General features: G+C 36.4%; 4 protein-coding genes across 6 annotated transcripts; 1 reads left to right on the top strand and 3 right to left on the bottom strand.

The window, feature by feature from the left end:
• The first annotated feature begins 5,078 nt into the window (after positions 1 to 5,078).
• Positions 5,079 to 13,620, top strand: LOC121412879 (replication factor C subunit 3-like). The gene is given in 9 exon segments (XM_041605645.1): positions 5,079 to 5,308; positions 7,139 to 7,276; positions 7,784 to 7,851; positions 8,390 to 8,487; positions 8,857 to 9,038; positions 11,029 to 11,165; positions 12,310 to 12,478; positions 13,337 to 13,343; positions 13,346 to 13,620. Coding segments are annotated over 9 exon segments (1,068 nt in total). The 5' UTR covers positions 5,079 to 5,221; the 3' UTR covers positions 13,528 to 13,620.
• A 7,780-nt stretch (positions 13,621 to 21,400) lies between these two features.
• Positions 21,401 to 61,919, bottom strand: LOC121412862 (transcriptional regulator ATRX homolog). Of its 2 annotated transcripts, XM_041605627.1 has the most exons (26): positions 61,753 to 61,919; positions 57,702 to 57,934; positions 56,846 to 56,871; positions 56,150 to 56,248; positions 54,980 to 55,368; positions 52,674 to 52,793; positions 51,424 to 51,536; positions 44,830 to 47,829; positions 44,030 to 44,191; positions 42,996 to 43,244; positions 41,629 to 41,769; positions 40,183 to 40,360; positions 39,351 to 39,488; positions 38,631 to 38,806; positions 37,959 to 38,198; positions 36,640 to 36,785; positions 34,788 to 34,957; positions 33,847 to 34,018; positions 32,819 to 32,933; positions 32,284 to 32,399; positions 31,056 to 31,233; positions 30,610 to 30,642; positions 28,504 to 28,656; positions 27,734 to 27,934; positions 27,278 to 27,388; positions 21,401 to 26,421 (listed from the first exon to the last, which is right to left on the bottom strand). In XM_041605627.1, the coding sequence occupies exons 2-26, from the start codon at positions 57,720 to 57,722 to the stop codon at positions 26,116 to 26,118; spliced, it is 6,753 nt and encodes a 2,250-aa protein (XP_041461561.1). In that variant the 5' UTR covers positions 57,723 to 57,934; positions 61,753 to 61,919; the 3' UTR covers positions 21,401 to 26,115. The 2 variants fall into 2 exon arrangements, with proteins under 2 accessions (XP_041461561.1, XP_041461568.1); XM_041605634.1 differs by lacking the exon at positions 56,150 to 56,248.
• Positions 61,920 to 68,456: 6,537 nt separating this feature from the next.
• Positions 68,457 to 77,221, bottom strand: LOC121412844 (UDP-glucuronosyltransferase 2B33-like). Of its 2 annotated transcripts, none has more exons than XM_041605616.1 (4): positions 76,303 to 77,221; positions 70,292 to 70,511; positions 69,514 to 69,733; positions 68,457 to 69,023 (listed from the first exon to the last, which is right to left on the bottom strand). In XM_041605616.1, exons 1-4 carry the CDS (start codon positions 77,155 to 77,157, stop codon positions 68,738 to 68,740), a joined length of 1,581 nt encoding a protein of 526 aa, XP_041461550.1. In that variant the 5' UTR covers positions 77,158 to 77,221; the 3' UTR covers positions 68,457 to 68,737. The 2 variants fall into 2 exon arrangements, with proteins under 2 accessions (XP_041461550.1, XP_041461542.1); XM_041605608.1 differs by lacking the exon at positions 76,303 to 77,221 and adding an exon at positions 71,514 to 72,665.
• A 3,056-nt stretch (positions 77,222 to 80,277) lies between these two features.
• Positions 80,278 to 104,889, bottom strand: LOC121430458 (protocadherin-23-like). Its single transcript, XM_041627728.1, has 19 exons — positions 104,866 to 104,889; positions 102,707 to 102,980; positions 101,108 to 101,251; positions 100,438 to 100,674; positions 99,102 to 100,106; positions 98,411 to 98,689; positions 97,040 to 98,017; positions 96,392 to 96,631; positions 95,347 to 95,481; positions 93,545 to 93,754; positions 92,788 to 93,160; positions 91,611 to 91,859; positions 91,033 to 91,172; positions 90,525 to 90,737; positions 90,043 to 90,278; positions 88,954 to 89,236; positions 88,234 to 88,520; positions 87,625 to 87,763; positions 80,278 to 87,113 (listed from the first exon to the last, which is right to left on the bottom strand). The coding sequence occupies exons 1-19, from the start codon at positions 104,887 to 104,889 to the stop codon at positions 84,406 to 84,408; spliced, it is 8,154 nt and encodes a 2,717-aa protein (XP_041483662.1). The 3' UTR covers positions 80,278 to 84,405.
• Between the last annotated feature and the right edge of the window lie 834 nt (positions 104,890 to 105,723).

Genomic DNA, 105,723 nt, shown 5'->3' with positions numbered 1-105,723 from the left:
ACTTCATCGCAGCCGAAGGCTGAATTGCGAAATTCTGTACAAGGTATATACAAAATATATACAATAACAATTGCTATAACAAAATGACATGTAAAAGTAATAAAATAAATGTTATATGTTGAAATTTAAGAGAAGAGTACAATAATTTTATACATGGGATAACAGTAATCTTGGATAGTTGTAACCACAGTATGATTCTGTGGGGATAAAGTCAATAATTCATAAGCTTGCATGAATAAAATAAGAAACAGAAATGATAAACAAATGGTATTTCTTTAAAAAATTGAAGATGAAATATAACTGTGCCGGAATAAGGGGGAAATGAAAAAGATGTCGATAAGGTTGGTAAAACTGCTTAAAGGGATTCAGTCAATTGCTACAGAAATGATGCAAGCGCGAAGCGCGGGCTGAAAATTTTTATATTCCAATCTGAAAAGCGGATATTTTGAGCACGATTTTAATAAAGAACGAGTAGTGTATTTCAATCTCGCTTGCTGATTTCTGTGTAACATTGCAATCTTATTTCATTTTTGCACATGCGGATAACAAATATTTTTGCCCCCCAATATTTTTATTGGTGGGGTGATCACGCCTCCCCCCCCCCCCAGGATCGACGCCTCTGGAAATTCTTATAAAAGAACATAGATATATAATTGAATTGCACGAGCAGAAATTTTTAATATACGTTCTGGCCTGATCGAAAAGGGACCTGTTGCCGTAACCCATGAAGACGATGCATAATTTTGACATTTCGAACTAAGAACTGGACATTTCTAAGCACTTTTTGTAATCAGGAACAGGATAGGAATATAACTATACAATTGATGCGAGCGCAAAGCGCGAGTGGAAACAAAATTGAGATTTCAGACCTAAAAACGGGACATTCTAACAGTTTTTGTAATCATAAACAGGAGAAGTATGCATGTATAACTAAAAAATTGGTGCGAATGCGAGTGGGAAAAAAAAGAGATTTCAGCCCTGAATGCTATACACTCAATTAATATTATGTAAATCAGGAAAAGGATAGGTAATTTGGTACCTTCCTACATTAATAATGTGAGCGCAAAGCGCCAGCAGAAAATTTTTGATGTTCTGATCTGAAACTTAATTTAAGCACGTTTTAAAGAAACGAAACAAGCTGCGTATCTGAACAAACATGAGTGCCCGTGTTTAGATTTTTACCTACAATCTGGGCATTCTAAATACATTTTTTTAATGAAAATAATGCGAGCATGAAGCGCGAGCTGAAAATATTTGATATTCCGATCTGAAAAGGGGCTAATTTAAGCACTGTTTTAAGCACCGTGTAGGAAAATTCTGAATGGGGGGTCCTACAAAACGTGGTTAATTTTCATGACTTATGTCATTCATCATACCCATCAGGGCCCCGTCTTACAAATAATTGCGATTGATCACATTAACCGCAACTATGGACGGCCAGCAACGTCAACATCTATTATGCATGTTTGTTCAAAATATTTTATAACTATGGTGTATATTCATGCATTCATTGTTTTCTTGAAAATCCACTGTGCTTCTCTTTGTTTACAGAGGACATTGTGCCAATATCCTATAGAAAAATTATGACACTGGTGGATTTCCATAGCGTTACGATTGATTGGATCAATTGTAACTCTTTGTAAGACGGGACCCAGATATCCAGGGGGTGCTGCCTAGAAAATAACACACGCAGCACCCCCGCTTCCTAGGGCCGTGCGAACGACATTACAATTTTTCGTTAGCTCTGAAGCTAATTAGAATGAAACAGCTGTCCCGAATTTTCGACAAAAATTTCTTAATTGTTATTTCTCAAGTAACTGGCAACAATTTAACAACCTACTTAAGCCTAAGTCCATAGGCGGATCCAGCCCCCCCCCCCCCCCATATTGGTGGAGCAGAAAAAGGAAAAATAAGGGGAGGGAGATGACTGAATAAAATAAGGTCAGGGGAAGGCTTGGAAAATGATTTTAAAATATATATTTCATGTCACTTTATTATTTTTTCGCTCGCGCTTCGCGCTCGCATAGCCTGTTAGATGAGATACATATCTTGCTCACTAGGCTGATTCGTATATAGCTTAAAATATCCAGTTTAAAGTCAATATACAAATATATTTCAGCTCTGACATCGAGCTTTTATTATTTTGTTTAATTTACAAATTGATTTTTTCAAGTGCTCTGCCTACATATTGTCTGTTTATTCCATCATATTCTTAATTTATTGATTCTTATTATGGTATAATTATGCAGCCATTGACCGGCCTTTGTGAGAAGATGTAAAAGAAACGATTTTATAATAATTTGATCGAAAAGAGACATTAAGAATTTATGATCCACTTAGAAACATTTTGAATATTTTTAATATAGGCTGTAAGAACTAACTTATTTCCGAAGACATTTAAAGGAGAATGAAACCATTGGAACAAGATAGCTTGTGTGAAAACAGAAAAATCAAAGAAACAGATCAACAAAAGTTTGAGAAAAATCAGACAAATAATGAGAAAGTTATGAGCATTTGAATATTGCGATCACTAATGCTATGGAGATAGCAAATTGGCAATGTGACAAAGATGTGTGATGTCACTTGTGAACAACTCTCCCCATTACTTTAGTATATATTTCACTTGAATTGCCTCTTTTATCACATCTATCCATAGATCATGTGTTCTTTCTACATGAGGGCATGTAATACATATTTTTTAAGAATACATCATGGATAAAAAAATTGTATATAAGCGCATCATAAGAAAAAGCAAAAAGAGACATTTTGAGGGTATTTTATAGTCCACCAAAGGGAAAGTTGTTCAGCAGTGACATCACACATCCTTGTCGCATTGCCAATGGGAGGATCTCCATAGCATTAGTGATTGCAATATTTAAATGCTCATAACTTTCTCATTAGTTGTCCGATTTTTCTCAAACTTTCTTTATTCTTATTCTTTGATTTTTCTGTTTCTACACAAGCCTATTTGTTCCAAAGGTTTCATTCCCCTTTAAGGAGCTCTTCGTTGTAAACTTCCATTACCATGATTACGAGCAAGTGAGGCATAGTACCGGGGCATAGTTGAATAAATTAAGCATTATACCATAATATAAATTAAAAAAACAGTTTAGATATGTAAACAGAAGAAAAATGAGAACTGGAAGAAAATGATGTGTGCAAATTTTTCCGCAAAATGTATGGTATGAATGTATATCCTAATGGAATTTATGAAAATTTATGAAAAGAAAAAAATTATTATGAATGAATAATTATCAGGAACCGTGGTGCCATTTTCCCCCTCTAAAGGTTCCCTATTTTTTTTTTTTAAAGTGCACACCTAGTTACCAATAATGCATATAGCATTTCCATTTATTTGAAAGCAAGATAAAAGAGTATTGTAGATTAAATACTTTGCTCACGGGCATAAGTGCCGCGGCCGGGGCTCGAACCCCGGACTTTCCATGTATAGCCAGGCGCCTTAGACAACTCGGCCACGCGCACCTCTTATTTGAAAAGAATGAACGATATTCACCTGTGATCGTGCATAGTCTTGATATCCTCATTCTGAATAGAACATATTTTTCATAACATTTTTAAGCGCTTTGAAAAATCTAGTTTGAAGTGGGTAGAAGTTTTGTTCCCTTTGGTAAAATGACGTTTCATTTAATGAGTTTCGATAGGAAGGTATATATAGGCCTTTTGTAGACCTATTAATTTTGCTAGATATATTGTCAGATAGCGAAGGTCTACTAGGGCGAGCGAACAAAATTACCCATATAGGCCTACACGATATTTGATGTGATAATATGCAAATCGGTGGGCCAAGTGAGCCTACTCGAGAATATATTGAAAGTCGAATGTATATGGGGTATTGCCAAATCCCTAGCTGAATATTCTTGAAACCATTTGATTTTCTTTAATTTCTGGATAATTTGACTTAAAACTTTTTAGGAAACAAGGTCCTGCTGTCTTTTAAAAATTATTTCTCAAGTTACTTCTCAAGTTAAAGGGGACGACGATCACCCTGACAAACAGTTTATTGAAAAAATAGCAAAAAAAAATAATGAAAAATATTGCTGATCAGAAGGTTTGAGAAAAATCAATTGAAGAAAAAGAAAAGAATTAGAATTTCAATTATTTGATAATGTGACTTCATTATGCGAGCAGCTTTCGTGTCATGGTCAAGAAAAATCAATGAAATTTCATTTTTTTTTCAAAAAATTGAAACATTTTTACTAAACCTTCAGTACGTTAATAGACAAATAATTTCACACCCGTTCCTAAAAAAAAATTAATCATCATGAAACATTTTTAAAAAATGAAATAAATGCATTTTAGTGCGTGACATAGGGGGCAGCTGCTCGTTTATGATGTAACAAATCCAAAACTGAAAATTCTATTAAATTTCTTAATATTCAATGGATTTCCCCCAAACCTTCACCAATATTTTTAAAACTATTTTTACAATGAATTTTTTTTCAGGGTGAACTTCCTCTTTAATGGCATGCAAAGAACAAAACAGTAGGCCTATAATGGGGAATAATAAAATACGGAAGTCAAGTTCAAGTTCGAGTTTATTTCTTTCCACTGAAAGGCACAAACAAATGCATTCATTCATGTACAATATCAATGAGGTTTTTAAAAAAATCAGTTAGAATAAACTCATGAACAATGTGTTTAGAATATCAGATATAGGCCCCGATATAGGCCTACAGATATAAAGTTACTTGCCTTTCTTTCTACATTAATTCTATCCATGAGAAAAAAAGTTAAAAAATTACAAACATGAGCCTACAACCAGGGGCGGCGGAACATATTTCCGTGGGGAAGGGGCAAAGCCCCGCATCTGCCAAAAAAGGGCATTTTGGTGCAAGTTCACCATGAAACCAGATAATCCCTAATCTGTGTGAAAAAGTTGTGTGTTAAAGTTGAGCAATTTTTTTTTAAAAGTGATTTGATTGATAAGATATATGTATAGGTTATATATTTCGCGAGAGGGCGTAGTAAGCGAGCGATTTAGAAAAAAATAAAGTAAAGTTGTAAAACTTGCTTTGTGGTCAATCATTGTTAAAATATATATAAAGTTGACATCTGTAAATAATTACCTATCCTTTTGTGAAGACTATATAATTCATAATGCGGGAAATTTGCAAGTTACGCGCGGCGCGATCGATCTTCCGATCAAGACTAACTCAAAGTCAAATTTCAAAATCACCAGCCTCAATATTTGACAGTCAAAATGAGCTTATGGGTGGACAAACACAGACCAACATCATTATCCAAGCTCGATTATCATAAGGAGCAAGCATCAAATCTGAAAAAGTTGGTGAGTAGATTCATTCTGGTTAAGATGCAGATGCCATGGTGGATGTGTATGAAGTGAAGGATCTAGCTGTGTTCAGTCCCATATACTAAAAACCTTGTTAGTTAATGAAATACAGTTAGGAGAGTAAGCTCAGGGTTACCAGATTTCACAAAATGAAATACGGGACAATCGAAAAAAAATATCAACAAAGAAGGCTACACAGCGTTACACCTGTGAAAAACTATAAAGAATTGGAAGAGAGGGTGAACAAAAGAATGAAGGATAGAAAGAAAAGAGATGAAAAAGTGAAAAAAGTTAGGGGAAAATGAAGGAAAAATAAAAAAAAATGAATAAAAGAAAGTTAGAATAAAAGGATGAAAGAAAGAATAAAAGAGAAAAAAGTTTCAGTCATTCTTTGAATTGAATACAGTCAGAAAGAAAGAAAGGAATGGAAGAATACATGTGTGGAAGACAAAATAAAGGAGAGAAAGGAAAAAAAGTAAGAAAAGGGAGGCGGAAGAAAGAAAAATGAGGGGGGAAGAAAGAAAGAATTAAGGAAAGAAAAATGTTTCCTTCATTCTTTGAAAGAAAGAAAAAAGACAGAAGGAAACAGTAAGGGAGGAGGGAAGGAAGGAATTAAGGGAGGGAGGGAGAGAAAGAGTAAGGGAAGAATTATAAGGATAAATAAAAGAAAGAAAGGAGGAAAGAGAGGGAGAAAGAATGAAGTGAGGAGGGAGTGAAAACAGAATGGAAGAAGAGAAACAACTAGATCTAGTTATGAAAACTCAATAATCAGTAATCTGAGAACCCATAATATAATTATACAAATTTCTCGTCGATTTTGTGATTATTTTGGCATGTTTGGTGTAGAGAATCTGCTCCGATCCTACATGCCTAGCTAGTACTAGCCTGCCACACAAAGACAGGAGTCCAGTTCGTTTACGATGTATTGGGTTAGCAAGAAAATCACCTTGCAAAAGTTTATTTATCGATTTTATTGTTGTCTCTGTTTCGTCATCTGTTGGTTATTTTAATGAAAATTTGTCATTTTTAAATACATTTTGTTCAATATTCTGAAATATGGGACAAATAGGCGTCCCGGGAAGGGTTTGTCGGACGCCGGGACAAAGAAGCAAAATACGGGACAATCCCGGGAAATAAGGGACGTCTGGTCACCCTGGTGTAAGTATAACCTGCCCAAAATTCGACATGTTGTTGAGGTATTCTGCAATATTTTTTGTTATAAAATTTCTTTGGCCAAATCGTGGTTTTGGGAACCACTCGTAGATTTGTGTACGCGCACTTGTGTACAAAGTGAATGGATTGGAGGTGGAAATAGGGAACCGTGCGTGTGACTGAATAAAGCGCTGCTGTGTGAAGTGAACGGTTGTTCCCAATATCACGATAATGCCATTTCTTTTCACAAAATGAAATTTTCATCAATGTTTGTTGAATTTATTTGTCTGTTTAATTGCAATGTTTAATTTATTTTCAACATCCGCTATCGCCGGGGGGGGGGCACTCACACTATTGCGAGGTTAGTATATGCTATACTAACCTCGCGCAACCAACGTGTTTTTGTAGTGGATTTTAGAGTTGTCGTTAACATCGCTTCATATCGTGAATGATGTGAGCCGAAACCCATTCCACTACTCACCAGGGCTTTTTCTGGTAGAAAGCGTTCCATTTTCACTTTTTAACACATTTTTTTAATTTAAAAAGGATTAATATCATAAAGATCGCTTTCTGATATTTATCGACCGATGCAAGTATTTTACGATTCATGATATTTATCGGCCGATGGATGATGATCATGTTCCTCTGTGTTATTTTTTATATTTTATTTTACAGGTGCAATCAGGTGATTTCCCTCACTTGATGGTGTATGGGCCATCGGGTGCAGGGAAGAAGACCAGAATTATGTGTGCTCTAAGGGAGCTGTATGGATCAGGAGTAGAAAAACTTAGAATTGAACATCAAACGTTCATGGTAAGGATATGCACGTAATGGTTAACAAGCAGTTTTAAGTCTTCGTTCAAAGTTTGTTTTTGCTTAATATTGTAGTTAGATTTATTCAAAGTGCATCTGGGCCAGATGGTATGGTTCTTGTGTGTGCAGCACATATACTTCAATAATTGTTTTTTAAGAGTTTTGTTCCTGGGCAAGCCCCATCATAATTTTTAGATGTTTGCCTTCTTTCCATGCTTTTGTGTATTCTGAATTACATTAGATTCATTGATAGTTACTGGAGGAGCTCTTTTCCAAGTATGACAGCTATTTTCAGCTACTTCTTATGCAACTTCTATTCCTACTATATACTTTACTTTGACTTATGCTTCTAATATTGATATTAATATATCAACTGAATGAATTATTTGTAATTAGTGCTTGGCTTACATCTGCATTTTGTATGTTATTTTTTTTCCCATTTGTTTGATTAGATTGATCAACCATTTACTAAATTTGTATTTTGTTTGCCTCTTGTTCCCTGCACAGACACCATCAAAAAGCAAAATTGAAATCACTACAATTGCTAGCAACTACCATATTGAAGTCAATCCAAGGTTTGTAGATCTTTCATTTATTTCCTTGACAGATTTAACACAGTCGGGCCATTTATTCTTCTTTCTCATGTACTTTGGGCAAGTCCGTCAATAAATGGATTGTTTTTAATTCATGGACTTTTTTTGACACAATTTTGAAAAAAAGGAATGAACAATTAGCATGAAGATGAAGTGAACTCTCTCTCTCAAAATTCATTACAAAAAGGATTAGTAAGAGAAAATGTAACCGTCCATACATTTACATTCTGTCAAGTCATGTGTTTATCTAAGATGGGGTTTCATTTTATATTTTCCCACAAATTAACAAAATCAGAATCAACAAAAAAAGAGAAAAGGACAGTGTCAGTGCTCAATTAATATGATTGATTACTAAATCAGTAAAATCTGTTTATATTTTTGTATTTATAATGTTTATTAGGTCAACAAAGACCAAACATCTGTTTATTATTTTAGCCATTCTCATCCTTTAATTTGGTGTCATTTGAAAACGTGTCTGAATCATCTCTCAGTAACTTGTGTTTCATATTCCTTTCTTCAGTGATGCAGGGATCTATGACCGTATTGTGATTCAAGATTTGATCAAGAATACAGCTCAATTTCAACAAATGGAAACATCTTCACAAAGAGACTTCAAAGGTAGGTTAAAAATATTGTGATAATTGTTCACAACTACTCGGATTATTTGCCCCTTGCCCTACTTCAGCGGAGTAATTGGGAGTTGTAAACAAATATGGCACTGCCCATATCATGATATTACATCCAATATTAATTCAAGCACGAAAATTGAGAAATCATGCTTGGGATCTTATTTCCACTATGCCACTTGGTTATTTAAATGTATGATATCATGTGGAAGTTTCAGTCTGGGAAAGGAAATTTAATTTGTAAACTTGTTAATTACGAAATCTTTGACACTGAAATTATTTGTTTATTTGATCTGTCTGCCATTTATGAATCAAAGAAGGTCTAAACAAAATATCTATACAACAATTTCTTTCTGTTCAGTTGTGGTGTTAACAGAAGTGGACCGTTTAACCAAAGATGCACAGCATGCATTGCGTAGGACAATGGAGAAGTATACTTCGACGTGTCGACTTATACTATGTTGTAACTCAACTAGTAAGGTCATTCCAGCCATCCGCAGTAGATGTCTTGGGGTCAGGGTGGCAGCGCCTTCTGTTGCTGAGGTAAGAAGAACTTTTTTAATAAGTTTCCTTTACACCAGTGCAACATACTTCAAAATGATAATGAATATGGTATTGTGTTTGCGATGTTTCTTGAACTCAAACTCAATAGAAATACTTAATCTTTGTTTGCTAGACATTTCTAGATTTTTTTAAGAATAAAATCACTTGACAATGATATAGAAATAGTGCATTGCAGTCAAAGGAGCGTGGAGCGTTGTAGCCCAGTGGATTAGTCTCTGGACGTTGAAAGAGAGGGTAGTGGGTTCAAATCCTAGGCATGGCATAATTTCCTTTGGCAAGAAATTTATCCACATTGTGTTGCACTCAACCCAGGTGAGGTAAATGGGTACCTGGCAGGAATTTATTCCTTGAAATGCGTGTGTGCTTTAATCTTAGTAATTACGGGTAATAATATCCAAATCCTTTGGAAGCGCATAGAGACATTATTCATAATTGTGTTATATGCGCTATACAAGAACTGTATATTATTATTATTGCAGTCAATAACAAAGTAAGTTTGAGTGTCTGGCATTAAGAATCAGAATGAATACATGTGGGGATGAAATGTAATGAACATGTATAATTATAATAATCATCAAAGGTCACATGTAAGGGTATAAAACCAACAGTATATATAACAGAATCTGAACAACAGAAATAGAAAATGTGTGTAAATGCAATATGAGCATCAGTTTAAGCATACAGCTTACAAGTTAAAAAGTGGAATGATAAAATCTAAAAGGCCCATCTAAAACGATAATATGAAATCAATGCTGTATATCTTTTTACAGAGTTTTATCTTTTAGATGGGGGTTTGACATTGTGACTTCCTTTTGGCGAATGATATTATCTGTATGATACAATGTGATTGGTGGGTGTTATTGCGAAAAAATATTTAATTCAATATTCATTCAATTCCTACCAAACATTCATACAATTGCGTATAATTGAGCAATTAACATTGTCAAATATTAGATAAAAATATAAATGATCCAAAACTAGTACAAGATACAAGAAAAAAAAATAGAACAACACAGTTATGGAATTTGGCAGGTTGCCAAGATGACAAACCTTGATAATCATAAAGAATTAAATGTTGATACTGGTCGAATCGTATGTTGCCCTATCATAAAATCTGTCTATTTTTTTAAATTGATAATCAATTGTCTTCTTTATATACAAGTGATAAAATCCTCCTCATTCATACAGTATATAATATCTAGACTGTATTTTTATCCTTTCCCTTTTAACCCTAATCATACCATGAACACATATCTGTGAATCCACCGGAGTGCCACAAACACATTTTCATGCAATGGTCATACAGCTATTGTAATGTCTATTGCATCCAGGAGTGCATTGCATGCATGAGTGATTCCATTGTTCAGTTCAGCTTATGGTCAAGAGGTTTAACATTATTGTCTCAGGAGTGATTCTCTTTTTTTATAAATAAAACATTTAAATATAGACTCTTTGAAAAAAAAGTGGCACTCACTGATTATGAGGCCGCCATCAATTACAAGCTCACGATGGCGGTCTCCTGCGTTCATTAAATTTTGTTAATGTTCCTTTTTTTATTACTAAAATGTGAAGTATATGCCCACACCATATTTTTTTTCTAATTATGTATTATGTTTATATTGTATACATTATGAATTATTTTGTTTATTACAAACAATGTAATTATTTTTATAATGTATTGTGAACGCAGAAATAAAAATAAAACAAACAAAAAATTACAGTGAATGACACATTAAGAGTTAACAAGTTAGAAGTTGTTATTATCCCTTCATACTGTAAATTTTCTTATCATGGTTTTGAATCATGAAGATACCTGGGGGCCGTTTTATAAAGCTGTTCGTAAGTTAAGAGCGACTTTAATTTAGCATAAGAAAGGATCACCAGTCGTTCTTAAAGTCGCTCTTAAGAACAACTTTATGAAACACCGACCTGGTTAATGAACATTTTTTGTTTTCATTGTAATACACAGATCACCCAGATCCTCCAGAATGTGTGCAAGAAAGAAGGATTGAATCTCCCTTCAGAGCTTGGCAAGAAGATTGCTGAAAAATCAGAAAGAAACCTCAGGAAAGCCATCCTATCATGTGAAGCATGCAAAGTACAACAGTGCTCGATCGCCACAGAAGTCACATAACAAAATATGAAAATTAGTATACATGACAATCTTTCAAACTTTCTAGGTAAATATCGTGAATGACTGATCATCTTTGGTTATAAGTCAAGACCTTAAATTTCAGTTTAACTTAACCTAGGCTCATATAGTTTAGTGAGTATGATACTAGCATTGATCCCGGGAAGCCTATTGATTTTGAGGTCAAAGGTCAAGGTCACAGTGACGTTTTCATCTTACCCTTCTGAAGTCCTTGTAAAAGTGATAACTTCAGTTAAACTTAACCTAGGCTCATATAATTTGGTGTGTATGATATTAGCATAGGTCCTAGCAATCCTTTTGATTTTGAGGCCATAAGGTCAAAGGTGAAGTTGCCACCTTCTACTTTTCTTGCTCGACCAATAACTCAATTTTTCGTGTTACAGACAGGTGTATTATGTGCTCGCCTTAGCGACACTCTTGTCTTGTTGTTTTATTACAGGATAATCTATAAAGTGAGATTGTGAGAGACTGTTCATGTTGACCACATTGATATGTTGAACAGAACAGTCTCAAAATTAGTAAAATTACATTAAATGAGAACAGAAGTCATTCACACTCATGTTCTAGTAGAAGGGTACCATGGATGGGCACATGATGTCAAATTATTCGCAATTGTTTCTATCCAAATGTATTTTCTCTACAACTATTTAATATTTTGTTTGAAAAATTAGTTGTGTATATAACACAATGTTAAATGTGTTACACAAACTCAGTAAGAACCGTTTGAAATCTGTTAATTTGTAGTGCAATGTGTTGAAACTGTCTTAAGTGTCATGTTTGTTTAATACACAGAATTACCCTATTGTCTAGCTATGTCTAAACATTACTGAAAATATAGAACTTTGTTTCACCTGGTGTTTCCTAAAGCTGTTTGTAATTAATGAATGACTCTAAGCATGACTGGTGACCCTCACTTTAGGCCCAATGTTCCCTATGTAGCTGACTTAAGAACATGTCCTGGTTGTGTGCAAAGTCGTTTGTAACTATATGAACAGCTTTATGAAACATCCACCTGGTCTGAACAAGAATTTAGAATCGAGCACTGCATAAAAAATAACCATCACACCTAAAAGATGTGTTTTATCATTGATAAATCAGGTATCCATTCAGTGCTGATCAGGACATCCCTGAAGCCGACTGGGAGATATTCCTAAGAGAAACGGCCAATCATATCATCCAACAGCAGAGTCCTCGGCAGCTACTAGAGGTCAGAGGTCGTATGTATGAACTCTTGACCCACTGCATCCCACCTGATGTTATCCTCAAGGTAAATTGAGAGAGCATTAATTAATATATCATTGGTATATTACTTCTTTCAGTGATGATACTGTAAGTTTGCTGCAGTAATAGGAGGTAATTACGTGGCAATGGATCGGGTGGGAGAGTGATCGTAAGGAATGTTTGTCTACTGTTGGTCTGTTAGGCAATTCAACTATGCAAGATGAACGATTCTGATCATGGTCATATTTGTTATTGTTATTGCAGGGACTAAGCTGACCATTCTGAAGTGTTAAATTATTGTTTTAGTGGCCCAAACATATAGTAGTATATGTGCAGCACTTTGTAACCGAAAGGAACAGGTGCTATATCAAATGTTATCTATTGATGAAGCGTAATAACTGTCGGATGTGATTTCAATATCTGCATGCTTTTAATTGTATTGTGCTGAAAGTCCCATAGGCAGATGTGCGTATGAAGTAGGCTCCTGTAGTAGGCTACCATCAGTTTACATTGATACGATGCCTGCATGGCATATAATTTGGACTCCTTATTGACGTGGCAATAACTGCACTGTACAATTGTGCTGGATGCTATTTGAAATGATTTTTCGTTCTCTTGCAAGCAGTTCTCATATAATACATAAGACTAGATTGTCATCCAATATACCTTAGAATGTGCAGTTACATACGTATAATTTCTGTCATAAATCATAAATCTCATCTGGGCCTACGACTTTAGTGACAATATTAACTACTTTAAGAAGGATTATAAATATATATGAATCAACTCTAGAGTTTAAGCCATAATACCAGTTACCGAGTTATTTCAGCAGATTTCACTAATTGAAGATATTACCTCTGTAACTTGAGAGATTAGTTTGTTTTGTTTTTTTCTCCTCAATCAGGGACTTCTCCGGAGCTCCTGAAGAATTGTGACGGTCAACTGAAGACGGAGATTACCCATCAGGCCGCTTTCTACGAGCATCGTATGCAGCAGGGTAGCAAGGCTATCTATCATCTTGAAGCATTCGTTGCTAAGTTCATGAGCATCTACAAGAGGTACCTTGAAGAAGGATTTGAAGCCATGATGTTCTGAATGTATTGATAGATAGATATTCATGACCCCTAAATCTGCTGAGAGCATGACATGGAAAGAAGTATATGGGACCGGACAAGTGACCTCTTGTATGTTTTGGTCACTGATCTCTCCCCTACCTGGATGGGAACAATAACGCTAATTGGCCTATTCCGTGTTGAAGCACCGGAAGTTGGTACCTCCGCACGCCGAGTTCCCCCAAAAAGCCAAAATCGGAGTAGAGTCTGGTACACGGCAATAGTGTCAATTCTTAATTATACTTACCAAATCAACTCTTATAACAGCACTTTTCAATGTGAATTTATACCTGATACAAAGTTTAAGATGTCGTCCTGTGCCACGTATAATTGCACTTATTGTGACGACCGTGGAAACAGAGAAAATGGATTACTTTTCACAGATAAGACAAGCTGGTGAACTGCATAGTTGTAGACTTTATGTAGTCCCATGTGCTCAAATACATGTGCGGTAATTCTAAATTACCAGAGCAAGTTTCCAAAACTTTAAAACTCCGGGGGGGGGGGGGTTATCGATTGTTGTGATTTCTCTGGAAGCGTGATGAATTCAAACCATGATTCAAATGAATATTCAGTTTATTAATATTCACAAATGTCACCAAGTTTTATGAGTTTATCAATCATGTTTGGACAGAAGAATATCACGACTGAGACACGAAAATACTGACCGTGTATAGCATGTATTGTGAAACTTAAGTTAAGACTGAAAATCTGCCGTTTCGGAGGAGTTAAAAAAAATATTTTTTGCAAGCATAGATCCTGACCGAAATAGACTGATTTTTGGGACAAGGACTGGATCTACAAGGTATTCTGAAAATTATTTATCTTTTATTTGTGAAAATTACAAGCTATAGGTACATGTACGGTATAGGACTAGGACTTTAGGGGCTTATTACGTAACTTGTGGCGTGTGAATTTGTGATATTTCTCTGTCAACAATAGATCGAATTATTTTTTCCAAGAACTCTTTTTTTTAAGTACGTAAAAAAGACATTAAGCTACAGAGACGGATTAACAGACTTCAGAAATTTCACAGAACTTATTTTGAGATGCCGAATGTCTTCAAAGAAAAAAATGTCTCGGTGGCGCAAAAAAGGGGGGGGTGTTATCAACCAGAAAATTTAGGGGGTGACGCAATAAAAATAATCTGACAAGCAAAAAAAGGTTATCGACCCAAAATTTAGGAAGGGATGCAAAACAAAAGAAATAATCTGACAAGCATCAAAAAAGGGTTATCAACCAGAATTTCAGGGCGGACCACAACGATTTTAGGGGGTCCACCTGAATTTAAAGGGGATGCAGGAAAAAAATTGACAAGCAAAAAGAACAAAAAAAAAGTTGTCAACATAAATTTTGGGGGGTCTGTCCCCCACCTAAAATTTAGGGGTACAGGAACCCCCCCCCCCCCCCCCCCCCCCCCCCCGCTTCCGCTGCCTACAGTGTATATGAACAAACTGGTAGAGGATAATTGAAGAGGGTCGATCGATGTGACAGAAGGAAAGAGAGAGAGAGAAGGTCAAGTCCACCTCAGAAAAATGTTGATTTGAATCAAAAGAGAAAAATCAGACAAGCACAATGCTGAAAATTTCATTAAAATCTGATGTAAAATAAAAAGTTATGACATTTCAAAGTTTCGCTTATTAAAAAAAATAGTGATATGAACGAGCCAGTTACATCCAAATGAGATTTTACTCACTATTTCTTTTGTGTTTTATAGTTTGAATTATACAATATTTCAATTTTTACGAATTTGACGTTTAGGACCTCCTTGCCGGAAGCACAAAATGTTAAAATAATGGAATACCAACCGAGATGTGCATATAACTGTTTTGTGAAATGAAGCGAAACTTTAAACTGCCATAACTTTCATATTACATCCGATTTTGATGAAATTTTCAGGGTTATGCTTGTTGAATTTTTTTCTTTTTATTCAAATCAAGTTTTTGTTGGGTGTGGACTTGTTCTTTAAAGGGCGAGTCCACCTCATGAAAATGATTATTTGAATAGAGAGAAAAACACACAATAATGCTCAAAATTTAATCAAAATCAGAAATAAAATATGAAAGTTTTACATTTTCAACGTTTGAAGACGATGAAATTTTCGGTGTTACACTTGTTTGATTTTTTTTTTTTTTGGGGGGGTGGGGTAGACTTAAATTATAGGGGGGTTCAAGCCCAGTTTTATAAGCCTTCATAACCTAGAAAGTCCTCGTCATATCGATCCTAAGATTGGAAAACCTCCAAAATACCCCTATACAAGTCAAGGATTTCATCCATTCTTCCGTAGGTGAGAAAAACACCAACCCCTTCAAAATTATGTTTCCGAATTGTATACTGGAAAAGTACCATGGTTTCAAGAAAATTGCGAATTCTGGCACCTTAAATATATGAAGTTTTGTATAAAAGCAATGAGTGCTTCAGTGTGCAGACAGCTAGCGTATCGCTCACAATGCACATGCTAATGGAGCGATCGCGTTCCTTTTGGGGGAACTGGTATGGCGGACAATAGAACTCGCGGCTTCAAACAAAGGACCCTCCCAGCATATCCAGTTAGGGGAGAGATCAGTGGTTTTGGTATGCAGGTCTGAATGGCTTTTAATGACCCCTAAAACCTGCTAGAGTATAACATAAATAGAACTTTGTGGACTGATAAGGCGAAATGGGCAATGACCTCTTGTTTGTTTCATATGAAGTTATGAATGTTTTCATTAATACCCTTCAATCAGTCCATAACAAGAATGTATCAAGAATTATGTTAGATTGTGATTCAATTTTCTATGCTATGATCTGATTCAGGATTGAATATATGAGATTTATGCTGAACATTGTTCTTTACCTTGAGCCATTGCACAGAATTGAGTTTATTTTCACACACATTGAAGATCACTTCATATTTCCTGAGATGGGGTAACACTATTTGTGCATTGGGTCACTGTTTGATATACAGTGCGTCCCAGAAAAAACGAAACCGAGATTTAGCGATCATTTATCATTACTTAATCATAAATAAAATAGACAAATGACCTACCAATTTAAAGCTTAGAATCTCCTCTTTCATCTGATATTACTTAGATTATTTCTCATTCACGCATGAGTGAGAAAATACAATTTGAAGAAAGGATATCAAAAACTCATTTGGCGGGGGGTATCTGGGTTTCAAAGAGAAAACCACATTTCTGAAAAGTTCAATATCTCCTCTTTAATTTGATACCTAAATTACAGAAAATGATGAAGAAATAACAAAGTTCTGGTCATTTGAAATAAGGCTTGAATTTCAATAATTTCATAAAATGAAGAGGTTCTCCAGGCTGGCTTTCAAACTCACTCGACACTCCGTTTTGTTGACGATCAGCCATGCATTAAATCTTTTGTTCACCATGCGAAAGCTTCTGTGGGAAACCGGTGAAAACACATTTATCTCATGAAATTATGGAAATACAAGCCTTATTTCAAATGACTAGAACTTTTTTATTTCTTGACCATTTTCTGTAATTGAGGTACCAAAATAAAGAGCAGATATTGAACTTTTCAGAAATGTGGTTTTCTTATTCAAACCCAGATACCCCCCGCCAAATGAGTTTTTGGTATCCTTTCTTCAAATTGTTTTTGCTCACTCATGCGTGACTAAAAAATAACCTAAGTAATATCAGATGAAAGAGGAGATTCTAAGCTTTAAATTGGTAGGTCATTTGTCTATTCTATTTATGATTAAGGTATGATAAATGATCGCTAAATCTCGGTTTCGTTTATTCTGGGACGCACTGTATATATATATATCTAACCTCAAACACAATTGTGTAACATGACAGTGTGCATTGGTTTGATATTATAAAAATTATTTTGTCTGTAGTAATGTGTCAATTATACTGCATGCATATTTGTGCTGCACCATTCCAACACCTTTCTACAGACCTAAAGATGATCATAGTTTGTTTTTTTTCCCAATAATAGTAATAATAACAATAACAGTATATTTACCCAGGGTAGCCACTTCGGTTCCGAAAACTGTTCTTCCAGTGGGCCCTGCTATTATTATTACCCCTGTTAAGCTAGGCTACCTATTCAGCTGCACAGCTTTTTGAGGAATTACTTCCCGCCGGTACCCATGATTTACCCCACCTGGGTCCAGTGCAGCACACTGTGGATGCATTCCTTGCTGAAGGAAACTACGCCATGGCTGGGATTCGAACCCACGACCCTCTGTTTCAAAGTCCGGAGACTAATCCACACTTAGCAACGATGCTGAAAGAGATATGATATATTGAACACAATGAGAGAATTGCATTGCATTTTCATATTAAAAAAAAAAGAAAATTGCCTCAGTTTAGGACAAAACCCTACATGGTTGACCAACGTGCTTGGTTTAATCTTGTTGTGAGCCTTTATGTGATAATGTGAATATTTTGTAAAAATGTAAAATAGAAAATTCTATGGGTAGAACAATCGCCAATGAAATTTGAGCAAGTTTTTTTTTTTTTCAGACATGGGGGGGGGGATGTTTCACAATGAGTGCCTTACCAAAGGTCTTGCTTGAGAGCTAACATGTACATTATATTCCCTTAATTATGGTCCCAAAGGCCCAAATTCACAAAGGTGGTTTTAAAACCCGCGGTTGAGAGTCCATGGTTTATGCAGATTTCCATTATAAATTACGCTTATTTTAGCATGTATATTAAAAATGTCCAATGCTGATGCACGCTTTTGTCACAGTGCGCCACATTGACGCCTGTTGCCGTTATCCACGCTATTTTATTCATGAGTCCACTTTTCAAAGAGTGGACTTGTGAATATAAAAGTGTATCTAACCAAGGTAACAAGTGTCAATTTGGCGCACTGTGACAAAAGCATGCATCAGCATTGGACATTTTTTATACACGCTATTAAGCGTAATTGATATAGGGAATCTGCATGAACCATGGATTCAACCGTGGGTTTTCAAAACCACCTTTGTGAATTCCGGCCAATATGTTTGACAGAGGTGTAGTTACAATAAGTATTAAGAAATTCATATTTATTGCATGGGCAATTTATGATTTAATTTTGTTTACAGAGAGAGGTATGCTGTTAACCTGAAGATAAATCCCAATGTGTATTCATGGGCAAAATGCTTGTAGGTAGCGATGTTTTTTTCTTTGCCACAAGGCTCCACAATAACCTATTTTTTATTCTGGTTTGACCTCTTCCAGTGAAATATCAGTGCAAAAGAAACAATCTTCCTGGGATTATAGTAAAATATATGACACCTATAGAGATCCTTGTTCTTGATTGGTTCGATATTGATCATTCATCCCATTTTACAATGGCATCATCAACTGCAAATTTGGATCCATAGGGGAAGGCGGGTAAGTTGTGACAGTTTTTGCTTTTTGCATGTTAGAATTGATATGATTAATAATCTTGTCGAAATAAGTACCTTGCCTTGAAATTTAATTCTTCTGAAATATTTTCCACCTATATATAACTTTCTATCCCCACACTGAAAGTCATCGTGACCTTTGAAAAAAGCGATGTCAAATGGCTCAACTTGCCCCATATATGGGGTAAGTTTGAGCCACCTTCTGGGGTAAGTTGAGCCACAAAAACTATGTACAAAATGTATGAGGGGAGAACCAGCATGTCAATTTTTTGTTTAAAGTCTTTTCACTTGCTAATTCTCTATAAATACTAACATCCTTTAAAAGGAAAAGAGCAGTCATGTAAATTTGCTCCTTTCAGCTAGCATTTCAATCGATTTTTATGGTTTGTTTGTTTTTTAAGATACATTACCATAGGAATTACCATGGCTCAACTTGCCCCATGCTGTTTGGCTCAACTTACCCCAGTCCGAACTTAGTACGATAATTTTGTATCCACACATTTATTATGCATCCATCATATAAAAGACTATGACAAGAATGAAGATCCATACCTGGACTAATAATGTTGTTATCATGTCTTTATTATATTTAAAGACGTGTGTGTTTATAAAGCACTTATCTATTTCACACTCTTTTTTACTTTTTTGGCTGAAATTCATATTTTTCCCTCTAAAAAACTACTTTTTGTTTCAAAGTTGAAAACAATATGGTGGGGTTAGGGGTTATGCTATGGGTCATCAATAAATGACACCACCACAATGTCCGACTCATTCATTATTGGCCTGGGGCTGGTGGCTCAACTTGCCCCTATGCTCAACTTACCCCGCCTTCCCCTACTATTTTGTCCATTGCACCAAGACAGTTGCAGGCACCACAAAACCGCCTGTGTTTAAAGGGAAGTTCACCCTGAAGAAAAGTTTGTTGTAATAATAGCAGAAAAATAATAACAAAATATTGCCGAAGGTTTGTCAGGGTGAACTTCCCCTTTGAAGTGCGCATGTTGTATGTACACGACAATCAGCAGACCGAGCTCACACTGCATGACCACGTTCATAAATTTCATAATATATTAATAAGAATCCATTCTTAGGTGTCATATAAGCCAAATAATGAATGTTCTTTTCATTTTTGCAATGGACAGATTACCTCATTCGGTGAAAGATGAAATTAATCATCCACTCAACTCAGCTACGTCTGGTTAAAATGGATCATTTCATCTTTCACCTCATGAAGTATTCTGTCCATTGCACTCATAAACATTCAATATTTGCATACTTCTGTTCTCAGGGGTGTGAGAGTTCATATTTTTTATCTGATTTCAGATTTTATTGTTTTGATTTTCAGCTAAATTTCAGCTTATATTTGGCTTTCCTCCATACAAAAAGTATGGGAGCTCTTTCTATTTCAGACTTTTTCAATACTCAGCTTTTTTCAGCTCTTTTTATTTGTGACCACTTACACCCCTGAGTTCTCAAATGATTATGAAGATACTTCTGAGCATTCAAAAAGTTATCAGTAGTTTTAAAGAACTGATCCTCGTGCAACTAATACCCTTTTTTTGGGGGGTGGGAGTAACTCTTCTTCTGTTATCCAGCCAGAGAGAAACACTTTCTCAAATGTTTATTCTCATTAATTTTGAGATCTTTTTTTTAAATAAATACTTTTTAGTCACAAGTTTATAAATTGAAATATTAATTGTCATAATGGTGCAAATGTATTCCTTCTGATATTTATTCCTATTAGAGCTGCTGAAATCATACTACCTGTATTACACTTAAATTTATGAAAAACTAGTTACAAATTCAATCACAAATGATATATTTGGGGGGCAAAATAAAGTGATATCATGAAGTAATTTTTTTTCAACATTGACAGTTTGCAACATGTGAATTGCTCACACTCTTTAAAAGTACCTCAGATTGTTATAAAAACATTTGCTTTAGTATAGCACAACCATGCCAAGATAATTATCTTTGACATTCCATTAATTTGAGAAAAAATTGCTTGCAGGTTAACAAGTCCTTAAACCGAAATCTGGTATGTTCCCTTATTGTCTTCCAATCCTGAAAAGTTAGTTTTGCTAAAGAGTGGTATTTATTGGTGTTGGACACTGTTGAGGCATTTATAGAGCCCTGTCTTAGAGAAGAATAACAGCTAGACATTGTGAACGCTACATTTTTTTTTACTTCAACATGTACCATACATGTATAAGCTAATAAATTGTAAAATCTTGTACAGAATATTTGCAAGCCATATTCTGATATTTAATACAGAAAAATGCCAGGATGGTGAAAGTGAGGGAGAAGAGTGATGTAATTATAATGGTTATGGATGATTGCAAGATAGTAATGATGATGATGATGAAGTTCGAAAAAAACTTTGAAGCTTATGCCGAGACTGGTCCCTTTTTCCGACCAAAGGAACTTGCTTTATAAAATTATAAACAGGTTCATGACGGTCATAAATGCTAACACAAAAAACATGTCTAACTCATAAAGATAAGTGAATGTTGACTGCTTTTAATTTAAAATGCTTTTTTTTCATGACATACATAACTTACATAAAACTGTTGTTTCTTAAAATACTGCATGAGGCCTTTTGAACAGAAGAAAGAGCAACATGACAACAAAATAAATTAAGTCACAAACTGGTTAACAGTTAATACATGACCGGCACATGGGTCATCTAAAACATTCAAATCCTACACAATTGCTATACATCCGCACAACACATCCATACATCAGGTTGTCAAAGACATTCTTTCTCGCATGTAAAATATGAATAATATAATGTACATTTCACTAGTGTGAGATTCTTGATTAACTTCTTGGACTAATATTCTTTTTTTTCCTTGTTTCCCTGTACAATAATGGAAACCTTGCATATTAACTCACGATGGGATGGAAATATATGCGTAGAGCCGACACATATATCCGAGTGCCTACATGTATTCTTGGTACACGTACACCACAAGGGGGCAGCACACAATCATTTTAAAACCTTCACAGAATGGGATTATATAACAGAAATCTTAGCTGCTTTATTGGTATGCTATATTAGAATGCTCACAGGGGTAAGCTAGGAAGTTGTTATCATTTATTTGAACCACATAAACTTAGCAGAAATTTTCTATAGCTATGTATTTTCTGTGTTCAAGATGACATAAACATTCCATTAGTGAAACCGTCCCTCATTTAAGATACATGGGTGTGATCAATTTTAATTGAGATATGAATTTTCTGATATTATGATAGGCTCAAAAACTTTAACTTCAGCTGTCAGTGACTTCCATTTATCTGAACATAAAATCACTCATTTAATATTATTAAGCAATATAAATCTAGTTTGGGCGATATATGTCATATCACCCCGAGGCAAGTCAATATTGCTTTAATATTCAACATTGGCAGATCATTGGTTGGTCTGTATGACATACCATACCAAAGCTAGTGAATGGCTCACAAAAAAAAAAATGAAAGATGAATTTGGATTCAAGGTTCTTCATGTTTAATCAAGATAATATTCTGAGAATAGTCAAATTTTGTCAAAAGCTTCCTTGAAAATAGAATTGGATTATGAAAAAAAATCAATTGAACAAAGATAATAGCAGCAATCTCCCTCGTCCAAGTGAAAGCAATTTTGTTTCAATTTGTAGAGACTGGTAAAAATAAAGTCTTTTCTTATTGTATTGATAATAAATTAGAATTTATAATCCTTTCAATATGACTAATTTAACGACTGAAGGTGCATCTTTTGTTTTTCTTTTATTGCATTTTGTGTTCATCCATTTTGATAATACACGTCCTTTCAAAGTTTGATTCTAGCTGCCAAGAGTGCAGCATATAAGGAAGAAATAAACATTGGTGAATCAACTGTCAACATGAACAAATTATCCTTTCTGAAACATCTTTCATTATTACAAATATTTTTGGAAGACCAATCTATGTTAAAAAGGAAACATCTTATTTACCAGAACTTCTCGCAGAATTTTGAAAAATAGAACTGTCACAAAATGACTTAACTGACTATGAACATCAAATTTTGTTAAAGTGTATGTATCACTTAGGAGCATGGTGGGAATAAATGGTCTTGGCTGAAGACTCAATCACATCACATCATGGTAACCACAGCCTACATCCATGAGCAACCAAACTGGTGTTGACCCAAACCTCGACTTGTGCGATTCAGACCAGGAACTGGATATCAACTTTGCCCAGGAACTGACCAGCACCCAGACCCCAACCAGGACCGAGAATTGGACTGGACACTAGCTTTACCCAGACATACGCCAAAAGCAGGACTTAGAACTAAACACTGACTTGACCCAGAACTCGGCCAAGACCGGGACCTGTAACTAGACTATAAAATGACTCGGGTCCTGTAACACAAAGGTTTACGATTAATCCGACCATTGATTTTCACTATTGATTGTACATTGTAGTCAATGCAATCAATCGTAGAAATATGTTCTATGATCAATGCTAAGCTTTGTGCTACAGGCCCCAGGACTTGACCAGAACTTAGAACTAGACACTGACTTGACCTTTCCCCCAAAAAATATAACTATGACATAGAATCTGATCTGGCCTCACTTAGACCCTGTGCCTATTGCTTCACAGATGAACTGAATTCAGCACTTTGGTAAAAAAAAAAGTTTGCCTTAAACATGAATAATAATGATTTAGATAACTAGAAAAAGTAGAGAATTATGGGGATTATAACAAAGATGAACTAATAAGTGAAATTCACAAAGTTTATAATACAATATGCATTCAGCTGAGGTCTCTTTTCGTCTAAAAATGCACAAATGGGATACATACTAATTTAAGCTTTTGCGTTGTGCTTCCGACGATTTCAGGATAAACCTTCGCGAATTACAACCAAATATTAGTATCATGTTCACTATCATTCACATGACTGAACAATGAGTTATAAATAATACAATACACTCTGCACTGTGTATTCTACATATGATATCAGCACCTACTACAATGGTTGCACATGTATACTAGGTAATCAATAGGAATGTCTACATTCAAAAGCCACTTAGTAATATAAAATATCTCCACAGCATCATTACAAAGGAGTATTCATTGCAATTCCAAGTCATTGCTTGATGTTGATTTTCACAACCATGTTATAATCATTTCCTAGAACAAGCGTAAATGAGCAAGGTTGTTGGTATATTCTTCATTAGACAGTGTACTCACATCAAAATTAGCAGTTTCAATAGCTACAAGAAGAAAAAAGAGCTAGATTTGAATAAACTTGTAAAAAAAGGAATACAGAAATTGCACAAAATCTACAATGTGATTATATACTATAGATAGCAATATGAAACCCCAATAATGAAAAATCTCAGTGCTGAATGGATTTTTATTTTAGGATTTGATTCTACTTTTCATATGAACCGTCTTAACAGCATAGGACCTAGGATGAAAGAGAGCACTTTATAAAACAAGTCCATGGGTAGCACATACTCTAACAATATCGTCAGTTTGCTATTACAACCTTGTATCTTAAAATTTGCACACTTTTAGGGTAGCTCAGAAAAAATGCTTGACTTTTAAAATAGTTAAAGCAATGGTATCTTCTTCATATTTTCTGAAAATAAGTCTCAGAATTCCTGCAGAGAACTCTTTTTAGGCAAAAGAATGTTGCCATTTATGTCAAAACTCTGAAATGGAGCTTTATCTGAGCTGTTGTCAAATATTTTAAGTGATACAAGGTATTAACAATCCTTCCGACAATACATTTCAACTCAGTCACTTAACCGATCCATGGTTGCAGCTTTGGTGAAGATAGCTTCAAATAGTTTAACAAAACATTTTTTTGGGGAAATATCATAACATGACTTAGTCATCAATGGGAGCAATGGAATGCATTTCTTCTGGTAAGACTAAGGAGATGTTGCACAAAAAATATTTGCAATTGATGCAGACACAGTTGCAATATACAAGTGATAGTTCAATCTTAACAAAAGCAAAACAATTTATATCACACCAGCAATCAATTGCAATTAAGTACAAGACTTATAATTAATTCAAAGTTTTGTGCAAAGCCCCCTAAACATCATCTATCTTCATTTCAAAAGCAATTAATTATCAAGTCGATTGAAAATTGAAATACTGATGTTTTGCTAATGTTAAGGGTGGGGTTCAAAAACACATCGCTAGTAATTTCGAGATATGTATGAATTGTCAATCAATGGTTAACTCCATGGATGAATTCCTTCAAATCCAAAAACAGTGCTGCTTCTTCTGGTGTCTTCATAAGTAGGGCGCGATACTGGCACAGGTCCGACGGTCCCAGACCAGTAAAAATTGTTGCCAGGCCAGTAGTTTTTCAGAAATAGCCAGATTTACTGGTCCGACATGACCAGTAAAAAAAATATATCAACCTGATACAGTACAAATGATATTTTCTCCTCTTTTGTAAATTATAAAAATGAATCTGACATCTCCAAAATTGAGATATGGCTGTCATGAATTATGTTGTGGGGGCATTAAAAGCAATTAAAGTCAGCAAAATAAGCTCAAGTCTCTTTTTATATTCTTCTTCATTTTGGGGAACCAGTAAATTTTAGGTTCGGACCAGTTAAAAATTGGGGATCTACTTGGTCCGACATGAAGAGGTTGGACCAGTAGAAAAAAAGGTTTAGTGTGGAGCCCTGTCAGGGTAATCATGTGTTGTTACTGTGCATGATTTTAGAGTCAGGATCGGGTGCCATAGAATACAACACAATCATATCTAAAAGGCAGTGCAAGTATACAAATAGTTAACCCATCTGCAAAAATCAGTACTTTTTGAAGATGTATATATCTAAGCAATATAAACTCATGTTGACATTTTATACTTTGCCTCATGTAAAAGAATCTGCATCACTCACTACTGTGATTAGTTACCTATCAGCATCTCATTCTCTTGAATACTGACAATTTAGTTTCCTATATGTCAATCTATAATCTGATTGTAATTAGCACTTCAATAATTAGTCATAATTATGTACAAGAGCTGTTCTCCCCATGACTGAATTACATAAATACATTGGAATAGTCCTTATGAATTATGGTGTAACAAGTATGTGGCTCACTTTCTATACAAACACCCATCACTATAATATGTCTCATTACAACTAACAACAAATACTGTTCATCTATGAAAAAAAATGGAAAGATCAGCATGACTTGGCTAGTATCAGTCTCTAGGGGTCTTCAAGGGGCTTTTCCTTCAGAAGATGATGCCCTGGAATTCGTTTGATTTTGACTGAGGAACCGTTCCCGTTGCATTTGTTGTTGCAACCGCTGTTGCTGCTGCTGTTGCTGCAAGAGAGCGATCCTCTGCAGTTGCTGCATGCTGGCGGAGCTGCCGGCAGAGTTGGGCAGTTCTCTTGCTTGTTGCAGCATCAGCAGTCGTTGAAGCTGTTGCTGCTCCCGCTGCATCTGTTGCTGCCGTTGCTGTTGCTGAATTTGTGCGCGATACATACTCTGCATCTCCAGTAGGCGCTGCATAGTAGATGCCTGTAAGAAAACAATTAATGATTGAAAACTTACGATTCTGAGGTTACAACTTTCCAACCATCAAAATGATAGAGGAATTCTCATAAACACAAAAGTGTCTACGTCAATCATATGGATACACAATCAACAAAGTAAAATAATCATCCCCACGAAAAAAAGGTACTTTTGATTGATACAATCAAACAAGGGTTAGATTCTTTATGAGGCTAAGATTTTAATGTGTTTCATACTGACATGTGGTGCACTACCGCTCACTCCAGCCATGGGCGGTATACCAGGTTGACCTTGATAGTTCAATGTCATCTTTCTTGTATTGTTAATGAAACTAACAATTTCATGGATGATTACTGACCTGTGGTGCACTACCGCTCTCTCCAGCCATGAGCGGTATACCAGGTTGACCTTGATATTTCTATATAATTTCCAATCTCTTAAAATGGTTATATTGTTAATCAAACTAACAATTTGACTGTATGTTCACTGACCTGTGGTGCACTACCACTAGCTCATTCCATGGACAGTATACCAGGTTGACCCGGTAGTCCAATGTCATCTTTCAATCTCATACAATGGTTTATAAAGCTAGATTGACTGTGTGTCTGCTGACCTGTGGTACACTACAACTCGCTCCAATGAAAAGGCGGTACACCAGACTGACCTTGACAATTCAATGTCATCTTTCAATCTCATACAATGATTTATAAAGCTCGATTTGTTTACTGACCTGTGGTGCACAAATGCTAGCTCCTGCCATGGGGCGTACACTGCTTCAACCTTTGTTAAATGTATTCTTTCGATCTCATATTAAGGTTATATTGTTAATAAAACGTAACAATTTGACTGTACGTTCACTGACCTGTGGTGCACTACCGCTGGCTCCTACCATGGGTGGCATACCAGGTTGACCTTGATAGTTCAATGCCATCTCACCCATGCGCAGAATAGACTGTCCCTCTTGGTAGAATCTCTAGATGGGCAAGACAAGACAGACATCCATAGAGGTATGTTACCAGAGATGTAAACAATAAACTATTGTATATTACACTGGATACAAAAATGACAGGCATAAGTGAATTGATATTCCTGTAAAAACAAGACTCATTTGGCATTTCCCTGAAATTTGGAGTCGACAAACCTACATATCTCTGAACCTTTTTTTCTAATATTCATATTTCCAGTTCCTAACATCCAATTGAGGACAAACGATTCTGATTACAGAAACACACTTGGAATCTGGAAATTCAAAGTGCTGGCATGATTCTAGGTCACTCCATAGATATGATAAAATAAACTGATGATAATTAGAGCTAACCTCCATATCTTGTGGATCGATTTGCCTTGGTGGGGGCATGTTAAACTGTCTGTTCTTCTCAGCATCGTAATCCTTCCATGCCTCCTTCCTCTCCTCCTCTGTCAGTTCTTCTTCCATCTGGTTCTCCAATAATGAATCATGCTCGTGATATTTCACTATCCACTTGCTCTGCGTCTTGAGTAGTTCTGCCAGGAAATAATCCTACAATACACGGCAAAGTAGAGGGATGTATTAACTATGACTTATCAGCATGGGCATAGGTGAAAATAACAAATATCACAGTCCGCCATAAGAGAGTTTTGCAAGTAAATTCAACTGTTTGACCTTAAATGACCTTTCACCTTACCATGAAAACCCCGAAAGCACCATAACTTCTTACCAACCTTTCATTTATTCATTCTAGTTATGTCTAGTATCTGGACAAACATACTTCTACCAAACTGACACATGTACAAATAAGTGTACAATGGAAAGTGCCCATATGGCTACTATTACAATCAATAAATTCAAATTGAAATAAGTTTGAAAATAAACATACCATTTCACATTTGATTTCCGATTTCAATGACGGGGATCTCATTAAAAAGAAAAGAAACTAATCAATCATCTGATATATACTGTAGTCAACTGTCTCATCTATGGAGAATTGTGGTGGGTATATTTCTCTGTATGTAAAATCAATGCCATTTTCTTGTTTGTAAATTTGAAGGTCAATTTGCACCTTTTTATCGAATGGAATGAACAAATCTTGAAAATAATATTTGACCAACCTTAGGTAGAACAGGAGTGGGTCTTTCAGGTCTGTTGGGGTCATCTAGCCTGTCTGGTGTGAAGTTATAGAGCTCTGAGAGATCGGCAGACGTGAAGTGACGTTCAATCTGGTGTTCATCAACCACTCTCTGTGATAGTGACTGCTTAATGACCTGTGACAAGAATACAAATACTGCAGATGAATCATCAATATAACAGCACAAAATAGTTCCCTTTCAAATACTACTTGCGATAGCATTGAAATTCACAGTGAAATGGTGTAACCGCACCGTTTTCCCCGCTTTATAATCTTGAAAAATTGGGTGCAGTTTATCCAACGAAACAACAAAATTTTATCAATAAGCTGACTAACCAACCAAGAATTATATAGAATATTTAATGTATAAATATTTGTTGGTTACCAAAAATAGAGAGTATATTTCGTGATGTATTCTTTGAAAAATCTTCTTTGTAAAGGGTGTTTTATATTATTTTTTTATTACTATTAATTTGACAATGTTTTCCTTAGAAAAACCTGGTTGTTTTGTGATAAATACTTCTTTTTTTTCAGCTAAAAATGCTCTTCAATAGGCATGGAATTGTAATCAATCATAATCGGTTATTAAAATAGGCAATAAATAATGTCCTTTATTCTTTATTTTTCTTCTTTTTCTCACAATAAAAATAAACTTTCCCTTTTTATACCATAATTTTGATATTCAAAAATGCCATTTTATGGTCTCCTTTTCCTTAAAAAAATCTCTGGTTATGTTACTAAAATTGCATGGAAAATGCTCTACAATAGGCATGTAATCGTAATTGATTGTAATCGGTTATAAAACAGGCAATAAATAATGTCCTTTATTCTTCATTTAGTTAGTTTGAGATACAATACTGCCATTTCATGGTCTTTTTTTTCTTTATTCTACAAAGGAATAATCTATTATCTTTGAAAAATAAAGTTAAATGAAGTAACCATTTCTTAATACAAAAATTAGTAATATATCTTTTCATCTTTCAACGATGGGCAGTATAATTGGTTAACCCGAATTGCTATCAAATGCAGTCTGCCAATTAAAAAAAGTTTTTTAGACTCCCGATTTTAGGGGTGCGTTTAATACACTGCCGCGGTTTATATTCCGAAAAATATGGTATTCAAAGGTAGTATAGTAGCTAAAGGATAATTGGCATAAAACTGAATGGCCTCATTCAGTCCGAATATGAAGTATCAAAGCAAGGCATCATGTGATATTCAACTCATGTTATCTATTTATGAAATAGTTTGAATGATAATATATCAATTTTCAGTATACACAGTGCCGCAGTCATTTATATTAGCATCTCCCCGAATAGACCAGTTCGTAGTTACTTCATGGACAATTTTGGTCAAATGACTTTTCATTTCTTTCATTGTGATAGGCAGATTTCAAAGCAAGATATTACGTAAGCTTGCCTTACATAGCAGGGTGAAGAAATTGAATAGACCAGGTGACTAGAATAGCACACCAATGAACACTTTATGAAGGTATTTGTTGCATTCCTACTTTGAATGCATACCATAGCATGCTGCACAATGTACTTGGCAAACTGTGAAATACCAGTCGTTCGTGGATACATTGTTGTTTTTTGTGGATGTAAATGAAAACCACAATTCAAAATATATGAATAATCAAGACATCAAAGTTGGTGCTTATCTCATTAGATTTTAAACCACCATGTCACTTTAGTACAAATGACCTTCCTCTGATCATGCATAGAATCTTTTGATCAACCGTAGAATCTTTTGATAATACGCAGAAAGGAACTACGAACTGGCTTATAAATAAGAACATGGATTGCAGAAATATTCACACCAATGGAAATTACACAGTGGCCAATGGTACACGCCCATGCACAAGACTCATGACATTTTACATATTTTAGTCATTTCTGAACCCATTTTCCTCCCACCCCCAGTGTAACATGTTAGACATTTGTGATCCACTATCAATACAAATTTATGTAATCATCTTTCTTCTAGCCGATAGAATATGATAAACAGAATATCCTCAGCTTATTTGATGTAACATTTAGTTGTTTCCAATGTATGCACTTTGTAAATAATTCAATATCACTGTAAGTCTTACCTGTCTGTCATAGATCTTCTCCTCCATTGTACCCTACAGAAAAAAGAAGATGTAAACAGGTCAATAAATATATTTACAAGGACTCAACCCTGATAAGATGAAAAGTAGACCAATTGCATATGTTCATTACAATCATCATCATCATTATCATTGTGAATTTCAATGCAGCACAATCCAGCAAGCATTGTGGAAATGACCATGACATGCCCTCTTTGGTGATTATCAGGGAATCATATACATCAAATATGGTTTATTAGGCGGCACAAATCAATTATTGATTACTGTAATACTCCACCAAAGGCTTTAAAAGGATAGAAAAAAAGTGAATAGCTTAGTAAATGGTACATTTGTGAATTGAATGAAAAGATAGCAAGCCTTGCTTTGCTAGGAAACCTTTGAGTGTAATACAAGCATTAACACAACAGAAATGTATGAAATCAGCATACCTGTGCAATAAACCTATAGATGAAGACTGCCCTCTCTTGACCAAAACGGTACACTCTGAATATAGACTGAATGTCGTGGCTAGGATTCCAGTTGGCATCAAAGATGATCACACGGTTGGCGGCAATGAGATTGGTTCCTAAGGATCCAGCTCGGGTTGAGATCAGGAACAGACGTGCTCTGAAGAAATCACAACATTTATGTACTGTATTTGAGCATGTGCAAGTTAATAATAATTGAAAAACACTTAAAACAATTTCAAACACCTATGTGACTATAGGCTATGGTGTGTTATACAGTTCAAATTTGGATCCACTTTAACAGAATATGATGTGGTAAGAACCATACTGTGTCCCAAGTGCTCTCCCGATTCTAAGTGTGATGTGACCTCCTCAGTGGGTCTCCTGCCAAAAGCACAGATGCTTTTTTTTTCATACCAACAAGACTCTCATGCACATAACTTCTTCTATAAAAAGTTACGAAAATCTAAAATCTCCCATCGTCAAATGAACATATGCATGCTTGATATCATTCATAAGATTATTCAATTTCCTGTGGAATTATAACATTTTCAAAATCATGCCATCAGGGTAACAGTAATATTCAGAAGAGTTGTAAAGGTCTGAATGGAAAAGCTGCAAAATGAATACTAGTAGAGTTGATCAAAATATATGCTCTTTAGTATGTCCTTGTGGTTAATGTCGTGTAGATTCCTTATGAAAATGATTTGGGTTGTGGTTTTGAAATATTGCCCATGTTAGTTTATTATCACTTTGCATGTGCATTAAGAAATAGGCATGGTTATTATTTAATACAAAGTAACTATTGAATGAATGTTAATTTTGATGTTAGAATGCATGAAAACAAAAGCTTCATTTTAAAAACTAACTCATCAACAAGTTGTAACTAAGTAATGACTTTCAAAGTTGTGTCATTTTGTTGCTTTTAAAAGTTGACTATATTCTATATGTCAAAGCACTACACCTTAATATAAACCAAATTAACAAAAAGTAAGGAATCATTTAAAAAAAATAATTAAGTAATAATTTGATGGTATCAATCATGCATTGAATATTACTATAATAGGGGAGAAATCAATCAAAGTCAGATTTCCAAACTTTGAGTTTACACCAAGTTCACCTTGGAGTCCTACACTAATACATAATATATTATTCCAAGATAAATAAGGACAACTGAATAGGATTTATTTGCTAAAAGTGTTCTACTCACCGTATATTATCAAGATCATTAAAGATCTCTGACCATCTTCTTCTCAGATGAGCTGCAGTGGAGCCATCCATTCTGAAATAATCCTCTCCTTTGATCCAAGATCCAGTTCCTCCAATCTATATAGGTAAGTAATCAATCAGACACTCCAAAGAAAAGCCATACAAACTAGTAGCTATCAACATATACAAAGCTACAAGAGAATATGACAGCAATGATAATGTGATCATGACACGAGGAGAACACTTTGAAAGAGAGAAAATGCTGACCGAAATAAATGATGATAACATGAGTTAGTAAACATATTTGCAAGTCCCTTTTCAATGAAATCAATGAATTGATTCTAAATTGATTCATCATATCACTCCAGCTTCAGAACCAGCATTTGGTGAATTCAAAAGAAAAAGGATACAGTAAATGCCACAAAATTAGTCAGATTCCATAAATCAAAATGGGGCAATTTGATTAATAATGCAAAACTAAAAGAAAAAAAAAGAATTCTAGAAAAAAGATATTATTCTAAGATTTGGTGACTAACCTGGTTTTCTAAATCTTGTTCTCCGTTAGCTCTTTCCTCCTGTGCTTTTTCATCTAGATGAGCCAACATGTCTTCAATCATATCAAGAGATAGAAGACTCTGACTGAACACAAGACTGCAATTTAATAGAAACATAGTCATCATTCAATCTCACTTATCCAACCATCATTTATGATCATAAATATGAAAGAACATTGTTGAAATAAAACAGTTCGGGTGAGAGAAAAAGACATATTTTCCTTACATTAACTCTAATAAGACGGGGGGGCTGATTCAGCCCCCCCTCGAAAATTTTCGTGATGAATTTTCCAAGTCTTGCGCGAATTTTGAGACCAAAATCGCAACCCCGGGTGCGCAGTTCTAAAATCACGGAACATTACACGAGTGCGTGCAGACCCAAAATTGCACAAAGTCGTTAATTTGTGTACAAATCCAAGACAAGAAGTGTTTTAGCTAAAATACATAAATGTATCACTTTTCCTTTTACTAATATCAAAATCAATTAATATCATCTGTTTTATGGTCAAAATAATGTCCCTGACAATTTCCATTGCAAAAACAGTAAAAAACAAAAAGTCGAACAACAAAGAAATACTTAAGAAATGTAGAAAACAATAAAATAAATGTGATGATGAAATTTGTTTTAAGTACATTTGATCAGATTCCGATAAAAAGTCTGAAAACCAAAAATTAGCATTTTAGGGGCATTATTTAATTAGAACAAACTTTTGATTTTACATGTAAATTCGCGTAATTAATTATCAATGAGAGTTTCGCAGACTTTGATCTTATAGTTTTGTAGGTTATGCCATGGGTAACGTGAGTGCCAATTTTCGTAGTGATTGCACGATCAACGGCTGAGATCATACGGGGGGAATCAGCCCCCCCCCCCTTTCTAGCTTTGAAATAATCCATTCTATTTTATAGGGTGAAATAACTTGAAAAGATTGCAAGTTTCAGAACATGCATGCAAGTTTGAAAGAGAATATCATTTCTCCATATGGTATTGACCACCAGATTTCACTTACACTTTCTCTCCAACACTCTCAGCCATCTTGAGAATCTCAAAGAGAAGGACCAGCTTTCCACTAAATTCCACCTTGAAGGCATCTTCCTCAGAGAAGAACTCAGAGTACCACTTAGTGACCTTCTCGGGTTCTGGGGGGATGTATACTTCAGCTGCAGACGTAGATGCCCCTTCTGGAATAGCAACAGATTCAGTGTGTTAAATGGGTTGATTGAAACTTTTGGAACAAGATAGCTTGGGTGAAAACAGAAAAATCAAAGAAACAGATCAATGAAAGTTTCAGACAAATTGGACAAATAATGAGAAAGTTATGAGCATTTGAATATTGCGATCACTAATGCTATGGAGATCCTCAAATATGCAATGCGACAAAGATGTGTGATGTCACTTGTGAACACCTCTCCCCATTACTCTAGTATATATTTCACTTAAATTGCCTCTTTTATCACATCTATCAGTAGATCATGTGTTCTTTCTATAGGAGGGCATGTAATACAGATTTTAAAGAATACATTGTGGATTAAGAGTTTGTATCACCATAAGAAAAAGCAAAAAAGGAAATTTTGATGGTATTTTATAGTCCATCAAAGGGAAAGTTGTTCACATGTGACAATACACATCCTTGACGCATTGCCAATGGCAGGATCTCCATAGCATTAGTGATTGCAATATTTAAATGCTCATAACTCTCAATATTTGTCTGATTTTTTTCAAACTTTCTTTGTTCTTATTCTTTGATTTTTCTGTTTCGACACAAGCCTACTTGTTCTAAGGTTTCATTCCCCATTAAAGGGGTTGATTGCATTGTTGATAAAGAGATCATGAGGCATATCTTTTTACAAGACATCCAAATGCTATTTTTTAAATAAACGTACACTTGAAAGTTTGCCGCCGCCGCTGCCACAACCACCACCACCACCAACATAAATAAGTAAATCTCACCTGACAGTCCAACCTCCTTGGCCCTACTCCTCGTGTTCCAAGACTTGACTACCTCCACACTACTGTCCGAGTTATTTCCATCGTTTTTGTCCTCTCCGCTGATATCATCATCACTATCGCTGTTATACTCATTTTGCCCGCGACGTGATGATCTTGGTCGAGGAGAATTGCTACATGATTTTTTGTTCATATTTGGAAATAATACATTACAAACAGTAAGTCGAAATGACATATAGCCATACTGACATACATGTTTTAAAAGTAAAGTTAAACTAAAATTAAGATCAAATTGCTATTTTTGAATATATAACAAATTTCACTGACTATCAATAAAAAGTAATGGATTGATTTCACAAATAAAAACATGTGAAATCAATAGCATGGTACAGTGTAATAATAGTGTACATTGATATAGGGACAATGAATAACTTTATTTGAAGTACACATTGTCATCATAATTAATTCTCAAGATATCTAGATTTCAAAATTAGTCATCGTGATCGGCTCAATCTCTGAACAAGTGGAATGCCTCTGGCCGTCTCACCTGCATCACGCGGTTCAATATAGCAGCAGTGCTGACTTTGAATACTACTCTTACTCGCACAAGATGTTCAGTGATACATGGTTACTCTTATATCCACTTTTTATGAACTAGACCAATAAACTTACAGAGATATGATGGTTATTCAACATGGCCAAAGTTCATTGACCTTACATGACCTTTGACCTTGATCATGTGACCTGAAACTCGAACAGGATATTCAGTGATACTTGATTACTCTTATGTACAAGTTTCATGAATCAGATCCAAAAACTTTCAAAGTTATGATGGTAATTCAACAGATACACCCGATTCGGCCAAAGTTCATTGACCTTTGACCTTGGTCATGTGACCTGAAATGCGCACAGGATGTTCAGTGATACTTGATTACTCTAATGTCCAAGTTTAATGAACTAGACCAATAAACTTTCAAAGTTATAATGGTAATTCAACAGATACCCCCGATTCGGCCAAAGTTCATTGACCCTAAATGACCTTTGACCTTAATCATGAGACCTGAAACTTGCACAAAATGTTCAGTGATGCTTGATTACTATTATGTCCAAGTTTCATGAATCAGATCCATAAACTTTCAAAGTTATGATGGGAATTCAACAGATATCCCCAATTCAGCCAAAGTTCATTGACCCTAAATGACCTTTGACCTTGGTCATGTGATGTGAAACTCATGCAGGATGTTTAGTGATACCTGAATAACCTTATGTCCAAGTTTCATGAACTAGGTCCATATATTTTTTAAGTTATGATGACATTTCAAAAACTTAACCTCAGGTTAAGATTTCAATGTTGATTCCTCCAACATGGTCTAAGTTCATTGACCCTAAATGACCTTTGACCTTGGTCATGTGACATGAAACTCTAATAGGATGTTCAGTAATACTTGATTAACCTTATGGCCAAGTTTTATTAACTAGGTCTATATACTTTCTAAGTTATGACGTCATTTAAAAAACTTAACCTCAGGTTAAGATTTGATGTTGACGCCGCCGCCGTCGCCATCGGAAAAGCGGCGCCTATAGTCTCACTTTGCTTCGCAGGTGAGACAAAAATGAAATCACCAATGACTAAATTCAATAATTATATCAACAATTGAAAAAAAAACTCAGCTTCAACTGTTAGTGTTCTAAATTGGCAATGATGCATCAGACATAAAGTCACACTCTGACATTAAAGTAAAAAATATCAGATTTAACTTTGCCATATCTCTTTAATAATTCTGGCTCTCTCAAACACAATTTGGTTTCAAACTACAAACAAAAGTGTTGACAATTTGATGAAACCAAACCTAACCTGCTTGACTTATCAGCTCTCTTCTTAGACGACTTCCAGGGGTCTTCCAGGTCACTGTCTGATGAGATTACAAATGCCTTCATGCTGTCATCATCATCCTCCTCCTCCTCGGAAGTGACAAAATCATCCATCTCTCGTTTAGCAGCCTGTCAAGGTAGAGCAAACGACATATCTCATTTCATTTGATTTATCAATTTAAACATATTTAGATATGTTTGTAAATAAACACCTACTTGATAAGAAAATAATGATCAGTTTGAAACAGCAGCATAACTCATGAACTCAACAGCAAACTTAACAGAGACAGAGAATAAAGTAAATTAAGAAAATGTCTAGATCTTGTCTATTTGTACAGGTCTGAGTATTTATTTAAAAATCTCTCTCATTTATACTACACTTTGCCTTCCTTGCCCACATCAAAATTGTTGCTACAGTAACATAACATTATGCAAATTAACCTAAAGATAACCAATAAAATTAAAGAAAATAAAAGAACCCAACTGAAATGCAGTAATCCAATTCATAATATACACCCATGAGAAATTACAGACGAAGGTAATAAAGATGTATAGGTGATTACGTAATAATAATGAAAGTTGAAACTAAGGAGTCAGGTGAGGGATGGAATGAATGGAACACTTGAATAGAGAAAGAATGAAGATGACAAAAGAGAATCAGAGGAAAGGAGTTCAATGTGGAGGGTATATGGGAAATGAATATAATTAAACTCATATAACTTAAGTTCAGACTGTAAGGGCAGTGCTCAACAGAAATGCAAATGAACTCAAGTCTAGCCTGAATGAACAGAAATGCATAACAGCTGGAGAAGTAAACATAATAGAGGAAACAAAAAAATATATATATACATACAGATCAAAAATTCAACTGGATGCTGTAAAATCTATTATCAAGCATTTAGCAGCAACTTCTGTAATATATGTACAGTAAAATCACTTTCATCTGTGATATATCTGTTGCTTCTTTCATCAAATTAAACAAATTTACCTGTACATTAATTTTTCAAGTACAGAAAGACATTGTTAAAGGATAAAATTCTAAGGCCTTTTTTTCAAACAAGAATCTAAAATAGATTCAAGTCCAAGCAATAAAAAGAAATGTTAATGAGGAGTGTTTCATAAATCTTAAATATCCATTTCAAAATTAAATTTTGACACCATACTAGTTTAACTTAAAAACTGATTCTAATGACAAGTGAGTTGATACATATGAAATCAATATTAAGGGCATGAAATCAAGGGTGGAATATAAATTTTAACTTCTTAATATCAATTCTAAGGATTGATAAAATATCCACTTACATTTCTATCTTCTCTCTGTGTTGCAAGTTGTAGAAGCCTTGGATGGGTCCATACATTCATAAGAGACTGGTAATCAGCAAAGAGACTGGTACACTGAGTCTTGGTACCATCATCTTTACGTCCAGACAGCGTGTTCAGGTAGTGTTCGTACAGCTTTATCTGGACTTCGGATAACCTCACACTTATCACAAACTCGTGTTTGGGCGGCAAGAACTTGGTTAGGGCGGTGTAGTCTTTCCTCTGTACAAATTTACAAAGAGCTTTTCTGATTAAAATTTGATTAATCATGTGAAATCACTTTTGGTACAATTGCTCATGAGCAATTGGGAGACTGAATGTGCAACATTTATATCATCCCACAGGTTCCATCCAAAATATACCATTGCACAGCCATGCACATGCAACATGCATTGGTCTCCTGGCCAACTGCTCACTGCTGCTGCAGATGTGCACTTAGATCATTGCTCAATAGGCATGCTCCTCAGGGTTTTACTTTTTGCTTGTAATAATTCTTTCTACATTTCCATGGATTACCATACAAAAACTAGATTGTTTTTCAATATTTTGCTAACTTTAAGTGTTTTACCACACAAAAAGCGAATATTCCTATTCGTGCTAAGATTTACAAGATTTTAAAGAGAGAGAGAGAGAAGACAAATGATAAATATTTACCTGTACACAGCCTGAAAGAAGATTATGAAGTACATGAGCTCTCCTCTTCATAATCTTGACATCTCTAGCAGTAGAGTCACTGTGCTGTCCATTGGTTATTGGATTCACAAAGCGATTCTTAAACTCTCTCATTGTACCAAGCAAGTTTGGCTTCACAAAGTGAACCATGCAATGATCTACAACAAGAAACGAACAAATAATCATCAACAACTTTATCATAATCACTATCAAATTTGAACCCTGCAGTGATATATAACAATGAAAAATCATCATTACCACTACCACCATCATCACTCATCATTCATATTATAGAGGCATGATAGATCAGTCAGTGGTTTTGCCGATACTTATACCTTGGTCACATTTGCTCTACGGCAGCCGCACGGCGAGTAGAAAACAGCTGTTTTAACACTTTTTTACCAGCTGCATATAGGTGGTTTGAATTAGAATTAATGAAACGGCTGTTTTCGACTTGCCGTATGGACGCCGTAGAGCAAATATGACCAAAGTATAACCTATACTTTCCCCCTCCAATGGACTCGGTCTCTATGCTCTAGCGCAGTGTATAACATGGTAGGTGAATGTTGAAATATTGACGGGGAAATACATTTTGCCTTTTTATATCAAAGCAGGTGATTACCAAATACCCAATGATGCTAAAGATAAACTAAATCACTGTTCCACTAAAAGATTCAGTGTTATATTAAACAAGTGACTTACATTCTATAAGGTTGTTCTGCAGCGGTGTGCCAGTCAAGCATATCCTTCTCAATGTCTTGATGTTGTTCATCGCCTTAGAGATGGCTGAACTCTCATTCTTCAACATGTGACCTTCATCACATACTACTATGTCTGGACCTGTTATAAGATACAGATGAAGTTTATTTGGTAAATTACGATTTGGTCCACACCCCCTTTGTCTAATTTCCATTTGGTCTCATCTCACTTGGTCTAATTCTTGTTCATCAACAACCAATCAGTCTACTTACCATTTGGTCTAATGGCCTTTTAGCCCATTTCGTCTAATGTTGTTGTTCTATTTAAACATCATATGATTACAGGATCTATTTATGAATCAATATTTCATTTGACAAGTAATAAGTAGACCAGATGGGGAATTAGACCATATTACACTGGATGGATATCAGACAAATTGATGGTTAGACTCGATGTGATCAAATAATACTTCACATTCCATACTTGTATGGAACCTGTATTCCTACTCGCCAAAAATTATCAATTATTTTTCAGGCTTTTGACTAGTTTCCTATTCAGAGGCACAGGTGGAAAGCCTACACAGAATTTAAAAATTACATTCATTTCGGCAATAGAAATGTTATAAGTATCTTTCATCAAATATTTTTAATTTCTCAAGCATGATACTACTTCCATATTATTCTGACCATTTCTCCAACTCCATCTCTTTTAGTAATACATGTTCATTGATAACTTGAATAAAGTTGAAATTATTTATTTGTCTAAGAAATTACAGAGGAGCACTTCATTGCTGAAATAGTCATTGATTTTCGTAACGAACATTTCTTGATCTTACCTGGATCTACAAGGGTTTTCAGGAAGACTGCCTTCAATTTTTTCTTGCGTATATGAGTGAGAAGGGATAGATTCCTGTACATGGCATAGCCCATGATCATTACACCACCCTTCTTGTGCCAATGATCAAGATAATCAGCTCTGCTAGCATTGTTCTTCACCGAACTCATCTCATACACCTATATTGTTAGTGATAGCAAGATGGAGATTGGGAGTTTGGGAGACAGAAATAGAGAGAGGGACAGAGACAGGAAGACCAATATTTAATTTATCAATGGTTTATTCGAAGGTGTCGCAGGGCCAGAAACTGAATATTTCATTAAGAAACAAGAGTGTCGCTAAGGCGAGCACATTATACGCCCGCCTGTAACCTTGCAAATGTAGTAATACAAAAAGTTCCATCTGTTTACTTGATAATACTTCAAACATTGCATGAGATAAACATAGCGATTTCTAGTACAAACAGGATATCAAACATTGAAAAGTATACAAGAAAGTGATAAAGTACAATTAAACCTGTACGAAGACCACTCAAGAGAGAAAAACATGAATATGAACAGGCAATCTCATTGAAAGGTTACCTTTAGATGGAGAAATCAATTCTAGGGAAAGCCAAAGTTAGTGGTCAATATAAACTGATTGTTCTTATACGGTAGCCATTAAAGCAAGTTTGAGTAGTACATCAAACTCATTACACATAAGTATTATCGAAGAAATGTGTTGATTGTCCAAAAATCTAATGATCATCCTACGTATATAACTATATGACATAGAATATTATAACAAATATTGTAACAAGACCAATATTTAGGGAATATTGGATGGCCTTGAGTGGGATGCGAAGAAATATTGTACGAGCTAAAGAACAATATTGGATGAGTCGAAGACGAATCCAATATTGTTCTTCAGCGAGTAACAATATTTCTACGCATCCCACGAAAATTGGTCATCCAATATTCTCATTATTATTTAGATACCCCCACAAAGCTAAACATAAAGTATTGAAGCAAAAGAAAAAATTGTTATTAGTAACCATCATTTAAAGCAATCCTGTAAATTATGAGCATGGTGCCCGAGTATTGGCATTTTTTAAAAGAAATCTCTGTAATAAAGTAAAGATGCGCTATAGCGTATGGTGCAAGCACATTTGAATTCAATAAATTGATGCTACTTTACCACACCTCCTGGCAACTAATACGCAATGCAATTTCATTGTGACATAACTATAGCTTCATGCGCACAATCATTTATTAACCAATGATAATCGTGTGGGTGGGGCAAAATATTCATTTCTATTCATGCCTATGAAAACCATCCAACAATGAAAATATAATATTTTGTCTCTCTGAAACAACCTCGCAAGACGTCAAAATATATCTACGCCTCTAAAACCCTACATCTAAATAATATTTTGGAATCATATTTGAAGAACCACTTTAATACTTACATTAATACCACTGTCCATATCTCCAATCCACTTCTCAAATTCATCTTCCCAATTGAGTACGGTATTCAGAGGTGCTACCACTAGACATGTCTTCACGTCTAAGTCATCATTGGTCATTATAGTGTGAAGGTAGGAGATAACCTGTACAGTTGAATCGTAAATCAATATTGAATTTACTGAAAAGGACATACGAGTATCGAGGCAATGACGACTTTTTTCCATTTCAGCATTTTTTATACTATATCTCTGCAGAGCATGATGAAAATCATCCAGAACCTAATTTTGGTGGAATCAGTCCTTTAGAATATAACGATGTCAACACAGGTTTTAACATCCTTTTAGATATTACGTAACCAGGAGTTCCTATTAGGAAAAGAATCATAATACATGACCCTTTCTCGAGATTGCCGATATTGCCACTTTGCTTTGTGATTCTGCATGTAAAATAATGCCTTGAAAACAAACTCCCATAAAACTTATAAAGACAAGAGAAAAACTACTCTTAATATGTGTTTCAAATATCATAATCATTGGGCAGGCGCCTTTTTGGAAGATATCATAAACTACCCAATCTCAACACATGACTTTGAAACCCTCTAACATAAAGCATAGTAACAGTGGCAATACAGAACGATCTACGCAATCACAAAAATCAGCTCCTTGATCAAACACTAGACTCTATGGCCCGAATTCACAAAGGTAGTTTTGAAAACCCACGGTCGAGTCCATGGTTCATGCAGATTTCCTGTATAAATTACGCTTAATTTAGCGCCTATCGGGCATGTGTATAAAAGATTCCCATGCTGATGAGTGCTTTTGTCTCAGTGCATCACATTGACGCCCGTTACCATGGTCAGATACGCTATTTTATTCACGAGTCCACTGTTTGAAGAGTGGACTCATTAATTTAAAACAGTGGACATATGAATAAAATAGCATTGAAAACCACGGCAATTAGGCACACTGTGACAAAAGTGCGCATCAGCATTGGACATTTTTTAATATACAAGGTAAAATTAGCATAATTTATACAGGAAATCTGCATTGACCATGGATTCAACGGTGGGTTTTCAAAACCACCTTTGTGAATTTGGGCCTATGTTACTTGGCCCAGGCTAGTTAAGTGGGCTCACCTGTAGAGTTTTACTCTCCTCTGCACAAACACACAAAACAGCAAACTCCTTGGCCCCGTTTTACAAAGAGCTGAGATCAAAATAAAGCTATAACAGGGATAAATGTCAAATTCATATCTCTTAACTACATAAATTAAAATATAGCGCAATATAAGTTAGATTTCAATGTGCCACACTCTTTTGTAAGATGGAGCCCAGGGCAACGTATTAGTGGAATGAGTTGAGTGAACTCACCTGTAGAGTTTTACCCAATCCCATACAGTGAGCCAGGATGCATCCTCCACCTTTCTCTTTGGCTTTAGAGACAGATTCAAAGGTGCTGTCAAAGATGAACTGGACACCTTCAGCTTGGTGAGGTTTCAGATGCTCCACAATGCGTTCATCCACCTCCAACACCACATCATCAGATTCCTTGTCTTTCTCTAGGATGCAGGACTTGACAACAGCACTCTTCTCTGCTTTCTCTTCGTCCTCATTGATGATCTGCAAAAGAGATTAGGTTTACATCATACATCTTACAATCTTAGCTGTAATACAAGTCCATCAGTATTTGTACCATTATATGCAAGCCAAAATTCTTGCTTCCTTTAAAGAATTGATGAAAGAGGCCTGTAGATAATGTTGCAAGGAGCAAGGCAGTCTGATTTAGATGACAGCTGAGATCAGAAGGGCTCATCAATATTCCAGAAATGGCCTAGTCCTTTTTGGGGCTAAAACACCGTCAATGCTAGGCCATTTGAAATGAAACCTGATGCTTGCTTTTCTATTTATTCATATCATCCTATCACATAAAAAAGTTCATTACGCATAAATCTTAAACATGATGGCTCCTTCAATCTAAAACAAAAATAACATCAAAACGGAAGATTAGGCAGAAAGTCTCTGCTTATTTTCATATTACAAAGCAATAAGTAATTTTATACCATAATCATTTTGCATATATTCCAAGTCATATGTGCAAAGATTTGGGTATCATTTCGTTTTATATTGTTTTTGCTCTATGATCATTACCATAGCTGGAATCTATATTCAGAATAACAGGAATAAGAGTAATACTTTTTTTTTTCCTAACTTTACTTAACATATTTTATACACCTATTAACTACCAAGTCTGAGTAAATTCCTTCTTGCAAGGTAATCTTATCATGTGAAAGTTGGCTTATTCTCTTCAGTGAAAAATAACTGAAGGTATAATGCTACTGCAAACTAATTTCTAACAAGATTTTTTTTAGAAACTTGGAAAGAACTACAGTTTCAAATGGCATTACCTCTTTCCTCTTCTCTTCAATTCTTTTTCGTCTCTCCTGTTCTTCCATTTCAGCTGCTAGAGTCTCAGCTTGAAGCTTACTCTTCTTCAGCACCCGTCTAATTGTCTTACGTCCTTTCTTACTTGGACTGTCATTCTCATCCCCGCTTGAACCATCAGAGCCCTAGAACATCAAAACAAAGAATAATTTAAAAAATAAATGATGAAAGGTCAGGTACAAATACATATGAAAGCGCTATAAAGATAGAGTTGATATTGACAATTGATACTATTTTTGCCTAAGTAGCTCAACATACTTATATCATACTTACAGTTCATTTAATGGCAAAATCTATGAACTTTTTTCCATGACAGGGACCAGGGGACTGTTTCATGAAAGTTGTCAGCACTGACAAGTTGTCTTTCTCCGACAGTTACTATAGTAACAGTCAGAGCCAATGCCTTTCAGCCAATCAAAACCAAGGATTTCACTGAAATTGTCAGCACTGACAAATTAGTCAGTGCTGACAACTTTCATGAAACACCCACCAGATCTGCTTAAATGTCTGTTCTCACATTTCCTTTGGTTCTTCTTCTCCCCATTGGATGCACTTAACTCAAAAAAATTGAAATAAATTCTCAAAAGTTAAATCTTTCAAATTAAATGTTAGAAGAAAGTGTCAAGGATTTACTTTTAAAAAAATGGGTTTTGCTGTAGAGGGAAACTCGTTTTTACCAACCAAGATCGTTACGTTTTATGACCAGTGAATTTGTTGGCTTCCCTACAAATTTTTTCCTTAAAATAGAGACAAAAGTACTCGCCTTCTTCTCTTCTTGACTCTCATCTTGTGTCTTGGATTCACCTCCTTCGGTGTCTGAGTCAGAAGCAACTTTTATCCTCCTCCTCTTCTTCCCTTTGCCTCCCCGTTTCTTTGGCTTAGATTCTTTATTGGAGTCTGCATCAGAGCTGGTACCAGGATCCTCCTTCTTGGCCCTCCTCTTTCTGGGGATCTTGAGATCGTCAGTGGAGTCTTCTGTCGAGGTTGCAGTCTGAGATCTTGTCACCCTTTTCCTCTTTGGCTTCTCATCAGAAACATCATCTGATTCTGATGATGTGAAGTAATCATCGGTGTCAATCTCTTTCCTCCTCTTCTTTTTTGTTGCTTTGCCACGTTTCTTTGGAGCAGCTTTCCCCTTTGTGCCTTTCTTTTTCTTCTTTGATGTAGCCTCATCTTCTTCATCCTCGCTGGATGTAGAGATCTGGACACGAAGCAAGGGATGTGATTTCTTGGTACCTTCTTCGTCAGATTCGTCCTCTAAAGTTTCATCATCTTCACCATTTTCTTCTTCCTCTCCATTTTCTTCAAAATTCTCCTTCTCTTCTTCATCCTCCTCATCATCTTTGTCCTTTCCCTTCTTATTCTTCTTCTTATCATCTCCTCCTTTCTTGCCATCCCCATCTCCACCACCACCACCACCAGTTCCATTCTGTCTACTTTCATTGGTATCCCAGTCTTCATCTTCTTCTTCAGGCTCTTCTTCTTCTGCCTTCTTTTGAGCCTTCTTCTTACTTCTCTTGGATCCCGCACCATCTACTTCTTCATCATCATCATCATCCTCCTCATCATCATCTTCATCCTCATCATCACCATCTAACTCATCCATCAGAAGGGTTTCTGCCATATCTAGGCTACTACCCTTCTTCTTGCTTTTCTTGTTGAGACTCTTCCATCGCAGTCCAGAACAGTCGTCACTCTCGCTCTCATCATCGGAGGAAGTATCAGTGCTAAGAACTTCCCTGCTCTTGGGGTCCATCTTCGCAGGAGATTTTCGGACCTTCTTTGCTTTCTTGGGTGGAGCTTCATCTGATTCAGACTCCTTCTCAACATCAGACTTTTCCTTCTCATTCACAACACCCTCTGCTTTCATATCTTCAGGCTTATCTTGGGCTTCAGGTACACCCTCAGATTCACCATCGCTGTCACTGACACGGTTACGTTTTCTTTTCAAACCTTTAATGCCCTCAAGTCTCTTCAATTCCATTTCTTCCTCAGAAGCTGAGTCCATCTTTTGCGGTTCACATTTCTTCTTTTTCCTGCTTAATCTTTTTCTACGAGATTTGGTATTACGATCATTGTTCACAAAAATACTCTCAGAAATGTCCTCAGAGGATTCACTTTTACTTGATTCAGAACTATGCTTGCTTTTTCTAGTAACAGCAGATGAGTCCATCTTTTTCTGAACTTCTCCCTTCTCCACTTCCTCATCCTGAGAGGCTACTGAAGATTCTCCACCAGGAATTCCATCAAACCCAGATTGTTCTTCAGGATTACTCGAGTCCTCACCAGGTCCTTCTCTTTGTTTAGCTCTCTGGTGGTGATCAGAGTCATCACTAGAGACAGGCTCTTTCTTTACAGCCTTGGAGAATTTCCTAGATAGCCTATTCCTTGCTTTTGCGGGAGATTTCTTAGGAGACCTAGTTGATTTCTTAGGACTATACTCTGATCCCTCACTCTCGTCACTAGATTCATCATCAGATTCATTGATCATAGACATCAGTTTAGCTTCTTCATCCTCAGCTTGTGATTCTTTCCTTGTTCTAGGAGACACAGGAGTTACTTTCATTTTACGTACACTTTGTTGGCTTGAAGGACAATCAGAGTCCTCACTCTGGGCACAACCAGTATTTTCTTGAACGTCCATTTTCGTTTTATCAGGAGCAGCCCCTGTTTGTTTCTCAATTACAGGATCAGGTTTACTCTCCTTGTTCGAACTAGTTTTGGCCTGCTCCTTTCCTATCAGTTCTTTATCATTTGAAGAATCTTCACTGCCTTCTTTATCTTCATAGTCCTCATCATCGCCATCATTTCCATCCATTTCAATATCAGCTATGGGGCTATTTTCACTAATTTTCACATCATTCTCTTTCTGTTCGCGTTCTCCCTTTGATGATTCATTCTCACTTGTTTCTCCCGTGTCCATAGGCTCATCCACGTTTTCACATCCATTAACACCATCAGCACTAGAATCCATTTGTGGGATATCAGCATCTTTGACACCATGACCAGCTGTTGTATCCATTGCACTCCCCTTTTCCTCCATGGCTGTTCCTTTCTGCCCAGTCGCTTCTTCCTTCGTCTCAGTCTTAATCACTATCCCTTCCATCTGGGACTTTGATCTCCTCTCAGGGCTATCGCAGTCCTCTGGGTCCGTTCCATCAAGGGCAGAATCACTCTTGTGGATATCGCCATGGAGCTGCCTCTTCACGCAAGCTTGAAACTCTCCAAGGACGGACTTGACTTCGGCTATGTGCTTTAGGGAGAGATTCATCTGCAGCCTTTGCATGTCAGGCACCTCCTTCTTCAATCGTACCAGGCTCCTCATGAAGAGTGGCCTATTACTGATGTTCCCAACAAGATACTGAAGAAATTCCTCGGCGATGGCTGCATCCTGCATTTTCAACTTCTCCTTTACCTTCTTCTCATTCTTTGGTGCTTTAGCCACCTTCTTCTGTACAAGAACATTTGCCTTCTCTTTCTCCTTCTTATCGGTTTTTACTGGATGTAAAAGGAGAGCACTACATTTGGCTACCAGTTCTCGTATGGGTGAAGGATCACACACGTAGCACTTCCATTTCTTCTTTGATAATGTACGATTCCATTCTGCTCTTCCCAGGTTGCGCATGATGCAACGCTTGCAAAATGTCTTGCAGCAGAAATCGCAGCAAGAAAGGGAACCACCCTGCCCACACCACCGGCATTCCTCTTCAATGCCGTCTTCATCCGTCTTCCAGGGACCACTGTTGTAGAATTCCATACACCCCTGAAATGACACCAACATAAAAAATTCCAGATCATTTTCCTAATACAACTGACAATAAATGGAAATTTAAAATTAAAGGTCAAGTCCACCCCCCAAAAAAACTTGATTTGAATAAAAGAGAAAATTGAACAAGCACAACACTGACACTTTCATCAAAATCGGATGTAAAATAAGTTATGGCATTGTAAAATTTCGCTTCATTTCACAAAACAGTTATATGCACATCTCGGTCGGTATGCAAATGAGGAACTGATGACATCACTCACTCATTATTTCTTTTGTATTTTGTTATACTGTATGAAATATAAAATATTTTTATTTTCTCGTCATTGTTATGTGAAATGAAATTTCATTCCTCCGTGCAAGGCTCCACATTAACTTTTTTTGGTGGTGGCCCGTTCGGGCCACCAAAACCTTCAAATAATTTTTTTTGGTGGCCCATTAGTAAAGTTTGGTGGCCCGAAAAATATAAAGAAAAACATTAATTTAAAATGAATAAAACAAAGTGAAATATTCTGCAGTCACTAGTTAACACGTACCACTATTCTTTGTACATCTTGTATGTAAATCGTGCTTGCTGTTATTTTACTTTGCTTATTTTGTGGTAATTTTGTAAATATGAAATGATTGAAAGAGAATAAAAGAATTGTATTGTTCCCAGGTTTTGCATTTTTAATCTCCGTGTCGACACACACTCATAATGGTAAAGTAAATAAATAGTGCATTTAGCAAACTCAGATAGATTTACAAAACAATTATTTTTCCTTTCTTCCTTTTTGATCATAAAACCTAGATTATGCAGGCCCCAAATCCAGTTTATTTTCTCTTTTCCAGCATATTATAGCAGGAGAAAATCACAGAAAAATATGCTGCAGAATTTATAGAACAAAAGAAAAAATGAAGAAAGAAAAAACAAAGAACAGGAAAAAAACATTTGAGAAAAAAACAAAAGAAAATGTAACTTTGTAAGAATAATGAACAATACAAAATTATCAAAAAATGCGGAAAATTATTATTATTATTCAGTAGAAACATGTTCTTTAATCAGGCATATTCAATGGGAAGGGGTATAAATGGTTTAATCACTGTAAAAAAAAATGAAACATTTCGTATCGCAGCTCCCTGAGTCTGAATTGTCTGCTCGCGCACAGCTAGCTAGCTAGCTGCAGCGCAGTGGTTTCATGCATGCAAAGCTCAGCCAGACAGCAGGCGCGGCCGGCTGAATAATAGTTACTGTATGCTAGCGGTAGTAGGCCTACGTACTGTCATGACTATGCAATCTTTGTGTGTGTGTACTTGTGTGTAGATTAACAAAAAAGGCGCATGACGAATTGGCTTGCAATTTGAACTGCAGAAAGTTGATAAATACATACAAAATCGGGAGAAAAATTGCGCTACTTTGAAAATTATTGGTTGCCCGATTCGGGCCACCAAAACTTAACATTTTTTCAATAATGGTTGCCCGAGATGAATTTTTGGTGGCCCCGGGCCACCGGGCCACCGCTAATGTCGAGCCTTGCCTCCGTGGAATTCCAGTATCTTAACATTTTGTGCTTCAGGCAAAGAGGTCCTAATACCAGTAGTCAAATTCGTAAAAATTGAAATATTGTATAATTCAAACAATAAAAAACAAAAGAAATAGTGACATCCAAAAACAAAAGCCCCTAGCAATAAATCAATAAGGTTAATAAACGGTACAAAACTTGCTTCTAGCAAAGGCAAGAGATGTGAAAATTCATATTCAAATGAGATCCAAGGAAGATATTCTTTGCCAAATTCACATAAACCGACTCAATTATTAGTCTAATCCAATTTTACCCAATGCCGTTTCATCTCGTCAAATATAATCCCATACAATTTGAGTAAAGCCATCATTTCTTATCAAATAGAACTGGTATCAGGCAACGTAGCTATCAATCTTTTAATTCCAGATTAAAAAATCTGAACTACAGTGCGTATCAAAAAAAAGTTTACACTTAGAAAATATCCTGTAAAATTATACATAAGTGACTTGTTGAAGATTTTTCCACATTTACACCTTGGTACAGATCCATTTAAGCAAATGACACTTAAAATGTCGAAAAATATTTCCGCTTGAGTGAGCACCACTTACTTTTGAAAAGTTAGTGAAAAATGATTTGCGCAGAACTTTGAAATAGCTATGCGAATAAAAGTAGACCTTAATCATGAAGAACACGTGGAATTTAGCTATTAAAATTGATTTGAAGATATCCTTTAACTTTTTTAAACTTGTTTTATTGCCCAAACACTTCGAAGAGTGCATTGTGCCCCACCCCACTCCCCCACACACCGAAGCCATCGTGACGATATTTGCTTTACACTGAGTTGTGATTTACATGAAATGGCTTAGGCTTGATTTCCATTTTGCTAATCACTCTTAAGCTTGGGAAAAGTGTGGAGAAACAAGTATTAAATGAAAAATGAAATGTAAACCCACTTTGAATGATAAAAACTTAGTGACAAAATGCTGGAGATGTCTGATATAAACTTTTGTTCAGATTCAGTAATGTCCTGAGATCCAGCTGGCACAAAAAGGGTAAAGGTTGTGCTTACAAAGTGTTGTAATTTCAATTTGGGTGGCAAAAGTGTTACAAAATGCTTGAATGAATCTGTTTTATTTCAATTGACTAAAAGAGCAAGGGAAATGTAAGAGAAATGTTTCACAGAGTAAGTTTGATTTCGCCATTTCCCCTTGACACAGCGTGAAAACGAGCATTTCTGCGCAAACAGATTTCTGCGAACTTTACAAAAATGGACAGTGCTCACTCAAGTGAAACATTCTGTCCAAACTTTTACTTTCATTGGATAGATGAGACCCAAACCCAAGATTGTATGTGAAAAAAATCATCCACACATTGCATATTTTTTAATTCCCAGGGCTTTTTCAAAGTGTAAACTTTTTTTTGATACGCACTGAACTAGATGGATTTTAAACTTCAACAAAAAATTTTACTCCTCCATTGCCAGATCAGATATAGATTATACACCTTAATTATATATATTTTTTTTCATAGAAATTCAAGTGAAGACCTGCTACCTTAATCCTTGTGTTCGTCCTGAAAATTCTTATCAGATAGTCACTCCCTTTACATACTTTATCATGATTTATTTTTCAGAGGCTGGCCTTGAAACAAGTATTCAATTATCACGCAAACAAGGTAACTTCATGTATGTAAAGACTTTTGAGACCTTTGAATCCATGACCCTAAATTCTAAAATCAGTGCTCCGTAACACAAAGGTTTGCAATCAATCGCTAAATACCAGTGACCAGTTAAGATCATTGTTGCATGCACACATTGTTTAAAATACTGAAAGGAAACCAATCGGTGCAGTTCTTTCATATTTGCAATTCATCGCAAACTTTCGTATTTATGGAGTTTGGGTCATTCTCACATATGCATACATGAAGTTTATTTGTCACATGTATCACTATCAATTGCAAGAATGAATACAGAAAGGACAAATTGATGGACGACCGGATTGTATTATATGCTTCTTTCAATAAACTGCATTGGGTGGAGGTGCATAAGTATAACATTTAATATATAAGATGAAGGAATATGAAATCATACCTTACAAAATACAACACTCAGAATTGGATGAGAACAGAAAGTCCTTTTGTCAAATGGGTTGACCTGAGTTGTACATGCGGTACAAAACACAGATTCAATGGTTTGAGGTGCATCTGCAAAAAAAAAGAAGAAAACATTACAAACTTATTTAAAGTACGGTAAATGGTTTTAAAGGGAAAATCTGGATTTACTCTGAATGCCAATCAACAGAATAACAAGTAGGAAAATCATCTAAAAGACAACTTTTTAACCCTATCTAGGCCGGGGGGGGGCCTCGGAAGCCCCCTCCCCCCTCAACGAATCGCGCGATATTTTCGCAGCACGAAATTTTTTGACCGCGCCGCTCGCTGACTTTTTACTTTCAAGTCTTGCGCAACTTTTGAGACCAATTTTGCGTCGCCCGGGTACGTGGTTCCGAAATTACGCAACATTATGTAAGTGCATGTCAGACCAATAATTGCTCAAAAACGTGATTTCGTGTACAAAGTCAATGCAAATTGTGTTTTCAACCAAAATTCATAAATGCATGATTATTTTTAGTTTTGTTGGTCTAAATGTATTTACTTTATGCTTTTTATGATCACAGAAGAGTCCCCAACGAATTTCATTGAAAAAACAATGAAAAACGAAAGGTAAAAAAAAACAAAGAAATACATAAGAAATTGAAAAAAAAATATATAATACATAAGAAAAAGATTTGATATCAGAATTTTTTTCATGTACACTTGCTAAGAACACCACAAAGAGTATCTATACCAAAAATTAGTACATTTGGAGCTTTATTTAGAGAGTTAGAGGAAAAAGTATGATTTCGCATACTAATTACGCATAAATTAGCATAATCACTTAATAGCAATTTGCATGAAATATATCACTATAAAATCTTGTAGATTATGTCCCAGGCAACCCGCGTGCCAATTTTCAGCGCAATCGCACGGTCGACGGCCAAGATCTTAAGGGGGGCCTGGGAGGCCCCCCCCCGGCCATATGAACTCCCAAAATACCCCGGCCTAGATAGGGTTAAGCATAAAAAAAGAGGTACTTTCAGGGTGCTTGTTTTGGTAAAGTGGTATAAAAAGGGGAATTTCAGGTAAATCATGATTTTCGCTTTATTTTTACAGATATTTTTAATACTAACATTTGTTTGATAAGTATCATCTACGGAACTTGCCAATGTTACAAGCTTAAACAGGGTCATGAAATTTGATTGACTAAATGCAGATTTCACATGTTAATTCAATATTTCTTACTCTGATTGTTAGCTTCTCTTCTTTCTCTCCGCTCTCGGGGAAACTGTTTTCTAAATTCTTTGCTCTTGTACCAGTCTTCCTCTCCATCTGGGGCTGCCTCTGGCTGCACAATGACTGTACCTAAGATCACAGGAAAATAATCATCAAATTCTTATTGCACAAATCACACTTCAACCTTTCACATTTCAAGAATTGTTTAGAAAAGGAGGGGGAGCTAGGTCTTATATTTGTGGTCCCAAATTGTGGAACAGTTTGACAGCTCATCTATGGTCTAGTACATCAGTAAAATGGTTTAAAAGACATCTAAAACATATCTATTTTGTTGTAATGTAACATTTAAGAGCTGTATTAATTCATTATGCCATATATAATCACCAGTTTATTAGTAGTAGTAGTCATGGGTGTCGATCACGGGGGGGATGGGGGGATATATCCCCCCAATATTTCAAGTGGGGGGATGGCCTGTATTATCATCCCCCCAATAATCTAGGGTAGAAAAATTATAATAATGATGAAAAATGAAAAGATTGATCATGATGATTATAGTATACCATATATCAGTTTGTTTCCCTCGCAGTTTGTGTATACATATTGTTTTCCAGGACTTTTAAACAGATGGGTGGAGGTTCAAGATGAAAAAGAATGAAATGTTTATTTATATATTTTTAACACATGGCATAAAAGGACCCCAACGAAAAACAACTTTTGTTGATAGGGTGTTCCATCCCACCAGTGGTGAGTAAATTAATTTTAATAAATCAATTAATTCAAAAGGGTGGAAAAATAAACGGGAGTAAAATGGTGGCAAGATAAATCGTCTAAGGAATGACGGTTAGCCCGATGGTGCACGAGAAGCCACACAGTTTGTAACTTGTGCTAGTTTTAATTCAATTCAATTCAATTGGTCCGAATCTGCATTTTATCATTATGCATTAAGAAGAAAAAAGATATTGCCAGTCGGGTTGTATACACAGAGGCGTCGACCCTCAATAATTCTGCATGTGCAACTAAAAAATAAGATTGTAATGCTACACTTAAATCAGCAAGCGAGATTGAGATACCAACTCGATTTTGATTTAAAATCGTGCTCAAAATGTCTGCTTTTCAGATTGGAATATAAAGCTTTTCAGTTCGTGCTCGCATCATTTCTGTACCAAAAACCCATACTATTCATGATTAAATAGGTGAATAGAATGTCCTGTTTTCAGTTCTAAACCTCAAAAGAACTCCCGCTTCGATTTGCAATAATCTTTTGTTGGATATATATCTTGTTCTTTATCAAAAGCGTCCAATAATCTGTCTTTTTTTTCCAGATCGAAATATCAAAATTTTCAGCTCGCGCTTTGCGCTCGCATCTATTGTTCTTCTAGATAACCATCTCAATCATTGGTACCAAAATGCTCAGAATATCAAGCTTTCAGGTCAAAATATAAAGAAATTTCAGCTCGTTCTCTAGTGAGATACATGTATCTATCCTCCTCATGAGTTACTACAAACAAACCTAAACAGGTACATTTTTCCTGTTTTCATGTCATGCTCGCATTGTTGGTGAGAGTGAGATATGTGTCTCTTTCTCATGAGTCATATATATATAGGCCTATGTGTGGGTGGGTGAGTTTGTTCGTTTTGAGTGATAGAGCGCCTTTAGAACGTTGATTCATGATTTTGCCCCCCCCATCTGAAAAATGGATCGACGCCCCTGTGTATACATCATGCTCAATAAACAGATCACTATGTACAAGGTCCAGACAATTTTTTTTTCTTTCGCATGAGTTTAGAATAGGCTCACTTGTAACACAATTTGAATTTTCAAAAAAAAAATATATATAAGTAAAGTACACTACAACAATGAAGGAATTTCCAAGATCACCATGCATATCAACCACTCCCAAATGCCCTTATTTGTGATTTTAGTGGGGGTAATGTTGAAAGATCCCCATCCACAAAAAATTGTGTCAATCATCCCCCCCAACCAAGAATACCGATCGACACCCATGATAGTAGTAGTCGTAGTAGTAGTAGCAGCAGCAGTAGTATTTTTCTTACTGACCAAACAAGTACAGTGTAGAATGAACACAGAGACATAGGATCAGACTAAGTCCTAACCTGAAAGGGCTTTTATACAGCCAATAATGTTTCTTTAGCTGTGAGAACTCCAAAATCTATCACCTTGCAAACTGCACATTATCATCTCTTTAGGAAAAAAGAATCAGGTATTCATAATGACAACCAAGATCTGAGGGGACACTCATTACACCCCCCCCATGCCTCAGAGGTAATTGTATATCCTTAAATACTGTTCATACCTTCTGGTATTTCATCATTGAATGTACTGTCTACTAAAGATCCATTGCACTTCTTGACAGCATCCTTGGAGCAATCGCTTTCCCCCTCCTCCGAATTCTCCTCCTTCTTTTTCATCAGTTGATACACAAAGCCGTTACTGACTCCGGTCAGGGCATTGATCGCCCTTTTGCTACTAAAATCGGACGATTCAGTCGAGCTGTTGAGGCGCACAAAGTTGTTCTTTTTGGAGTCACTATTTGTAACAGAGCCTCCTATCCTCGTTTTCTCTTTCTTGGTCTTTTCGATGGGAGTAAGAGATTGGGAGGGTTGTTTGATGAAGGGGTCTGGTATAGACTCTGACGAATCACTTTCTGAAGACACAATTCGACGGGTCATGTGTGGCTTCCTCCTACAATTTGTTCAGATTAAAATGGTTGGTTGATTTTCAGTTAAGTATGCTTGGATTTCCCATTACACGTAGATGCAACAAAATTGTAAAAGTTACATTACAATACGATGCAAAAAAATATATATTCCCCCGTTTTTTTTTGGGGGGGGGCAAAGACAATTCAACTTAAAAATCAAAATGGAATGAAAACTTAGAACATTAACAAAAATCAAAAGGCCACTTAATGCTATACCACCAAAGAGGGCTTTTTAAAATCCATTTTTCATTATCATGTTAGTATGAACAGGTGCCATACAAAATGTATTCCTGGATAAAAATGAGCTATCAAGACAAAACATCTTGTAGGGGTCTATACAAGGTGCAGTATCTTGGATATGGGTGCTTGGGGCAAGAATAAAAACTGCTGGATTTGCCAATGTATCAACACCTTGTGGGGCCACTCACATTGAAACGTATAGTTTATACAAACAGCTTTAATGGCATGGAATGTGTTGTTTTATATATATATACTAAAATGTAACAAACATTAAGAAATATCACTTTCACATTTATTTCAAGATGCAACACATCTACAAAATACTTTTCATTTTTGAATAAAAATAATACAAGCATACAAGTGATGTAAGCAACAAGCATCAGAAAAAAAACATGCACGAGAGAGAGAAAAAAAGTATTTTCTGTACACTTTTAAAGAGTGGACCCTTTGATTGTTGTTTACAGGTTCTCAATTAGATTTTAGTGAGAAATAGATAAAGAGAGGGAGAGAGGAATGGTAACCTACACAGGCATAATGACAGCTGAATCTGATGGATTGGGACGTCCATCGTTGGAGTCATTTGATTTCAGTGTTGATACTTTTCTTGTAAATGCAGCTTTTCTCCTGAGTGAGAAAGCGGCATTAAAAATAACATAAAAATTCATAAATACAAAAATATGAATGAAATAAAATAAAAGATGCACTAGTTAGTGAAGCAAAACAAAACATACATACAGTACAGCACTAAAAAAATGCACGAGAGTGATATACTCATGTGATTAACTTTTTTTTTGGGGGGGTGGTGCAATATGCATTCTTTTTTAGTTTACATTGAACACTCAAATAATTATAACATGCAATATGTTCAAATATTGGTTGATAGAATGTTTAATACAGTATCATCAGCAAAAGTGACAAACATACATTTGTATTCAAAATACAGTAAAACCTGTCTATTAAGGCCAAACAAGAAAGCAACAAAAAAGTGACCTGTAGACAGGTGGCCTCTAAAGTCAGGTTCTAGAACACATACTCTTTTCAAATCGGAGACAATTTTGCTACCAATAAAGACAGCTTTTCACTATAGACAGTTGGCTGCTAAGACAGTTCTGACTGTATTTCAGTTATTGGTTCAATAGTTTAAGTGATATTTTAAACTTAACTTCTATCCCCCTTTAGTTCTTTGAATGATGGATATCAAGTTAATAAAATTATTCTTACCTTCTAGCGCCTTCCTGCACCTTGGGCTGATAAAAATAAAATTTTTAAATACTTGTGAAATATCTGTATTACTAGTTACATCAATGTCAAATGTTTGCATAGAGTTTCCAGGAATAGACAATGATTTAACTATCTTGATATCCCCCCCCAAAAAAAAAAAAATTGGAAGAATTTGTAACAACTCCTGAATTTATCATCTTGTCATGTCAGACTAACCTATACACTAACCAATTACTTGAACATTCTTATAACAATCTATGTCACGACCAGCTTGGTCACTACAATACATGTAAGTTCTAATTTCAAGCTTCTTATCATACTTACATGTACAGGGATTCATTTTCACTAAATGAATAATTTTCAATCGTTGCTGGCGTATTTTTTTTTTCATTTGGTGGGTGATAAAGACACAAATTACAGTAGTTCAACCTCCCTTCATCTGGTCATCATTTATCCAGACTAGTTCAAATCATAAAAAAAATCAACCAAATTGCAAAGCAGCCAGTGTTTAGCAAGGTGGGGTGGGGTGGAGGGGCAAAAGGATTGAGGCCAAATTTTGTCATGACTAAAGATGCAGTTTTTGAGGTGAACTGATGACTGAAGTTAATTGATAAATATTGCATACGCAAAACAATTTTGAGAAGACTGATGCTATTTGACATTGAATGTGGAGTGGAAAATAACAATCTAATTCTCACAGACGGGTGTCCTATTCGCACATGTATTTTACATGAGATGTTTTTTAAACATTAAAAATCTGTTTCTAATTCTATTTCAGTGGGGTTGGATAAGGGGTTTGTGGGTATCGAGTCTAGAATAACAATCTATTTCTGAATTACAAAGTTGATTTACGTACCAGCATGATCGTCAAGACCATCTTTGTAAAAAGACAAGCTCACTTTCAGTGAACCATGATGCCAGACTGAGGAAGAAATGTCATGAAATGTGAAAATAATCAGTACAGCGAGTTGCGGGCAGCTTCTGCAATGGACTAAGGATCCAAGCAACAAGGGTTCAGTCACACCGCGTCTTGTCCTAGGTGGGCCAATCTCACTCAAAGTTGCATGTGGGTGTGTGTGAAAAGCCTCTCTGAAACGAAACAGAAAATTCTCTTTGTGAGCAGGAAATACAATTGGAGCATTAAACTTTCACTTGTACCATAGATAATATTTTTGAATACATACATGAATTTAGATACATTCGTGTAGTTAGTTCTGCTCGTACTTGGGGAGTTACAAGTCTTGCAGTCAAAGTAAATTAGTAGTAGGAATGGAAAGGCTGCATCACAAAAAATGACTAAAAATTTTCTTCTTTCAGGAGGTGTGAAATAATTTATCTGTTGATATATTGAAGGTACAATTAATGTCATTTTCAATTTCTTGAGCCTGGAGAAAATGACATTTTATTGATCTTTTTTCTAAATCACGATAAATGGGAAGCTTGTTCTGCTTGCATATTACATATCACATGAAGAAATTAAAATTCCAATAACTTTTAATCTTTGATGGATTTACTTCAAACCATCACCAATATTTTTTATCATTTTTTTTCTGTGATTTTAAATTTTTGTCAGGGTGAACTTGCCCGAGTTTGATATCTGTAACTTTTAAGGTTGTTTGAATATTTTCAGCAGGAATCAGCTTACTTTTAGAATCCAATGTCATGAATCGATTACAGATGTGATACACGTTTGTCATGTGTGTGATGCCTCATTCTAAAGCTAGTTAGTATCTGGCACTAAGTAACTGTTGGGTTGTTCTAATAATCGATTATGACATTGGATTCTAAAGGTACTCCAGGGTGCGACATAAGCGCTTGCCCGGGGCAAGTAAAACTTAGAGTCGGGCAAGTGTTTTGAAGTAAACACAAAAACAACTTGCCCTAATAAGGGCAAGCAAAATTTTCACTAAGAAATTAAATTTTACAAAGTTTCCCCATACTTCACATGCAAAAATACAGGAGAGAGAGAAAAAATCAAAGTTAACAACTTCCTCCAATTCAAATTGCAAGCCAGTTTGTGACATTTTTTTGTGATCTACAGTTCTACACACATAAACACACACATAGATGTCCATGCTGCTGTGCACACTTGTACTATCCCCGATCAACCTCCAAAGTGAACAAGCTCACATGATTAAAAGTTTTTCCAACAAAATTTTTATACTTATTTGGATTCTAATATTACTGATTTGGTGATGTGATCGGAGCCTCGGAGGAGCAAGTTATTGAGTTATTGAGTTATTGAGTTTTCATTAAATTTAATGTCATCAATTGGATCTGCCATGGAAACGCCAAACGCCGTTCTTTTTATATCATTGCATTGATAATATAATTCTGAGCAATTTGATACCTAATTTAGCTCTCTACGACCAATAATAACGAAATTAACACCTGTTAAAGTTTGCAGCACGTGTGCGCGCGAGCTCTCACTATAGGCCATATATGGGTAAAAACATGCCTATTGAAAATTCACTATAGCTCTTTAAATAGTCCTTGACCCCCAATTTTCTTTTTCATATATCGATAGAGTACGAGTTGTAGATTTGATTTCATGTCACCATTGTCCCTCAATTTGATCATGAAATCATCAAAATGGCGTCGGAAGTCAAAATATCCATTTTCCTTGTTATGACATCATAATTATTATGCAAATTAGGCTCTAACTTCGTGAATATTGGTCAATTTTCGCCCAATTTTGATATGATGTAGCTTAGGTCTTACTCTTATGAAATATTCCCTTTATTTTTATTTTAATAAACGGATCATCCTGAAAAATTGCAAATTATAAAGGTATGTCATTTTTCCTCATTTTGCGTGTAATCTCTATGGGACATGACTTTTTCTCAAAACTAGATTCGACATTCCTCTATTTCATGAGCCATATCTCCATTTTTTCTTGTCAGTTTTCCCTGAGCTTTTAGTATGTTGTAGCTGAGATTCTAAGCTTTCGGTAGTTTGCCCTCCATTTTTTTTTATCACATGCCGGGATCATGCCCGTTTTTCCCTTGCAAAAGTTGGAATTGTAATTCTCAATATTGCTTACGGGTATTCTCTATGGGGAATATCGTGGCTCAATGGATAAGGCATTTGACTTGCTTTCTCGGGGGCGCAGGTTCGAGTCCTGGGGTAAACAAGATCATTTTTTTCTCTTTTTACCACCTCGTACATGATCCTTTATAATTTAACGGTATACAAAAGTTAAAATTTAGCAAGATAAAACTGATTATAATTACTTTTTTCATATCACATGTATTGTCATACATCAAAGAGACCCTTTACACAGTGCTTTATCATCTCCCGTCTTTCACAAGTATTCCATCCATAATGAGCATTCCGCTGTCATCATGAAGATCATATTGATCTGCATGAACATGGTAATAGTAATCATGATGGCGAGAATAAAGACAGACCACCTAATTCGTCCGCATGACGAATTAAAATCTAGTTTTATTTTTAAGTTTGTCAATGTTTCTCTGTGAAATGTTATTCATTTCTAAAACATTTTTCCCAAAATTTTTAAAATATATTTAAACAAGTATCAGCAAGATTTTTGTTAGATGATTGTGCATTTTTTTTTGTTTTATTTCAAATCTGAGCTTTCTTCCTCTTTCATTCTTTTCTTCCTTCTTCCTTGCTACCTTCCTTTCTTTTCTATCCTCTATTCATCCTTTATCTATCTTTCCCGCTTGCCATTTTTCTTCCATAGATCTTTCTTTTCAATCTTTCCTAGCTTTCTTTCCTATTTTTTTTCTCTCTGTTCATTTATCTTTCTTTTCTTCATTTTCTTACATGTACTTTCCTTCTTTCTTTTTTTTTTTAGATTTCTTCATATTTTCTTTCCTCTAATTTGTATTGGCTTCCTTCTTTCTTCCTCCCCTTTTTCTTTTTGTTCTTTCTTTCCTTCCTTCCTTCTTCCATTATTTTTTTTAATTCTCTGCTCACTTCATTCTTTCCTTCCACTAAAGTTTCATCCTTTCTTTCATTCTTTGTTTTCTTCTTTCCTTCTGTTTTTCCTTAACCTTTCTTTCCTTTTTCCTTCATTCCTTCCTGTTTTCCTTCTTTTTCTTCCTTCCTTTCTTTCCTTTTTTTCTTTCTTTCTGCCATCCATGGCATGCAGTGAGGCACAATTCAGCGGCTCTTGCATGCATTGACTTTTGAATGCACAATATGCGATGCGCTGCTATGTTGAACGAAGGGCAGGGGATACTGGCCCAAAATCACCAATTTTGAGGATAACCGGAGGATGGACACTGAGTGAAATATGGGTGAAGAGTAAGAAATTAAGCTTTTTTTTCTTTCTCGTTATATTCTTTTCTTTAATTTTTGCAATAAACCACTTTTGATCCCACCTTTGTCACTCGGAATATCCGATCGAGTTCACTGTCCCAAAGTTCGGGTAGGTGAAGTGGAGTGGAGCCTGTACAAACTTTGCCAGGCTGAGGTAGAATAAAGACAAAGTCTTGCTTGAATTGAATTTAATTTTAACTTCAAAAAATTCAACTTGAAGTTAGGCCTACTAGGCCAGGGTCTATCTTTAGTCTTACTATCTCTTAGATACGTCCTGAACTAAATCTTAAACAAAATGTGTTTTTCTGCACTCTTTAACTTAGTAAACAGTCTTTCAACCATTCATTCCTGCAGAAATCAATCGTAAATTCATATCCAGCCAGTCGATTCGTGACCGGCGAACCACTCTCTCATGCACTGCGCTGCTCGCTCGGCTTTCATGCCGGTTTGGTACACTATACGCGGGCAATAGGTATTGCATGTTAGCGCCTGTCAAAGCTATACAAATGTGCATAAGAGCGCGGGAGCCAATATAGTCTCTTTCTCAAACTCATATTACAGATACGACAATAAATTTCCACAGATATCTCTTCTAAATGCGCTAATGGGGCTATATTTACCGTTATAATTATGACCATCGATGACCATAAAATATCAGTATACTAAGTGATTACTGAAAAGTTGTAGATCAAGCAAAAACACCTATGAATATCAATTTTTCTCGAGTCATGCAGTTCTGCATGAGCCACGGAGTTTCCCCGCTTCCATTTTCTCTCCTAAACTAATTTTGCGCGAGCGAGCTGACCTAACCCGGAAGCGATTGGTCCTTGCATAAATTAACATTTTTTGCAAATGTGATGAAAAGTAAAGGAGACAAAAAATGAATGAAAGTGAAAATAAAGCAATGGAAAATATGAAATATCTGATACAGGTAATTGCACTCTGAACTTCATAACATGACTGTTAATTGTAAGAAAAAAATGACTTTATGATAACAAATAATCATTTTGCTTGAAACTTAGGCTATATATGCAGACAAAATAAACAAAGGGTCGAAAGAACTGGCTATTGCCCATTGTCTATGATTTTCTTTTCGTTTTTTTTTAATCACGATAGGACCTAACGTTATCTTGTTAATATCAATTTTGTTGAAATTGTAATCTTTCGAATGTCCTAGGGAAAAATGAATGGTCGTCCGATAGGAGAATGAAATATTTGTAGGGATATGTCGAATCAGATATTGGAGTAATTAGAAATCCTGGGGTTGCATGGGAGGCCCGGGGGGGGGGCCACTGCCATTTACGAGTGGATACCATGCGCGACCATGGGGTCTCGAAAAGCACCCTAAACACGTAATTTCCATATTCTGAAAATGCACCCCTTAACAAGTATTTGCGTGTGAAACCCTACCCTTAACAAGTATCGGAAACAAAACGATACTCTTGGCAAATGATTCCCTGAAATGAACCCCCTAAACAAGTACAGGAATGTTTTATTGTTACGCGGGTCCTTTGGTTGTCAGCTTTACCTTATTTGGTTTAGTACGACCCCACCTTCTACACCTCGATCGCGCAAATAGGACTCTAAACACGTAGTGTTGGGGCAAAAAGGACATCCTTTATAAAACATTTTAATTTTGTTTTATCATCCCCGCAAATTCGACCCTAAACACGTAATTTTCCTAGCGAAATAGATACCCTTTTTTCATTATTTTTGTGTTTTTGACACCCTTTTCACGTTACGTACGTAACGTGCCCTATCGTGAAAAGGACATCCTTTTTACGTGTTTTTTTTTTGGTCGCGCATGGTATCCACTCATCAATGTAAGTGGCCCCCCCCCCCCGGGCATGGGAGGCCCGGGGCCGGGGGGGCTATATCTTCCCACATACTCTTAATTAACTGAAAATATATATTTATTTCAATTGTTCGGTTATCCATCCTTTTTAATGGTTATGAGCAGGGCGGGGCCAGGGGTCGACATAGATCATTTGTCATAGGGATAATGCGCACCCAGCATGAGAGGGGCAGATCCAGGATTTTCCAAAAGGGGCACATTTTCCAGAGTAAAATTTTTACAAGCAAAAAAAAAAAGAAGAAAGGTTTGCTGTACAGTGTAATTCATGAAGAGAATACGTAGGCCTATCTCACTTAATTTGCCTGTCAAAAAATGCGAGCGCTAGCTAATTTTCTAATTCAGTATTTTCAGATTCAAATCTATTTCTTTCAATATTTTTTTTGTATTTCCAGATTTTTTTTTTATTGGTTATATATTTCTTATAACATTGTATTATGAATGGTAATAAACAAATTCCCGAAATGAACATGGTCCTGGGAAGCGTGGGTGTAGAGTAACCATCAACATGTTTATTATTAAAATTGGGTTCTACTATAACCAAAATATATAATAAAAATGAAGGAGGATTGACCTAAAATCTCTTTCATTTTGGTGCGTACTAAAAACTTTTTTTGGGGGGGGGGGCTTGTCAATTTTTCTGAACAAAATTGCATTGGGAACGACTTAAATTTTGTTGTATTTCCGTAGCAAAAACTGCCATTTTTTGCCTTCTATACAGGTTTGAATACAAAGTCATGTATTTCTTGTTTCAGCTGTTCAGTATATAGGCCTACTTGTTATCTTTTTCCTTTTCATTTTTTTATTCTTTCTTTCTTTCTTCCTTCCTTCCTTCCTTTTTCTTTCTCTCCATTTTTTTTAGGGAGGACGGTCCCCTCCACCTGAAAATTAGGGGGGTGTCCCCCCCCCCCTCCGCTTCCGCCGCCTATGGCTGTATCCGTCGGCCAGTGGGACCATTGCAGGCCTCAATCGTGGAGTATTTTGAACTGGTTCAAAAACTTCCGCGATCTGTTACGAAAGGTCAATAAATTGCAATTGTCATGGTTTTCGTTTAAGCCCGTCTCACTCTATGTGATCCTGTGCGACGTGATTTTTCATGAAATCTCATTTTTTTAATTCAAAGTACCAATAAATAACATTGAAAGATTTGCTTATTGTTAGGAAAACTAAAATCGTATTTTTTAATATTTTTTTGCGGCAAGCCCAGTCGAAGTAAAGTCCAACTCGACTTCAAGTCGCAGCCGATGATGACGTCATTACGATTTGGAATTGAATGTGTTTTTATTCATTCAGGGAGGCTCTAACTGGACTGAATTTTGATTTTAATAGTCCTACCACTATTCTGAACTCTCATCGGTAATATTTTATTAGTTGGAATACCCAAATCAAATTTTATCAGAATTAATTTGAAATCGGATCGCAACGAATCGCTTAGTGTGAGACTGGCTTAAGGGATCGCACGACAATGGGAAAAAGCTATTAAGAAATTAAAATGGTATCCATTTCTCTTATTATTATTTTTTTCGTATGGCGCACCTCAATCAAAAGTGAAGAACAAGTATGGAATAAAGAAGTTTTGATTGTCTGGGGTTTAATATCCCGCAGTGAGAGGTCAAAGCGGAAAAAATTATCCTCGTTAACGTGCCAGAATCACCATGAATTCCAATAATTATGATAATTTTTCCATGACTATTCTATTTTTTCTGAGACGGTATGCACTAAATGCCGGATCGAAAGGTAATTTTTGGAAAATAAATATACAGAGTTTTCGGTATAATTGACAAACCTGCATATTTGAAATAAAAAACGGCAGCTGGTATTTAAAAAAAATGGGAAGTATTGAAATAGAACAGAATATCCATGACCATTAACCGCGTAGAATTTTGCATTTTTTTTTGCAATATGTGTGTGTGTGATGGACAGGGGGCACGTGCCCCGGGCGCCTGAGCGCAAAAAAATAGAAAAGGATAAAAAAAAAATAGGCAAAGGAATAGAGGCGCATAACCCCCGTCCCATTTGCTATTAATGCCAAGCAGTTTCTATCACATTTCATTAAATGAATCTTGTATGTTACCCAGGAATGGGTATTCGTGCCAATCTTTGATTAGTGATATACGTATTCTCTTCAAGAATTCAAACAAACAATATTCCTCAACAGCAAATATGATAACTTTTTATCTGTCTTGCTGCGGGTTTGCATTTTGATGCGTTACGTATACTCTTCATTAATTCTTACAAATATTCTGAAATATATTTGTGTGTTTTTTCTGGTTTAATTGTCAAAGCTTTTCATCACGCGAAATCCTCTTTATTAAGTTTACAGTCATTAAAAATAATGTCCCTTTTAGGTGAGGATATCAATCAATATCACACCTAATACTACCTACAAATAATCCTTCAATTTTTTCTCCTTTCAGGTAAATCAGCTCACCCCTCTTGCTTGCATATGCTATATACACATTTTGGGATTTCTTCTCCCTAAAATGTCACGATTTCGATTCTTGATAACAATAATTTTCAGCTCGCTCTTCGCGCTTGCATTTATTGTTTCGATATGCACCAAGTTAATGAAAAGTGCTAAGAATATTCAGTCTTAATAACAAAAAAATTAGGCTCGCGCTTCACCCTCGTATTATCACATCGATTCATTTATTGAGACACCTTTCATCTCTATGAATTTCTAAAAAGTGACTTTTGTAAATTGGCCGTTTTCAGGTCTGAATTTCAACCATTTTCGGCATGCGCTTCGCGCTCGCATTCATTGTTTAGTTCGATGAGCATCATACTTATGATTACACAAATAAAATAGAATATTACGTCTAAACATCTTGATATTGATATAAATAAGATATTCGCAATCGCATTGATTGTGTTTTATTTTGACTGGTCGTTGAGGTTATTTGAATGAAAAATCAAACAAATATAACGCTAAAAAATCAACAAAATCCGATGTCACTATAAAGTTATGAATTCAGTTTTACTTAATTATTACACAAAACAGTTTCGTTCTAGCTGGTAGGTGTGGCTGAATACTCCATGCACGCTATTTTTTGTATTTCATTACGCCATGCACGCCATTTTTTGTATTTCATTATGTAAAATAAAAAAAAACAGCCCTAACTTATTATTTTCCTGAACATATCAATATGAAATAAGGATTAATTTCTCCGAATCTAATGAGAGATCACCATTGTTGCTTCCCACTATAAGATTCAATCAAAATGCTTCCTTATTGTCATATCTGCAGAAAATGATTTCTCATATGATAAAATATAAAGTGAATGAGTGACGTGACCAACTCTCACTTTCCTATCAATGTGGTGTTTTGTGGAAAATAAGCGAAACTTTTAAAATCATAACTTTCTTGACATCCGATTTCGATGAAATTTTCAGCATTATGCTGATTTGATTTTTTCTATTATTTTTTTTACTCAAATCTAATTTGTTGAGGAAGACGTGCCCTTTTCGTATAAAAGTATAGGCATAATAAGAAAAAATGTCAATGGGATTGATCCCTTTTATCTCCTTTTCATTCTCCCCATTAAGTTGTACACCTTTCCTTCACATTAATTCACTTCTCATTGCATAAAATTTATACTCACAGATGGACAGATAATGGACAGTAATTATGATAGAAATAAAAAACATGAAAATTGCCTTTTATTGAAATAGAGATTTATAACCATATTCATCATTTTTTTCATCATCATGCATTCCTTATATTACGTGATCATGATATACAATAAAATATAACCGTAATAATCTTATCATCAAAATATACAAACATTAAACATGTCAAAGGTCAAATACAAAAGGGTCTAGAGTGTAGCCAAACTGGGATGTAAACCAATTATAAACCTACCGTAACTCAGGTGACAGTTTGTCAAGTATTATACCGACCTAGATTTGTCCTCCCTCATATCTCATCAGCCAACACGCTTGTTCGCCTTTTCAATATATTTATTAAAATACATCATTAAAATAATTCAAAATCCGAGAATGCCATATAGCAAAAAATTACAAAACGGTTCTATTAATCATCCATTTGTTCCATTGAAAGTGGCATGTCAGAATCTGACGTAGTCTGTCAAAATGTGTTATCTTTCTTGGCAACGGCGCATGGGAGGACAGATGTGGCTTATCGGACAAAATTTATTCTTAACAAAGTTGCAAGCGAGTGAAGAACGAGCAAAGATATCGACCTTTTTAATACTAAAAATCAAATTTGTGATAGATTTTGACACGATATTAAAAAAATGATATCACATTTTACCATTTTCTCTCATTCTTTTTCTCTCTCTTTTTTAAAAATAAATTCGTTGTGAAAATGATCGTGGGGGGGGGGGCTGTACACCACTGATTTTAAAGTGCTGTATGCCAGTAGCATCATTAAGCCAAGAGAGGAATGTCAAGCGCTGGAGTCCCCACGTGCGGTCTTTCCTTCTGCACCAGTGAAGTAAAGGGCCACTGTCTCTAAAGCGTTCTTATGAATAATGTTGCCCAAGAAGCACTGTTTGTTGAGTTGTTGGCGAATTAAAGAACGGAATGATTTGGCATTTTCATGGATATCAGTTGTTCATGCCATTCATATTACAAGCTAATTGTAATATCGGATTGGATTGCACTATACTGCTTCGCACAAGTCGACTTGGGCGAATATTTGCCAAGTCGAACAGATATTTCGCCAAAATCATGTGCGTCTATATACTGAAAATCGAATTTCTCCTTAGTCGGACAGATGCAGAGGCGTCGATCCTGGGGGGGGGGGGCGACCGCCCCACCAATGAAAATATTGGGGGGCAAACATATCGTTTAGCCCCCCCCCATAATTCTGCATGTACAAAAAATAAATTAAGATTGTAATGTTACACAGAAATCAGCAAGCGAGATTGAGATACTAAACTTGTTCTTTATTTAAAATCGTGCTCTAAGTGTCCGCTTTTCAGATTAAAATATAAAAAATTTTAGCTCGCGCTTCGCGCTCGCATCATTTCTGTAGCGAAAAACCCATACTTTTCATAATTAAATAGGTAAATAGAATGTCCCGTTTTGAGCGCTAAACCTCAAAAGAAATCCCGCTTCGATTTGCAATAATCTTTTTTTGGTATATCTTGTTCATTAAACGTCCATTAAACTGTCAATTTTTTTCAGACCGAAATATCAAAATTTTCAGCTCGCGCTTCGCGCTCGCATCTATTCTTTTTTACAAACCCATCGTAATCATTGGTACCAAAAATGCTTAGAATATCAAGCTTTCAGATCAGAATAAAAATAAATTTCAGCTCGCTCTCGGCACTTGCATTATCTGTGTAGTGAGATATATACCCTCCTCATGAGGAATCCTAAACAGGCACTTTTATCCTGTTTTCAGGTCACTATACTAAAAAATTTCAACTCGCGCATTAATTTGTTGGTGAGATATGTGTCTCTATCTCATATACATATTTGTGTGTGTGAGTTTGTTTTGTGTGATCGAGAGCCTTTGGGAAGTTGATTCATGATTTTGCCCCCCCCCCATCTGAAAAATGGATCGACGCCCCTGGACAGATGTGGTCCGACTTTCAATTGGCAGAGTCACGAGTCAATAATAGTAACGAACTACAAAGAAACAACTTATAATACATAATTATACATAACAATATATTATAAGTTGTATTTTATATATTAAATATTATTATACATAATTATCGTTCATTTGGTTTCGATTTATTTCAGATAACTGTATTATCATTTAAATAAACTCTAAATAATAATCAATCTTTCTTCTTTTTATTGTTGTCTTTGCACATGGAAAAGCAACATCGGAATATGCAACGGCAAGAAAAGAAAATGATAGCTAATACTACGACAAGGCAGAAAATTAAAAATGCAATCACATCTAGGAGAGAAAGTTGGATGAAGTTTAGGTGTTTAGCAGGTGATTCCATGTATTTCCCGCCAAATTTGATGACGTGTTCTACCCAGAATGCAGCGCGTTCGGCAGGTGTTTCAGGGCGATCGCGGTATATGGCAGAGAGTCGTTTGGCAGTATCGGCGTACCTGAGAGAAATAAAAAGACATCGTTTTAAGAAGTTATTTTAGAATATACGAGTAAAAATAAGTTACAAGCGATTTTCTCTAAGAATTAAATGCCAAGTATTATACAGAGGCACACAAAAATATGATGGGATCATGTTGTTGACAGAATCATTGCCGACACGACCATGAGCAGATGAACAGTGTTGTCACTGTCTAAAGGAAGGTCGGCTCAGGTAGGAACGGCATTTGAAATTTACAAGCAGCTATCAATGCATTTTCGCATCCGCCAAGCATGCAGCTTTTATTTAATTTTTCCATAGACATAACAAATAGATATAAAAGAAAATGATTAATTTTAATGCTAAAGCCCTGAAACCGACACAGTTTTCAAGCCTGAACCGTTCCATGGCGAGTACAGTTCCAGCTGATAGCTCTGATCACGTGTTGCCGAATTATTCTCATAAGGAATCAGTCCTGATATTCTGGCCAAGAGTAAGATTATTATACTCACGTATTATTGCTTAATATCATTCTAATCGCCTTGTCCAAATTTTCTGCGCTGAGAGTATGTATGTCCAATGAAGAGCCCATTCCTTTCTCTGTGACCCTTGACGCAACGCACAACTGATCAGCAAAGACAGGAAGTACCAAAGTAGGTACGCCATGATAAAGAGCTTCGTAGAGACCGTTGTTACCCCCTTGGTAGATGAATAGTTTCGTCCGAGGGTGACCTGGTACGGATGATGGTGAAAGAGAGAAAGAGAGAAATCCAACATAATTTTGTGAGAGGGATTTGATCTTGGATCCATGCATATATTCATGTTTCGGACGGGCCGTGGACTGACTGCATTGGATCTGGAATCGAATATAGAACAGGGGGAGTTGTAGGCCTTTACAGACAAAGAAATAATCAATGAATTCTATATTACCCCCAAAATTTGAATAACGGATCTTCGAAGCCCGGCACTGGCATTTCTAAATGCACATTCGATAATAAAAATTGCCACCTATTGCTATCTGCATTTATGTAGGCATAATGTTGCCTAACATTCGTTTGAAAGTTAGTATTTACAATTATGGTGAACGTCATAGACGTGAATAGAACGTCATTATTTTAAATAGAAAATGTATTCTGACGCCCACACCCTCCCGCTATCGACATAAGGGGGGGTGTTTCAGGAAGCATATTGTCAATGATTTTCACTATCGATACACCAAAAAACCCTTGCAGCTGATTGGCCCTGAACAAGGTTGTTAGTGAAAATCACATGCACGAGCCAGGAACATACCAAGAAGATCATTCTGCGGCAACCACCCCATTGTTTTGATGTTTGGGCTCCGAGTTGTTGGTGAATTGTCGGGTAGCTGCCAGATGACTTTCTGAGGTAGGTTAGCGAAGACAGAGGCGAAGACATCGTTGAGTCGCTGAGGCATCACCTTGACGTATGTACCAAGGGATAGGATGATGACCCCATCATCACCAGAGCTGTTCATGAAGTCATCAAGCTCCTGTTCAAAATAATAAAGACGAATACATGGTGAAATGTACCATCTCGAAAAATGAAGAACGGCCACGTCACTGTGTCTTTTCCCCCACAATAATACGTACCAAATCAAACTTTGAAACAAAACTCGCATACAGGGACGCATTTGGCAGTGTGCAATATATAAGGATGTAATTGGTATTATCATTACTACTGTTATTATCATTATCAATCTGCAAAATGAAAAAAAAAGATAGGGGCTTATGAATTGATATTTTTCCATTATCTTAATTTTGTTCAAGGTCAATGACCATGGGATAAAACACTGTAACCATTCACATATTGATCCAGGATTGACTCGCGGTGGGTGCATGGTGTAAAATAGCAATTCTGCCAAGTCCTCCCCCAAATGGGGTTAATTCAATAAATAGATTTGTCGTGTAAAATGTTGAGTGGGCTATATTTTTTGTTTCCTATAAAGTGATTTCAGACATAGTTTGAAAGCGCCATAGCTAGAGTTAAAATTATTGTACAGTTATATTTTTCTTGAAAATAATTAAAATCATATTCTGCTACATGTATGTGAGGGGTGGCTCCGGTTAACACCCCCCCCCCCCCCTCTATCTGCTTTCATCAGTAGCCAACTGCAAAACTCCAAACATCCAAAGTTCCAAACTGGATTCCTGAACCGGTTTCTAGTAAACCAGTTTGGAAAGTATAATGAGAACGGTGTCATAGAATAACGTATATTCAACTCCAAGCAAGATAATAATACACAAAAAAATAATAATAATAGTAATGATAATGATAATGATGATGATGATGATGATAATGATGATGATGATGATTGATAATGATGATGATGATGATGATGATGATAATGATGATGATGGTAAACACGATCCAATAATGCCATTTTGCACAGCGTTAGAGGCTCAAATTACCAATGCTTTTTCACATTTTCATTCACTCTCCCAAAATGGTAATCAATCAGAACTGATTTAATATACACGACAGGCCAATATACCTTTTCAAGCGGTTTGGCGGCTCTTGTTAGTAGTCCACCTACTTCAATAATATTGGGAGGCAATGGATGAATCAAGTCAATAACAGGGTCACTGGCTGTCAGTATCAAATCTGTGTTTTTCACGACATAATCAGTTATGGTTTGGTCTTCAAGAATTCCAAACTCGTGGCGAAGAGGGTCGTAAAGCTCAACAAACATTTTAAATTGCAACTGTTGTAATAATAACGATCCGAGAAAACTGACGACCCTTTGTTTGAAGTTCATCCTCTGAGGGGTGCCAAAGACGCCTTCTGGGACCACTGCAGGTATGAAGGGAGTTCCTGCAATATCGCGAAAGACGTCGTACTGTGATGCCAGCGGGTTGTAGAGAACGATAGGTGTCTCCAAGTACGCGGCTAGGAGCACACTGCAGCTCCAGGTAAGGTCCAGGATCGTGTAATCAAAGTTGGCGTTACGTAATCTCTCCAAGAGAGCCCGGTCGCTCAGTGCCGCCCGACAGTCTTTGGCAAGAGGGTTCAACCATTTGTGAAGAGTGAAGATCATGTCCATGTTGAAGTCGGTGTTAAAGGCATGGGCGGCTATCTCACTCGTCCGTTTGTACACTTTCTCAAGAGGCACTGAATGGTTGAAGATCTCGTAATGAAATAGTTGAGAATGCTCTGGATGGTGAGCCCGATTCTCGTACGCATTACTAATGAGATATGTTACATTGTGTCCTCGTCTTACCAGCTCAGCTCCAAATGAAGTGGAAGATAGATAATGGCTACCCTCGCCATACGTTACGGATATGAAAATATTCGCACTCCATACTGCTGATACGTATGCGGATATGAGAGCTAGTTGAAGAACCCACGCCATATTGGAAGCATATAATCTTCTGATTCACTCCACACTAAAAAAAACGACAACCAATTCTTGTTCTTTGTGTCGTGTCGTATGTACATGTACTGTTCCCGGGGTACTGTTCAAGCACGTAGTCCTTCTGTGTATATAAAAAGGGCAGCTTTATGGTTCAAAGATCATGGACCAGATGAGATTGTCACTTCGGCGAGAAAACACTTCCTTCAATGATTCCGAATATACATCTTATTATGATAGTCATTATGATAATTAATCTGCGCAAGTAAAATCTAAGGGAGTACACGTTGGGCAACACACTCTCCACTGTGTTGGGTAATGTATTGGTAATACATGTAAATATATATATATATGTACATGTATTACCAATACATTACCCAACACAAAATATATATAAATATATATATTCTGGGAAATTATTATCCAATTGTGCTAATTTATTACCCAATTATCAGTTCATATTATCCATTTTGGACAGATTTTAAACAATAGTTGTGAGGACAGTATGTTGCCCAGTGATATGGTTAAAAATTTTGCCTTATTGCCCAACCTTCATAAGAATGTATATCAGAGGGGAAAAAGAAAATCTAAGGGAAATTCCATTCGCTCGGTTTTCCTAGATAGTGACTGTATAATGTTTTCAAGGGTGAAATGTGAGTTAAATATCCGGTTGAATTACAATTTACTTTTGTCATATCTACTCCGTATATGATGAGGAAATACCCTTTTCCGGACATTATGAATTATGATATAGCTTGACGCGTACACACATTAATAACGATTCTTCGTGTGGTACATTCAATTTCAATTTAATTTCAAATTATTTGCTTATAAAATGCTAAGAATAATATTCACTTCACAAAGTAGAATAAAATAAACAAATAAAACTAAACATTGGATTAAATATGAGAGGGAGAGCAAAAAAGGAACAAGTTATATTAGTTGACCCTATAAAATAATGAAGACAGCAATAACAAAAAAGAAAATAGAAAAAAAATCACTAAACTATAACATAAGGGGGGGGGGTGCCTATTATGCCCAAATAAAAATTTATACAAGCAAACTTGATGAATAACTCTTTAAAATGAATTGCCCAAATTTTCACTGAAATACATTTAATGAAACTGATTGCTTGATATCTACACTCTAAATTACAGGGATTTAAAATAAGTCCACATGTACTGTGGTTAGGGACCAACCGAATTCCGGATTTATAGTTTGAATCATTAAGATTCATTTTTAAATCTCGAAAGATTTAAATTTGAATCATTTGAGATTGAAATTTAAGTCTTTAGGATTAAAACTAAATCCAGAAATCGATTGGTCCCTAATTACAGTCCATCTGGACTTTTTAAGTCCCTGTAATTTAGAGTGTACAGACACAGAATTCCAAAGTTGTGGTCCTTGAATAAAATTTAGGTTTTAACAGAGAGTCTTGGCATAGGTAAATGAAAATCCTTTGCATTTCTTGTATTGTATCCATGAAAATCTCTATTGAACTTAAGAAATGTTTCGATATAATATGGCTATAGGTTATTGTTACTTAAGGACGTAATATAAAAATTTGAAATACATGAATATCATGAAACTTTATTACATTTATTTCAACAAATTATTGATTCGTATGGGCAAGTAAAGAGCATGAGACAAAATTCTTATTGCACATTTTTGTAAAATATATAACTTACTGATGCGAATGCTACATGCACTTCCGGAGGCAAGAATACCATAATTGAGGTATATGGATATAATGGCATGTATACATTAGTTTTAAAATATCCTTGAGAAATGATCTTAATCTATACATTACCCCTACATGTTTGTCAAGCTTATTGCAGAGATTATCAATATGGTTTTACCCTTAAAAAGAAGAGATATATAAATCTCTGTTTTTCGATGATATAGATGTTATTAATGCAAAAGATCGTTCCCTCTTATGCAAACGACTCGATATATCGACAAAATGAAGGGCAAAAAGCGTTTTAAAGGAAACCAAAACCCAAGAAGAGAAGCAATCTTATTGGAAAGAGTAAAATGAGAGGAACAATTTTAAAAAGTTTCATCAAAATTGGTTATGAAATAAGCAAGTTATGGACGATTAAAAAGTCTTGTTGTACTTACTATGTGGATCCTCAAATTGGCAAACGTGCTTCAAAATGGCTGATTTTGTGGACAACTCTCCATTTGTTTTGTACACATATTTTCAGATTTTCCCCTTTATTTTACATATTTCAAATTATCTCCTCCTGACCTTGACATATATGGTGTGGATTATATTTTCCCATGACATATGTTGTGCTCAGAAGGAGGCAAGATGCAATTTGAAAGATAATGAGGAAAATCTGAAAATTTGTGTACAAAACAAATGGAGAGTTGTCCACAAAATCAGCCATTTTGAAGCACGTTTGCCAATTTGAGGATACCCATAGAAAGTACAACAAGAGTTTTCAAACTCCCATAACTTGCTTATTTCATAACCAATTTTGATGAAACTTTTTTTTAAATTGTTCCTCTCATTTTACTCTTTCCAATAAAATTACTTCTCTTCTTGGGTTTTGGTTTCCTTTAACAGTATACATAAACCATTTGATGGATGAAGTAGGTCCACTAGCGTACAGATAGGGAGAGGGGCATAAAACACCTGAAATTTTAACGACCAATACAAAAGGAGAAAATTAAAGAAAATACATATTGCACTCTAAAAAATGAAGTGCTAATTCAGCTCTTACAGAGCGTGTATAGTGACTGCACTTCGGAGTGCTGATTTTTCTCGTTCAAATTTGAACTAGACAAATCAGCACTCCGAAGTGCAGTCACTATACACGCTCTGAATTAGCACTTCATTTTTTAGAGTGTGACAGGAAAGGGGGTAAAATATGATATTGTTTTTTTTAATACGTCGAATCTATCACAAAAATAGGATTTTGTATTCTAAAATTGTCGAAATTTTGCCCGCTCGCAACTTCTTCTTTTGCCCCACATGCCATTTTTGGTCCACTTCAGGTTTTTTTTCTTTACATAAAAAACGCTACTGAGTATGTCAACCATCATCATGATAATGAACACATAATAATGATGTATAAACAAATTAGTAAAATGTCACTGACATTTTACTAGTGATCATCGTCATAAATCGGCATCGAGCATTTCATTTTATGGATAATAAATCAAACAATTTTCGATTAACATTTTCATAATCGCATCATAAGTGGGTTTCATCAATAGTGAATCGCTACACTCTAAAAAATGAAGTGCTAATTCAGCTCTTAAAGAGCGTGTATAGTGACTGCACTTCGGAGTGCTGATTTTACTCGTTCAAATTTGAACGAGTAAAATCAGCACTCCGAAGTGCAGTCACTATACACGCTCTTTAAGAGCTGAATTAGCACTTCATTTTTTAGAGTGTAGAATCATTAAAAAGACGGGCCTACATGAAGTTTTGACATTCATTAAAGAATTACCATATTTTTAAACTTTGCACCGTCGATTAGTTTTCAAACGTAGATAGATGGCGCGAGAAAAATGCCATCATCATTATCACCCTCGGGCATCACCATCACAATCACCATCATCATCACTCTCGGGCATCATCACCAAGGCCACTACTATCTTTATTCTTAATTATCACCACCATCATCATCATTCATCACCCTCGGGCATCATCACCAAGGCCACTACTATCTTTATTCTAAATTATCACCATCATCATCATCATCACCAAGGCCACTTCTATCTTTATTCCGGTATATCGTCATCATCATCATCGCGGCATCATCATTATCATCATCTTCACAATCATCATCATCAGATATCACAATCATTATCATCATCACCACTATATCATCATCATCGCTAACATCAGACATCGGCATCACCACCATGCTATCACCGGTACACTACTCCACTATATTATGTTAAGTGCCCCGCCCACCTTCTCAAGAGGCTCTGCTGGTCGAGTGAGAAGACCTCCGATTTCGATGACGGCTGGCGGGAAAGGAACAACGTAGTCGATCACCGGGTCCATACTCATCAACATCAGCTCGACGTCCCTCATGTAATCTTGAAACGATCGATCAATCAAAATATTAAACTCCTTTTGAATAGGGTACATCATGTTGTTATAAAGGTGCATCACCTGCTTCAGGAATACTACTAGGATGAAATTCTGGACGCGTTGAAAAAAGTTCATTCTTTGAGGGAAGCATACTATCCCTTCAGGAATATAAGCTGGTAGGAATGGAGCACCTGCCACCATTTCAGCAACGTAGTACTGAGACGCCATCGGGTTGAAGAGAACATTGGATGTATTGAGGTACTCACTGATGAGAACACTGCACAACCACGTCACATCTAGAATCGTCGCATCAAACTTCCCGCGCTCCAGACGATCCAAGAGTTCCCGATCTCGAAACACACTTCGGCAATCATTAATATAAGGTTTCATCATGTCAGTAAAATTCCATATCAAGTCCATTTGGAAGTCCTTTTCAAAAGCCAAACTAAAAACCTTTTCCATCCTCTCGTGTACTTTTTCCACGGGCTCTGAGTGCGTGAATATCTCGAAATTAAAGAGTTTGGAGTGAACAGGATGCTTTGCCCGGTGCTCGTGAGCATTGCTGATCAGCACGGTGACATTGTGTCCCCGGCGTACCAGGGCTTCACCTATCGCTGCGGATGCCATGTAATGACTACCTTCTCCGAGTGTAACAGAAATCAAAACATTACCAGCTAACGATTGACATGAAAATATTAAAACCAAACATATCTTCACGATTGTGTTTTCCATGTTGCTTGTGTAAAGAGAAAAATATATGCTGTACCCGCTCCCTATATAACGCGAACATAGCACGACACAACTGCGAGAGACTCATATGATGTTGGGCAATGTTGACCTATATTTGCTATATACCGCATTGTATTTGTAACCCGGCATGTTGAATACTGAACTTTGCTCACGACCCTCGATGGGTTCATTTCATATCTCGTAGAATAGGTTTATTTCAAATAAATTAAACAAACATATTAGACCTCGATGTTCAGGGTTTTTTTCGATTGATCATGAACTATCACACAAATCAACATTATGGTTCATAAGTGTACATGGAAGGGATAACAAAATACTACTCCTTGAATATGAAGAGAACTTCTTTCGTTTGTCATAGCAACATCATATTTGTATGATTCTTGATGTCCTGTTTCTCGATTTGGCTAATGTAGTCACATGCCATAGTTGTGTAAAGATTCTTTTCATTGGTTGTACTTGTACATATTATGCAGCATGATCGCAAACATATATATACCCTCAGTGATGAGACTAATTTAAGTGATTTAATTTCCTCTGCTGTATATCCGTTCTGCTATGGTGATGTCGATATTATTATTATTAGTAGTAGTAGTAGTAGTAGCCTTAGTACACGTAGTAGTAGTGTAGTAGTATAGTAGTAGTAATAGTAGTAGTAAATGTAGTATTGGTAGTAGTAGTAGTAGTATAGTAGCAGTAGTAGTAGTAGTATAAAGTAGTAGTAGTAGTAGTAGTACGTAGAAGTAGTAGTAGTAGTAGTAGTAGTAGTAGGCTACACGGCAGTATATAGTAGTGTAGTAGTAGTATAGTAGTAGTAGTAGATGTGGTAGTAGTAGTAGTAGTAGTATTAGTAGTAGTAGTAGTAGTAGTAGTAGTAGTAGTAGTAGTAGTAGTACGTAGTAGTAGTAGTACACGGTAGTAGTAGTAGTAGAAGTAGTAGTAGTAGTAGTAGTAGTAGTAGTAGTAGTGGTAGTAGTAGTAGTAGTAGTAGTAGTAGTAGTAGTAGTAGATGTGGTAATAGTGGTAGTAGTACGTAGTAGTAGTACACGGTAGTATATAGTAGTGTAGTAGTAGTAGTAGTAGTAGTAGTAGTAGTAGTAGTAGTAGATGTGGTAATAGTGGTAGTAGTACGTAGTAGTAGTAGTAGTAGTAGTAGCAGTAGTAGTAGTAGTAGTAGTAGTAGTAGTAGTAACAGTAGTAGTAGTAGTAGTAGTAGTAGTAGTAGTAGTAATAGTAAGTATGCAGAACTTAGAAACATTTGTATTAAGCACTATATAAATGTTGCATATTATTATTAGTAGTATATTAGTAGTAGTACTTCTGATTAAGTTTTTAATTTTTTTTTTAAATGAACTTCGAAAATACAATAATAAAGCAATATCGACTGGCCTCGGGGCGATACGACATATATTGCCCAAACTAGATTTATATCGCCCGAGTCGTAGACGAGGGTGATATCAATTTAGTGAGGGTGATATATGTCCTTTCGCCCCCAGGCCAGTCAATATTGCTATTATTAACCAAATCAGACATCTAGAGCAAAAATCGAAAAAATTAGATATTTAAAAATTTTAGAATGAGAATCTTGTTTCTCATGTTGAGCAGACTGGGCCTCTGAACTTTACCATTGTGACGTAATTGAAATGACGCGTCCCTGGTCTAGGGACGCAGTATCAAGCGTTGGCTCAACTTGATTACCATTATGACGTTTGCACTGCGCGGTTCAAGGACGCGTTCAAAAGCGCGTAGAATACCCGGATGTTAGCGCTGCCTTTTATTGCCCGCCACATTTCCACGCATTTTCTCATTGACTTTCTTGAGCGGGCAATAAATTGGGCCCGTGGATAAACAATTGGAATTTTATTGACCGGCCATTTGATCCCAGTCTTAAGCAGGCAACAATGTTTCAAAGTTGCCCTGCTCAGATGTCTGATACGGTTAATAATATTCCATTGCAAACATGGGATCGAGGGAGGCTTTCATGAAAGTACTTGTCCAACATTCTCTCTGACAAAGACTGTTCTATCCGACAATTGCATATAGTAGTAGTGCTTCTGAGCTAATCAAAATGAAGGAAACTTGTCAGACAGAGAATGTTAACGAAACACTCTTCTCCGCATTTCTTTGCAACCTTTCAACAATCTGTCTTGATTGTAACAGTGTTATCTCTCTCCCCGACTTGCTACTCCCCTCACCCCCTCCCCCATCAGAGTCCCTCCCTCCAGTTTTTCGACGTAGTTCATCTATCCTTCCTGTGTCTGTTGCAGAAAGTGATTTTATTGAAGATAATTTTAAGGGAGCGTTTCATGAAATGACTTGTCAGACGTTTTATCCGACAAGTCCCATGTTAGCCGACAGTTACCATAGTAACACAGCTTCTTAGCCAATCAAAATCAAGGTTGATGAAACGTTCCCCAGATTATCATAATACCATTTCCCCTCTTTCATGTGTGTTATAAAGTATATGACAGAATCGCCCATGGTTTTTTTTTTAAATCATGATAATAGTGTTTTACAACAGGCCCCAGTTTGACCTCTTATGCTTTGTTTCATACGGTTATTTTTTGCCTTATGTTATGATATCTATATACCCTTACTTCACTGTCTACTTGCTTTATCCTCTTCTCAATTACTCTCATTCTCTACGCCTTAAATTGTTACTCTATATCCCCCCCCCCATTATGCCTTCTCGGCTTCTTTTTATATTTCATGTTCCTCTCTCTTCTTCCCGATTTTGTTCATTTCATCCCAATCCCTCGTCTTCTTTCTTTCCTTTAAAAAAATTAAATTTCTCCCATTTACTCTTCTTCACCCCCATTTTCCCTATTCATCCATCCTTTTCTCATTTGCCGTTAATATCAATTCTCGTGCGTATTCTCTCCTTGCTCCATTTCCACTTTCTCTCTGATTTCCATTTTCTCGTGTTTTCTCTCACTATCCCACTTACGTCCCTAAACCTACTGCAACATTTCTATATAATGTATTTATTTCAGGTCATGGCATAAATGACAAAATATCTATTTAGTTACTATTTTTCCCTAACATAGTTCCTAATAGACACACAGAGCAAAATATTTACAAGAAACTTTTGTTCAATTGGTCATATAAGTATAAATTTCTTTATTTGGCTTCAGGAAAAGACAAATTCTCAATATATACACCAATGTAATAACAATACCTCTCAAAGCAAAGTCATTTATGAATACATTTTCACATGAATAAAATTTCAAAGGAAACAAGGGTTCCTTCAATGAATGAATACCATAAAATACAAATAAATATGTAAATATTTTCAAAACAATGAACACAAAGGCTTTGGTAAAAACATATTTTCAAAGATAAACATATATAACAACACAAGCAGGCTTGGTCCACTTAGTATTGATGAATTCAAAGGTTAGTTTTCGTATTGCTACATATGGTCCTGTTATTGTAATGCTTAAATTCGAGTGCTAAAAATTGTAAAAAAGAAATGACCCCTTTAACAGAGTTCCAACATCACTTATTGGAAAACAAAAACTTGTTAATAAACGATTTCTGATATTTCATATCAACTTAATAAAAGAGACTGCCTGCTATGAAGTTCATAATTGACATTATTTATCTAAGAAATACAGTTAACTGTATAAGTCTTGTTCACAATTAGTTTTAAAATGATGTAGCATTACAAATCTTATAACTTTGAGAACCAAAGCAAAAATGTATTATCAAGGCTCAATATGTATCCATTGTGATAGTTTATATTCCTTTTATCCCTGATATGATTTAATAATGAATTTGAATGTCTAAATTATATGTTACCAATTTAATAAGAGTAATGAATATCGTCAATGACTTCTATAAATGTTGTACCACTGTAATATCATGGATGTTACTGTTATACAGACAGCTATACTGTTATTTTGAACCCTAGATCAACAGTGTAGTGGAGTGAAAAAATGTTTTGAAGTCTCTGACCGACAAAGCATAGAGTTTATGTCTTTCTGGTACTGAAGGAAGAATGTAAGACATGCCTTCATCTAAATCCTATTGTAATTCTACATGTGACGATACATCCTAATTCAGAGTATGCTTCAACCAACTTTATGCTGGGTGAAAAGAATGTCATTTATAAAAGATAGATTTTCCCCCTTTTGCAAATGCCTCAAGTACATTGCTTTAAGCTCCTGTCAGGTATCATCATAACTTGACATGGATGAGGTCTCTAATATGTCGGGGCCTGGAGTACCATTCATAGATTTATCATAATGAAACCAGGTAAACCAAAATCATCACAAATCACATTTTTCATAACATTTACAGATGTATTTATGAGATTTCCAGGAACTTCTGAAAACATAGTGACAGAGACACTCAGTAACTGCTTCACAAATAATGGACATCCTAATCCTTAAATCCACATTAACATAAGACTGAAGATCACTGACTATAAATTTCTTGTATCAGGAAGAAAATACAATGTGATTCCACTACAAGGACAGGAATAGGTGGTACATATTGTGTTGGAAGACACCTTTTTTTAACAACTGACAATTCCAAAGCTTGTATTAATACTGCATAAGAATCATGGCCTTGTACAACTTACTGCAAAATAGAATTTATTTCATCAAATTTAGGGTGAACCTCAGTAGCAGAAGAAGGGTATACTGCTGCTAGTATATTTCATCATTTTCAAAAAGCTAAAAACCCTGTCATGAACATATGTATATTTCACAGTTACATATATATCTGATGCATTTAACAGAATATCAAGTACAATGAACCCTAAATGGTGGTAGAAATGAACCCTAAATAGTGGTAGAAATGTAAGTACTTTTGAAGTGGTAAGTTCCTACTGATGTTATAAAATTAATCACAATTTGAAAAACATTGTACTCTGTTGTATTCAGTACTATTGTGATGAATGTAAAAGTTAGTACTGTGTTCTCGGATAACAGTTATGGGATATTTCAAGCAAGAAATTTTTTTAGCAACTTTCAGTACTTCGTATAACCAATAAACAATTTTTTAAATTAAAATATGGATGACAATTGTGACTGTTTCATTTGAAGTGAATGAACTACTAATTTTAATACTATTCATTGGATTGAATACAATAGAATATTGTTTAAAGATGAACTTTTTCACCATCAATATTCAAAAGCTCTGGGCTAAGTATCCCTTCCTAAGTCTCACCATTATCTTTTAAGTAAACAAGATCAAATTTTATATTCACAACATATTAGATGGATAAGTAGATGGGCTTTTAATCAACATAAAAGTTATGTTTAGTTAATTCTTTAAAAAAAATGCTATCTTGTTGTTATTCATTAAGTTAGAATACATTCGCCTTGTAAAGTATTATGGCAGAAGACATCAATGCTGGATTACAAATAAAATTATTGTGTTTAAAAAATGCTGTATAAGGAGCTTTATCATGAACAATATTGCTACATTTACTAAACTGCAAAGCAGTATTGGTGCTGGCAGTATAATGTACAGGATAAAAATGCATTCAAATATGAACATATAATTGACTTATTCTAAGTTTAATGTTACTCAAGAAATCCTACTTATCAGACGACTTAAGTTGCTCTCACGATACAGCAACTGTCAAGTGTCTGTCATGAAGGTCAATGATAGTTACAGTGACCGATGGGAAATCTGGACAGAAGTAATGCAATAATGCAGATGTATGAGACCGTAACAAAGCTTTGTAGACCTTCATTGACTGAAAGAGGACTGTTTAATGTATATTTGTCCATAAGTGTCAGTTCCTTTTTCATTTATTTTATTTTGACACGGTACATGTACATCAGCCAAAGGCTGATCTTCAGAACGTCTGTGATATTCACAAAATATTAGATGGTAAAGTAGATGGGCTTTTAATAAACACAAGCGTTATGTTTAGTTAATTCTTTAAAAAAATGCAATCTTGTTGTTATTCATTAAGTTAGAATACATTTGCCTTGTAAAGTATTATGGCGGAAGATATCAATGCCGGATTAAAAATAAAATTACTGTGTTTCACGTAACCATAAATGACCGAACAAGAATCATTTCAAGAATTTTTGTTGAGAACTGTCCAGATGGTCACTCAACCATCACTGACAAACTGACCACTGCTCTATATAGAGTGAGAGCAACTCAAGTCATATATAGAATGCAAGCAAGCATCATTTTTTTTTTATGAAACTCAATAGTGCAGTAAAACTAACTTGCAAAATCAAGGTTTACTGAAATATTTTTCAGTATGTTAAAAATTTGAAAAAGTGCGCACATTAAAAAGAGATAGTTCATGCAGCACAAGCTTTCAATATTTCTTTGAAAGTGCTCCAATGTGCAATTCATACAAGTGCTAATATTTAACAATACTTCTTCTTACAAAAGAAAAGTGCAACGCATAGTAAGCAGTTGATAAAACAACTCAATTTTGTCAAAATTAATTGCAAGTAATTAACATTAAATACACAATGTCCAAGTTATTTCAAATGAGATGTTTAAAATTCACAATATGTGAGAATTCATTTTATTTATATATCAAGTGCTAACAAAAATTGTTTGTCTATAGACAACAATGTTTAATTGACATGAATATACAAGTGCAACACAAATTTGATGTGTAACACATCTCATAGATTTAATACTTCTCAAAGAATGAGAATTTTAAATGGCTTGCTTGCAATCCATTTAAACCAGTATATGAAGTTCATTTATACAAGAAAAGATCAAGGTTTCTGAGAATTCTCTTTGAAAATTTTGATTTTTAACAATTTAAGATGAATACAATACATAGAGTGGAATTTGAGCAAATAGTATTTACAATACCTAAAAAGCAATGAAACACTCATGCTAAAACAACTGTGTGAAGAAACAATTTAACTGCAGCAACGAGCACTCAAGGCACATTTTATGCAAGGTAAAGCTGGACAAGTAAAATTTGCTGCAGTACTCATTTCATATATTTTTCTCATTACCGGTATTGAAAATTACTTTTCAAATACATACAAGTAGTTCACATTAGTTAAAGCCTGCTACCTAGTGAATAAGCACCATCACATTCATCTAACCGACACTCACAACGCCATGACAAAAATTGATATGAATACAATTACAATTGAATTTGTGAAAAATAACTGAATAGGAACAAAACAAAAGGAATATAACTAAAGTCAAAATGTGCATCACATAATGCAACAGATACAGAGTTGTCAATGCATAGGGTTCATGAGACATATGGAATGTTCAAGTGAATTATATTTGGATCTCTTCGTCATTTGCCGTAGGGTGAGTGAAGACAATGCCCCCACCGTAGTGCATTCTTTGGGGTGTGGTGGTGCCTGACGTCACCCTACTGTTCTGTGAGCTGACCCCTGTTGATGTGACTAGCGGTGAAAGGGAAGGCGAACCTGGGGCAAGAGGTGAGAGTGAAGGGGAGAGGTCTGGGGAGACGACAGCAGGTACAAAAGCGCTCTCTTGAACAACAGGTGATCTTGGCAAGTGTTGGGAATGGTTTGACATAGAGGTATTGTTCAGCACTCGCTGTGCTACAGGCTTGATAGGGCCCTGCGGAGTGTTCGTTAATAACGGTGGTGGATAGTTCTTTACGTTAGCATGCAAGCTCTTTTTCTGTTGCAGCCTGGGATCTGCTGTTTGCCTCTTTGCCACCGTGTCATCCTTCAGCTTGGCAATTTCTGCAAAAACATGTGCCAAAGGTTGAAACTGTGGTCCCCAGTCTAATAAATAATCCCAGTTGTAACTCCCTGATAGTTCTTCATCGCTATTTACAATAGAGCTCAGTGAGCCTGCCATAGAAGGATGGCCATCTTCAGTGAATCCAAACAATCTGGTTCCATCCATGATGGCATCGTCTTCCTCTGCCCCAACCTCATCTAACCTATGATAGATAAGATGGCCGATGTCAATACCACCCCCGGCTTCCCCACCGCCTTCCTCACCAAATACATGCATGCTTTCCACACTTGTTGAGTTCAAGTAATTCAGGTGCTTCTCTCTTGGAGAATTGATGTCAGAAACACTTCCATCCTCATGATCCTGTGCGATACCGGAATCGATGACTTTCTCCCGGACGCTGTTCTTTGGAGCTCCCACCCCACCCTCGTTGATGCGCCGAATCTCCTCATCCTCCATGGTTGTTGAGCCTCTCCCGCTGGAAGCAGAGTTGGATGGTTCAGAGATGTTGGTGTGGCCCATACCACCACCAGAACCTGGTATGCCATAGAGCTGCCTGTGAGGGAAGTGACCTGAAGAGTTCATGCCGTGGTTGACCATCCCTTGCGCTCCCATTTCAACAGGGTCAAAGGTTACATCATAGGAACGTGGAGACATTGATCCAGTCACACTACGTTTGTCAGCCTGAGCCTCCTTTTTATGTCTTCTCCTGCGTTGCCTGCAGACCAATACAATCCCAATTACAACAAAAACGAGGATGATAAGTATCGCTACGACTACAATCGCAATAACCCAAACAGGAATGGGGGAAGCAGCATTAACTACAGAGACTGCAGCAGTTGTACGTTCTGTCAAGGAACCAGGTTTACCAGTACTGGCTGTGATCAGGAGAGCAAAGTTGTTCTGGGCGCTGAGGTCTATCTCTCGTCTGGATCTATGCAAGAATCGATCTTCCAACCCTCTCCTCTTCCTAGCACTGGAGTTCAAGGGCTTTGAAACCCTGATGATTCCTGTGGAGGCCTCTATGTAAAAGAACTCATGAACGAGACTATAGATCACCATGCCATCCTCACCACCATCTGCATCGGTAGCCGTCACCTGGCCAACATAATCACCCGTATTCACTCCATCGCCAATTTCAAAGTTGTATTCCTGATCATTGAATACTGGAGGGAATTCATCCATGCTAGTGATGTTGACCTCGGTCTGAATGGATATGCTTAGACCTCCAGAGTCTTGGGCTTGGACAACAAAGCGGTAGCTGTTGGTGGCTTCATAGTCAAAGACTGCCGAGGTGAACACTTCTCCTGTGACACGATCAATGGTGAAGAAATCATCTCCGTTTGAGGAACCCAGACCTCGGATAGAGTAGGTCAGCTCTCCATATTCCCCTGCATCATTATCCAAAGCAACTGCTGTGAAGACGTACGTCTCGACAGGCATGTTTTCTGGGACCACATAGTGATAGAATAGCTGTGGGAAGTACGGAGGAAACTCGTTGAAGTCAGTGATGGTGATTGTGACCAAGACCACAGAGGCAAGCTGGTCTTCCATACCTCGGTCACTGGCCTGGACGGTGAACTCAACTGTTTCAACTTCTTCCCGGTCCAACTCTCCTCTGACAGACACCGCACCACTTGTAACATCAATGGCAAAGAGATCACTGTAGGTACCCGAGACGATGCTGTACTCAACCTCCCCATTGTATCCTATATCCCTATCTGAAGCATGTACCGTCAGGATGTAAGTGTCCACTGTAGCATTCTCTGCAATCTTTCCTTCATACTGGACATGGTCAAAGATTGGAGCATGGTCATTGACATCCTCAACCTCTATGACCACCTCAGCAGTTGCATTGTTCTTGGGTTCTCCACTATCAACAGCACCAACAATCAGTGTATAGGAGTCTGTTGCTTCCCTGTCAAGTTTCTCTAGAACAGTGATACGTCCATCATTTGCATTGATCTGGAACTTCCCTTGATCGTTGCCACTCTCGATAAAGTAACTGATCTGACTGTTCTCTGGTGACAAATCCAAGTCCACAGCAACTACAGTGATGACATGGTGGCCTAGGGAAACATTCTCTGACACAATGGCACTGTAAATGTCCTCCCCAAACTGTGGAGAATTGTTGTTGACATCCGTGATCTCTATTCTTACTGTGACAAACTCCGCAAGGGCTGGTGTTCCACTGTCTGTGGCAGTGACATAGAGCTGGATGGTCGTCTCTACATTGTTGAACTCAATGACTTGATCGGTGAAGATAACACCTATAACAAAAACACACAGGAAAATACTTAAGTTATACTTGCCACACATTATTATTACAAGAACACTTTGTACAATATAAAGCATTAACTTAGTTTAACAATCAGGAAATTCAGGCCAAAATGAGGATACCTAAACTCTTCTAAATCCTTGTTTACAATGCTGAAGGATATATGAAATAAAGTAAATCTTGAACTACCATTACACTTAACCCTTTGAACCCAATCAACCGGAACACTGCCTACCAGTAAATGCGCATATACCCATTTGGCCTGAAGCCATGTGACTTAAAAAAAAATGAGTTCTTAATGTCAGGTGATCTTGTAAGTACATGTAGGGATATTAAGTTGATAATTTCAGTCAAGGTTGGTATTGGGGCTCGAATCGGGGGAGTTTGTGAATGTGGTTGGTACGTGCAAATAATTCAGGGTATGGGTCATCGTCGCCCCTGATGATTCAGGATTCAAAGGGTTAAGTCTGGACTACAAAGAAAGAGTGAACTTGCAGACTTACCAGTGATTGGGTCTATGTAGAATGACTGATGATCTTCAACAAAGCTGTAAGTAAGAGCAGCATTGTCTCCGATGTCTTTGTCTGAGGCATTCACTGCTACAACAGCAACATTAGGCTGGGTTAGCTCAGGAAGAGTCACCTATTGTAGGATAAGAATGAGATACACGGTAAGTTCTTCATGATATGTCGATGATTGTTTTCAATTTGGTGTACTCGTGGGTGCAGTATCTGATTCAGATAAAAGTAACACTACAACTACTTTGAAGATATGAATGGATTGGACAATGCACATAAAAAGAGGTGTAAATAGGTGAACAGTGACCAATAAAGCTCATTCTAGAATATCAAATAAAAAGAATATTACAGATCTTGCTGCTGAAAGTATGAACTGCCATCTGACCTGCATAACTCCACAATAATCTCACCCTTTTTCACTTGCTTGAAGTGCAAATTTATCAATTGAAAATGGACAAAAAGACAGAGAGCATGCTGATAGGTTACATAATTTCAATACACTAATTCGGGGGGAGGGTGTTCCAATATATATAAACCAAACTAAGAAACCATGGCAACATATCTGGCTACACAATGCCAACTCTGAGATCTTACCTGGTACGATTCTTGACGGAACACAGGCGCGTTGTCGTTCTCATCTGTGACAATGATCTCAAGAGTTGTGGTGGTGGTGTACTCGGTATCTGTCGCTTCCAATTCCAGCATGTACCGATCCTGTGTCTCGCGATCCAGACTGTGAGCCAGTGTAATGATTCCACTGTACTGGTCAACTGCAAAGTATCCTCCAGGGTTGCCATCGGGTGTGAAGCTGTACTGGATGTTGGGATTGGTGTCTGAATCAGTAGCCATTACTGTGGTGACCGATAGACCTACACCTAGGTCTGGTTTGAACAAGGAGAGAAAGTAAGAGCAGAAGGGTTGGTTTAAATTGAGGGAAAATATATGTGTTGAGAGATAGAATATGAAGGATTAGTTCTATACCAAAAGATTACTTGAAGGCAGAATACTTAAGGGTTTTTTTTTTTGGGGGGGGAACTCTAGTACAGTTCAAAATTGGAATGTTCAAATATAAATTACATCCTGAACTTCTACATCATTTATCTGTGATACCAGGGACTTAGCCACACATATCAACACAATTACTGCATTTCAGATCTCAGTAAATTTTTATACATTCTTTCCAAAATGGCACGAAAGAAGGTCCTATCCGATTCTGATCAACACGTGAAATGTCAGAGACAACAACCCGATATGAATTCAGTGAAAACTAATCAAATGAAAATGTTCAGTGGGAATTGAAGATGGAAACCCTACCTTCACTAACACTGACTGGATCCATTGAGACAAAGACTGGTCTGTTGTCGTTGACGTCCACTATACCAATCCTCATGGTGGCCGTACCGGTCAGCTGGGGTGACCCTCCATCCCTTGCGATGACGGTCAGTATATAGGTGTCTTCAATCTCATAGTCCAAGCTCTTGGCTGTGGTCACTATCCCGGTCACTTGGTCAATGGCAAAGGCATTGTCGGTGTTGCCATTGGTGATCTCATAGTAGATAGCTCCATTGGTTCCCTCATCAGCGTCAGTTGCAGATACCTAGAAGGTATTCAGATTATAATGGTTTCCATGGTCAAGAAATGTTCAGGATGGCATTGGATAATATCCATTCAAAGGGTTAAATTACAATTTTCCAATTTAAAAGAAATTGATAATTAAAGTTATTAGAGACCACTGACCCAGTTAAATATTACTCTGATTAGCTCTTTTGACAAAAGTGGAGAATAATTGATACTCAATCCATTCTGAAACTCAGAAGAAAATACTTTTGCTGACCTATTGTTAAGAAGCCATGACTTTCTACCCTGATTTTTGACACCTGAATGCTTGATTGAACTAACTAACAAAATACTTGTAACTTGGTAAATTAAGGAAGGTTACCATATCCTGCCCACTTAAATTGTCATCAATCACAATGCAGAGAAAAAAGTCATGTGATTCTTTTTGTTTTTAATCTGAAGCAACTTCAACCACCAACACTCTAAAACCAGGTAATGTCAAGTCCTGTTCATGATGGGGGAGTTTCATTATTCTTTAAGTATTATGGCTGTATTAATAATTCATAATTCATTATTATACAGGTCAATAATGTTCAGAAATGATAGTAACAAATTCAAAAGATGTTTTGAAATCCAGATCACTTTTTCAAACAGGATTTATACAGATTATCAAGCCCACAGTAAGTGTCTGGTGAATTTAGTTGCATCTAATAATGCATTATGGCTAGAACTCTTCATAGATTTGTGCTACGTATTTCCTACCACAAATTCTAAATGTAGCAGCTCAACTAGTCGACCAATTCACCTAAATGCTGCAAAAAAAAGTCTGGTGCAAAGTCAACCTACCTGAGTAACATATATATCTGAATTGGGCACCTCCCACACCCTGCTCTGATAGCGATCCTGTACAAACTGCGGTGCATTGTCATTGGCATCTGTCAGCCCCACCATGACGGTTGTATAGCCGTACATGGGGCTGGAGTTCTCGGGTGTCCTCATGGCTTCTACCACAAGCCTGATGTTGGGTTGGGTCTCGTAGTCCAGTTTGGTGGTGTCAGCAACCACAAGGATTGCATTTCCACCTGTTGAATGAAAGAAGACATGGGGTTATCTTAGCTACCAAGACTGTAGTAGTCATATTTGTTGATGATCATGATCAGTAGTAGTTGATGATCATGGACAAGACATTCTGTACCAGATCAAAATGGCACTTAAATTTATTTTAAATTGAGAAAGGAATATGAATATGATAATCATGATTAATGATATACAGACTTAACATAACTCTGTACCGTTACAAGATTAACATTCTTTGAAGCAGTCCGTACCTGATTGTACTTGGATCCCGAAAGCTCCATTCTCGTTCCCACTGACCAGGCTGTAAGAGATATCATCGGAGCGACCTCCATCAGGAAGAAAGGCTTGTAGCGACAGGACAACGTTTCCATTGTCTGCTGCCTCTGATGGTTGGACTACATAGGTTGGCTGACTAAACTCTAAGCCTCCAGATCCAGATGTTCCAACCCATACCTCTACAATGCCTGAAGATAAAAGGAAGATATTGTAAAGAGCCTCGTGTCACATGCTATCAAGAGTCCAAGTTTCAATTAATCCATAATATTTGTGAAAATAGGCCACAGGATAAGTTTTACTCTTGAGCAAATCAACATGTTCCAAACATTTGACTTAGACAAGTACCAATTTCCTTTCTGTCAATCATCAATCCATAAATCAGCCTGCAACTAATCTTATCACAATGTTCTTAATGCTATTGTTTTATATTCACAATTACAAGGCAAATATTCACTAGTAAATTATTAAAAGGTGATGACATACCATTGCTGGCCAATGATGGTGACCCAAGGTCATAGGCCAAGACCTCTAGGTGATAAAACAATATGCCAAGGTTTAAGGTCTTTGTTGTGATTACGCCAGTGACAGTATCGATAGCAAAGGACGAGGACTGCTGGGCAAATCTGAACATAGAAAAAATAAAGTATTACAATTATGTCATTAAGATGCTTTCATCATTTTGGGGGATTATTGTTCATGATATGAGAAGAAAAATAAAGTCAAATCATAAAAGAGATCCATAGAATACTAGAAAATTATCAACTGTTGAAAAATACTCAATCATCAACTTGATGGCTCTGAATAAAACCATCCAATCCATCTATTGTTCATATCTTCATGTATCAGTGACAGCACTATGTAGGGCTGCGTGACTTAACTCCCAAATATCTCCCTATCATAAACCCATAAACCACCATGGGTTCAACACAAATGGCAACTTCTGTTTACAGAGTAAACAGAAATAGACCATCATGGAAAATATCACTTGTTTCCCCTTGATATGTGTTATGTCTATCTCTACCCCCCCCCAAAAGAGATAAACAGTCAGAAGTTGTTCGAACCTGTAATTAACTTCTCCATTGTTTCCTGAATCCTTGTCATCTGCTTCAACGTTTGCCACAAAGGTGTTTGGAGATGCATTCTGGGTGACGTTTGCCCTGATGGGAATCGTCTTGAACACCGGGGCGTTGTCGTTCACGTCACTGATTTCGATGGTCACCTGAACACGTTCACTGCGAGGACCGAAGATGCCGCTGTCGGTGGCTGTCACTTGGAATGTGTAGCGGGTCTCCTTCTCATAGTCAAATTTACTGGAATAGGGAGGGAAGGGCGAGTGTTTGTTAAATGATTTTAATAATTACCTTCATGACTGATGCCTGATCACAAAAATAACTTATTGCCATATATGTACTCCATTAAGGTAGATAATAATCAAACTTTTTCATGACTTTAAGAAAGAAAAAAAAAAGTTGGTCCCTTTCTGAAAAAGTTATTGCTATAGGCCTGTATTCTGAAGTCGGGGTTTAACTTAGACCATGGTCTAACCCTATGGTAAAATTATGGAAAGCCCAAAATTTCAAAATATTGTTTACATTGTATGTTTCTTATGTTTACTGTGCTCTTTCCTAATGCTTTAATGGTGAAGACAACTATCCTATTTATCATCCACAGACAGTTGAGAATGATTTAAGAGTCAAATGAGCTAGTAAATTGAATCTCTACTGCTTGAGATTTATGTCACAATCGCCTATCCTGAGTGAAACCACAACGTCAGACCAGAGTTTAAATTAAACCCAACTTCAGAATACAGGCCATAGAGTTTTTAAACAACCAGTCTCGTATGGCCATAGAGTTTTTAAACAACCAGTCTTGTATGGACATAGAGTTTTTAAACAACCAGTCTCGTATGAAGAACCATCACCCTACATATAAAAAGTTGACTAGTCCTCTATAAAAATATGACAATTTGCTCACAATTGTTCGACAAGACATTATTCCAAAAGTAACAATCTACAATAGTTTTACATCAGATGGTCTTCATGTTCAGATAAGTTCTTAAATACAGGTTCCAATTGATGGTCAGGGAAAGCATATATGATCGTATAAATGTGGGGATGTCTTCATCACTTATGTGAAATCATACCCCACTTCAGTAAGTTTATTTCAAACAAGAATTTCATTTCTACAACAAACATTTGGGAACAGGATAAACTTGAAGAAGTGATAAAAAATACTCACCCAGTGGTCATAATCTCTCCTTCTTCTGGATCTATAGTGAACAGCCCTACGGTAGTATTATCAATGGTATAGTACACATCACCATTCAGCCCCTCATCAGCATCATCAGCAACTACCGTCAGAATAGAACTGTTGATGGCAGTGTTCTCTGGAATGCTCTTGTAATATGACATGGTATCAAATACAGGGTCATTGTCATTCAGATCGGTCACAGTCACACGGATGGTCGTGGTGCCACTCCTTGGTGATGTGCCCTGGTCTCTTGCGGTAATGACGAGCGTGTACATGGCTAAATCTTCCCTGTCTAGCGCCCTCAATGTTGATAGTGCACCGGTAGATTGACCAATAGAGAAGGCATTATTTGGATCACCACCTGAAAGAAAATAATTCAATGTTTCATTTAGATATAAAGTATCACAAAAATTTTACTTTGCTTCAACAGGTTATGCTACATTAACAGTTACATTGAGTTGTAATTTCTAACAACTTTACTAAATAACTAATTTCTCTGTGCATCAATTATTGAAAATTCACCACAAATATCTTGTGCATCACACAAGGATAGGGATAATACATTTGACAAAGTTTTTAATCAAGTAATTTGACAAAGATATATCACATTCTTTTAACTCTGCTATACATGTATTGAACATCAATTTAATGACTGATTACAGCTTTTAAAAGCACTTACTAATTATGGCCTTGCAGCAAATTGAAATCATATCATTATTCACAGGATGTCACCGATTTAACTTACCTGTAATTTCATAAATGAGATCCCCATTTGGTCCCTCATCTGCATCCGTTGCTATGGCGTTATGGATAACACCGGGACTCTGGTTCTCGGGGAGGGTGATGTCAAACGTTGGTGGAGCAAAGACAGGGTTGTTGTCGTTAATATCCATCACAAAGATGAGAACAGTAGCCATATCATAACGGGCAGGAAAGGCACCATCCATGGCATACACTGTAGTCAAGATAAAATACACCCAGATAATCATGAACATATGCTAACTAAGTATGAACTCTCTTCGCACTAGAGTTCATTGTATTTTAAAAGCATATGACATTCATCAACTTCAAGATAGATGCAAACATTTTCCATTTATTGATCAGCTTAACTTGACATGACTTTCCTTGTAATGTGCTGTCTCTTTTCATGGAAAATGCTAATTACAACTTATCTCTGAACAATAATGATTACAGACTTCTTGTACAGTCAGGAGACTTCACATACCAGCTATTCATTCATCAATTGAAACCGAAGCATGCTTTTGAACCTCATATTAGAATACTTTTTAGATAATGCGTTCATCTCATAATATGATACATTAAATTCATTTCTAAAATGGAAAGCAACATTCAATTCAATTTTTTCAATTCAAATTTATTTTCATTCTTCAAAATGATACAAAAAAGTACAAGATAGATTGATTCAATTTAAATAAACAATAGCATGAACAAAATTCAATATTGGAAAAAAAATACATATTTGAAAGTAATGTAAATATAAATTAACATACATGTCAAGTTAAATCAATATAATCAATATCGTTAAATATAATTAAATCAATGCAATTATATATAAGAAGAATGGAGGGGTCCACTGAAAAGCAAAGCTTGTATAATGTGGACCCCTCAAAAAATAGATACAAGGAATATAGAAATATACGTAAAGTAATACATGAAGATAACGAAAAGGTAAGTAATAATAGTAAATAACACGAAACAACACAACACAGGAACATGAGGTGGACAATAGTACGATGACAACTGCCTAGAATATAGAAAGAAAATAGAAGGGAGAGGGATGCTAAGCTAATTTGCTGCATACATATTATGTCTACACATACATACACATACATACACGCACACCCACACACACACACACACATATATATATATATATATATATATATATATATACACACATACATCCATATATATATACATATATATATATATATGCATACACATATACACACACACATACATATACATACACATTACACATATACACACATATACAAATACACCATTGCACACGCACACATACACACCCACTCGGACATACACACATACAATATAAAAGGTACAATATAATGTATAGACAAGCTATAACTTTTATATTTCAAATTTTATGTCTAACTGGAAAAAAAATAAAATAAAAGATAATAATAAGGCTTTATGTTCTGTAAAAACATAGATAATAGATTAGCAAAAAATGATACAAAATTTTAGTTTAAATAGTGAACATAATTCATTAGGAAATAAGGAGCATAAATTTTAATTTGTTTTTAAAGGAGAGTAAAGAACGGGCATCTTTAATCTCATACACCATAGCATATGAATATGATGATGCATTGTGCTCAGATGAATTGGTACGAGTGCATCATCAATTTTACCAATTAGTGCACACTATTTTGGTTTCAAAGAAACAGTGTGTAAATATCCTAGATGCAAAATTATGCAGTCACTGGCTTTCCATAGTTGTGACTGATTTGAATGGAATTGATCACAACTCTTGATGAAACAGGGCCTGCCTGTCTCATTGCATACCTGTAACAACGTACGAGTCCTTCTGTTCCCTATCAAGGATAGATATCGTTCTTATCTCTCCTGTTGTAGAATTGATTGTGAACAGTCCTCTAGCTATCTCTTCTGGTAGCTCATACGTTATCTTGCCATTGATACCTGTCAAAACAAGAAACATGTTACTCATGCCAATTATATAATGTTTCAAATATATATTTACATTAGGAATATATGTCAAAAAGGGCAAGAAAGCACTCCTACTAATAACATTCATTGCGAGCAAGTAGCTATCCACAAGCAAGCACTGATATCTAGAAATATCATGTGTGTCTTGTTGTATACAAAAACTTCACAAGGGAACAGCTACTGTAATCAAGATGGCTGATCAAAGTAATTTCAGTCAGACACTTTCCAGCTTTTTCTATATTAAATGCATAGATGTAATCTATCAATCTATATCAATATCATCAATTCATACAGTAACAGTATTCTCTCAGTCTACTAAAAGAGAAATGCCAGTAGTTGCAGTAAACACTGATTTCATGAGAAAGTCTGTAAAACCAGGCTTAATTGTCAGTATATCATTGAGGATCTAGATCTGGTACAGTTACATAAACTGAACTTTGTGAAATCTTGAAATCTACGCTGAAAAATGTTCACACTGAAGATCACCAACACAGATAATCGCACGTGGGACAGTGTATTATTATTATTGCTTTGATTGTCGGACCGACGCTTGACCTGAATCCTGTGCTTATTTGCTAATTTCTCAGCAATTAAACAATTTCTTCCAGAATCCTTTGGCACATATTTTTCATTTACACAAACCAACACTTTGGTGGTCATTTCATTGGATTCTGTAAGAACTCATTTTGATATCGTTACCACAACTGGCATTTACCTTTAATTATGTTCTCTGGGATTCGTAACGCAGAGATAAGCAATTGATTGTGGGTTGCTCTTTACAACTGATCAAACAAAACACAATTGCAGAAATCCACACTTAATCAATCACTATGAAAGATTTATGTTACGGAGCCACATCTGTGAAAAGAAATTCAATACATACCTGAATCAAGATCAGTGGCAACCACTGTTCCGACGTAGGTTCCAGGTCCTTGGCTTTCTGAGACATTCATGGTGTAGATAGACTGCTCAAAGCGTGGTGGTTGGTCGTTCACATCAATCACGCGGATGGAGAGGGTCTGGGTGGCCGTTCGCTGGACAGTGCCGTGGTCAGTGGCCAGGATGTCCAGTTCATAGTCTCGTTTGTGCTCATGGTCAAGTGAGTGGGCGATTGTCAGCAAACCTGAATGATAAGAAGATATATTTTACACAGCTTGATTCAGACTTCATAGATTATGCAATAATTAGTGGCCTGAAGTCATTAAAATTTTGCCTTAACATTAGCATCCCTATGTCTATTGATTTGCTGCTTTAAAACATCCTGCAAAATTATTTTGAGTATCCCCCAAAAAATTACTGATAAAACTGGAATAGTAAGACAAAAGTAAAGAGCAGAACTGATGTTCACCTATCAATTTTAGACGACTTCACCACGGTGTTCAAACCCCAAACCAGAGTACAATCTAATCTCAAAAATAGTAAAATTCAAAGCAATTAGATATAAAAACCGCTGGATAGATTCTTTGTCAATTGAAATAGTGATCTACACTTATATTGATTTATTTGTTTTGAAGAATATCCCCAAACTTACCAGTTACAGAATCCAAGCTGAACTTGCCATCCTCATTTCCTGAGATGATCCTATAACCAACTCTCCCATTCTCACCACTGTCTTCATCAGTTGCTATGATGTGAATCACATTGAACCCAATAGGCTCATCTTCATTGACATCGGTAGAAGTCCGAGACACAAACACAGGATCATTGTCATTGCTGTCATAGATCCTTATCTCCACCGTACTGGTTGCTGCCCTCCTTGCGCTTACATTGACAGCCTGATCTTGTGCTTGGACGACCAGAAGGAAAACATGGTTGATTTCACGATCGACATTCTGTATGGTGCGAAGAGTACCGGTGTACTCGTCAATTGCGAAGAAGTCTTGGTCGGTGAGGATGGAGTAGCGAATGAGACCATTGGGACCGGAGTCAGCATCTGTTGCCGACACTGTCCAGAGAACATGGTTGATACCGACATTTTCCTGCAAGGTCAGGTAGATCAGGTTCTGGTCAAAATCAGGGGTGTTGTCATTCTGGTCGATGATGTTGATGGTGACATCGATGGACGTGGAGTGCGTCTGAGGGATACTGTTATCCTGGGCCATGATCGTCAAGGAATAGTGAGCTGCCATCTCATAATCCACAACCCTCACATTGTAGACTTCACCAGTGTTGTGGTTGACCTCCCATACATCAAAGTCATTGCCCTCGGTGATGTAGTAATAAATCTTGCCATTGTCCCCGACATCCATATCTGAGGCTGATACCACCCCAACTACCGTAGGAGGGTGGATGTTCTCATCGGCTGTGAAAATGTAGGCAGACATGGCAGCGATTGGGACGTTGTCATTGAGGTCCAAGACACGAACCCTGACACTAGCAGTTGCTTGCATGGGTGGGTTACCACCATCCTGGGCCAAGACAGTCAGGGTGTAGTAGTCCATGTCTTCTCTATCGATAGATGCGGCGGTACTAATAACACCAGAGGAGTCAATTACAAACTTTGGAGAACCTGTACATAAAACAAATATGAATATCATTATTCAATGTACGCAAGAGCTTTGTTAGAATGATTAAGTACAGAGCTTGATGCAGTAATTAACTAAACTTGAAAATTAATTTATCAAACAATCCCAAAAGTGCCAAACCAGAGTGGAAACATCAGTCATTCTCATGATAACCCTTGGCGTGGAATATTAACATGTATATTCGTTCTGATTATTTTCCCTATAAGTGAATGATATTTGCTTGCTTATGTGTTTTTATCATTCTAACAGACAACAAATTATTTTAATATAGCAACAAAGAAACTTCTAGTATATTTCTAATCCAAAATTTCTTTCACATAAAGACACATATAATATACTTTCGAGGTGAAAAGTACAAACCCAACAAACAAACTTACTATTAATAAGTGAATATGAGATATTTCCTAGGACTCCACTGTCTGCATCTGAGGCAATGATCCATGCCACAAACTCCCCAGCTGGTTGCTCCTCCTTCACTGACGCTAGGTAGGTACGATCTTGGGAAAACACAGGGCTGTTGTCGTTGAGGTCATTGACATTGATGTAGACGGTTGCCGAGGAGCTCAGGACAGGGTTTCCACCATCAACAGCCCTGATAGTCAGCCTGTAGCTGTAGGCAGCCTCTCGGTTTAGGGGACGGGTTGTTCTGATCACACCTAGTTAGAAATTGAAAGTGTGCTTTTACAATGCAAGCAAAGCCCAGGCTTCATGAAAAATCATTACTCTCCAGTTAAATCGGGAACAGTCCGCTGCAGAGTGGATCAACTAACTGGTTGATACTAATTTTCTGCATACATACAGATAAAGATAATGATTTTTTTTTGTTGCTTAAACTTTACATTTTCACTAGCTACATCAAGAATATTCTAGATCATTTAAACAACAAAGTTTGTGAATTTTCTTATATTGATATTCCTCAATTTTCACAAAAAATCGGATTATGAAAAGACACCTTTTTTTAAATTTAAGATATACTTATAAGTTTGACTGTTTAGATTACATCCCAAACATGTCTAAAAGAAAAAGATCAGAAAAGTTTGTTTAGATCAATGTAAAAGTAGTATGTACCTTCGTCATCAATGGTAAAATCCCCTGATGGAGTAAGACTGTAATAGACCTGTCCATTAGCACCCTGATCAGGATCCACTGCTTCAACCTGATCCACTTCAGTACCTGCCGGTTGGTTCTCATTGATGTGGAAGTGATAGCTGCTCTTAGTGAAGTGTGGAGCATTGTCGTTGGCATCTACCACAGTCACCTGGACAGTAGCAGAAGAGTTCTGCGGAGGGTTACCACCGTCGGAAGCCATGATGTTCAGGATGAAGACAGACTTGAGCTCCCGATCCAGGACCTGTCGTGTGTAGAGCCATCCCTCACGAGGAAAGACCGCAAAGTACGGAGAGTCGTCGTTTGGCGTAAGGGTGTACGTGATGAGAGCATTTGCGCCACGGTCATTGTCGGTCGCCTCAACCTGAACAACAGGGGTGCTGATTGGTTTGTTTTCAAGAATGGATACTGGATAGAAACTTTGAGTGAAGACAGGACCATTGTCGTTCACATCGAGGATGATGACAGTGAGGGTCAGATTACCTTTAAGAGGAGGGGTTCCAGCATCGTATGCCCGGATTTCCAACTCAAAGCTTAGCTGATCGTTGAAGCTCACCTCTTTAATCAACCTGATCTCACCAGTTTCTGCATTTATACCGAAGGTGTTACCAGGGTTCGATGCCAGTTCATATCTCACCAATCCATTGTCGCCACTGTCCCGATCTGTGGCTGTAGCAACATAGATAGGAGTTCCAATCTGTGTGTTTTCTGGAATGCTTGTATGTACAGTTCGTGCCATGAAGCGTGGGTTGTTGTCATTGATATCGGTGACAGTAATGTTCACCTGGACGTCGTCATAGGTAGGAGGCATTCCACTGGCTGCTTGGATAGTGACAAGGACAAAAGCTTGCTCTTCATGATCAGGTCCAGAACCTCTTGTAAAGATCTCCCCGCTTGTGGTGTTGATCCTGAAGTAGTCATTTGGATCACCGGATGTCAAAGTATAGGTAATTGGAAACGTGATACCTGTATCAAGAACAATAGATGAACATATATTATTATCTGGAGGTCGTTAATGACTGTAAAATGTCATTTTTGTAAATATATTATATTTCACATACTTCATTCTTGGTTACAGCTCATACTTGAGGAACATCATGCAAAAAATATAGTTATTCTATTTTCAAATTCCAATTACAAAATTCTTGATCAACACAAATTATTACAGCACTAACATTTCTATATCTAAAAAAAAAAATCATGGCATGCATTCGAGGATAATTTATATTAACCCATCAAAGCATTTCTTTTAAAAAACTAATAACTAATAACAATATGAAATATGACTTTGACTAACCTGGATCAACATGAGTTGCTTTGACTCTCCCGACGAGAACCTGAGCTGCATTCTCCTGGACTGCAAAGGTGTAGGATGAGGATTCAAACTCTGGAGGTGAAGTGTCTGGTCCAGCCACTGTGATGGTAACCTGGGCATGGTTAGCGGATATCAGTCCACCCCCATCGGTAGCTATGACTTCTAGGTTATAGACTGGGTGTTGGACCCAGTTTAGGGAACCGATCAATGTGATGAGGCCTGCATTGGGATAGAATGGAAGGTAGGAGTAGAGGGGAGCAACGATAGAGCTGCTTTTCACTGCAGATAGAAGATAATTGTGTATATAATGGCAAAGCTTAATATAAAAAAAAACAATTTTAAGATTGGATTTTCAATCAATTTATATTTATTATCCTTTACCATTGTACTGGTTTGTTAGTTATGGTGATCTTGATCTAAATCACTTGTTTCAATTGCATTCCATAATGCAGTCTGCCTACCTCATTGCAATCTAAAGCTTGTTCAGTAATATGTTTGGATTTTTTTTTTTGGGGGGGGCCTAATCATTTCATCTACGACTATAATGTAATTATTGAAATCATGTTTAGTTTTGGCCACTTGATATTCAAATCATTTATATCTCAGTTTTCGAACCTAAAAAAATTTTTAAAAACATTTCAACTTTACTTACCTGTAGTTTGGTTGATAGAAAATGTTCCATCATTGGTAGCAGGGTTGATGGCATAGGTCACACGTCCAAACTCGCCTGCATCCTTGTCTTCAGCGACCACATGTTTGACCTCTGTTCCAATGGCAGCATCATATTCAATATGACCTGGAAAGAAAAAAAGAATAGCAGTGTAGTAGCAACAATATTTTGCTTCTTTCTTTTTTTCATCGACTATAGTTATCAAAATAGATTCAACAAAGTCTTACAATAAAGAATATTACTTGAAGGAAATAATTACTTTAAGTTACTTATTTCTTTTTCTACAAAAAATAGATTGGTTCGGTATCTACCAATGTATCTCTCTCCCATACATAAAATAATCCCATATTTAGTTCCATCAATTTTCACCAGTGTCCTAAACAAATGTAATTTAAAGGATCATTGAATTGCTATTATAACTTTGCACTGGGTGAAGAAAAGCAATAATTTGCTATAACTGCTGTTATTTTCTTGTTTATTTCATGACTGACCAGGTTAAGGACTTATACACAACATTAGGTTGCAGAAATGAAAGAAACTCAGAGCTCTCCACACATCAACAACTTCTTATCAGAATGGTTTCTTTGGGGAAACACACTAAAGGCTGCCCTGAAAGAACATTCTTTTTAATTATGACCCTCATGGGAGTGGTTTGGGGTTCTTATGGAGTGCCATGGAGGGGTAATAAATAATACAAATCTATTTATGTTTGATAAATTTGTTTCGTTTCTTTTAGGTTTTGGGAGGGTCACCTTCAGTGACCGAAGAATGTATAATGACAGGGTCATGGAACCACATAACCTCATTAAAACTTTGGAATGACTGCAATAACCAACGAAATGCATCATAAAAAAAGCATATAACAAAGGGTTGCATGTTAAGCAGTGTAAGCTTCTTGTTCCAGCCATATTTTAATCCCCAAGATTGTTATTTGAATCTCTGGACCAAGTCAGTTTGAGGCGCTGCAATAAACTTACATTCAATTTCAAACAAGTCCAAAAATCAAGTGGAAGCTGTTTGATTTTGAATGCAAATTTGCAGTTGATTTATGTTGAAGTGAATATCTTGCAATGCCCTATGATGTTTGATTTTGGCACTTTCGCTTTAGTTGCAACTGAATGCAAGTTTCTTGCATTGCTCCAACATATGGTTTTCACAGAGTTTAAATGTCATTTACCCCAACATGTCTCAGGATCCAAATTCTATGTCTTGTTTCAGGACGTTAAATCCTTTTGCAAACATAAATCCCTTTTTACTTTAAACTAATAACCAGATAGTGGTCCGGCATCAAGCCCAAACATTTTTTTGTTGTTGAGGGGGAGACCTAATAGTTGCAGTCATTTGAGTCTGATCCGAAGAACATGCAACACTAAATACTAATAAAGTCAATCATGTACAAGTCCTAACTCTGACCAATCAAAACGAACTCATAAGTCTTACTGACAAGGCACTTTTTTTGTCTTCTTTAATGGTTTGTTTTCTTTCAGGTCATGTTTAAATGTACAAATATCATCATTCCAACCCGATTTGTCTAACCAAGTCATGTTTGACTCTGCAATGGTCATACAACACAAAGCCTACCTCTGTAGTTGAGTGATGTAAAAACAGGAAAATTGTCATTGATGTCTTCCAGGACCACTTGGACAAAGGCATGCGACATGAGCCCTCCTCCATCCGTTGCCTTGACAGCAAAGTTGTATTCATCCTGTCCATCGTCCCTATCCAGCCTACTGATGACACACAGGATGCCTGTCCGAGGGTCAATGGAGAACTGGGAAGGGGTGGGCACCAGGCCGCTGGAAGGAGAGTAGGTGACCTGTCCGGAACTGCCTTCATCAGGATCAGTGGCATTCACCTACAGAGGAGACAGAAAGGATAGAATTTGGTTTATATTGAGGAATAAAACGAGGAATTGACTTCACAAAAATGCATTCACTTTGCTGTTTAAGAGTTAATAGTAATAACAACAGCTCATATTTTTTTTTCATAATAGCTTCTTTAGCTTTATTAGCTGGTCTTCCATCAGGCCTTGAATAATACATTATTATTCCCCTCTCCATTCTGATATGCCGAGTGCCTAGCTAGATGGCAGAAGGTCCCATATTGAAAAGTCTTGGGTTGACTTGGCCAGGGATCGAACCTATGACCTCCCATTCATGAGGCAGGCACTCAACCACTGAGCGACTATGCCTGGTAGTTGTTGTTGTTGCTTTCTAAGAAACCATGATAATTGGAATTTATGAATTGTGTGTGTGGATCAAATACTGTACAAATTAACTGATTTGCTGCAACACTCCTCTGTTGACACAGCAAAATCATCATTTACATAATCCCCTTTTCAAGTTGCCGTTTTACATCATTGATATTGGTTGACATGAGTCACAAACATCAGTGAAGCATTTCTTTGAGGTATGTTTGCTTGCTTTCTTTACATGTCAATTGAAAACGAGATGGAATGAGGAAAAGAGTGAATTCATCAGATTTACATAGCTATTGAAAATAACATATTCGTGCCATTTTCATGTTATTTTGTTAGATTTCAATTTGGTTTGAGACCATGTAGCTTTGGAGTTGATTAGCGACAAGGTACAAAAAAAAGCTCTTTGGAAATTAAAGTTGTGTCACATTCCTCATAATGATGGGAAACCTGGCACGGTCGCCCTGAAAATGGTCCAAATAATCATACCCAACAGTCAATTTGCCCGAAAAGGGAAGAATTGTCTTTTGACAACAATCCATAGAAAGGGAAAGGGGGGGGGGGAGATTTGCTCAATTCGCAGGAAAAACATCTCCAGGATTTGTCCCAATTATTAGCTATGTTGTAGAATAAGAATGAGAGAAGAATGGGGCCCTGAGATCGCTATGTAACACGAGAAGGCAGTCAACTGTAGTCCCGCTGTATGTGTTTGCGCGTACTCTCTCTCTCTCTCCATCAGGCTACAAGGGATGCACCTATGGGTTTGCATACACCCATTCAGGGATCTCATTTCATTATTATCGTGTTCTATCCTTGAAAATTTCCAATGGATGAAGGCCCGCTAACACCCTTTACATAAATTCACTCATGAGATATATGTATGTATGTACAATGAAGAATCAACTGAGGGAATATCTGTAACTGCTTCTATTGAGGGCATCATTCAGGCATGTCCAATTCTAAAACACAAAGGTGGGTTATGTAATAGGGTAAATAGCCATACACAAAAGGTGTTTTTATTCAACTGAGAGGGTGTATTGCATGTCTATCCAAGCAAGTCTATTAGAAAACAATGAAGGGATGTTACATTGTATATCAGTAGCAGTGAGGAAGGCAGAAAAGGACAATTATGAGGCAGAAAAACAAAGTTAGTTCAGTACTACAACTAAAGATTCATAAAAGCAATAAATCAAAATAAATATTGATAACTTTCACTTGAAAGGGACAACTTAACCCTTACTGAGAGTGTGGTTGGGAGAATTTAACGATTAGAGTTCGATCAGGTGCGGAACCGCATTACAGTATTATGACTGGTTCCAGAACTTCTCCAAACACTTTGGGAGGAATTTCACTAAGCCTGCAGCAGGGGTGCAGAATAACAAGGGGCAAGTGGTGTGCCCTCAACTTGTCTGTATAGGCGATCAAAAAACGCCTCTGGGAGTCAAAACCCTCAATAGAACAGTTTGTCGCTTGCTTGTCTTCTAAACACAGCTAAATCAAAGAGCTGCCAAGACATTTCTGCTCCACCACATTCCCTCCTCACTTGCAAGGTTTCCTCCGAAACCATTTCCTCTTTTGTGCCAAGATTGGATTATTTGAAGCATGCTGAAATATGTCTTGGTATGAAGCAGGCATTCAACAGGTATAACCGCCCAGATATCTCCAGACAATAAAGAAACATCTTAAAAAACACAAAGAAGATGAGAGAACAAGTTTTGCAGATAGGATTAATCAATGTTTTCAAAGCTCACTTCAAATGCCGGTTTCTAGTATTTGCACTTTTTCAAAAATGGCTTAAATCTGATTGCACTTCTCGGTCAGCCTACACTTTCAAAAGTTTGGCTAGGTTGTATTTATTTCTTTATAATAAAAAAAAATCTGTTTTAGTATCCTTTCTCTAAATTCAAGAAGAAAACTGGATGAAAAGAAAAGCACTTCCGATACAGAGGGACAAGGGGGCTCTCAGTTTACAATATGAGGTGGTTATTTTAAAGAAATAATTTCTACTCAAAATTCTGTTCAATTTTTACTCAAAATTCTGTTCCAAACCGAATACATAGTATTTTTCTCTTCTTGAGTAGGCCTATCTCTATCTAGACGATGAAAAAAAAATCAAATTTGAAACATTCTGCAAATCATATTAGAAGCCCAATACTTCTTCTATTAAAGACAGTGGTTGGAGGTATTGACAGGATCTGGTAAACAAAAATCTATTGAAAATTAGTGAGGCTGAACTGATTTGGAAATAATGATGTGAGACTCGATTAAAGCTGCATCAACGTTGCACGCCAGTCGGAGACCTTTACTGCAAGATGGCGAACTTGGGTGTTTTAATTATATCCTGATAGACAATACACCGTAGATTGTTATAACAGATTCTAGATGTCTTTTCATTATAAGA

This window comes from Lytechinus variegatus, chromosome 1, assembly GCF_018143015.1.
Source record: "Lytechinus variegatus isolate NC3 chromosome 1, Lvar_3.0, whole genome shotgun sequence".
NCBI lineage: Eukaryota > Metazoa > Echinodermata > Echinoidea > Temnopleuroida > Toxopneustidae > Lytechinus > Lytechinus variegatus.
The sequence above is the reverse complement of the archived record's forward strand: the minus strand, read 5'-3'. Positions and strand labels throughout refer to the sequence as shown.

Excerpts from the sequence above, each read along its gene's own strand:
- LOC121412844 (XM_041605608.1), bottom strand. The coding sequence starts at position 72,371 with ATGGCGTGGGTTCTTCAACTAGCTCTCATATCCGCATACGTATCAGCA. Across the intron at positions 70,512-71,513 it reads CCGCCAAACCGCTTGAAAAG|GAGCTTGATGACTTCATGAA; the intron begins GTATATTGGCCT and ends TATTTTGAACAG. Across the intron at positions 69,024-69,513 it reads ATGATATTAAGCAATAATAC|GTACGCCGATACTGCCAAAC; the intron begins GTGAGTATAATA and ends TATTTCTCTCAG.
- LOC121412862 (XM_041605627.1), bottom strand. The coding sequence starts at position 57,722 with ATGGTCTTGACGATCATGCTG. Across the intron at positions 56,249-56,845 it reads GTGCAGGAAGGCGCTAGAAG|GAGAAAAGCTGCATTTACAA; the intron begins GTAAGAATAATT and ends TTTCTCACTCAG. Across the intron at positions 52,794-54,979 it reads CAATGATGAAATACCAGAAG|GTACAGTCATTGTGCAGCCA; the intron begins GTATGAACAGTA and ends CTGTGATCTTAG.
- LOC121430458 (XM_041627728.1), bottom strand. The coding sequence starts at position 104,889 with ATGGTTTCGGAGGAAACCTTGCAA. Across the intron at positions 101,252-102,706 it reads TACATCACTCAACTACAGAG|GTCATATTGAATATGATGCT; the intron begins GTAGGCTTTGTG and ends TTTTCTTTCCAG. Across the intron at positions 87,764-88,233 it reads TCCGTCAAGAATCGTACCAG|GTGACTCTTCCTGAGCTAAC; the intron begins GTAAGATCTCAG and ends ATCCTACAATAG.